The 118,473-nt window shown below is 46.7% G+C and overlaps 4 protein-coding genes across 4 annotated transcripts; 1 reads left to right on the forward strand and 3 right to left on the reverse strand.

Annotated features, from left to right (window-relative positions):
* Nucleotides 1-9,483: 9,483 nt before the first annotated feature.
* DPP7 (dipeptidyl peptidase 7) lies at nt 9,484-42,038 on the forward strand. Its single transcript, XM_065418829.1, has 13 exons — nt 9,484-9,610; nt 9,954-10,067; nt 14,050-14,189; nt 14,932-15,095; nt 16,488-16,623; nt 23,078-23,159; nt 24,709-24,875; nt 27,798-27,858; nt 38,715-38,833; nt 38,914-39,070; nt 39,794-39,858; nt 40,684-40,754; nt 41,581-42,038. Exons 1-13 carry the CDS (start codon nt 9,484-9,486, stop codon nt 41,711-41,713), a joined length of 1,536 nt encoding a protein of 511 aa, XP_065274901.1. The 3' UTR covers nt 41,714-42,038.
* On the reverse strand, nt 29,206-37,719 carry LOC135891133 (kelch-like protein 13). The gene is made up of 4 exons (XM_065418615.1): nt 36,667-37,719; nt 34,342-34,594; nt 31,455-31,615; nt 29,206-29,598 (listed from the first exon to the last, which is right to left on the reverse strand). Exons 1-4 carry the CDS (start codon nt 37,717-37,719, stop codon nt 29,206-29,208), a joined length of 1,860 nt encoding a protein of 619 aa, XP_065274687.1.
* A 5,929-nt stretch (nt 42,039-47,967) lies between the features above and the next one.
* Nucleotides 47,968-73,922, reverse strand: MAN1B1 (mannosidase alpha class 1B member 1). The gene is made up of 13 exons (XM_065418824.1): nt 73,797-73,922; nt 71,324-71,432; nt 70,426-70,553; nt 68,791-68,951; nt 66,329-66,438; nt 63,973-64,158; nt 60,186-60,334; nt 59,210-59,398; nt 56,916-57,106; nt 55,491-55,611; nt 51,953-52,150; nt 50,765-50,896; nt 47,968-48,175 (listed from the first exon to the last, which is right to left on the reverse strand). Exons 1-13 carry the CDS (start codon nt 73,920-73,922, stop codon nt 47,972-47,974), a joined length of 2,004 nt encoding a protein of 667 aa, XP_065274896.1. The 3' UTR covers nt 47,968-47,971.
* Nucleotides 73,923-84,021: 10,099 nt separating this feature from the next.
* UAP1L1 (UDP-N-acetylglucosamine pyrophosphorylase 1 like 1) lies at nt 84,022-108,198 on the reverse strand. The gene is made up of 9 exons (XM_065418797.1): nt 107,907-108,198; nt 97,026-97,230; nt 94,396-94,571; nt 92,933-93,105; nt 91,870-92,063; nt 90,272-90,412; nt 87,805-87,990; nt 86,131-86,197; nt 84,022-84,353 (listed from the first exon to the last, which is right to left on the reverse strand). Exons 1-9 carry the CDS (start codon nt 108,196-108,198, stop codon nt 84,267-84,269), a joined length of 1,521 nt encoding a protein of 506 aa, XP_065274869.1. The 3' UTR covers nt 84,022-84,266.
* Between the last annotated feature and the right edge of the window lie 10,275 nt (nt 108,199-118,473).

Genomic DNA, 118,473 nt, shown 5'->3' on the forward strand with positions numbered 1-118,473 from the left:
GTCATACAGCTAAACTTCTGTAAAATGTGCTGTGTCCGGGGTCTGATCAAGAAGTTACGCAGAACATGGCAGAGGCCAGTGAATTAACTAACCACTACTTTATTACAATACAGCCTCTTCTACTACAATCTCTCCAGCTAAGCATCATACAAGGCTCAATTTTCAAATATAGGAGCCTAAACATATATATAGGCAGCTAAATACCCATCTTAGGTGCCTAAAATGAAAATGTAGGTGTCCAAATATTGCTTAAGGTACCCAACTTTGAAAACTAGGCTCTGTAATGTAATGGCTTCTGCATTTGTACCGGGGCCATCTCCTGGGATATGGCAGACCTGTCCACGTTTGCTATACATGGTGTTTTCCCCTGCCGTGTGTGATAGTGGAGTTATTCCTCTGAGAGGTTGTGCTTTAGGAACCTGAATTTATGACTTCTATTGTTTGTGTCACAGACATGCAGTTAACTGACCACTGGCCTATACATATTGTAAATGGCCATAATCCTTACAATGCAGCAATGCAAAATGTTCCAGAATGTAATTCCCAGTGTTAAACTGATCTTGAATCCAACTCACCTTGTTGTATAATGTGCTTTATACTCCCACTCTCATCCATATATATATATATATATATAAACCTTCCTGTCCTCCTCCCCCTGGAACTTTCTTAGAGGTCCTAGTATCAAAACATAGTTCCTGGTGTCACACGCTGGAATGAGGCTGTATCAATAGTTTGCAAATCAGACTCTCTTGTCTGCTGCTTATAGTCAGATCTCCTGAATTAATGGAAGATGCCACAGCTCAAATTCTTCTTGGCACTAAGATGTCCCAAGCACCAGCACATCTCCCCTTATTTGGCGCCAATGGAATTTCATACCCTTGTCAAAGTCCTTTCCTGCACTTACAAGACTCTTAATAACAACTTCACCATCCTAGTGTTTCTCTCCGGTCCTCTTGCCCCTGGTTGCTCTCTCATTTCTGAATTGGATGATTATTAGGCACGTGCCAAATGCTGACCTGAAATGCTCTGAGTAGAGCCTTTGAGCAGCCACGCATCAGCGGCTCTGGAATCCACTCCAAGCTCAAAATCAGACAGCCGTATCTGGTCTGGGTTTTAAATTGAGGTTTTAGACGTGCTTTCTTACCACTGCTTTCAGTCAGTGTAAGGTTATAAAGTGACTTGGGATTGTTGTGAAGGATGCCATAATCCCAGTGTTTTGTTGTCATTAAAATAATTAGACACATGCTGAACTTCTAAGGTTAAAAAGTCTCACTGGAGAAGCCTGACTATCTACTCCGCCAGCTCCTCTTTTGAAACAAAGGCCTAATGAATCCCGGTCCTTTAGCTAAGGAGCCCTCTAGTGGTTCCTTCTATATTTTCAAGAAGGCAGGAGCAGCAGCACCCTACAACCCAAGCAATACATATGATTTAGTGTACAGTGAAGGTTGCAATCAGTCTTGAATTTTGTAGTTTTCATGGGTGGACATTTAAAGGCCCCTGGTTGAGCTTTGTGTCTGGCTGTGACAACTGTTGTGTCAACACATCATGTACAATGCCATTAAGCTACTCGGATGTAGACTATGTTGCTGTTGTAAGAATTTGGTCCCCATGTGAATGGGTTACCTAGCACCGGAATGGGTTACCTAGGGAGGTGCTGGAATCTCCTTCCTTAGAGGTTTTTAAGGTCAGGCTTGACAAAGCCCTGGCTGGGATGATTTAGTTGGGAAGTGGTTCTGCTTTGAGCAGGGGGTTGGACTAGACGACCTCCTGAGGTCCCTTCCAACCCTGATATTCTATGAAACCTGAAAATTTACAACTGTTATAGCCAGTGTCACCAAATGCTTCATAGAAAGGGTTCATCATGAACCAATCCATCAAGAACATGCTAAAACCAGACAGATCTAACAGAACAGAGATAAACTGTGGTTCCGTCTCCGCTGAAATGGCAGAGACTTGCATGCCTTTTCCTCCAGCACATCGATTCCAAGGAGAGACACTTTGCTTTCAACCTTCTGACGAGTGATATCCAGGTGTCCCTGCAGGGCCTAGAAGAGCAACCCAAAGGCGAACTGATATTCAAGGGGAGATTCCCAACTAGGATCTGAGTCCGGCAGGCTGACGCACGCGTGTCCCTGAACTATGGAAAGGCTGACCAGGGTGTTCGTGTCCCTGGAAAGGACTGAAGCCATTCCATAGCTCATTTGATACAATGCCTGAAGAACCTGGACTCTCAACTGGACTTCCCCAGGGACCCAGACATTTATGGCAATCGCTCACTTGAACTGTAAGTATTTAAGCTTCTGTACTGCGGGAATTTTTCACCTTTCGCTTTTCTGCCAGCCCTAGTAAAATACCCTTTCCCACATTTCTGAGTGCTATTGGGACCCACCACGGCTAGCCCCTGCAAGGCCTCGCTGCTGAAGAATCTCCAGTGAGAGCCATGGCACACCTGGCACACTACTGGCACCTTAGGGGGTTGGTGTACTCCATCACTGAGCAGCCCTCTGTACACCCCGCTTTGGTCGCAAGCTCTGAGATTTGTCCCCAAATCCTTGCAATTGTAAGGGGCCCTACCACATAAGGTTTGTCTGCCTTGTTCTCCCATGTTTTAAGTTAGTCCATGACCCTTTCAGGCCTTAATCTATTTTCAGTAGACCATTAAAAAAAAAAAAAAAATCACTGGCTGCGTTTCAACTTCCACTGCCACCCATGGTCTTTGCTGGTGACACTCAGGGCACGTGCCCAAAGCAGATCCACAGCTGGATTTTGAGGTGCCAGGTGCAGTGTGCAGGTAGAAAAATTAGCCCTTCTAAAATGCCTACAGTCCGGTTTCTTGCTCTAAACACAGTTTGACTCTGATGGGAATTGACAAATGTATGGAACTTGTTCTGAACTCCGACGCGGAAAGGCCTGCTTTGGTATGAGACATTGCTGGCTGCAGCATCTCAGGCAGCATGGTAAGGAGGGCGGGGCATATTTAGCTACATTCAGCACATTTCACCAGTGGATTAACTGTCCCTTTAAGGCTTGGGCCCCACTGGAGAATCCCACAGTGTGACAGTGAAAGCAGATGCCAGTAGAGAGCTGCCTAAGCCACAAAGGTCAGATCTAGATGGGAACGTTCCCGAAGTTCAGGGGAGTTTGGAGCAGTGATTGATTAAGGCCATCTCTGTCACTGTGGTGATGTATCACCGTGCTACAGGTGTGCGCGGTGCTGAGCAGGCAGAACAAAGGAGAAGTCAAGAGTCACCTACACCCTGGAAACCTGACCTTTAGACTCCGCACGTACAAGACAGAGTAGGTTGCTTTCCCAGGGCTGATGTTACAGCTTGAAAAAATGCCAAATGAAAACACATCCGCTCCTGCTAGTAGGCGGATGTTATCCATCGTCAAGGATGTTCAAGGTTAAGTTGCTGGAGGCCCAGAATCAGCTGCTGAAAATATGGGCATTTAAAGCTGCTCCTGCTCCCACTGGGGGATTTGTCAAGGGAGCAGGTGTGGGTGCTTAGCGAGAGATTAGCAAGGGGAGAGACAGAGCCTTTCACCTGCAGGTGACAGTTCTAAATCAGGCGAGGTCAGTAGCTAAAGTCCCCACCAAAGGACAGCTGTTTGGCCTAAATGAGAGGAGCGGTCAGGCTCAGTCCAAGTTCTGGTGGGCAAGTGTCTCCATCACCACCACTGTTTGGGCCCTGTGGATTGAACCCAAGGGTTAAAAGGGCTACGGAGATGGGAATGCCCAATGGTCTAGGTCAGGGGTTCTCAACCTGGGGGTTGGGAACAAGTGTCAGGCAGGCATGAGCACCCTACCCTTCCCACACTGGTAAGTGGGAGGATGGGCAGCTGGCTGGGAAGAGGATCCTGGGCTGGGCAGGTGATCCTGGCATGGAAAAGCATGAGCACCACAGGCCTGAGTGGTCTGGAGAGGCACACTGGCAGGAAGCAGCGTAAAGGAAGCTTTCACTTCGGATTCCCATGCTGTACGCTCTCTGTGGATAAACAGAGGCCTTCAGTCTACAGGGCTGCCAAGCTAGTGTCTTCTAGCTCCTCCAGAATCTCCTGCTGGGATTCTGGCTGGACTTTTCCCCAGGCCTGCTCCTTTCTGCACACCCTATCTGTGGCACCACAAAGTTAGGGTCATAGAACTGGAAGGCACCTCGAGAGGTCATCTAGGCCAGTCCCCTGCACTCATGGCAGGACAAAGTATTAGTTGTGAGATCTCCCCTTTAACCTCCTCCTGGTACTGGCCAAGATGGCCATCTCCAATCCAGGAGGAGGCCATATTGGTTGACCGGGAGGTTCTCTGTGGCTGTGGAGCCTACTTCAACACCCTGTTTCATGCATCTGGGGAGAGATCCTCTGGGGAGCATCCACGGACTCCTTGGATTACTTTCTGAAGCAGTGGTCACTGTCCGGGGTTCTCTGCTTGGTGTCCCCACTGGGTACCCTTGGTTTGACTCTTTGACCCCCACTCCTGTTCCCATTTTATCATGTGTCATCCCAAGGAATCATTTGTCTGAGGGGGCAGGCCTGTGGTCCTACGTAGGCTTAAACTTGCCCTCCCAGAATTCAGATAGACTAGCCTCTTCCAGGAGGAAGGGTAGCAATCACTTGAGTAAGCAATTTGCTCCCCTCAGTAATGCTATTTCATGTCAGCATTGATGCTGTTTCCTGCGGTCACCAATATACACAACACGTACAGGGAAAGGAACTAAGTCTGGAATTAGTGTGACCCTCCAGAAATCTTTCACTGCACTGCCCAGCAGCATAAGTGGCTTCTGCCACAGTCACAGTCATTAAGGCTCTGAGTAAGCCCAAAGAAAGTCTGTTTTCTCCCCAAACTTGTGTTAATTAGTAATGCTGAGAAATCAGGACTTCAGGGGCCATGGGGGAATTTACACCCTTTTTAAAAAAACAAGTTTACCCCCAGCCCAGAAAGTCATCGAGGCAAATAAACTAAGAAGGTTCACCAAAAAGGATCTGATATTTATAGGAGCAGGAATAGCCCTTGTCATAGGTTTCACCCCCCACTCTGGACTTTAGAGTACAGACGTGGGGACCTGCATGTGAACCCCTAAACTGAATTACCAGCTTAGATTCTGGTCTGGCTGCCACCCCCCAAATAGTTTGAGTCATTTGGGAAACTCTGTCTCCCCCCCAAAAACCTTTCCCTCCCTGGGTAGCCTTGAGAGACTCCTCCACCAATTCCCTGGTGAACACCGATCCAAACCCCTTGGATCTTAAAACAAGGAAGAATTACTCATTTCCCCCCCACCACCACCTTTCCTCCACCAATCCCTGGTGAGTCCAGATTCAATCCCTTTAGATCTAAAAACAAGGAAAAATCAATCAAGTTCTTTAAAAAGGCTTTTAATTAAAGAAAAGAAAGGTAAAAGAAAACCCTCTGGGAGATAGCATACAAGCTGATCTCACAGACAACAGATTCAAAACACAGAGGCTGTTCCCCTGGGCAAAAACTTAGTTACACAAAAAATACCCAATTTGATTATTTCCTAATGCCCAAGACAAGTTACAAAAAGAAAATAAACATAAACCTATTTATTCCTTTTTTAATACTCACTACTCTAAGAGGCTGATTCCTTGATCTTTTCCACTCCAGCTGAAACTGACTCTAAACAAAGGAAACTTCCCTCCTTCCTTTTGAAACATCTTATCCCCCCATTGGTTCCTCTGGTCAGGTGTCAGCTAGGCTAGGTGAACTTCTTAACCCTTTACAGGTAAAAGAGGCATTAACCCTTAACTATCTGTTTATGATAGCCCTTGTGATTACTTTGATGAGGTTAACCATTTAGAGGTGGTGGACATTCATTTGGTGGCCAGTCTGGAATTGTCAGGATTCTACATTTCAAATGTTATCAACCTCCATGCTTCAAGGCATAAGCTGGACATCTGTGGGGCTCAGGAGGAAATGTTCCCACCCATGATACATTGCAGAGTTAACCAAGCACTTTTGTCACTTTCCTGTGTGGCTTTAAATTCAATCCCACATCCTCCTTCCAACTGCTAATGAAGTTCTTGAGCATCTAATATAAAATATACCACTTGGATCTTAAAGGAACTGTGGCTGTTTCAGAAACGAGAATACATTGATCCTACTTCCCGGGTTTAAGGGAGACAGGAGCAAGCTATGTATGTGATTTGTAGGGCTCCTTTACAACTGATTACACACTTGATCCTTCTTGTCATCTTAAACGGGCTTCCAGCATTCTGTTTTCATATTTCTAATCTAGGGCCAAGGAAAGTGAATTACCACAGCCAATAAAAAAGCTCTTTACACTGAGCGGTATTGTTGCTGATCTGAACAATAGAAGCAGGTCCCAGGAAGGTCAGCCCATTGCTGCAAGCAGTTTCTCTTAGAAATATGATGATACATTCTGTTCTATTCAAATAGCTTCCTTATCATTGCCTAGGTGTTTGTGAGCAAAACAGCTGTGATGCACCAACTTTGAAAGGAGGATAATGGAGCAACCCCATGTAAGGAATCCCCTAGCCCCTGTGCAAGTGTCTCAGAATGGGAGCTTGGGAATGAGTTAATCTAGGGGGAGAGATTTATGCAACCTCAAAATAAATCTCGGTGTAAATGCAGGTCTTTAGAAATACAGGAATATCAATCATTTTGTTTGAGCAGAAAGGTTCTCTGGGTCCCTCCGCTTTTTCTCTTTTATTTCCCTCCTATTATTTAAGACAGATTGCTCCGTGCACTACACCTGTTCTCTTTCCACGGTGGATCAGCCAAAGATGATATTTAAATAGGTACACCTGGATTACAGTTTTACATGGTAAATTCTGGTTGAAGTTTACTCGTACAATTGCCGCTTTGAAATGGTATCTTGTACTGCTTTATGCAGAATTGTTTAAATTTGTATTTACCCAAATTTATTGGTCAATTTAATACAAATAAATTTCCAACATTTAATTTTACCGTTTCTAAGCTAGATCACCTTAAATTGCATTGCCTAAAAGATGCGTAACAAGAGGGCAGCAGGAAATAACTTAGCTTGTGAAACATCTACATACCCACAATAATTTTAAATGGTAAATTAAAATGATGTCTTAGAGAGGTTATATTTACACACTAATGTACTTAACCTGGTTATTTTGGAAAAGAATGAAAGCGAAAACACTCACCCAGATAGCAGTTTAAGGGGGGGAGGTAGAGTCCTGATGGAGCAGGGAAGGGTGAGCAAGGAGCAGGTGCAGGGGGGAGAGTCCTGATGGCGCAGGGAGGGGTGAGGGTGAGCAAGGGGCAGGAGCAGAAGGTAGAGGCCATGTGGGGCAGGGAGGGGAGGCTGCTAAGGAAACCAAACATTCTGTGAAATGTTTTGAAAAACTAGATGCTATTTGTAAAGCACCCTGTGTTACTAAAAATGGATATACTGATTCCTGAAGAGGCAGGAATGGAATAGCCACACCAATATCCATAGGTGACGTGTGTGGGGGGGCTGCGCGTAGGGTCACGTGCCCCCCAGCTTTCTGCCAGGGTGGGAATCAGGCTGAGTGTGCCTGAAGTGGTGCCTGGGAAAGGCACCAGCAGCGAGCGCTCCTGCTGAGTCCCACTAGATGGTGCCCAGAGCAGGGAAGCGAGACCGAGCTGGCAGCACAGATCTGCGGGAAGGGGCAGGGGGAAGCCTGCTGAGTCCCATCCCTTCCTTGCAGGCCACTCAAATATGTGTCTGGACTAGCCTGCCTGGAGCTCTGGGAGTCAGTTGGGGCAATGTGGGGGGAGAAGCAGTGGGATCCAGAGGAGCTGGGGGTGGGGAGCCCAGGGAGGTAGCAGGGGCTGGGGCAAGAGGGTGGTCATGGGGGAGGCAGTGGAGTCCAGGAGCAATGGGGGGAGATGGGGGCTAGGAGTGATTGTGGGGAGCCTGGGAGACAGTGGGAGGGGGAGGGGGATTGCGTGATGGGTGGGGGCATTGGGGAGCAGAGAGGGTTGGGGGACTGGGGGAGGCTACGAGGGCCAGGGCACCAAAATACAAGTTTGCGCAGAGTGCCATTTTCCCTAGGGCTCAGTGTGCCGTGGTCAGGGGGGTGTTGCTGGAGAGTGCCTTGGCAGTCACCAGGAAGTTGACTATGGCTGTGGGGGTGGTGTGGGGGTGGGGAGCCTGCTACTGTGCCTCCACTATCAGCAGCTACCCATCGCCTATGCCAGTACCAATTCCAGAACCCATGGAGGGGAGTGAGCTGGCAAGGTGCAGAGTGGGTGGTTCAGGGGAAGAGTTAGCATTAGAGAAGCAAAGTTGCGCCATTGTAAAACTCCTTTCCCACAATGCTTCAGCTTCCACTGTCCAGCTCTTTTGGCCCTCGATCCAATGGTTCACTCTCAAAAATATTGTCAGGCTCTGGTCTTTCTCTACCCTTCCAATGCCATTTTATGTCCATGGAGTTCTGAAGAAGTTGTTGGGGATGGATGTGACGACTGTGACTTGAAACGAGGAGCTTCCTATCTTTCGTTGGGTTTACATCACCACAGTATATATGTAAGCACCTTCTGTCGATATTTCTCTTCGCTTTGTTCGCTCTAATCTATGGTCCAACCGAGGCTTTTGTCGTGCTGCATGTGGGTGGCTGGGGCTGTACACACTGGGCATAGATTTCATTGTACAGGATCACCTTATCCCCTTCCTTGGAAGCTGCTTCATGCAGGGCCATGGCAAACCCCCATCTCATCATATTCCTATGCTCCAGCCCCCAGGAGCTGCACCTAGGGTTACCACCTGGCCAGTATTTGACCAGCCTGGGATTTGCCAGTTGCCATAAAAATAATTTAATCTGCCAGGTTTTTTTACATGGTTCTAAAGATTTGTATTATTATCACAATGCACTGGGATAGCTAATGTTAAAAGTGTCTGTGCCTAGCTAAAGATGCTGCAGTGTTCCCACTTCCGCAGTTTACGTAAGAAAATGATGTTATGAATCCGATCGACAGGTGTTCTCTCTCTAGATACTGTCAGTGGCTGGTGAAAGGGTGGGGCTGTGGAGCTGCCTTGTGGTTGGGGTTGCGGTGGGCCTGCCTTGTGTGGGGGTGCCGGGTTTTTGCACTACCCTAGCCCTAGCTGCACCATGCACTAATCCACATCAATTCCCCCTCGCTGGAACTGCTCCCCCTGCAGGGGGACCCAGCAGCCCCAGCTCCCTGGGGGCTGCTCCATGCGCTGGGGCCTGTTTTCCCCTTCAGGGGGCTGCAGCCACCTGGCCCAGTTCTCCCCACCCCCTCATCGGGCCCCTTGGGTTACCCTGGGGTAGCAGGGACTGGGGCTAACCAAAGTAACTATTCTCCTCCAGAGCAGGGCTAAGCGGGAGCGCCTCATTAAATAAGATGGCGGCGCCTCGGTAGAAATGGCGCCCTCCCCACGTGATCTCCCGGCTCCAGCCGAGGTCATGTGACCACCCTTCCTAGAGTCATGTGAAATCCCCATCGCCGCCGAGACCCCGCCGCGAGCGCCTTGCCGGCGGGAGTTCGATCCGATGGTTACCATGGGAACCCGGCCCCGAGCTCACTCGCGCCCACTCCTGCTACTCCTCCTCCTCGCGCTGCCGCTGGTGCGGGGCCTGGGGGCCCGGGGGCAGGGAGGGGACCCGCTGCCCGCACGGGGTAGGTGCCCCCTGCCCCCGCTAGCCATGGCCCTGAGCCCGGCCCCGGTACCGGCCCGCCGCCCGTGGGGAGAGCCCTGCCCGGCTCCGCTTCCCTCCGCCTGGCCAGTGGCGTGACTCCGGAGCAGAGCCAGCCCTGCGCTCCATGCGCACCGCAGTGCTCGGGGGCGGGAGCGGGGGGATCTCTCCCATTCAGAATAACCTACCTCCATTGAATACTTAGAAAGAGCCCTGGGAACGTTTCTGCTTCCGTTAAGCTTTGTAGACCCCCGTTTTACCCAGCCCGCCCGTGCCCCTTTAAACCCTGCCTGCAAACCCGTGTAACCCAGCGAGTGGTTCTTCAGTTTACAGAACGCCAGAGCCTGTTTACAAGGAGCAGTATTTTGAGCAGGTATTGGATCACTTCAACTTTGAATCGTATGGCAATAAGACCTTCCTACAGAGATACCTCACAACAGGTACGTCCTTCACAAACGGGGGCTCAGACAGAGCTGTGTTTCATCTCCAAAACCTGTTTACTGTTCCCCGGATCTGAAAACTCTTTTGGAATCTGTTATGTGTGGGCCCATCTGTGAGTGATTTTTGGAAATATGGTGAAACTTTCACAGAAACATTGTTGTCCTGTGGCTTTTCCGGAATGACACATTAAATATACTTCCAAATTTCCCTGTGGTAGGAATACAGCGGCTGGTATTCCACATTGGCTCTGCTGTACCGCAGCATAGTAAACCATTTCATGGAATTAAATTAATGATGGAAGAGACCTACTAGTTCATCCCCTGAGTCCCAGTTTAAAATACCTTTAGTGATCTGGCTTCTATTATTACTTCCCTTGGATGATTATTCCACAGTCAAATAAATCTCACTACTATGTGTTTTTTTTTTCTCTCTCTCTCTCTCTCTTTTTTTTTTTAAACTTGGGGGTTCTTCCTGGATCCCTGTAAATCATTTCCTTTTTTCCTCAAGGTTTACATCCATCAAATACTTGTAGGTTTCAGAGTAGCAGCCGTGTTAGTCTGTATCCGCAAAAAGAACAGGAGTACTTGTGGCACCTTAGAGACTAACAAATTTATTAGAGCATAAGCTTTCATGGGCTACAGCCCACTTCTTCGGATGCAAATACTTGTAGACAGTTAGGGCTATGATAGTAGTTAATTTAATCAAGCAATACAGATTTAGCTCTTCTAATCTTTCTTCACAAATCAATTCAGAGTTCTTTCATCATGTCTTGCATCTGAAGAAGTGAGGTTCTTACCCACGAAAGCTTATGCTCCCAATACTTCTGTTAGTCTTAAAGGTGCCACAGGACCCTCTGTTGCTTCATCATGTCTGTTGCTCCTCTCTGTATTCCTCCAGTTTGTCATTTGTTCTGTTAATGAGGTGTGCAGAGCTGAATGCAGTATCCAAAATGTGGCCACCCCAGAGCCATGGAGTGACCAACTATGTGAGGCATGAACTTTTGGGCCTTTGTTGCTTTGCTGCTGTATTACTATTTTTGGTAACTTCTATGGCACCTATTGCAGGTGCAGCTTGGTGCTTTGAATACAGCAGAGAAAACAAATGGTTAATCAAATGTTAAACATGTCCTGGAAAGTCAGGAGACTCAAAGTCTGCACTGCTGAGGGGTTTAAGTTCCAAAGGGGGTGTGTGTGTGTTCCCCCTATGTAAATCCCTAATCACACCACCGGAGTTCTGTTGTATTTTACACTAGGCATAACTGACAGCAGAATCTGGTCTTGTGTATTCAAACTTTACTTCCTCGCAGTCAATCTTAACCACCAAGATCAGGTAAAGAACGGAGATGATGCATCGAGAAACTGTTTTTCAAGCTGTTAAGAGCTTTAAAGTTTCAAACATTTTGAATTGTGGTGTGTAGCGAAAAACACCAGCAAACTTGTCTCTTGTCTCAGATTGATACTCAACAGTATATGTTGTGACTCCGCTAGAGGTCAGCCATCTTTTGTGCGTCCTTCAGAGAAAGAAGGTGCTCTTCAAATACTGAATTATTACATAAATTGAAAGATTTTAATAGTCATAGAAAACGCTGCTTTGAATTTTAATTCACAAGTTTTGTAGGGGGAAAAGATCTCTTTATAGGAGAAGGAATGAAGGCTTATTGGAAGGAATTTGAAAGTGTGTGAAGATCCAGTGGGGTGTTTTGGTTTTTTTGGGGTTTTTTTGGAGGCGGGGGGAGGGACTATGATCAAACAGTCAACAGCTCCCATTTATAATCTTACTGGGGGGGGGGGGGAGAGGGGGGCAGAGGCAAGACCACCCATAGTTTCTGCTTCCTCTTCTCCCCCATGAAATGTCTGCTGCAACAGTTTTGTATCCTGCACTCCCTTGTGCTCATCTAATTTGTTGCATGGTTGGTTATTTAAATCACTGAATGAAACACTTATTTTAAATTAATTGTTACACTTATTTGATCCTAGTGTCATGTCAGGCCAAACTCTGTAAACTTGAACTAAATAATATTTGTAAAAGAAATGGAACATCAGCATAGCAGTTCTGTTAGTTGCAAAATATCTGGGGGAGGGAGGAGTTCTGGGTGTCTCCCCCCACCCCCACACTTTCCTTTTGTGCATTGTAGGCCTTTTGTGATAGTCAGTAAGGATTTGAAACAACTAATGACAGCTGGCTGACCAAACTTATTTCACAAGTAAGTCAGCTGACTCATGAGATTAGCTGGGAGTTGTCCAAAGTTTCAGTCTAAAAATAAACAACATTTAAAAAAAAACAACCCACACTTAGGTTGGCTATGAGACCAAATCATTCTGGTTCTTCGGAGAATTGCCAGTCCCTTTTGGTGATCTTTCCAGTATGGCATATTTGATTATAGTTCCACTTAATGGTAATTTACCTCTTCTGTATTTCTCTGCTGATTACCCACATATGTCATGGAAACAGAAGATGCCCCTTTGCAAATTAACCAGTGACCCATACCTGAGTCTGTGATTTCACAACTGATTTATAAATACTTCATCATTATCTGGTTTATAAATACAAATATCATCACTATTATAAATACTGGTGTCTCCCAGGGATCTGTACCAGGACCAGTGCTGTTCAACATATTCATAAATGATATGGAAAAAGGGGGTGAACAGGGAGGTGGCAAAATTTGCAGATGATAACCATCTTGAGTAATTTTGTAAGTCCAAAGCACACTGTGAAGAGTTACAAAGGTAGAGGACAGATTAAAAAGATTTTGACTTTTCAGCTTGGAAAAGAGACAACTAAGGGGGGATATAATTGAGGCCTATAAAATCATGACTGGTGTGAAGAAAGTAAATAAGGAAGTGTTGTTTACTCCTTCCCATAACACAAGAACTATGGGTCACCAAATGAAATTAATAGGCAGCAGGTTTAAAACAAACAAAAGGAAGTATTTTTTCAGACAACGCACAGTCAGCTGTGGAACTTGTTGCCAGGAGATGTTGTGAAGGCCAAAACTATATCGGGGTTCAAAAAAGAATTAGATAAGTTCATGGAGGATAGGTCCCTTAATGGCTATATTAGTCAGGATGGTCAGGGATGCAACCCCATGCTCTGGATGGCCCTTGCCTCTGACTGCCAGAAGCTGGCAGTGTATGATGGGATGGATCATTTGATGATTGCCTGTTCTGTTGTTCTCTCTGAAGCATCTGGCATTGGCCACTGTCGGAAGACAGGATACTGAGCTAGATGGACCTTTGGTCTGACCCAGTATGGCCATTTTTATGTTCTTCTTATCTGCTTATTGCATCGATAACTTTACACTAAGTGTTTGTCAAAAATAAATTTTCAGTCATGTTTCTGTTAACCAGTAGGAGTGTAGACACTTGTTAGACGCTTCATAAGTGTTTGTTTCAGGACACACGTCTACATTAAAACTTAGCAATCCACAGGCACCTCATGGGATTTTGCTCTCACTCATATTCAGTTATAGACAAGTATATACATGTGATCGGCAATAGTTTTCAGAATGGTGGGCTAAATTACATATCACAGTAAGAATGGGAGATTAGACACAACACATACGGATGGATATCAACCAGATTTTTCCTAATGTATTGCCCATTCATACACCATGGGGAGAAGTGATCTCGGATAAATGTTTTCGGCTGACTTTATTACTACTATGGGGACAGTTGTTCCTAGTGTCCTGCAGTTTTCTGAGACTTGGGATTTCTAGGCACAGAAGAGATATTGCAGGCCATATACAGTCCTCAGTAGAACACTGATTTATCATAGTTAGATGCTCAGAAAAGGGATCTGGAATATCTGTATTTCTCAGTGTGTCATACCATCATGAGTGAATCTCCTTTCAAAGAACAATTCAGCCCTATCATACAGTCCTTAACTCCCCATTAACTTAGCTGAGGGACAGAGTCCTATCATGCTTCACCAGGCACTTTTTGTTTCCTCTAATGTGCTTCTAATGACTGTCTTTTATAGCTAAATTCTGGAAGCAGGGAGTTGGGCCCATCTTCTTTTATACTGGGAATGAAGGAGACATTTGGGAATTTGCTCAGAATTCCGGCTTCATCCTTGAGCTGGCAGAACAGCAGAATGCGCTAGTGATTTTTGCAGAGCATGTGAGTATTTTATTAACTTTTTTTTTTTTTCTTTTCATATTTTATCTCCATCAGGTATTGCCAGCAGCAACCCCCGACGGTCCCAGGATAATTAGATACAAATCCCTTACTCTGAAATTGCTGTGCATACTAGTGACTCTCCCCTACTGAACCACGTACTCTACATTATTTATTATGCCCATCAGCGGTGCAGTATAAATAATAGTTCATTCAGCAAAACCTAGGCTGTATTGTGCTTTAGAATGGTGCTTTTGTAATCAATGTTCTCTAGCTCTGAACATCAATAAATTCACAGCCGGAGAATGGTGTGTGGGTGTATGGTGGGGGTCTGCATTATTGTGCCTAACTTGATAACTGTTGGGTCAAATTCTGCCCTGATTTACCACCCACGTAAGCTCTCTGTAGTCTGGGGAGCTGCGTGGAGTCGAAGGTCTATGAATGAGGTGAGGGTTCAATCTTCATCACTCATTCAACCCTTGGTGTTGTGAGTAGTTGGCCTCTCCACTAAGATGGCCAACAAGGGGGCCAGTTAATGCCCACTGTTTTAGCTTGTTGTGTGACTACTTGTCAGTTACGAAGAGGACAGACCACCAGGGAATTTTAAATTGGCCACCAAACAGCTGTAGGATGGCAATGACTTTCAGTTTCTGCTGACCCAGGCAGGCTTGAACATGATGACCTAGGAGGAGAGGAGATACGATGCGGCGGGTCCAACATCTCTTTATGCCTCGTTTTCTTTCAGAGGTATTATGGGACATCTCTTCCATTTGGGAAACTGTCAATGCAGCGGGAAAATATTGGCTTGCTCACTGTGGAACAAGCCCTTGCTGACTATGCGGTGCTCGTTACAGAGCTTAAAAAGCAGTATGGTGCCAGGGACTGCCCAGTCATTGCCTTCGGAGGCAGGTAAATGCTCTCAGGTCTCTCCAGGTACTTCTCTCCCTTCTCTACATTGTTCCCTAACTGGTGTGATGCTGTCCTTATAGGCTTCCCCTTCCAGTAGAAATGCACACTTTCCCAGGATTCCCTGCTCTCTCGCTTCAGTTTTCTTTGCATGAATCATGATGGGTACTTGCACGTGGTAGGATATAACTCTGGAATGCTACCCCTTCCCCCTAGTTGCTTCAGTTTGTTTCCTAGCACTGATTACTGATCTTTGCTCTCAGTTTAAAATGTGTGCTGTCTGGATGAGGGCCATAAAGTCTCAACCCAGCAGCCTTCAGTCCCCTGCCAGGACATGAGGCCTAAAATAGGAGACCATGCTGAGTAGTCAGTTCCTGATCTCTTCCTGACAAGGCTGCTTAAGATAAGGAGCTCAATCGGACAATGTTGATGCCTGCCTTAATGGAATAGGTAATTCATCTCAGGTATTTAGGGCTGCAACTCCAAAAGGCAGCTTGTCACAGTCAGTCCTGGCTTCTAGTCACTTTAAATAGGCACCACGAACTGGAAATCTCTAAGCAGTGTCAGTGAATGAACTAGTTCCAGGTTCTGTGCCTGTCCCTGAGCTGACCAAGAACGTTGGACCACCGCACCCAAGAACTTCAGGAGACAGGGATGCTTAATGCAAAACTAACAAAACATTTTATACTGGGAAGGCAGGAAACTGGTAATGAGATAAAGAGCTTTTGACCAGTAAGTCTCCAGTTCACATTCAGCCCAGGCTGCTGGTGACTGGAAAGATTTTATTAATGGATTGCACTTCAGTAGCATGTGTGAAGGGAATCATTGGTGGCAGTTGTGTTTGCAGTACGGAAACTATCGCAGTGGTTGGTAGACTCAGTAGAGAGGCTAAGGCATTATGGAGACTGAATTCCCCACTTGATTTTTGGAGGGGATCTTCATGATGAACTTTGGCTGGGCCACATGGGAGAATCTTGTGCTGCTGGTGTTCTGTGGGTAAAGAGAGGACTTCAGTCTCCAGGGTACGCATGGAGCTGCCGGAGGATTTGGGAAAGGTCAGCAAGTACATGCTGGGGATACACCCCAAACATCATTGACCCGTTTTAAGTGTGTGAGATCTCGTTAGATGGCCTCCCACCCAAGCTGCCTCCTGCAGAGTGGAGACCAGCTGCTTGCGCGCCTCAACCCCAGCGATGGGTTTAGATGTGTGTTGATGCTTTTCGGAAAGGAGAGGACCAGAGAGCTGCTTTTTTAAAATGTAAGATGAGATTCCCATTTAGATTCCGGGCTCACTGGGTTGGGCGAGGCCACAACTGCTGGCTCCAGATTACCGAACAAGTTTGCTTTAAATCGCGTGTTGAGTGAAGTAATCCTCCTCTCTCTCTCTCCCCCCAGTTACGGAGGAATGTTGAGTGCTTACATGAGAATGAAATATCCTAACCTTGTGGCTGGAGCACTAGCTGCCAGTGCTCCTCTGTTGTCTGTGGCTGGGATTGGAGACCCCAGCCAGTTCTTTCAAGCTGTCACTGCAGTAAGTGGAAGCGCCATTGAAGGAACAGTAGCTGGCTTGTCTCTCAGTGGCAGTATCTTTCCAAACTGCCATCTCCTCGTGACAGAGTGTTGGGCTGGGGGAGTAGCTGGAATGGGGACCTCCAAGGAAAACCAGCTGCTGAATGCCACGCCCTTTCCTTTGTCAGTCCTGAACCAGCAGGCCAGCATGGGGGAGAGGATGCTGTGTTGATGGAGTTCTCCTGGGTGGGTAGCAAAACTGAGCTCTGACTCCCCATTGTCATTAAAGATACATTATCCCAATACTAGTGTCCTGGCCAAATTCCCCCCTGGGAGCTTCCAGGTAAATCCCCCCCTTGTAATCACAACTGGATATGCCTGGATAAATACCCCTTGTAATCACAACTGCTCTTCATTTCCTGTCCTAAACTGTTGTTTCACTGTGCATGCAACATTGCATGGCATCTGCTTAACCCCAGAGCTAGCTGCATTTCAGTATTGGGCGACGTCACTCCCAGTACACTGGCAAAGTTTGTAAAGCACTTTGGGATCAGTTTGAGTGAAAGGCCCTGTAAACACAAGATGACTATTGCTTACACACTTGCAGGGGGATCGAGACTTTTGAAGTATTATTTGGGACTATTTTAACGTCATTGGAATTATGTTATAAGGTCCCCCTGGGCTGCAGGTTAGGGCTGGGGGTGACTTGCCAGCTGATAATCTGAGAACATGGAACATTGTGCTAGTGAAAAGTCCCAGGCTGATGACTGTGAAGGCTGAAATCCTCAGTGAATCCTCAGAACAGCTATAGCACAAGCAGCGGCTGGCCTGGCCATCTGCCTCAGGCCCACCTTGCTGCTGTGAGGGGAGAGGAGGTGTTCAGTTTCCAGGTCTGTCCAGTCGATGGCTTCTCTGAGGAGACTGCACACAAAGAGCAGTGTTGATGCTCATACACCGAGAGCTCAGCAGTGGCCAGTAGCTTGGTTCACAGAAGCCATTGAGCAAGAGGTGGTCACATGCAGGGTAGGATATGAGCCAGTGCTGCAGGTGAAGGTTCCTGTGATCATAGAATATCAGGGTTGGAAGGGACCTCAGGAGGTCTCTAGTCCAACCCCCTGCTCAAAGCAGGACCAATTCCCAACTAAATCATCCCAGCCAGGGCTTTGTCAAGCCTGACCTTAAAAACCTCTAAGGAAGGAGATTCCACCACCTCTCTAGGTAACCCATTCCAGTGCTTCACCACCCTCCTAGTGAAAACGTTTTTCCTAATATCCAACCTAAACCTCCCCCACTGCAACTTGAGACCATTACTCCTCGTTCTGTCATCTGCTACCAATGAGAACAGTCTAGATCCACCCTCTTTGGAACCCCCTTTCAGGTAGTTGAAAGCAGCTATCAAATCCCCCCTCTTTCTTCTTCTGCAGACTAAATAATCCCAGTTCCCTCAGCCCCTCCTCATAAGTCATGTGCTCCAGAGCCTTCATTTTTGTTGCCCTCCGCTGGACTCTTTCCAATTTTTCCACATCCTTCTTGTAGTGTGGGGCCCAAAACTGGACACAGTACTCCAGATGAGGCCTCACCAATGTCGAATAGAGGGGAATGATCACGTCCCTCGATCTGCTGGCAATGCTCCTACTTATGCAGCCCAAAATGCCATTAGCCTTCTTGGCAACAAGGGCACGCTGTTGACTCATATCCAGCTTCTTGTCCACTGTAACCCCTAGACCCTTTTCTGCGGAACTGCTGCCTAGCCACTCGGTCCCTAGTCTGTAGCAGTGCATGGAATTCTTCTGTCCTAAGTGCAGGACTCTGCACTTGTCCTTGTTGAACCTTATGAGATTTCTTTTGGCCCAATCCTCTAATTTGTCTAGGTCCCTCTGTATCCTGTCCCTACATTCCAGCGTATCTACCACTCCTCCCAGTTTAGTGTCCTCTGCAAACTTGCTGAGGGTGCAGTCCACGCCATCTTCCAGATCATTAATAAAGATATTGAACAAAACTGGCCCCAGGACTGACCCTTGGGGCACTTCGCTTGATACTGGCTGCCAACTAGACATGGAGCCATTGATCCAGGTGAGTGATGGGGTGCACTCACCTCTCGGGAGCACCTCCTGTTGGCTGGCTGTGATCCTGCACTCTCCCTTTTCCTTTCATCTCCTGTAGGTTGTTATCCTTGTCAGGCAGGTCCTTCAGTGGCTCAGCACGCTGTCCAAGTCACACACAGTCAGTATACATGAACGAACCCCTTCTGGGGTAACAAAGGTCCAACAAGGACTATTGTTGTGCCCTTGTTGGTGGCTTTAGCCCTGTCTCTGGGCTCAGTTCTCAGCTCCTTCTGGGCTAGCTTTAAGTCCTTCCCTGCCGTGTTATAGAGCACTGCTCCCAGGGCTTTCTCCCTGGAGACTTTGTTCACAGCAATTCTCACTGCCTCAGCTCTCTAACCAAGTCACTCTTTCAGTTCAGTCCCCTTCCAGGGGGTGGTAACCAAGAGTTCATCAGTTGCCACCCCCCACATGTTCCTCCACACCCTGAGAGAGGTCCCACCCCACTTTTTTGGCAAAACTGTGCCTTTGTCCAGTTTGCTCTTGACAACTGATAATCAATTAGCAAGAGCAAATGGGATAAATGCCCAGTTTTGTCAAAAAAGTCGGGACAGCCAGCACAGGGCCTAAAAAAGGGACTGTCCCAGCCAAAACAGGACATATGGTCACCCTACAACCCAGAGACCCTATAAACACCAGATACCTACTGCTTCCCTTGATAGTTGCTGCTGCGTTCCCTGAACTGCTTCCCATTTGGTCACGTTCACCTGTTGCCTTAGAGTTATAGTCCTTGGGTTGCCTGCATCTGTTCCCTGCTTGAGCGGTGTCTCTCCAAGCCACTGTGCCTGGAGAGTCCCTCTTTCTTATCTGTTGTGGTCCCAGCCAAGAACTGACCTGTTCAAGGGCCCTGCAGCTCTTTTTATATGAGATTGCTGCGCTCTGATTGGCTGCTTCCCTGTAGCCTTTCTAGGCAGGCCTGGAGGACCCACCTTCGCTGCTCCTTTCCTGGGAGAAGGGGGGGTGGTAGGACTGCCTCCAGCAGGGGGCCTCAAAGGGCCTGGTACTAGAGCCCTGCAGCCAGACTGGGATCCTGTGTGTCCCACAGGACCCACTGCCATAATAATTTACTTATTCCCATAATACAAGAACTAGGGGTCATCAAATGAAATTAATGGGCAGCAGGTTTAAAACAAATAAAAGGAAGTTCTTCTTCACACAGCGCACAGTCAACTTGTGGAACTCCTTACCCGAGGAGGTTGTGAAGGCTAGGACTATAACAGAGTTTAAAAGAGAACTGGATAAATTCATGGAGGTTAAGTCCATTAATGGCTATTAGCCAGGATGGGTAAGGAATGGTGTCCCTAGCCTCTGTCTGTCAGAGGGTGGAGATGGACGGCAGGAGAGAGATCACTTGATCATTGCCTGTTAGGTTCACTCCCTCTGGGGCACCTGGCATTGGCCACTGTCGGTAGACAGGATACTGGGCTAGATGGACCTTGGTCTGACCCGGTACGGCCTTTCTTATGTTCTTATGTTCTTAATAGCAGGAGCAGGTAAAATGTATTTTGTTGTAGGTGGGATCGGGTGGGCAAAACAAAAAACAGACTGTGGTAATTTGCAGGAAAACACTAAATCTCTCATCAGCTTGTCATAAATAGACGTCATAAATAGACATCAAATCTTTCTATCCCTCGCTTAAAATTAAGTATTAAAACCTTTATTTTTTTAAAAAAAGAAAATCTTGCTTTACATTGCTGAAATTCTATTATAACAGGAGTTAAAGTATTTTTGACATCGTTTAAGCAAGATTTGTTTTATTCTTTTAGTGGTAAAAAGTGTCCAAATTCAGTTTTTATTTATTTATATATATATAAATACACACAAACACATATTAACTGACTTTTTTTTTTTTTTTGGTAGCATGAGGGAATCCGTCTCTTGTGGGATTTGCGGGATCTAAGGTTTTTATGGGTGGGAGTGGGATAAAAATGCAAGAAACCGTGCGAGAGTGGGTGGGAGTGGGTATTGCAGGATGGGAGTGGGATTTTAAAATAAGCGCAGGGCTCTACCTGGTATGCCCATCACAGTTCCGTATCCTGATTCCAGTCCCATGTGATTGTGATTAATAAATTCTCACGAGGGCAGCCTGCAGAACTCCTCCCTCTTCTTTCATGCAATTTAAAATGAATTTGCTTGTGAGGCAGAGGAGGGAAATTCATTCCTCTTGGCCAGTGAGCAGCAAAACTCTCACTGAAATCCTGACACATTTACCAGGTCATTGCTCCTTCCAGTCTGATATCCTGCCTCTGTCTTTGCCATCAAAGGAAGCTAAAAAGAGCCTTTAATATTCCTGCTCATTTCCTGAATACACTTGGAAAGGTAGGAGGGAACTTGCAGGCTGTTGTCTTGTGTCCCAAGGTAGGAGACTGGATTCTGTCAATCTTGGCTTGCAAAGCAACAGATAAACTCGTGGGGATAAACTGTCCAGCGCTGCTTGGAATATAGTCACTGTGTCTGACTCGGTGACCTCCTGCAGCATGGAGTTCCACACGCTGATGTGAATGAACGTTTCCTCAACTTGGCCCTAAATTAACTGCCTGTTAATCTAAACACTAGTGCCTTTGAGCTTGCACACTCTTGTTCTGAAAACCTTATTTAGATTTGGTGGCTTAGCGCCCAGAGAGATCTGTGAAAAATCTTAAGGAAAGGGAATGGCTTGTGTGAAGATGAACTGAAATGCTCTTTAGGTGACCAAATAAAAAGTCTCATTTAAGATCCTAAATTGTTAAGGGAATACAGGATGTTATGCCTTAAAGATACGCTTTTGAAAACTAAATACTTGAAACCATTTCTTCTTAATCCCCAGCCTGGCCCAGCTCTGAGAATTCTTCCGTGTGCGAAGTTAATTCCTTCCCTAACGCAGTGTGTGACACGTAACTCCCTGCTCTGCTTGAGGTATTAATGATACCATTAATTATTGCAGAAACCTGAAATTGGATTTTTGCTGGGTCTTTTACATTTAAAAAAAACCCCTTTCCATTGACTCCCAAAATGTGTTTATCTGCAGCGTTAAGACTATTAGTGTTAAGATCCCAAACAGTCCCTTTGTGTATTTTTTTTAAAAGTGCTTCCTTTCACCTTTAAGGAATCTTCCTAGCAGCATTGTGTGCATTTGAAGAGAAGGCAATTCAGAGTTCAGTTGCTGTCCTTGGTGAGAGAATGCACCTGTGGTGTTAATATTCCTAAAGGCAAACATTTCATGATTCATTCGCAGTAGTTTTCTTCCTCTCATTCATTTTGCATGAGCTAGACTGCATTTACTTGGAGTGAAATGCCTTCTATTGAAGGCTATCCAAACCACTCTATAAACACTAAGTCTCAGAACACACGGAGGAGATGGGGGGCGTAGGAGTGTAGCACCGAAGGTAGTGGCCGTGCTTATAAGTGCATGTGTACTTTTTTCACAAGGCTGAGTTAAATGTGGGCTTTTGTGTGTGCAACTCGGGTACACCCAAGTGCACACTTCCAATAGCCTTGCACAAGTCATTTAGTACCAAGCTTATCAGGAGAGGTGGTAATAGAAACTAGGGCCCTGATTCTTGCTTACCTTAAGGCCATGTCTTCACTAGAAAAACTGTTAACACTTTTTTCCTAGTGTAGACATCACCTGTGGCTACTTCACATCACTCTGGTAGGATAAAAGGATCTTAAAATGACTGTTATTAGTAACAATAATCCCTAGCTCTTATATCTTCTTCAGCAGTAGATCTCAAAGCACTTTACAAATAAATGTTAAAGGGAAATTGAGGCACAGAGAAGGGAAGTGGGTTGCCCAAAGTTATCCAGCAGACCAGTGGCAGAGCCAGGAGTAGAAGCCAGGTTTTCTGAGTCTCGATCCAGTAGGCAATGCTGCCTCCCAAAACATAATTCACTCTTGCTTTTAAGGCCCCTTTGCACTGGCAGAATGCTCCCAAGTGGCCGTAGTGTAAATAAGAAACAAGGCCTTGGAGCTCTGTGACCGTGACCCATTCCCTTGTCTAGCTGCTGAGCGTGTCCCCTCCTGTCACTTTGTACTGAGAGAGAAGTTAGTATATCCGACTCTTTCCAGCAGAGGGATGGCAGAAAACAAACTGGCTGCCATGCTGTTGGGATAAGATGGAAGTGCAGCTTACTGCACCAGGGGGGTGGGGGGGGGGGATCCTTTTGAAGAGGGGGCAGAGGTTGTATCAGCACCATCCATAAGAGTGTACATATGACTTGCCAAAGTGGCTTGTAGTCTGTTAGCCCCATTGGTGGCTCATAGTGCCCTGCCATGACTGGCTGCTAAAGCAGGCAGGGGCTGCTCTCCTTGGATACAGACCTCAGAACTGTTATCCATGTTTGTGTAACTTCCTGGCTTGGCTGCTCTAATCTCTCTCTCATATATCATTTTAGGATTTTCAGAGCTCGAGCCCAGCTTGTGTCAAGGCCGTGAGCAAAGCCTTCCAGGAAATCAATGACCTCTACTTGAGTGGAGGTAAGATGAGCTTGGCTGCCCACAGCAGAGTGCTTCCGAACAGCAGGCAGGAGCCGTCTCCGAGGCCCTCTCGGACTGAGATAGTTGCAGTTTTTAAGCCGATTTAGTTAAACCAGTGCAAACCCCTGGGCAGACGCTTATTTAGGGTTAAGAGTGGTTTATTTTGGTTTACAGTGAAACACTTCAGCTAGATTGAAATGAGACCCTCTTCAACTGAAATAAGTGTGTCCTCACAGAGGTTTGCACTGGTTTAACTAAACCAATTTAAAATCACACCTTTAGGGCACGTCTTTACTACCCGCCGGATCGGCGGGTAGCGATCGATCTATTGGGGATCGATTTTATCGCGTCTAGTGTAGACGCGATAAAATCGATCCCCGATCGCTCTGCCGTCGACTCCGGAACTCCACCGCAGCGAAAGGTGGAAGCGGAGTCGACGGGGGGAGTGGCTGCGGTCAACTCGCCGCCGTCCTCACAGCCAGGTAAGTCGACCTAAAATACGCTATTTGTGTAGCTGAAGTTGTGTATCTTAGGTCGACTCCCCCCCGTAGTGTAGACCTAGCCTTAGTTAGGCGGGTGTAACTTCCTCATGTTTGCTCGGTCCCTATTCCTCTGACGTAAAGAGGGCATGTGCTGGGACCGCTAATGCAACCGCTGCTGCTAACTGAGCCAGAGAGGGCACTGTGTGGTGCAGTCTCAGCTAACCTAGGGTGTCTGCAGCAGGGCTCCTTTTCCGAGCCGGGTCTCCTGACTTTAGCAGGCCTCTCCAGATGATCTTTGCATTTTAAGGTGCATCTGAGCTGTAGTGACGCTGTGGGCCCCAGGTTTATTCTCACTCAGTGACTCTCACAGCTCCCAAATGGAAAAAGATGCTTTCCCCCCCCCCCCCCCCCCCCCCAACTACCAGTTCTGCAAATTCAACCCCAGATCTGACTGCAGCTGGGATCTTTCTGCCTCTGCCTGTCTTGGAATCTGCAATGAGAACTCAGCTGAGGCAGCACAAAGCCGCATTCCCCCAGGGCTATGCTGGACCTGCAGAGCTAATGGGAGTGAAAACAACTCTGGGAGCAAACGAAAGAGGCCGACCCTCCTGCTGCAGGGAACCAGTAATCCTCATTAGCTGCCAGTGGGAGTTGTATCCTGCTGGGGAGAGACTAGGCTCCAGGAGTGGAAAGGAGTAACGGCTTGTCTACACTTAAAACGCTACAGTGGCACAGCTACATTGTTGTAGTGCTTCAGTGTTGACACTGCCTATGCTAACAGAAGGGATTCTCCCGGCGGCGTGGGTAAGCCACCCCCCCACCCCCCCCCCAAGAAGCAGCGAGGTCAGCGGAAGAATGCAGGGTTATTACACAGTGGCGGACATTTGCATCTGGACACCCAAACTTGTGTAAGTTAATATGTAGTATTACAAACCCTGTTCTTGTTTTCATAGCTTCATATTACTCCTGACTAGCCAGCCACGTGGAATGAAGGAAACATGGCGCGGCTCTGTGATATCAGTTTACACTCTTTGGAGCATATGTATCACTTTTCTTTCCCTCTGCAGCCTACGATAGAATCAGCAGTGAAATGGCCACGTGCAAGAGGGTTTCTTGCAAGGAAGATGTCTACCAGCTGTTTGAGTTCGCTCGAAATGCCTTCACCATGATGGCTATGATGGACTATCCTTACAAAACAGACTTCATGGGTCACTTCCCTGCTAACCCAGTCAAGGTGAGTGCCAGGGGGCTGGAGGGATCAAGAAGAGCTCTTACACCCTCTTGAGACAATGAATATCATCTTGTGTGTTCTTTTCTTTTTGTCCTGCCACTAAATATATCTGAAACTGATTGCTCTGGGAGGGATGGCTGCGGTCAGCCTCAGCCAAACTCTGCTTTCACTCAAGTTACACACAATACAAGCACGTTGACTTAAACTTTCAAAAGTATCTAATCACTTTAGGAACCTCTGTTTTTTGGTTGTCCAACTTGAGACGCCTTTAAAGGGTTCTGATTCTCCAAGGGCAAGTGACTCGGACTTCCTAATAATCAAGCTCCTTTTAAGATGTCTCAGGTCACCCCCCTGCCCCACCACCTTGAGGCACCCAGAATCACTCATTGCCAGGTCATAGACTATATAGGGTAGCACAGTGGAAGCAAGAACAGGATTTGTTCCCCAGAGTTTATATTTTTGATCATTTCTAGACAACTAATCCTTTTGACCTTTGTCCTGTGGTAATTCTTCCTCTCTCCATTTGCCCAGGGAAAACACACTCTGGAGAGCAAGGCTGAGACTTGTGGATATCCCTTCTAGAATAATACACTGTTTTGTGGACACTAGAGTAAGAATATAATAGAATACCTAGCTCTTATCATCATTAGATCTTCAAGCACTTTACAAAGGAGGTCAGTATCAGCATCCCCATTATACAGATGGGGAAACTGAGGCATAGAGGGGAAGTGACTTGTCCAAGGTCACCCAGTAGCAGAGCCAGGAATTGAACCCAGGTATCCTGAGGTCCAGTCCAGTGCCTGATCCACACCACCTCACTAAATAGCCCAAAGGATTGGGACCCCGGTACGGAGCTCTCCAGTCACCCCTCCCAATCCATCTAGGGCAGTAGTGTCCTGGTGGTGTTTAGGTGGCCTAGGTCAAATGGCATTGATGGTCTTCATTCAGTTTCTGGTGTGTGGCTTGTAGTGCTCTTGGGCCACAGTGCTACAGCACAGAACTTCCCCCAAGTTCCTAACTGCTCCACTTGGCTGTTTTGCTAAGGAGCTCGTGAATGAGCCACAAAGAATGACTTTCCCCATCCTCTCCAATAGGTGGCCCTCCTCGGGCAGTTGAGGCACCATGCCGGGTGGTGTGGAGAAGCATGCGTTGCTGGGGCCCATGTTGGACCGAGGGTGACGACTGATAAAACCCCAGGCCAAGATTTTCACAAGCAACTGGTGATTTTGGGGGGCCCAATTTGAGACCCCTTAGAGGAGTCTGGTTTTCAGAGGCCGAGTGGTTGGCCCTCTGACCATCGGCTCCTTTGAAGGTGTCTCAAGTTGGGCCCCTAGCAGCAATGTCATTCTTGAAAATCTTGGCCTCCTCCTCTAGGCTATTAGCCTAGCACCTTCTGTCACCCAAACTCTGCTAAACACTGACATACTAAAGGGCTGTAACTGACTTCGATTCCCCCCACCTTTGTCTGCTGTCAGAACCTACTGCAGCCCTTTAACATCGTGGCTCCAGGGTGAACTGCTCATTTCCTGGCCAGGTCCTCCAACACACTCTGTAATTAGAGGACAAAACTGTTCCATTATCCCCTTACAAAGCAGCTAAACTCGGCTAAAATGCCTGAGTGAAAGAAGATCTGGAGGACCTTGAAAACTGGAGAAATAGAAATAGGATGAAATTTAATCATACAAAGTCGTGCACTGAGGGAATAAAAGAATTGTTGCTATCAGCTGGGGACGTATCAGTTGGAAGCGACAGAGGCGGAGAAAGACCTGGGTGTATTGGTTGATCACAGGATGACTATTAGCTGCCAATGTGATGTAGCTGTGAAAAAGGCTAATGTAATCCTAGGATGCATCAGGCGAGGTATTTCCAGTAGAGATGGGGAAGTGTTATTGCCGTTATACAAGGAACTGGTGAGACCTCATCTGGAATACTGTGTGCTATTCTGGTCTCCCGTGTTTAAGAAAGATGAATTCAAACTGGAACAGGTGCAGAGAAGGGCTACTAGGATGATCAGAGGAATGGAAAAACTTCCTTACGAAAGGAGACTCAGGGAGCTTGGTTTCTTTAGCCTAACCAAATGAAGATTGAGAGGAGATATAATTGCTCTCTATAAATACATCTGAGAGATAAATCCAAGGGAGGGAGAGGAGTTATTTAACTTAAAGGGCCAACGTTGACACAGAACAAATGGATATAAACTGGTCATCAACAAGTTCAGGCTTGAAATTAGACAGAGGTTTCTAACCATCAGAGAAGTAAAGTTCTGGAACAGCCTCCCAAGGGGAGCAGTGGGGCAAAAAACCTAATTGGGTTCAAGACTGAGCTAAGTAAGTTGATGGAGGGGAAGGTGTGATGAGATTGCCTACATTGGCATGTGGCCCATCTGTGACTGCTAGTAGCAAATATGTCCAACTGCTGGAGATGGGGCACTAGATGGGAAGGGCTCTGAGTTATTCAGAGAATTCTTTCCCAGGTGTCTGGCTGGGGGTCTTGCCGACATGCTCAGGGTCTAACTGATCGCCATATTTGGGGTTGGGAAGGAACTTTCACCCAGGTGAGATTGGCAGAGACCCTGGCGTTTTTCACCATCCTCTGCACGGGGTCACTTGTTGGTTTAAACTAGAGAAAATGGTGGCATCTCTATAACTTGACGTCTTTAAGTCCCCTAACCTCTGGCTGAGTTACTGTTTATTGCTGACGGGGGTGGGTGAGGTTCTGTGGCCTGCAATATGCAGGAGGTCAGACTAGATCACGATGGTCCCTTCTGGCCTCAAAGTCCGAGTGGAGTGTCTTTCCTCATCCATTGTTTTGAAGCTTCCAGGATAATCTCTTTGTGAAACGGAGACCTCCAAACTAACTTCTAATTGCTTGTCATTTAAAGCATCTGTCTGGAAACTGACCAAAGTGTGTGTGTCCCTTATCCAGGTTGGCTGTGACCAGATCCTTGCACACCAGGACCATATTAAAGGACTGGCGGCTCTTATCGGTGAGTTAGTTTTATCAGCTTTGTCTTATTTGAAACTCTCCTTCAGAAGCACTTGTGAACGCTGAGTTCTCCCATATTGTTTCAGGGGCTATGGAACACTTTGCACTGCAGTGGCACAGGGACCTTAACACGTCACAGACAATGAATTAACCTTTCAGCTCCCACATGACGTAACTATTAGCTTGGGTCTTGCCCATTTTTTCAGGGTATGTCTACACTGCCAGGGAAGGTGTGAGCCTAGCACAGGGCTAGCTTTAACCTAGCTAGCAAGGGGAACAGTAATAGGGAAGATGTGTTGGCATGGGCTAGCAACCACAGTACAAGCCTGCTGGGGACCCCGAGTAGGTACTTGCTAGCCTGGGCTGCCACGTCTTCATTGCTATTGTTACCCATGTTAGCTAGATAATAGCTAGAATGGGCATGCCTATGTACGCTGCCATCAGCTCGTGTAGACATACCCCTATGCTCTTTGGAGTCTCAGCCCCATGGACTTTCAGTGAGACTTGGGCTCCTAGGTCATTTAGGCCCTTTGGAAAATTTTACCCATACTCCAGCTCAATCAAAAGTTACAGGCTCGATTCAGCAGTCCCTGCTGGAGGTTCTCTAGCCTGTGTCTGCAGGAGGTCAGACTACATCAGTGGTTCTCAACCTATTTACCATTGTGGGCCACACATGCAGCTCTCTGTGTTACATGAGCCACATCCACACAAGATATATACTACCTGTATGGCCTTAAGGACGTCACGTGGGCCACAGCTGTGTGCTGATTGGGCCTCAAGTGGCCCGCAGGCCATGGGTTGAGAACCACTGGTCTAGATGATCCTAAAGGTCCCTTCTGGCCTTAAAATCTACGCATCTCTGTGTTTATATTGGACTTCTCACTGGGGGGGGGAGGGAGGGTATCTAACGTCTGTGCCTAAGGGGACTTTGTAAGGAGATGTTTGACATTTTAAAAGAACTTTGAGTGCAATTTACAGAGTAAAACACTTCTTTAGAACTACTCTGTTTTTTTAAAAATAACTAAACTTCATCTTCGTTCATTTCAAAGAAGGTTTGCATATGTTAGAGATTTAGAAGGGAAAATATTCTTTATTTTTAAAATTAGAGAAGTATCCAGGCCAGCGTAGTGCGGCTAGGACATGCCTCCACTTCCTCGTTCATTCTGCTTGCACTGCCACCTCAGCAGTGCACGCCAGCACCGTGCTAATGTTAAGCCAAGCATGTGCTGCTCCTAAATCCCAAGCAGCAGTGTTTGGCTAGGAATTGAGGAGAGCTCTTAAAATGCTTAGGGCATTTGCCACGTGCTCCATCAGAGCAGCTCCTTCACGGATCCAGTTCCTGCTCCCTTTAAAAAGCCGAGTGGGGCTCTTGTTTGTTGGTGATGAACAAGCTGAGAGTGGATCTCTTTCTGCTGTTGCCACCGGGCGAGCACTTCACTCCTCTCTCCTGCTGGTCAGCTGTCATCTCACAGGACAGTTTAATCATGCAGGAGGCATGATCGACCAAAGCATGTGGCAGGGAGCCAGCTTTCTTCCATATCCTCCCGTCGGGATCATAGATGAACACGCCATCTTCTTTACTCATGCGTCGCAGCGATCCGCCTCCTGTGATATAGAGTCTAGAGTGGAGCACAGCGATGCTGAACTGGCAGCAGCCAAAGGGGGATAGTGTTAGCGTGGTCCACTGGTCAGTCATCGGGCAGTAATGTTCTGTCTCGTTCACTTGAATCCATTCCTCTGCCTGCAACGAACCAGATCACTGATTTGCTACATGACCGCTTGGGTGGATGGTACTGTAGCACTGGACTCTTTCAATCTAACGATCCCCCACCCAATGAGTGATGCCAGTGTCTTAAGACATGGTTAAAGGCAAATTGTGTTCTTAAACCATTTGCCCACCAGGGGGCTCAGGGGGCCTCATTCACAGTTGAAATGTAGCAGTTAATTTAAAAGCATCCTAAGAACCCCATGTGAAACACCAAAGTGGTATCAGAAAATGGCTCTGAAGAGGGGTCGTTCCTCTCTGGGAAATGGAGAAGGGCTCTTTCAGCTCCTAGGTACACTTGCTTTTTCCTGCATTCCTAGTTCTGGTCTGTCCCCATTAGATTTAAGGCACGAGGGGGAGCCCCTGAATGGTGGGTTGTGTTGTGTCATGTCATGGACAGCAGCCAAGATGAAGCTTGGGGGAGAGGAGGGGTCATCCGCAGCTCCATCTCTATCAACCCATCCTCTACATCAAAGGCTCCAAGGGCCAGTGTTTTTGCACCCACCGATTTAACCCACTTAGATACCTGGGTACCTGTCTGAATCTGCAGATCAGGGCACCATGCTGGAATATGCAGGTGGCCAAAACTGAAGGCACAAAACCAGAGGGATCCAGTTAAAGGCAGGCCTGAAAAACTGCCCCACCACTAATGAGTTGTCGGTGTCAGTAATAACACAAACCATGTGTATCCTTCTGCATTGAGCCCCTGCCTATGGAGCTGGAGGCAGAGTGCTTAGGAACACCACAGGAGCTGTCGGTGCAGAATGGTGCATGGCCTGGAGCAGGGTTGCTTGTTACACATTGAATTCTCTTCCCTCCTGGAGGAGTGTGGAGACACTCAGAGAATCCTTTTGACAGGCAGGCTGCCACAGGACAGCGTATTCTAAAAGAAAAGCCCTCACCTATGTTAACCCCCTGCAATGAGTAAAATGGAAAGAGCTTTAGAAACCTGATTTACTTGATAGTTCTCTCTCTTTTATGGCCCTCATTACCGTAGTATCTGAGTGCAGCACGATTGCTAATGTATTTATCCTCACGACATCCCTGGGGGGCAGGGCAGTGCTATTCTCCCCATTGTACAGATGGGGAACTGAGGCACAGAGAAACTTAGGCCTGGTCTACACCTAAAAATTAGCTTGAGCTAGCTCCATCGCTCAGGGCTGTAGAAACTTTGTGCTCTGTGTGATGTAGTTAGGTCGACCTGACCTCCACTGTTAACACAGCTAGGTGACAAAAGAATTCTTCTGTCAACATAGGTACCGTCTCTCAGAAATGGACAAACCCCTTCCTTCGATGTAGGAAGCATCTACGCCACAGCGGCACCCTAGCTGCAGCTCCCAGCTGTGCCGCTATAGCTGCTGTAGCGTAGACATGGGCTAAGTGACTTGTCCAAGGAAGTCTGACAGAGCAGGGACTTGAATCCAGGCTAGCTCCCTATCCACTGGACCATCCTTCCTCTCTCTCTTCTGCTTGCTTTCTGCATTTCTCTCGGCACGCATGAGGAGAATCGGCTCGTCCGTTTCACTCCTGCATTAGGATGTGACTGCAAAGGAATGATGATTTGGCTTTTAAAACATTTCCATTGATGCTGTAAATATTCTTGATATTGGTAGTAACTAGGATTTGATTAGAACAGGGCAGCAACTCATGAAAACAATTGTATGGACCTAGGCATTTGTACAGGCTTATTGGCCTGTTCACCACTGCATTAGTACCCTGCAAGACTGAAATCCATTGAAATTAATGAAGTTTACAGTGTCATCAAACTAGAATAATACAGTCCTGCATCTGGGGCACCATCTGGCCATTTCTAAGAACAAATCCCAACTTACAGCGTTTAAAGTCCTGCCTCCAATACAGAGGATCCTGTCTCTGACTGCAGCCATTCCATGGTCACACCGGGCGAAGGTCATGGCACGGTTAGCGATCCAGCGCCGGAGGCGAGGGAGGTAGCTGTATGTGTCCCTCAAGGTCTTGCCAGCAGAAAAGCCCCCTGGAGGAGAGAAGCGAGGAGAGAATCCCTCTGCCCTGCTAAAGCTGTTCTCATCAGAGGCTCACAGCACTCTGCAAACAGGCATTAAGGGAGCCTTGCCAGCCATCTCTGCCTATGTCATGGTGAGGGGAAAGTGTTCCAGCTACATATGCAGCCTTGCCAAGGTGCTGTACCCTGAAGACCCAGCTGTCCCTCCTGTGGGGAGGGGCTTCCTCACCAGAAAGGGCAGGACCTTGTTACAAGTGGCGTGTGCCAGATGAGCATCCAAAAGTCTGGAGGTATTAAAATCAAACCTCTTGGATGTGAAAAGTGTCTCCTGCAAACAGGTTTTCCCCCCCATGAGATTTTATGGTGGCACGTGGGGTATTTCCAACCCGACCAGGAACAGCCTCTCTTGGGGGATCTGCTTCCACCGGGCACCAGGACGTGCAGAGATGCACAAAAGTGGCTATTTAAAAAGAAATCTGTTGAAACATCTTTCAAGTTTCGCCTGATTCTTGAATCTGAGCCAGTTCCTGTTCTCTAACCGTTCCCTGGCTCTAAGACACCCCTCACGTGGGTATCTCAGGGCTGCAGTAGACCAGCTTCCTCTCTTTGAGGCAGGAGGCTAGTGTTTGACAGGGCACACCCCTTCATGCTCACTGAACTGAAGAATGCAGACAGAGTCTCTGAGTTAAAGATAAGGGAGGACAGGAGGTCAAATGTGGCTGACACAACACTTAACTCCAGGTTTTCCAGATTGTGTGTAAACACTCTCCACCCCCACGCTGTCTGCTTGGATACAGCACGTTTTGTTTGAAGCTCTCATACCAGCACTGCATGCGGAATTGTTCAGTATGATTGGACAGAGCTGTGCATAAGACCCCACGGGCTAGTACTGTGAATGGGATTGTGTGATGGGGCTGCCTATGATAGCGGGGGACTAGACTCAATGACCCAGTCCTATGTTCCTTTCTAACTTCACTGAGACATAACCATGGGATGTCAGCACTTCACCGGGTTTTTAATGCATTCGTTCTCACGACACCCTGGGAGGGAGGGGAGCATCTTTATCCTCATTGTACAGATGGGAAACCGACACAGAGGCTAAGTGACTTGCCTAAGCTCCTGCAGGAAGTCTGTGGTGGAGCAAAGAATTGAATCCCAGTCTCTCAAGCCCAAGGCTAGTGCCCGAACCACTGGGCCATCCTTCCGACCTATGTCAGCCAGTCACTCTGGCTAATCCAGGAGCCTTGCACTGGATCCAGGGTTTAAGAGGTGCCATTTCAGATGGGCTTTTATGCTTATTTGGACACTAAGGTAGAACTGATCTCAGAGTCTTACGCTTCAGTGTCCTTCTCCTAAGATACCACAGTGTAATTATATATTAAATGCACCATGCAAATTGCACAGTTAAAATCAAATCAAGGAGGTCCGGGAACTCGATCCCAATGAGCATTTCTAGCCTTAAAATCGATGAAAGTCAAAAACCAAAGGTTCCTACTGCAGTGTCAAATCATCTTATAGCACACAAGCAATACCTTGAATGTCATTATGTTAATGATGCGCTTTCTTTTGACATGAGACAGGACTAGCGATGACTGTACATTATACTACGTGTCCAAGTTAGCAATTGCTGAAGGAACCCTTAATTTTTGTATTTCCGGATGCGTTTAATACATTGCATTAGGTAGTTGTGTCATAGGCGGGGCTGGTAGAATTGCCTATTATTGTGGGTGCCCAACACTTCCCATTTATAAGACTTGTTTATAACTTTGCCAAACGTTAAGTGGTTGAACTGAAATTTTTCCATGACAGGTGTCTGCCTCAGGCTGAACCTTTTTTTGGAAAATTCCAACCAGAACAGTGTAGCCGTTTCCAAGATTGAGGCTAGGGGAAAATACATTGTTTGGCCATGTTAAAAAAAATTCTGGCCGCTTTTTCTTTGAAAAATTCTAGTGTCCCCAGGCTTTGGGGCAGGGGATGAATGAGGCAGGGGGTCCTGTGGAAAAAATAGTATGTGATCATGTAATTAAAGAATGTATGGAAGTGCTTACGCACAAAGGGACTGAATTAGGGTTGCCCAGGCAACCTTAATTTTGGCATTTTCTAACTTTTGAGTGTTTGACTTTGCAACCTTAGTAACGTTCTTTTACCAGGGCGTGGGCGTGCAATTAGTAAATCATATTGCAATAGTGCCCATGGTCCACATAAGGCCTGGGGCCTCATTGTGCCAGGCGCTGTACAGAAACATCAGATAGCCCTTGCCCTGCAGAACTTACACTTTAGTTACTTTGTGTGCTTTGTTGCCTAGGCTGAGCGTTCCAGAACAGTGCAGGGGTGTTAGCCCCACATCTTCCATTCAAATACACGTCACATGTATGGCTAAACATGCGGCAGTGCTTTGGAAATCTCACCCTAGTTTGCTTTCTTAAAGGAAAGCAGCTGGAATTTGGCCAAGACACCACGGTCAAAATTCCTGGTCTGACAAAACGTGCAATGGGATGTTTGACTGCAGCTGGCCAAGATCCTATTGTAAGTCTTCTCTGCAAGACGCTGCCCTCTGATGTAACGGCTGGCATTGGTTCAGGAGGAGGAGCACCACTTATTGATTCACCAGCCCCATACAGCACTATGGATTTCCCTGGTCAATCGCCCATCCAAGCACTGTCCTGATACAGTCTTACTTGACTGTAAGGTTACCGGTAAAAGCAAAGTAGCTACATGAGTTCCAAGAGCCGCGTCACCTGAAATGTAGAGGATTCCCTTGTGGATGGTGCCTGCATGATCAGCCACTGGCACTGGGAAGGGAGCAGCGCACTCCCACGTGTTCTGCGCAGGCTGGTATGCTTCCATGGTGTTGGTGAGCTTCCCCAGCAGCGTCCCGCCGCCCACAGCCAGGATGCAATCAGACAGCACATCCGCGTGGAAGCGCGTTCGCCTCTCCAGCATGCTGGAGACCTGGAGCCATGACATGTCACGGGGATCAAAGCGGAACACCTAGGATCACAATAGAGGGAACAGTGGTCACTGCGCCAGGCAGTGAGCTAGCCAGGCTGGTGGGAGACAGGCATGGCTTTAAGAACTGCTATGCACTGCACTCACGGGGTGTGACTGCAATTGTGTAGATGTGCCTGATCTAGCTTTAATCGGCCTAGCCTGGGTACCAGAGCAGTGAGGCTGCAGCTTCACGGGCTTTAATGTGGGTTGTACAAGACTGCCTAGAGCCCTGGATAATTACTCGGGCAGCTGGCCCATGCCTAAGCCTGTGTTGCTACAGCTTCACTACTCCAATTCATAAGCTAGCTAGATTAGAATGAGCACAGTACGTCTACATGTGCTGCAGGCACACCCCGGGATTCCAGGGTAGCCCCCCTTTCAGCTGAGAGGGCTAATACAGCCCAACCTGAATGGTTCCTTTAAATGGCACTTGGTGTGCCCCAAGTCTAAACAAACCTGTACAGCTTTGTCTGCATACAGGACCTAAATGCTATAGAGCTTTTCTAAATGTGTGTGGGTAAGATCTACGCAACGCCCCCTCCACAAAGTTACATCTCGGGCCACAGCGAAAGCTGCGTGTGTTTCTTGAGCTACTTATTTAAACAGGGCAAGTGATAAGAACCTGGTACAAGGCTCTATGCTGTAGCATGACAGAGATGGGCTGTCTCGGGAATCCCACCTGAGCCATGGGAAACTACCACCGAGGGGGCTGTCAGAACAAGGCTTCCAGCTGGAAACCCGTGTGATCCTCCTTACTGAGCAGAACTTGGCTTGATCTTGGGTAAAGTTATACAGTAGCCAGGCTGGCATGTTAATTCACTCCTGGTTGTTAACAACTCTCTGCTGAAGACACAGCACTGCTATCACCCTCTGTCCTCTTGCCACCACCTGACCAGCGCTTCGTCCCAGCCTGGTCTGAGGCTTCCCATCTCCTGGGTAGAGCTGACCCTTTTGGGTGGTGTTGAAGGGACTAGACCAGAAGAGCCTCTGGGATGCTGGTAGCACTGTGCTGCTTCCTGCAGCCTCCCTAACCCCCCCCCATTAAGTCTGATAGGGGGGCAGAGTTTGCCAGAGACCCTGGGAGGCAACCAGTTTGGGCTCTAAGCACAAAGTGACATTTAGCAAGTGGGGCGCTGAGCCCCACCTGGGCTAATACTCTCTAGCTAACCCCTGAAACAATGGTGTCTTACTTCCAAGGCAGGGGCAAGACATTGGAGCTGGGGCATGTATGGGGGTGGGGGAATATTCACCCTTCATGGGCAAGAGAAATGGAGGCGCTTCTTTTAAGGAGAGTCGAACTGTAACTCTTGCCATTGCTAGAGCGATTCTTGTGGCAGAGGGGATGGTCTGAATATGATCCTGTTTCAGTGGGACTGGGTCAGGCAGCAGAACTCAAAGGCCATGAGGATTGATGGATGTGGGCCGGTGTTCTTCTACTTCAGGTATTGGAGGTTGGCCTGGTTTGGGGCTGGCGTACAAGGGTTTCTGATGCGATCCACGGAAGCGGAATATACTAAACCGAGATGGAGAGTTTGACTGGCCTAATTTGTCTCCTAAAGGACGTGGTGGGAGCCCCGTCCCCAGAGGGATTTTAAAGCTGGACAGAGCACTAGGAAATACTGTGTAGGAGCAGACCTGCCCTGGGCAGCCTGGAGGAGATGACTCCGTTCCGATCTCAAAAACGACTTCTCCTCTTATACCTCTCCAGGAGAGTGACGAGTGAGTCAACCCGGTCATCACAGCACTGCTCAGGATGGCTGCAGAGTAAACTGGAGGGAGACCGTTGGCGTGCCAGGCAGCTCTTAAGTCTCTGCAGGGCCATTTGTCTCTGCCGTGTTCAAGGCCAGCGCTTTCCAATGAATGTTAGGCAGCTAAATAAGGGGTCTGGGTTTTTTTCAGTTACACTGGACACCTACGACCCCCACTGACTTCAGTGGGAGTTGTGAAAGCTCAGCGCCTCTGAACATTGACTTTCGGTACCTAGTGGGGAAATTGGCCTTAGCTCATCTGAGCCTGCGTGGGTACAGAACTCCCTTCGAGCACTTGATTCCCTCTAACCTAAAGCGCCTTACCTCGTTTGAAGGATGTTTCCCTGCGGGATCAAATCTGGACTGGCCGCCGATGACAAAGAGGAAGTTATTGATCACAGCTACACAGTGGTTGTAGACAGGTGTGGCGAGTTCACCTATCTTTCTCCATGCACTGCAGCTCTCATCTGCAGCCCACATGTCTCTGCAGACTCTGTTGTCCGTGGTTCTGCCACCAAGAATCAGCAGCATAGAGGAGCTGGAGCGGCTGCTTGTGTGTTGAGTCTGCAGGACTGGCTGAGCATACAGCTGGGAGTGGTAGATTAGAGCCTCCTGGAGGTACCTATGGCACTCCGAGTCTGTCCTCATAATGGGTGTTTCCTGCACGTATCTCTGCAGATCCCGCAGAGGAATGAGAGGAAATCGGATTCGCCTTAAAATATCTGCCGCTCCTTTCAGCCTCGCGCTGTCATGCAGCAGCCAGCTTACAGCAGCGTTGAATAGCTCCAGCTCGGTGCACCCTGCCATGTCTGTCTTGTCTAAGATTTCACACAGGGTCTCTTTGTCCAGCTCCTTCATGCACTGAGGATCAGTCAGTATCTGTCTGTAGTGCTGCCCTACGTGGTACATGGCTTTCTGTCTCAACTCTTCTGGACCAAGCCTCCTAGCGATGTTGAGTGTGTCCAGGCAGTTCTTGTGATTCAGGCCGTCCTCCAGAAACTGAAAGCACAGCTTGATCACTTCCCGGACGAGAAGGGTTTCTGCCGCCTTGAACGTCTCTTCGACGTTCTGTAGGGAGAGTTCCAGTTTGTTGGAGTAAATGAAGTTGAGAACATTCCTCAGCCCCCCAGCGCTGATGGCTTTCAGCTGCACGTTCGCATTGGGGCTCCCGGCATGTGTCGAGTTTCCAACAAACAGGATCTTGCAGTAATTGCTCGCTGAAGCCAAAATGATCTTGTGCGCTGGAAAGCGAACCCCATCTGCCTCCAGCGTTACATCACACAGCGCGTTCTGTGAGCGGAGGCTGCATGCTCTGTCCAGGAGTTTAGCCAGGTATGTGTCCGATGTGAGAGATTGGCTCGGAGTGCTGAGCGACATCCCTCTGAAAGCTGCCTTGTGACCAGGAGGGATGCAGGAATCTCTCTGCAGGTGTCTATAAGGAGTGACTCCTTCCCCCCATGTAGGGGTTTTCAGTGGAGCCTTCAGTCTCACTCCTTGGGGAGCTGGGTCTGTCGGACTCTTCCGAACCCTGTCTTATCGTCGGCAGGAGCACCAAGTGCTGTGTGCTCAGCAGAGGAGACCGATCCACAGCTAGTGGTACTATCACTCGCGTCCGTCTGTAGCGTTCCTTTTGGGCTACTATATGAGCAGGTCACTTGAGTGGCAGGCAGCAAACAGTCCTTCCTTCTCTTCTCTATCTGCCAATTATTCATTCACACAAAGGCGCCCAGTCTCCTCCAGCTCCCATGCTACGCCTGATTGACTTGTATTGGCCAGGTACTCGTTTTCATCTGGGCAAGTCTGGGCATGTCGCCCTCCCTTTTTCAATCCGTGATCAAACAAAATTCTTTCTTTGCAGGGCTGGCATTGGCCAGTTTGCTTAAGTTGCTGTCTTGAAGCTGCAGTAAATACACCCTGGGGGGTGGACAGCCACTAGCCTTGTGCAGTTTGAGAATTCAGTTCGGGATAGTTTGTGTGAGAGACTATACAACAGCTGAAGTGCGTTAGTCTGAGACTCACGTAGGGCCGAGACCAGATCTGGAACGAGATGGGAGAGCTAACGAGGCACAAAGACCCAGGGGGCCTGTTGCGGACGCTGGGTGTTGCAGAGAAGGGGACTCTCCCGCAGCCAGCGAAGAGATGGTGATGGTTTTGCTGATCTAATGACTAGGCAGGTGGAGAGCTGTGATCTTTACTACAGCCTGGCTCAGACTGGCATGCAGCCTTTTAGATCTATTACCCTGTCCACACCCCCTGATCTCCTTACGCCTTCTCTGGCTGGTCTCTCAGCTTGAGTTCTTTGGGGTCGCTCTGGGTAGTGCAGCCATTTTGCTATTGGCAGCCCAGCGTAACTCTGTCTTTCTGCCTGACAGGAGTGTTCTACAACTCGACTGGGATGGCGCCGTGTTACGACATATACAAGCAGTACAGAAAATGTTCTGACCCGACTGGCTGTGGCATCGGCCCAGATGCCGAGGCGTGGGACTATCAGGTACTCTGCGTGGAGGAATCAGTGGACTTTAATACAGATCCTCCCCCTTTCCATCTTGACCGTTCCCATTTCCATCACAGGCTTGTACCGAGATCAACTTAACCTTCAGCAGCAACAACGTGACCGACATGTTCCCTGAAATCCCGTTCACCGAGGCTATGAGACAGCAGTACTGCTTCAACAAATGGCTCGTGCACCCGCAAAGGGACTGGTTGCAAACAATGTTCTGGGGCAGCGGTAAGCTGCATGTTGCTGTTTATTCCTTTGCATCATCTGTGTATTTCCCCACCACGGTCCCTGCATTTTGGGCTGGAGACCGGGATAGCATTAAGGGGAAGGGCTGGCTCAGTTATAATGAATATACACACACATCATGGGTGGCAAGTGATTCGTACAGTTGCAGCTGTTCTCTTATTTAAGGACTGCAGCCAAATCAACCAGGCTCTAGTCTCTCCTCCCGTTTCCCTAATGCTCCCCCGCTGCAACTCCCCTCTACGACCATAACTCTGCCCTATCCTCTCTCCTGCCCCAACCCCCTCTCCTAACTCTGCCTCCTCCCTCCCTGTTGATTCTTGCACCAACACAGCAGACTGGCCCCAGTAAAGCGTGGAGGCAGGTCATGCTTGGGGTGGAGCTGGAGCTGGACAAGACTGGCTTCTTTCTGGAAGAATGAGCAGCAATGTCTTCTTGGCACAGCTTCCTTTCCACCTCCCCCTCTGAGCATCTGCTCTTCATGTACATGTTGTTAGAGGGGAGGTGGTGGCAGAGTCTAGGAGAAGCCTGGCTTTCTGTAATCAGCCCATACTGTACTTCACTTAAACAAGTGGAAAACCAAAGTGACTGCCAAGAACTTTTTTAATTTTCCACTGTCGTTTGCACACTCTGAAGCAGCTAAACAGGTTTTGGTAAATGGACAGGAGAGCAAAGGGGCCCCTCAGATATCATCTGTATGAATTTCAGACCTGAAAGCTGCAAGCAACATCATATTTTCGAATGGAGACTTGGATCCATGGGCAGGCGGTGGCGTAAGTATCTACCTCGCTGTGGGCTGAGCACAGGTGTGAGATACCCCAGTTCTTAACCTGGCTGACCTCACCCTTTCTGTCTAGTGTTAACAGACCCCCTTAGGCTGCTTCATGGAAATGCCGAATGGCTACAGAGCAGGCAGCAGTTGCTCATGTCCATCCTGTTCAATAGGTATCTTTGCTCTGCTGAACTCTTTGGCAGCCCCAGAACACTTGTGGCAAATGGTAAGTTAGTCTATCAGGAAGGCTGCTTCTTTCTGCCAAAGAGGGGATTTGATTATATTGGCTGTGCTGCAGCAAAGCCCACTTCGTTTTAGACATAACAGCTCTTTGCACTAGCGTCTGCTGGTTCAGAATTTGGTGAAATAGAACTAGACCCAGCTGTTGCTGTAGCACCCCCCACTCCAGCTCCAGTTGCTCCAACTTCTTCCCAGCAATAACACCCTAACTTCTAGTTGCTGAAGATCAGATTTGTGCAAACTAAAAATGAATTCATTCTTCCCAACAACCTGAGGTAGCCATGGTAACGCCTGAAAGGCTCGTGGTTCTGGTCAGATCTGTTTTATTGGGGAAATAAGCCTGGCCATAAACGTTGACGCTTTTCAGCTGTAATGGAGGAAATGTCAATTTCATTTAAGAAAACACATTTGACTGAGTGGGAGGAAAACAAGGGCTTATGATGATCTTGACACACCTGTACCTGTCCTGCTAGTGACTATGTCAGGGTCCTGTTGCCTTTCCTGGCTCTGTCTTTAATTTTTAAAGCCCTACTTCAACACACTTGTCTGGTATAAGGAGTTTGACTTGCACATTTTATTGTTCCAGATAAAGAGTAACCTCAGTTCCTCACTAATTGCGATAACCATTAAGGGAGGCGCTCATCATCTGGATCTCCGGTATGTAGCCTGTAACCATAAGCCTTTGCTTACGGCCTCCCTGTTGGCCTGGGTGATCCCAGCAATGAAAACCAACAGTAACCTCAGCAGGAGACAGCCCACCAAGCACCGTGGGCACTAAGCTGCTGAAACGCTGTTTTGGAAGAAGAGCCGTCCCCTTACCCAACTCAGTGCTCTGCCTCTCCTTGAGCATGGAAATGGTGTTTGGTTCATAGCTGCTGTTTTACCGTGTTCACTTGGTCTCATCACTGAGGAAGGGCCCTCTTGAGCAGGGCTTGTGCCAAGTTGTTCTCCGTGGAAGCTCCTTTCCAGAAAAGTGCTTTCTTTCTCCCCAGTAGGGCCAGCGCTCTGCCCCAGTAACCCGACAACCTATATGCAGTGCACACTGCAACATACCACCACTCAAGCTTTCCTTCCTTAGTTAGATGCTGGATGGCCTGGAGCACTGAGGACAGTGGTGTGCCTTCCATCCTGAGCTACCCAATCTCAGGGAGAGCCCATTACTCCCTTTCCTGCAGGCATACTGACCACCTCCCCACTATTACTTTGGTTTGTACTGTAACTTATTTCTCAGGGTTACACACTACTAGAATGGTTTAAAGCTGCATAGTAGAATGGTAAGCAGGCGGTATGTCTACAATCTTGTTCTCTGTGGCTGGAGCTATCCCCCGCACAAGAGGGGAAGCCCTCCTATGACAAATGTTTTATGTAAGGAAACTAGATCCTTTGCACCTCAGCTAGCTAGACTGTGACTCTTGAGCATGGCTGTATGCTCATGCTGGGATATGGACAACTAACGATTGTATATGCTTGGCATTCCCTACAGAGGCTATAATCCAGCTGATCCTCCATCTGTCACAGATGCACGCAAGCTCGAAGCAAGGATTATCCATAACTGGGTGACATCTGCTAGGATTGAGGGAGCCTGGGAGAAGATGTCTGCGGGTATATCACCGTGAAGATATCCATCCAGCCGTCAGCAGGAATGTTGTGCTGCTAGTGTGTGTACCAGAAAGCACGAGGGTGGCAGCCATAGGAGCTACTTGTGCACGGACCATTTGATGAAAATGTCAGTTCAAATGGCTCTACCACGGTGATAAAAATTCGCCTGTCTAAAGTGTCCTGTGGGTCAGTCAAGTCTGTCAAAAGAAAACGAGTAGGCCACATCCATTGACTGAAGGCAATAGCACTTTGCACTAGTCACGTGCTTACCTGCATTGTATCAAAGATGTAATTGTAAAGGGAGAAGGAGAGAATAAAAGCTTGCCTGCCAGTGTTAGACCATTCCTCAGGAACTGGGTCATACTTCATGTGCATGCTTTCCAGAACGGTAGAGGAAAGAATGTGCCCCTGCTGTGAGAGTGAAGTATGATTATTCACAGCCCACACCAAGCTCCAGTGTTACACAAAACCAGAGGACACAGGTAGCTTATGTGCAGCTAGAAACAGTCTGTCTTCAAAGAAATGCTTACAAGGAGAAAGTTCTCTTGGGTGATTTGTGAAGAAGTAGAGGGAGGGTACTAGGTATAATGATCAGTAAGTTGTAGGAAAATATATATATAGGTGGTTGGTCAGCTGTGGAGTAGAGACTAAAGTTTGGAGAGCACGTACCTTATCTAAGGTAATCCCCATGTGAACAGTACAGGAAACATTAGCAGTGAATAAGTAGTCACATTTCCAATGATGACCCCTACATTTATTTTAAAATAAATTACAAGTTTATTAAAGTATGTGATAGAATGCCATGGGCTGGCTTTTGAATATAACCAAAGAGGATACAAAAAGGATATTTTTCTCTCACCCTGAGAGGTGAAATAAATTCATCTTTGCACATTAACAAGTAGACTCTTACCTACTGCAAATACTGTGTACCAATAAATACTAGCAAGACTGAAAAAATATTACATCTTAGTAATTAATTATATGCCTTAAAGTAAAATGTATCACCTTACCATGATTGGGGGAGGGGGTGGGGGGGAGAATCATCCCAGGCTCGTGTTACTGAGGTGGGCAAAGTACAGCACTTGTTCAGCTTCTTACCATTGCTCAACTCAATGCTCAGTGTTGGTTAATATTTACACTGGTGAATCTCTGCTTCCATCATGCCTCAAGTGGTTCAGATAGATACTAGGGCCAGTCCTTGATGCTTTTTCACATGATTCAGAGCAGGCACTGGGAGTAAGTTTCCCACATAGAGCAAGGAGTAGTAAGCAGAGTCACACAGGTTAAAGCTGAAGCATTCCAGCAATTAGCAGGGTTCATAGTGGCCTATGAGAGGCACGCTGAATGTCTCTACAGAGGACCAGAGGAGAGACGGGAAAGGAGTAAAGTCAACTCTCCCCCTCCCCCAATGGAATCCCCACCTCTAGCTCCCAAGCTAAGCCAAGGCCAGGTGGCTGTCTCTCTTGGCAACCTTTTATCCTTGCTCTGCTACAGGAATTGCTTCTTGATTACACGGCCTTGCTAGCACTCCTAGCTCCTGGAAAGCAGGAACCACACAGAGACCATGCCCCTGATTAGAAATGGTCTTTGCCACATGATGCATTAACAAAGCAGCTAGGCAAGGTGTGAGCCACCTAGAAAGTACTCTAAGCTACAATCTTTGAACAAGTGGTGGCCAGTGGCCTGCTCTCTGCCCTTTGGGTGACTTCCAACTTTCCACTTTGAGAGGAGGCAAGAGTTCTTTTTAACCCTCTTGCACCTCATGAAAGATTCTAAAATATGAAACTTAACAAGGAAAGTAGTTCTGCAGATTAGATTTGTTCCTCTTTAGAGGATAACACCTGAAAGTGACTAAAAAAGGAACATCAGTGAAGTATAGAAGAAATCAAATAGTAAAGGCTTTTAGATGATATAGTGTGGGGATAAGTTAGATATATAGCAAGACTTAGAGGCATAATTCAGCTTTCATCTTGTCAGAAGTAGCTCCATCAAATGGTGGGGGGCAGGGGGAGTGTCATGCTTCATAATCTGTTGCAGATTTCTGTGGCAGACAAATCTGACCCAGTTCAGCACAGATTTCCTTAATGGTTTTTAAACCTTGGGTAAGAGGAAAGGGTATATAGTGAAAAAACCTAGTTATCAAGTACATCCTACAAAGAGGCAACTGGGATAGTCACAGCTATTGCAAGGCCATACACCATTTCCTGGGAAAAGTTTCAGAGTAACTGGCTAAGAGAAAGGAAAGAACTAGGAATGTTTTCACAAGACATGAACTGACCAGCTGGTAAGAGGAGTAGACAGCTCCTCCCACTAACTCAGCCCAGCATGCTGGATTAAGACCTACAGCAGTGGCTTTGTTACCAAAAGGCTCATCATTCCATTGTATCATCACATACAACCATATGGAGCATAGGGGCAAGTTCCAGAAACAGTAAGAAATGCTGCCTCTGGTTACAGAATATAATAGCTTAACCCAGGGCTTGAAAAATCCACAGACAAGTCAGAAACTTTCCCTGGGCAGCATTAAAGTTTGTGTCATCACTTCCAACAGTACTTAAGATTTCATTTAAAAAACTGACGTTTTTAGTCCTTTGCAATGTGCCAATAACCTTCCAACAGTGAATAAATGCAGTATTTTCTTTGAGGCTGCAGCGTTTCTACTGCAGCTATGAGACTGCCAAGCAGCAATGTGAAACTACCTAGACTTGTCGGTTTCATTGCTGCTGTTCAGAATCCTGAGAGCAGCAAGGAAACTTGTCTTCCTTTCACTTTCAGGCTGCTTCTTGAGAAAGCTCACAGCAGCAGGAGTAAGTACTGTAGTGTCACAGGTGAAGAACCAAAAAAAAAAGGCTAGGACAGTCTACAGTAGCAGAAACTTGCCTTCTCAACCCCTCATGACAGAGGCACTAGGAGAATGGAAGGCAAAGCTTCTTTCCCTCCCAGCAGTTGGAGAGGATGAGTGGAGCTTCAGATTTAATCTCTTAACAGGACCATATAAAATATGGAGGAGGCCCAAGAGATTCCAGGCACAGCACCTTGGTAGAAATCCCCATACTTAAGGGGTGGCAGTGGGGTTGGGCTTCTCAAATGGGGGTTTCACTTCTGCCCCATATCAATCTTTCATATCTACTTTGGGATAATAGAGAGATTTTTCCAAGCCTTCGTTTAAACTCTGGTACCTAAATGAGACCCCACTACTAGCCTCACCCTGTAAGTGTGCAGTACTTCATGGCTGTGACCATACACAACAAACCAAGCAGTATTTATTCCTCAGTGGAGGCAGGCCCAAGTCCGAATGAATAGTCTGAGTGTGTGCACTTTGTTTGTTTTGTTAGAATTAGGCAAGGCACTCAAGCTCTTGGAAAGTAACCAAGGCAGCTCGCGGCAAAAGGGTCTTTAACATCACTGGATTAAATTATGGCCTTTCCACAACAATCCATTATTTGAGTATGGGAAGTGATTCAATACATGGAGATGCCAAGTAGATGGATTATATTCACTGCACTTAAGGCTTTGGTTCAAAGGACCATACAGTACCTGAATGGAAACTTTCCAACCAAGAATGAGCACTAGTCCTATCATGCCTGGAAAGTAAGAGGATGTGCTGTGCCATCAAGGTGGAGTATTGTGCCTTTAAACTTCACAGACCAATCAGAGGCAAGAAAGTATCTTTGAGGGGGCACAGAAGCAGGTCATGACATAAGCAATTAAAGCTTCCTCTTCAGCAGTCAGAAAGGGAGCAATCAGATCGCCAATTGTCAGACTATTTAGATGTTTCAGGCATAATAAATGATAGTTTCAAACTGACATTAGGTTTCTGTTCTACCCTGAGCAGAATGTTGACCAATATTAAACAAAACATTAAAAAAAGGTAAGATTTGACAAAAACCGCCAGTTAGGATAAGTTAATTTCCCAAGACAGCATGAAGCCAGAGAAGAAATAAGTCAGACCAATAGCTTTGGAATAGAAAATTTAGGATTGGGGGGGAGGGGGAGGGAGATAATGTTTACTCCTCCCTCCACTTTATTCATTCAGAGTGAAATTCATCCCATATCCTTCTACTTGTATACTGAGCTCATGTGATATGGAAGGAATTGCAAACACAATACACATGGAACCCTACAGTGCCATTTTTGCAGAGTCAAATGCTTCTAAGAGTGCAACTGCACTTTATGATCTTAATACAGGGCTTAAGTGATACATAGAACCTTGCATATGCTCTCTGCATTAGGGTGTATATTCATCTCCTGAAAATTAACTCTTAAGCCCCCTTAAATACAACCAAGACACTCTGGAATTCTTATGAACCATGTAAAAATCAAGCAACAAAACAACTATTCAGCTTTAGGGTATGGCTTCTAAATTCCAATGTGCACTTAAGGGGGAGACCTTGTGAATTCCAAGATTACTAAAATTCTTGAATTTGTGGATCACCTCATTCTGCATTAACCTGTCATATCAGCAAATCCCCAACTCCCAGCATCAACAAACTTAAAAAAAGGGTACCTCTCTCTCTCTCTCTTACACATTATATATATATATATGTGTGTGTGTGTGTGTAGAAATATAATTTGCAGTAATTGTTTCTTCATTTCCATGTGCCATTATCAAGGAATGATAAGTTCTGCCTAAAGATTTAAAAAGTGGTCCAAATAGTAATGTCCTACTCCAGTAAGACCAGGTCTGGCAAGACAAGTTATAAAGACATTGGTTACTTTACAAAACAGAAAGTTACATTTACTGTTAAATCCATAACTGAATTGCAATGGGTCAGCTTTATATTACCACTATTTCTCAGCCCCAAAATTAGAGTGGATTGTGCCTACACACGTACCTGTAACCTGTCTTCTCATTAATGAGACCTATGGGAATGGAAACTATGACAAGAAGAGAGACCCTAAAATATACGTGAACTAGCACTTTTCTCCCACAACTTATTGGTGTTCACAGGACTGCATAAGTTAGCTACTTTCAAAATTCATGTTTCTTTCAAACATTTCTTTCATTTTACTTTTGAAACTCATTTCCAGAAATAAAAATGCAAGACTCCCTAGATTCACAGAAGATACTTTTATACATAAACACTAGGTCTATTTTCTCCTCAAAGCACCCAAACAGCTCTCAGCAAGTCTACTGGCAGTATTAGAGGGGAGACCCTTTCAGTAGGACCACATTCTGAATCCATGTCACAAGACCCTCAGACCATCTGTATTTAATTCTACAGGGGAACATAACACTTTCAAGCAAGGTACTTCAAAGAAGAAAAAAGAATTGAAAACCCCTCCTTGTTAATCCATAGTAAGACAAATAGTAGGAATTACTCTGCACAACAATAAGCCTCACTGATCCAACATAACATTTTTAAAATCCAAGATCTGAGACAGTTGAGTTTGAATTACACCTAATGTGCTCACCAGCTTTTCGGTAGCTCAACCCCGCAAAGCAGCTTTCAGTCAGAATACCTGAGACTAACTGATGCAAATATATATATATAAATGCATGTATGTATATTGTTTGCTTTTCACATTGTCTCCTGCATTCCTGCAGATAAGTTAAAAAAATTGCCATACATCTACAAAATTGTATACCACTTTGAGCTAAATCAGCAGCAAGTTCTGTACTCAATTTGCCACCATTCATTCATTTTAGCCACAGCTCAATAAAATTCAGATGCTGTACTATAGATGTTTTTGTAACATAACTTCTCTCTTCAAACATAATGCTGCACAGCTCATTGATTTGGAATGAGATCAAAGTGTCAGCAATATTACTGACATCCCCATTTTTACTGGGACAATAGTACAGGTCTCTGTCCACCCCACATACCATATGGAGATATTACAGGCTCATACCATGGAATGAGCTGGAGTCAAACTTTTCAGTACATCCTTCTCTCCAGAGACAATCCTGTGCTATAAGACAACTTGCTGCTGTCCTGAAATGTAACCAAAATCTACAAAGAATGGCATGAGTGAGTCACTGGTTGCTCAGAGACCTATTAACATCAGGGTTCACACTGCAATTGCTTCCCCAACCTTGATGTCTGCATCAAATCCAGGCAAAGCAGTATAATGTGCTCAGGTTGTCCATCCCCGAGCTAAAGCACAGAGTTAGATTTAAGACTGACAGATTTCTCTAAATCAGAGATGTTTTTCCAATTTTTTTAAAAACCAAGAAAGGGTAAATAGAGCAATTCTCTGCTATCCCAGTTCAAACCCTGCACAGTAAAGTGACTCAAAGTAACAGCCCGCTGCCGAAGGTTCACATAGTACTTCTATGCTGGTGCCCAGATAGGAAGGGGATGAGCTTCTGTGTTAAATACATATTTGTCAAGGTTGATTAGGTCTACGTCATCCGAAAACAGCAGAAACATATACTTGAGTGTTTCCCCAAGAAAGAAGCTTTCCATCTTATCTCTTGGCTCTGGGTTACTGGGGTTCTGGACGTTGTTAATGGAAGTGTAACCACCTGAAGGAACCTGTGCAAAAGACAATTAACAATTTTATATATTTCTATAAGCCAAAAAGAACTTCTGTGTTATCTACAAACTCCCAATTTTGATTAAAAAAAAGATGAAAATAAACATTAGAAAAGCAGGCAAAGCTTTCAAAATAATATTTTGCAACTTACATAAAGAATTTCAATTCTGAAGCATTACAAAACACTTTACAAGCTGATACACAAACTACATACAGTAAAATGAAGCCACATCACTGTGAAATGTTGCATGTTTAACAGCAGAAAGAAATGCTACAAGACACGTGAAGAGGACAATGTCCCATCAAAACTGCAGAAGAAATTTGAGGCAATTACTGTAATTACCAGGTTGAAATTGGTCAGGACAACAGGCTTAATACCTCTACTCTTGAGAAATGGTCATGAAAGATCCCATGGCCCGAAGCAGTCTGGACCATAATTGTATAGCTCATCCAAAAGCTACTTCTAGAAACACAGTGCTCCTCTACGGTTATGCTGGGGCACTGGCTCAACACAAACACAAAGGCCTGGTCTACACTGGGGCGGGGGAGAAATCGATCTAAGTTACACAACTTCAGCTATGTGAGTAACGTAGCTGAAGTCGACGTACTTAGATCGACTTTCCGTGGTGTCTTCACTGCGGTGAGTCGACTCTTGCCGCTCCTCCATCAACTCCGCCTGCCCTCGCCGAGCTGGAGTTCAGGAGTCCACGGGAGAGCGCTTGGGATCAATTTATAGCGTCTAGACTAGACACAATAAATTGATCCCCGCTGGATCGACCGCTGCCCGCCGATCCGGCTGGTAGTGAAGACATACCCAAAGGGAAGAATGCCCCTACTGAGGCATTAACACGACCTCCTGCAGCACTCTCTTTTTTCCTTTGAAACCTTCCACCCAACTATTGTACCATCCCAGCAGCCAGATCTTGCTTAGTTTGTGAGATCTGACACGATCACAGCAGAAACTGGATGGTTTCAAGGAAGGATCAGTGAAACTTTGCTGGACTAAAATTCATTTCTCAAATTATCTTTGTTAAAAGGTAAATTTTATGGGAGTGACATCCCATTTATGAAACACATTCTTTCATCAACATCACAACTCAGTTATACAATCTAATCATTTAACACAGCAGTTCTAAACTGGGGGGATCTGTATTCCCCATGGGGGCTGTGGGGCCCACAGCTGAAGCCCTGAATCCCAATACCCGCTGTGGGGCTGAAGCCCCGAGCACAGGGGCAGAGTTGGGGGAACAAAAGAGGCTCTTCCCCCCCCCCAGCCCAAACTGTAGTGCCTTATCCAGAGTGGGGCAGTCCTGGGGACAGCTCCACCCACTTCCTCTCCCCCAACTCCCGTGAAGCCCCGACCTGTGGCCAGGTCAGAGGCTGGAGCCAGGCACAGTGGGGCAGCTGCTGCTCTGGCTGGTGCCATAGAGAGGGCAGCCACAGCGTTCCTCCATCTCCTCCTGCTGGTGCCTGGGGTTGCAGCTGCTCCTCAGCTCCCAGCCCCCTTTGACGGCTCATGCAGACAGTAAGAGCCACCTCAGCAGGGGGACCCAGCTCTGGGGCCAGCAGAGCCCTCGGGGAGCAGCAACCGCGGAGGAAGGCCCTCCCCACACACAGCCCCTAGCTACCCCTCTCCCTGCACCCCTTGTCTGCACACAGTCCCTCGCTACCCTTCTCCCTGCACCCTGAGCAGTTTTCATACTTTTAGAGCTGAACCCCCTGCCCCCTTTGAGTTATAATTTGTGGTTGTGCCCCATGCCGCACCCCTCCTCCCCCCATAACCCAGACAGGCTGGGTGGCCTGCTGAGGTGAGTAAGGGGGTGGAGGGAGCACTCCCTTCTTGGGCCCTGCTGTGTGGCGCTGGCCCAAGCCCCACTGCCGCTTCCCCCCCCCCCCCCCCCCCCCCCAAAAAAAAAATAGAAGTCAAACTATGCGTGGAGGCCAGAGCCCCACCTTCCCCACACCCCACTGGGCCCTGGAGTTTTTATAGCATGTTGGGGGGGAGGTCTCAGAAAGAAAAAAGTTGAGAACCCCTGATTTAACAGACAATGGATACATATTCACAGGTATCTATTAAAGTATCTTGGCAGTTAAAGCAATTGATGCTTTGAAGTCAGTGAGTTACCATGAAGGTTTTTGTATTGGTATTTTGCACTAGAAAATCCTAGCCCCTTAGAAACTATATCTGAAATTGCTAAAAGTAATGCTGAGACTCACTTGAAAACAAACAAAACAAAACTTGTTTGGATATAGGTCAGCATTTTTGTCCTGCTGACAATCCATCCCGGCAATTGAGAAAGTCTGCCCTCATCATAATTCTCTTAATATATAGCTTTTATCAATATGATGAAAAGTCTTTTTCCTTAATGTGCTAAGTACTAAATGCATAAGCCTAAGTACATAGGCTTCAAGGCACAGTACATACTGTAATACTCTGTCAAGCTCTTAATGCTTTGTTTTACCTATTAGATATTTTTATGATTCTTGGAAGATGAGCAATTTCAGCTTTACTTTGAAAGTCCCTATACGCAGAAGACTTTGCCTAGATACACTCCTGAGATCATTACTGCTCAGCATGCTGGCCTTACCCGTGTATACTTATTGAAGTTCTGCAAGATCTCCCAGCCCCAGTCTTGGTATTTCTTATCCCCCGTGAATCTGTACAGGTAGAACAGGCTTTCCACAGTTTCAGGTCGCAGCAGGTTGTGCCTATCTGCAGGCTGCAAAAAAGTGAAGATCATAATTCAGTCAGGGAGCAGGATACATTAGCAGAGAGCAATTTGACTGTACCCTGTAGCTTCTTTGGTACCTACTACAAAATGGGAGAATAACCGGGTAGGTAGTAATATTGCTGAAAAGGATCCAGGAGTTATAGTGGATCACAAATTGACTATCAGTCAGCAGTGTAATGCAGTTGCAAAAAAGGAGTGTCTTATATAAGAGAGAGGAGGTAACTGTCCCACTCTACTCAGCATTGGTGAGGCTTCAGCTAGAGTACTGTGTCCAGTTCTCAGCGCCACACTTTAGGAAAGATGTGGGTAAACTGAAGAGAGAGTGAGTGTGTCCAGAGTAGAGCAACAAAAACAATAAAAGGTTTAAAAAAATGTGACCTATGAGGAAAGGTTAAAAAAAACTGGGCATGTTTAGTCTTGAGAAAAGATGACTGAGGCAGGACCTAATGGCTGTCTTCAAATATGTTAAGGGCTGTCATAAAGAGAACTGTGATCAATTGTTCTCCATGTTCACTCAAGGTAGGATAAGAAATAATGGGCTTAATCTGCAGCAAGGGATATTTAGGTTAGATATTAGGAGAAACTTTTTAACTATAAGGGTAGTTAAGCTCTGGAATAGGTTTCCAAGGGAGGTTGTGGAATCCCCATCATGGGAGGTTTTAAAGAACAGGTGGGACAAACACCTGTCAGGGATGGTCTAGTTTCACTTGGCCCAGCCTCAGCGCAGGGGGCTGGACTTGACTTCTCAAGGTCCCATCCAACCCTACATGTTCAATTCTCCTCCACCACTCACACATGCCTCAAATACTTATATGCAAGTCAGCTTGTGAAAGTTAAGAGATCATTCAAAAGTGTCAAGCCTAGGGAGTGTTTGCCCGAGGAGAGACAGAGAGGAAGTTTACCCATCAAAACAAAGAGCATCCATCCCCAGGTGTAGAGATTCTATTGAGATTTTCATAGAAACAATGTGATATGTGCACAGAGCTATCCAAAGCAAGAGATACACAGATGTCAATTTGTAGTGATACTTGTAGGGCTGTTTACCTTGATCTCCACATCCTTGCGGTCCTTTTGTGCATGGAGATTGAAGTGTACAATCTCTGGGCTCAGGCCTGTCTCTACCTGAACATACATCTGGTAACAAGTTTCTATGAGGGCTTTGGCCAGCTCCATGTGATCAGCAGTCAGCCCATTGTGAGCTCCAAGAGCCAGTGTCCCAGGTAAGAAGCAAACTAGATGATCCTGCAAGACAAAAGCACCATCCACTGTGAGAAGTATTAAAACAAATAAGACTTTGACTTACCCTGTAGCAGTACAATAAGGATATAGAGCGCTTAAAGACCACAATTATTTGTTAAGCAGAAATGTAACATGACATGAGGCTGGCGCCATTACTAAAGGAGACTCACTGTCAACTTGAAGTCACAAGATTTTGTAACTACTATTGATACTTATAACACCTTAAATTACTAAAACCAAAAGAAGCTAGTGGAAAAAAATTCTCATCTTGTTCAGTTTACCACCCTGGTGCATTTCGTAACACTTTGTGTAAAGTCAGTTTCTTTGTTACCTTGTACTGCGATTAGCAAGGGAGAAACTGAATGACCTTTAAAATCAATCAAGAGGGGAACCAAAAAAAACCTTACAAAATTAGTTTTAAAAGAATTCAGGAGATAGCATTTCAAGAGGGTTCTATCAGAAAGTGTCAATTTGAAAAAAACCCCTCAATTTGATAGTGTCTCTAATATTTATATAGCACCCTAACTTTTCATGGTGCATTTTAAACATTTTAAATGGTCCAGACAGGTTAAAAGCTAAACTGCTCAAACACAAAAAGTAGACAAAAGAAAATGATAGAGAAGAGAAGGATGAGGGTTAAGATAAAAACTATGAACAGAAAGCAAATTTCATGAGCTCTGATATTTTGAAGCAGAGACTGAAGTAAAACAAAAGGCAAAATAGAAATTAGCCATAGAAACCAAGGGTAACAGGTTTTGGGGAAGTATTTGAAGTTTAAATACAGATTATTCTGATAAATATAGATTAATATGAATATAACAGAGCAAGGGGTAAAGTTGAACATCCTTCCTACCACTAGAACTTTTAATTTTTTTGTTATTATCCATTTGAGTGTCAGAAACACCTGATACTTTAAGTCAGGCATCCTGACTATTCCTCTGTATATCAGGCTCATCTCCTTGGTACAGCCAACATTCCACAGAACAACACTGGATTTTATTCCTGCACAGAGGCAGCCGCAGGAGCAAAAGGGTTACAAGAATCTTCCCTTCATGAATTGTACACACTACAGCTTTATTATTCAGTTATTTATTCAAGGAACAGAAGTATAGGTATTACCGCAAGGATTGTGCAACACTCTCAAACAACTGAGTTACATGTGATTATCATTCTGAGAATACTGTGAAATGTTACATGAATAATTCAACAGTCAACAAAGTCCGTACACAAACAAGTTGGGAACCTATGTCATATACAATTCTCAGTACTCACCTCCACTGAAATTCAGTTTACAGTAAGATTAACAGTCCTTTCCAGTAAGACTAATGCCCTACTGATATTGTGAACAACAGGATTACATATTAAATTTGGAGTTTTGTTCATTTCTACCATTCCAAAATCCTAAAGGGGTTATCAGACACCCACTGCCACCACCTGCCAATCTCACAGTGCTCATAGAGAACCTCTGTACAAAGCTCTCAAGATCCCCGTCCAATTCAACAGGCAGTGGTCAATACTGATGGTAATATCAGTGTAGAGAGACTGAAGTAACAGCATTAACATCTTTTCAACTAGTCAGGTTTGGTGAGGTTCCAGCCGTACCCTTCAAGCAGAGATGATAAATGAAATGCTGTAAAAGTCTCTGCCCTGCAGGGACTGAATTAAATGTACTCATACATACAGTGTTAAGGGGGCAGATTTACACATACATTAGTAATGCACTGCTCACTTACAACTATTTGTCACTTTCATTTATATACTGTCTTACACAGAAAGCACTCCAAGTACTTTTCAAAAGGAGTGTTAATTCATAGATTTTAAAGCCAGAAGGGTTCATTATGATAATCTAATCTGACTTCTGGTACAATACAGGCACAGAATTTCACTCAGTAATTCCTGCATCAAGTATTTGCCACCTAAAAGGCAGGAAACGAGATGGAGTAATTTGCCCAAGGTCACACAGTAGGTTTGTGGCAGAGCCAATACCAGAACTTCCAAATCACCTGATTTCCACACTCATGCCTTAACTACTAATTAGATCATTTACTTCCTTGTATTTTTGCATTGTAGAAAAAGTGAATAATACACAAAATAGGCACTATCTCAGAGTTTCAAATGCTGAAATGATGTAACAAATGATTGCACTGAATGTGTTTTCTACTGCAGAAGCACAAGTGGAAACTCACAGGGAGATTCAGATCAGCAAATAAAGGGCCTCTGTCCACAGCAGGGACTGTTACCTGTAACCTAGCTACTCAATACTGTCACTAGTGACCTGAACCCAGCATTCTTTTAAACTAAGACAGCACCTGCCCAGAGAACAAACAGAAAGACAAACAAAACCACCACCCTTCACAGGCTATCATAGTGTTATCCAGTGGTTCCCAAACTTTAACAACCCATGAACCCCTTTCACTAAAATGTCAAGTCTCGCGAACCCCCTCCTAAAAATGAATATGTCTAGGGATTTTCTCCCTTACCTGAGCATAAATTATAAAAGCAGTGTTCTTGGAAATATAATTTTTTTAATTACATGCTTATTACACACTGTTTATTATTTATTATTTATCATTACAGTGTTAATTTTATTACATTATGAAAACGGCAAAACTCTTCCAACATCTCACTTTCGCAGCTTGTATCGCTTTGATTAAGCCTGTTGTAAGACAAGGCTCCTATGTTTAATCAAGGAGTATCAGATGTGATACAGCATGAAGGTATTTAAGAAGCCAGCTCAAATACAGAGTTCCTCCTACACAAGCATTCGGGTCTTGAGCCATCCAGGCAAACAAACAAAAAACTTAAACTTGTTCTTCATAATAATTTTAAAAACAACACTAGCAGCCTATTTAATTTTAAAAACAGCAGAAAATATCCACCTCCCTTTCCATTTCTTATAAGGAGTCTTGAAGTTTAAATCTCCTCAGTGTGATGGATATGCTTGCTTTGATCTGCATAGTTCTTGGAAGTCCCCGGGACTCCGGGCTGCTGGTCCTGTGCTGCCCGAAGTCCCGAGGGACAGCTCTGTCCGCCATTAGGGTATTTTTTCCCCCAAGAACCCCCTGTAACATTTTGCAAACCCCAGTTTGGGAACCACTGGTGTAATCCAAATGCACAAGGCAACTGCAGATTGCAAGGGTCCCTGCCAGTTTTCATTTTTTAGATCTTCCAGCAGCCACTATCAAAACCTTTGCTTCACACACACACATAGAATACACATTTGATCAAATAGCTATTATAACTACTGCACTCAAGATCTCTCCCCTACAAAACTGCAGACAGCTCAGGGGGAATGCAACAGTATTCATAAGAGCCACTGAAAAAAATCAGGTACAGTGCTTACCATCTTGGCACTGAAATGGCCGTGAGCAAGTTCACCTACAAAAGTAAGCTTCTTGGGTTGTGATGTCCGAAGTAAATGCTTTTTCACCCCTTCTATAGCTCTCATGTAATCTTCCAACAGTCTGTGAATTAAAACCATTCCCAGTTGGCCCAAATATACACATTTTAAAGTAGATTTATCCAACCATACTTTAGATACAGTACATGCATCTCAAAGGCCACACTTTTTGTAGAGTAGAAACTTGCAATTTGATTTCAATGGCACTACTTAAGATATTTAGTCAAATATAAAGCATTAAGAAAAATCCAAGTAATCATGCTTATACAAAATGCATCTAGCATGTATCTCCAATATATCTAATAATCTTTAGCTTCTTTCAAGGGTGTATAGGAGAAAAACACATTTCTGAGAATAGCATGATAATTAAAACAATTTTTAAAAGTAAAGATGTGCTCTGTGAATTTTAATGCTTGTGAAAGGTGCTGGATTCAGAACCAATCGAGACTGAAGTTCTGCATCTACACAACAGGTACAGCACTGGCAGAAGTCATGCAAGTTTTCCCTAAAGATATTCCTCAACCCTTATCTGCAGGACACCCTCTACAGGCAAGGTGTCCCTAGCCTTTGTTTGCCAGAAGCTGGGAATGGGCGACAGGGGATGGATCACTTGATAATTACCTGTTCTGTTCATTCTCTCTGGGGCACCAGGCATTGGCCACTGTCGGAAGGCAGGATACTGGGCTAGATGGACCTTTGGTCTGATCCAGTATAGCCGTTCTTATGTAAGGTTAATATTCAAGGGTGGGTGCGAGAGAGAGAGTGCCTTTCTTTCCCACAATAACACCTCCCTAGTCCCACAAACCCTTTCAAACCCCTCTCATCCCAAAACAAGGTGCTTCCCAGTTATTCAGGCCAGACAAGAGAAACACACTGGAATCCAAGGCACCGGATTCAAATTTAAGTCCTGTATCTGGACTAGAAAGGGGATAATCACGAATGTGGTACCTGCCCTCCAGCAGGTTCCTCACTAATCCCTCTCTAACAGAGCCTGCAAAATGCCTTGCCACTTTCAGAGAGAATAAAAGTGATGTGTCCTACAGAGCAACATCATTTTATTTACACAACAGAACCTGCTGCAAACAATTTAAATCCCTCCCACATCTGTAACAATCACAACCCTCAACACCCTGTGTAGGGGGGAAGCAGAGTTGCAAGTTGAAGTCTGATCCCCACATTGTTATGCAGTTACCAATACGTCTGCTGACCCAGCTTGTTTGTTGCTGGGTTTTTTTTTAAAAACTACTCACAAATACGCTCATATCAGAGTCTGCATAATATACTCTTCCTTCTAACCCGCCAACTAGGGTAGCAAGTCTTATAGCTTACATCATTCTTAAACTGACACAGGAAGTGGGGAGAACTTACTCATTTTCTTTCTTCCCACCCTGGATCCATTGCTTGAGCAAATATTCATAGTAGCTGTCAGCTCTGGCTCCCAGAGTGTAGACACCCAGGTGAGTGAACTGCCCACTGTTGGTGTTTATGAACATGGGCACCAGCCCATCATTCTTCCCTGAGAGAGAGTGTACATGCTTCATCACCGCATCTACTGCTTTCTACAGAAAAAAAACACATTGGAAAAAAAATACACCTTGAATGAGACAATGCAACTACACAGCTCAATGTTACTTAAATGGCCTGGAGCAGTCAACAGTTGTGGGATTTTTTCCCTTTTCCAATACAGTTGCTGCTTATGGCTTCAGAGAAACTACAGCAAATCTGAGGTGGGAATAGTTAGAGATTTTTTATCAGCTTTCCTTTTCAAGAATACAACTCTCTCAAGCTAGAATCAGCGATGGTGGTGAGTCCAGGTCCCTCAGTCGTTTAGAAGTCAGATTCAAACACCGACTGACAGAACATTAGGTTAACTCTAACGTCAGGTTAAGTGGCCTGCAACACCTTCAACAGTGTCTGTTCTGGAGGAGATCAGTGAAGCTCAGAAATATTTCTCAATAATACTATAGCTCAACTCAAGTTGGTAATGATGCCAACTTTTTTTTTTTACTGAGATTTTCATGACACGAGTATAGCTAAGGACCACTGCACATACATAATGTACAGCTATAGTTCCTGCAAATAACTGTATAAATAAGGCCCTACTTGAATTGTTGGATGATCTTCAAATAATTGCAGAGGAGTTGCGGACAAGACATGGAAAAAAAATTGCAGAAAAGTAATAATGGACCTTCATTAACAGCAGTGATTTGGAAAAGCCAGAATGTGTTTAAGAAAAATGTGCAGGAATGATATAAACACTCAAGTATTATGTTATGCCTGCTAATTTTTTTGATAACCAGACATTTTGCTGCAACTATCTTACATTCATTTAAAATAAAATAAAATGAAAATGTGACTGGTACAATATAAAATTCAAAAGACTAAGTCTTAACACAGTCTTAACACAGCTGCTGTAGAAATCAAGTCCAGTCACTTTACCCTTTTACAGGCATTGAATGTTAGTGCAGTACTAATTGCATACTCAAAATGTATGTGAAATTGTGGATTGTGCAAGTAAGCTAATTAAAAAAATCAAAATTGCAGTGAAAATAAAAAATAAATAAATATAAATTCTCCTAGAACTGGAAGGGACCTTGAAAGGTCATCGAGTCCAGCCCCCTGCCTTCACTAGCAGGACCAAGTACTGATTTTGCCCCAGGTCTCTAAGTGGCCCCCTCAAGGATTGAACTCACAACCCTGGGTTTAGCAGGCCAATGCTCAAACCACTGAGCTATCCCTCCCCCCTAAAAAAGCCTACTTTTGGGGGAATCCACAATATTGAGAATGAAGTAGGGCCTTATGTATAAATTGATTTGGGGCACTATACAAAAATCACCTCTAAAACAAAAAGAATACACCTCCCACTGCCTTTGACATTGTTAGTACTTTGGCTTATTTTCTCCCAGATACAACCTTCACACCATGCCCATAACTGGAATTTGAGTCAGCTGATAAGCACCCTGCAGCTTACGAAGGGAGTTTAGTTGCTTTCAACACTAGCATTAATGTAGGGATATCTAAGCACCTCCTACAGAATTTAAATACTAAGAGAACAGCTCTATATAGTTTATCTATAGCCTGGTGTTTCAAAAAGCCAGTTATAGGTAATCTAGTCTCAGACAACACAAAAGATACCACAAGCATATCAAAAACAAAGATTTTTCTTGTAAGTTCCTTCTGATGAAAGGAGCAAATTATTCACCTCTACTATGAGCTTTGTGGTATTTACTTTAAAAAAAATAACTGGAAAAGTAATGGACTCTTCCCCCCCGCCCCGCCAGCTGCTTCCCTTTGGATATGTCATTTAACTCTCTTTAGCTGTGAGATTATAAGAACCAGGAATTCACCAGTAAACTGAAAGGTGGAGTGACTACTCAGAAATAGTGATGTGTATGGCGTGATTAGGCATAAAATTGCTCCAGATAAGATGTTTTAGAGATGGTGTTTGTTAGGAGGTGGATCAGCAACGCAATGGCATTTACTTTCATCAACCAATGAAATCTGCTCCAGCTGCCACAGTGAGAAATATTTTTGATCTCTGTTAGAAGAATGGAAGGAGAAAAGAGTACAGGCAATCTAAGTGAGCCTCACCAATAATGGGGTGGAGGCTGAGAGGTAGTGGTGGAGAGAGGAAGAGAAGATGACAACTGGTTCTCCCATACCTGGAATTTCTCATCTCCAGTGAGACGAGAGAGCTCCCTAAACTCCAGTTGAATACTGGTCACCTCTGCCACGGTGCTGTCAGACGTCCAACGAGGTGGGTGGGCAGTGCCTCGGCCAATGTTTACATCTGAGTATGGTATCCTGGATGGTGTGTTGAATGCTGGCATAAGCCTGCTCCCAATGTCTTTCTAAAGAGAACCCAAAAGCATGGAACAAAAATTCTTTATTATTTCTCTCAGCAATCAAACAAAAAACAGGAAAAAGAACTGCAGCTTAGTTTTAGCCCATCTACGAGGAACAAAGGCAAATATTAAGAAGAATCACTACTTCACAGTAATTGGCATATAGCTTCTACCTAGTTCCCGTTGTTGTACACTACAGTTCATTCTGCACATCACATGTAACACGTTTTCAATCTGAGATTATGGATAATCCTTAATGCAAGCACAGGGCCTTTGTCCCGGCACTGGGGAGGGGAAGGAGAATACCACTGTATTTCCCAAGACAGGGAACCTGCGTGTAACCACTCCATTCATTGACTAGGACTTTCTTCCCATAAAAAAAAATTAACTGGGTAAAAATATAATAAAGATCCTTAAATGTATCATCTTAGTCTTTACATTAGGAATTAAGGGAAATTCTAATTAAAATGGAACCCTAAGGTAATTAGAGCTCTGATGACACCAGGAAGGCAAAGATGAGGAATCAGAGTAGCAGCCGTGTTAGTCTGTATCCGCAAAAATAACAGGAGTACTTGTGGCACCTTAGAGACTAACAAATTTGTTAGTCTCTAAGGTGCCACAAGTACTCCTGTTATTTTTAAAGATGAGGAAAACATTCAAGAAGCCTCTAGGGCAGTAATGGTGGAATACAGAGGAAAAGCGTGGCAGAGTTTACTTTCTGATGAACCTTTCTGCCACTTTACCCAACACGAGACACACATTCTACCTGGGACTATGAGACTCAATCACTTACAGCTTTTTCCAGGAAGAGGCTATCTCCAGATAAGTGGTAGGCGCTCAGCAAACCCCCCAGAATACGAATGGTGCTCTCAAAGAGGTTCACATCCACATTCTTATCAAGCAGTAAGTCAGTTGCCACCCATTTCTTTGCTTCTTCAAACTCTGCAAGGCACAAAAGGGAACAACTTTTGGAGGAAACACACTGTAGTTATAACAGCACACTCAAATGACCAGATTAAGAGTTAGTATGCCATACTGCCTTGATTCTTATTCAGTCTATCAAAAGGAACCTGTATTTTTAAGGGGCAAGCTGAAGAGATTACAAATACACTGAAGAACACAAACCTGGCATCAGTTTAATTCCTATGCAATACAACAATGTGGGGATATGCAAGGAGACAAGTACTTGGCAGAGAAATTACATGTTTAGCAGGTCTTGTAAAAGCACGTTCCTTCTTTATTAAAATAATGCAAACAGGAATTATCCTGGTATCCCAATAACCCACCTCTCTCAATATAAGCCTGCAGTCTATTACCACCTATTTTACTGGCCATGACAATCAGTCACACTTTCACCATAAGACTTTTTTTTAAGGCTACTTAAATCAAAGCTACTGCCTGTCAGCTTCCCAACATACTATCTATGTATATATATGGCCTTGCATTACTTCACCATAATTAATGACTATCCTCACAACAGCCTTATGAAGTAGGAAATATTATTCCCCATTTTTCAGATTAGGTGCTGAGATAAGGAGGGATTAAGTAACGTGCCCAAGGTCAAACAGGAAGTTTGTGGCAGAGCTGGGAATTGAACAGACGTCTGTTGAGTCCCATGCTAATGTTTTAACCACAAGATCTCTAAGTATTCAGGACACCAGGCATCTAGGACTACCAGGAACTTGTACTGGGGAAAACAAAGTTGCTTCTTTAAAATGTTGCCAATTATCTATTTGGACACAGAATGCAAAGGTTAGAAACTAATGCCCTTCCACTGAGACTTCTGGATGTTAAACTATCACTAGGATAGCTCACCAAGATCTACCTACCACAGATCCGTCTCCCTTGTGAGAAAATCACTGTTTACAAATACATTCTTTTACACAGGCCTTAAGTAAGGATGACAAAATAGGTTTCTACATTCCACTTCAGTAAATTGTGCTGTCAGACTTATCACTGTCTAGCAATAGAGAAATCCAGAATTTTCTTACAGAAGCAGTTTTTATATTCACAGACTCATGAGAGAAAGATTTTCACACTCTAACACAACTTTCATTTATAGAGCTTTTTTTATCCTGAAGAATCCCAAAGAGCTTTACAGACTATGAAGCAATCACTTAAAGGAGAACTGCGATAGAATATAAAAGTTTCCAATCAGATGTCCATTTTAAACATGTCTAAATCACTAATAATTTATTTTAAAAGCACTCTGCAGTTCATATTTAAATATTTTATAAGAACGCAGTCACACTGTCAACCTGATGAAACATCAAGAGAGCTCAGACATGCAGTGAGAGAGACAAGAGATTTTCCACAGTGGGTTTTGTGTTTGATTTTAAATTGTACGCATTAAATCAAACAAGTAAAGAAAATATAGAACTGTGGAAGACTCCTGCAGTCTCTTATTCCGTTAGCGGCAGATCTGATCTTCCAGTCTTGATACATGTCAAACTGTGTTTGTTGTGGAATTATTATAAAGGTGGCTGTCTCCACAGATGCCACAGCTGTTCAAAGCACATCAATGGAGACATTTTCAGGTATTTGTAAATACTGCTTTGTAGTTTCCTTGTTTAACTTACATGTCCCGATTAAGTGATTTTTTTTTTTTCTGTAGTCATGTAAGGCAGTAGCTTAAAAACAAAAAAAATGAAACTGAGGTTTTAAAACCCAGTACCAAAACACAGCCACTTCTGCAGTGAATTAGGATACCTGCCATACAGTGAACAGAGAGTATACAACAGTTTGGGACAGGAAGTGATGAGTACTGTATCCTATTAAATTTAGGAGGGAATTTTGCTAGACAATACATAATTAAGCAAGTAAAAATGTGGCTTGCTTACCAGTGTTAAAGTGTGGTTAAAGTCAGAAAAGTGAATAAAAATAGCACTGCCTTAATCCAGTGGTTTTCAAACTTTTTTTCCGGTGACCCAGTTGAAGAAAATTGTTGATGCCCATGACCTAATGGAGCTGGGGATGAGGGGTTTGGGGTGTGAGAGGGGCTCAGGGCTGGGAATGAGGGGTTCAGGGTGTGGGAGGGGGCTCTGGGCTGTGGCAGGAGTGTGGGAAGGGGTCAGGGCTGGGCTGGGGGTGTAGGCTCTGGGGTGGGGCCAGGGATGAGGGGTTTGGGGTACAGGAAGGGGCTCCAAGTTTGGGGGGCTCAGGGCTTGGGCAGGAGATTGGGGCACAGGGTTACCTCAGGCGGTTCCCGGTCAGCGGGGCAGCACAGGTGCTAAGGCAGGCTTCCTGCCTATCCTGGCACCGCGGACTGCGCTGCGCCCTGGAAGCGGACAGCAACAGGTCCGGCTCCTAGGCGGAGATGCGCAAGCGGCTCGTGCGGCTCTTGCCCACAGGCACCGACCCCTCCCTCCCCAGCTCCCATTGGGAGTGCGGAACCGGTGCTTGGGGCGGGGGCAGCGCGCAGAGCCCCGTGGCCCCACCGCCTAGGAGCTGGACCTGCTGCTGGCTGCTTCCGGGGCACAGTGCGGTGTCAGAACAGGTAGGGACTAGCCTGCCTTAGCTGGGCAGCACAGCTGATGGGACTTTTAATTGCCTGGTTGGTGGTGCTGACCAGAGACGCCAGGACCCAGTACTGGGTTGCGACCCACGGTTTGAAAACCACTGCCTTAATCAACAGATCTGTGTGGATTCTGTGTCTTATATACTTATAATAAAAGCAAAAGTTATTAGCTTTATTTCTTTAAGCATTGCAGATCCAACAGAACACTGAATTATTTTCTGGTTTATATACAGAATTGTTGACTAAGTTCCATATGTAGAATATCTTTATTAACAGTGATTATACACAAGCTAAAAGATCCCAGACTGACTTTGCAAGACTGGGACTTAGAAAGGCCCCTCCAGTATCTTACAAAAACAACAAGGAGTCTGTGGCACCTTAAAGACTAACAGATTTATTTGGGCATAAGCTTTCGTGGGTAAAAACCTCACTTCTTCAGATGCATAGAGTGAAAGTTACAGATCAGACCTATGCATCTGAAGAAGTGAGGTTTTTACCCACGAAAGCTTATGCCCAAATAAATCTGTTGGTCTTTAAGGTGCCACCAGACTCCTTGTTGTTTTTGTAGATACAGACTAACACGGCTACCCCCTGATACTTGACCTCCAGTATCTTAGCAACCATAGCACCATCATGGGGCACTGGTTGTTTTAGTACGGAAACAACCACAGGCAGACCTAATAATCCAGTCCCAATTTATAGCAGGAATGCCAATTCATCAATAGATATAGCCAGCAAAGTTATTCCACAAATGCTTTTACATATCGGATGCAGTTGGAAGGAACACCTTAAAAACAAAGAAGTGTCCCCCTTAACAGCAAATTTTTGGATTTTCCCCATGGACAAAATGAAATTTGCTCAGCCAAAGTGTAATCAATTGCCCATGTTAAGGAGCTCTGAACATATTAGTTCAATAGATACTGAGAATCCCCAAAAGCTACTGGAATAAAATATTTTGCCTCTCAGCCACCAAGCATAAAATGATCAGTTGGCCTTAATGGCAACTGTTGGAACCAGAAAAGTATCGAGGTGGGAGAAACATAGGAAAAGGAAAGAAAATTACCTTCTTTTAAGCCCAAAATCCACATGGTATCCAATGCATCAATTAACGTAAGACCGAGTCCAAACCACTCGCTGTAGGATTTGGACAAAGGCTTCAGTTCATCATGTCCCCAGGCAAACTCTTTATAACCTTTCCATGCATGGCGGAATGCTTCTATCACAGCCATCTGACGTTCATTTATGGGCACTGTGAATGGAAAGCAACTTTGTTGAAGAATGCTGAAGCTCAGAGTTATGCAGCCACATGAGACTCTTCTCCACAAACTCTACCCAAAATCAAGAGCCCTCATCTCTGCAACTAAAGATTACATTACACTGGCTTCAGTTACCTGAAGTTATTCCTTTGTAATAGGGTCTTTCCAACCCGCAGTAAGCGGTCAATATTTTTAACCAATGATTTAGTGAGTCAGCAATGGAAATCTCATTAACACAGAACTCCAAAAATAATATTTAGAGAAATACACACAAAAAACTATGTTAATGTTAAAAGAACATTATTAAGGTTGCCAAGTCAAGCATTTTTAACTTAAGATATCCCAGAATTAAGGTTGCCTGTACAAACTTAATTCAGTCCCCTTGTGAGTATGCATTATGATACAGTTTTAATTACATGATCATATATTTTTACCACAGGATCCCTATCTCATTCCTCTACTGCCCAATTTCAAGTCCCTGCTCCAGACCATGGGGGTGCTAGAGCTTTTCAAAGAAAAGACCATCAGAATTTATCAGCAAAACAACTTATTTTCCCTAGCCTTGATCTCGAAAACAGCTGAACAGTTTTGGTTGAAATTTTCCAAAAACAATTCAGCCTGAGGCAGACACCCAGCATGAAAAATTTCAGCCCAAGTGGTTAAAGTCTGACAAAAAGTTATGAGCAACTGAAGAACGGGTCTTATTATGGGAGTGTCTGGCAACCTTCATAATAGGTGTTGCTATCAGTCCCACCTATATTAAGGGCACTTAGACATCAGGATGCCAATGCACTGCATGCTATTACAGGTAAAGTCCAGGTTTTGCAATAAACAAGAACTCCCTCCGACTAGCTCATCAGAGAGCAGATTCCCAGATTCTTTGCTGCACTGGGAGAGCAATTGAAGAGACAGCTGCTGCAGCTGTCTATTCCTGGTAATCCTCAAAAGCAGTGGGTGATGAATTAAATGGAGGAAGTCACTTCCTTCCCCCCCCCGACCAGTCTCCAAGAGACCAGCAAACCACTGTTGAGAAAGAAAGTTGTCCTTTTCAAGCCATCTCTCTAAACAGCTATTTTTCCCAACAGGAGGGCACGTCTCCTTTTGGGAGGTGGAGCAGACAGAAAAATCAGGCCATGCTGCCTATTTTCAGTGACACCCTTATTTCTCAATTTCAGGGAGGGAGAAAAAGGCAAGAGGCCAATTTAAATAAGGGGAGGAAGGTTGTGCAGGAAGGCATGCACATACTGAGAAACGAGGAAAAAACGGTAGCAAGATATATTTAAATGGGAGGGACCATGTGCTTCACCAAGCAAGGGGAATGTACATTTTGCAGAGCAGGGAAGGTGGTTGAGGGCAGGTGCCTATAGTGCTCCCCAACACAACGATGTCATCTCCTGGCAAGGCAAAGGAGAAGCCAATAACCAGGAGCCTCTCAAAAACATTCCCTAGTGTAGGGCCATCCTGTTTCCACTGCTGTCCACTTACACAGGAGGCACTGCTGCTGCAGAAATAAAGACAGCACTTTCATTAAGGATAAGTAAGTATAGTTTAAATATACTCAATTTAATAAATCACTCTGGGGCTTATGGTTTATTGTGGTTTGTTTTTGAATCTTCCATTTCGTTACCAATGTTTGCACGCAGTATCCAGGACAAGGTTAGGGTACAGATGCATGCAGCCAATATATATCAGAAGCAAAAACACACACTTCGTTTGGGCGTGGCAAGCAGGCAGGGGTGAGCTGCACTGTGGCAGCAACTATAGCATGCAGTCTATCGATACATGATCTGGCAATTACAGCAATGTATGCTGTGCCATGGTAACAACTAGTACATCTGATGCAATATTCGTGCATCAGTATTTTCATATTCTCAGTTCTCAGTATTATTTGTGAATCACCAGAAACCTTGAAAAAACATGCACCTGCAGGTTGTCACAGCAGATCAAGTATGCTGCAGGACTTAGATGTTCTAGATGAACAATGCATAATCTCTTTTCATTCAGTTCTTCCCCTTTCCCACAGGAAGCAACTCTATCTTAGCTAAAAATAGCAGATTTAATTAAAGGGATGGCATAACTTTGACTGTGAATGTGAACAGGGAGATATAAACATCTAAATCTCATGGTCAATAATGAGAAAGGTGCTGGTCTCTAGCCTATTACCTGGCTCTTTCTGATCTTCCACTTCCACAGATGATGTTTTTTCTGGTTCCTTTATTTTACTGGAAGGAGGTTCAGTGCTTTGGTCAGGTTCTATCACTGCTCCTCTCCAACTGCAAGTACAAGGTATTTCAATAATGTTTAACTCGATTAAAATAGAGACAAGAGTTAAAATGAATTATCCTTATCTCTACTGTCAAACATTGTTCATTTCATATTTTCACAACAGCCTGATAAAGAGGGAACTAAATATCAAAGGGGTAGCCATGTTAGTCTGTAGCCACAAGAACAACGAGGAGTCCGGTGACACCTTAAAGACTAACAGATTTATTTGGGCATAAGCTTTCGTGGGTAAAAAAAACCCAACCCACTTCTTCAGATGCATGGAGTGAAAATTACAGATGCAGGCATAAATATACTGGCACATGAAGAGAAGGGAGATAACATTGGTTCTCCACTTGTAAGGTAACAAGGCCAATTCAGTCAGGGTGGATGTGGTCTACTTGACAGCTCCTCATCAATTATTGGGAGTGGACCACATCCCACCCTGACTGAATTGGCCTTGTTAACATTGGTTCTCCTCTTGTAAGGTATCTCCCTTCTCTTCATGTGTCAGTATATTTATGCCTGCATCTGTAATTTTCACTCCATGCATCTGAAGAAGTGGGTTGGTTTTTTTTAACCCACGAAAGCTTATGCCCAAATAAATCTGTTAGTATTTAAGGTGCCACCAGACTCCTCGTTGTTTTTTAAGAGAACTAAATGACATTTTGATCATGGCACAAGATAGGAAAAGATCACTTATTGGCTCATTAATCTTTATTTGAAGTCAGTGATTTCTTCCAGGCAAATGGTAATGAATCTTTTATTGAATTGAATTAAGAAACATGAGGGCTTTTAGGATTCCATGAAACCATTGCTGCTGTAATGGAATTTCTTAAAGGAATCAGAAATATACAAACTCAAAATGTGTGAAAGAGCACTGCATTTGAAATATTACAGGTGTTGTCTTCCAGGTTTGAAATTATTGCATGAATCACTCGCACTTGATTAAAATAGTATCATGCAAATGAGAATTAAGAATTCAACTGTGAACACAGGATAGCAGCAATGTAAAATGCTTGTTTTGTTACATGCTTTTCTCACCAAAGTGGCATCATAAGTCAGTTTGGAAAAGAATTATATAGACAGACTTCTGAAGGTAAAACCTTATAAATAGTACCAAAGTCAAGAAAAGGTTCAGGTTGAGGGTTAACAGTTTTGACAACGTCCTTTTATATATCTGTACATTAACTCAATTTCAATATGAACTTTAGCTACCCACAGAGAAGCATGGTTTATAGAACTCACAAAGCTTGTATGTTAAAAAAAGATAGACCTTATAGATCCAGTTACTACTACTGCATTAATATTGACATTGTTACTAGCATACTACAGACCTACACTGAAGTCGTTTTCCTAGATTTACCATCATTGCTGCCAATAGTACCGCTCCAGTCAGTGGTAGCAATGCTGGGAGCGCTTGGGTAGATAAGATTCTACAATCGCTGTGAGAGGGTTTCGATGATATGATGGCTAGAACACTACTGCAGACAAGGTGCCACTGCTACTACCAACTGAGCTGCACCAGTGGCAGCAAGGGTGAGAAAAATTTTAGGAAATTATATCTAGTGTAAACATACCATAGGTATCTGTGGTCAACTTTTACTATTCTTTCTATATTGAACAATGAAGTCAAATGCTATTGCGTATTCCCAAATTAAGTGAACACCATGACTAATACACCAGAAAGTTGTAACGCTTTCACAATATTGGTTAATATGGTTAAAGCAGTACAAGCTCCTTAGCATGGATGCAGTTATATCAGTATAAAGGTGCTTTATACCAGTATAGCTATTCCCATATGGGTAGGGGAATAAGCTATTCCAAATATAAGGCACCTTTATATTTGTATAAGTTAATCCATACTACAGGTTAGTATGCATAATTACACTGATTAAAAAAACCCAAAAACCTACACACACACCCCGACAGACAGTTATGCCGATACAATTTGCAAATGTACATCAGGACTAAGAGAATGATGATTGTGCTATTGTATTAACATCTAACACAGAACAAATTGATAGAGTGAAATAATCCTACAGACAAATTCTTCAGGGAAAGGGCTGTGTCTACCTGTGCATTGGTACAGTGCTTAGTCTAATGGGGCCTCAAACCCTGAGTGGCGCCTTTGGGCACCAAAAACTCAGCTAACCAAGCAAATCAACCTAGCAAAAATCAACACTCTGCTGTTATGCAAGGCCAAAGAAGCATAGAAGTAAAATAACATTCTAGGCAGACAATGAAAAGCCCTCACAAATTTGTACATTCATCTTTTTCCCCCAATAGATTCTGAGAGAATAAAAACAAAACTAGAAGACTGCTCCAGCAAATTGTAAATTCTTGGAAATATTTCTACCTACCTAATAATGGACTTTTCTGTTTTCTCTTCTTTATCAGCCTGGCCAGGTTCTTCCTCAGTCTTGCCAGCAACATCTTGGGCCTTTACCCTTGCATCTCTCCGTGGCGGTCTGATCTGCAGATTAGGAGGACCACGTCGGACATGAGGAGGCTTTGAATGTTTCTAAGAAAGAAAGGCAAAAGTAAACCAAGATGCATATGATCTACTGCATGGGTGGCCAATACCCAGTCCAAAAGCATCCCAGAGTTGTACAATGCAACCTGAAAATACCCTCATTTTTAATACAGAGATGTAGTGCAGGGGACTACAGGTCACAGCATGCAACCTTTCATCTCAACCAGACAGGCCGAGGAGGAGGGAAATCATGTTTGAATTTTTTATCTCTGGTAAAATTGTACGTAGCTCCTTGGGTAACAGTTACCAGTGAGGATATTAGGCTACCTGTATCATTACCAGGTATATCTATAACACACAGCACTGTCAAAAATGTGAAACTGTCATAAATATATATATAACAAGGTGCAACAGTTGACACTAGTTATAACAAAGAGATGCGTTACTAAGGGCTTACGCAATGCAGAAGTGATCCAATACCAGGAATTATTTTTCATAGTAGATGTACATTATACAAATTAGAAGAAAGCACCACATGAGAGATCATTTTCATTTAAAACAAAGAATCCTAAATTCCCTGAACTAATTGTGTGAACAGGAGAGTGTGTGTAGAGAGACACACACACACACACACACACACACACACACACACACTTTAAACAGAGTTCCTTTTTCCTATTACTCTCCCAATGAATTTCTTGGAAACCAGACAGTTTGTATGATCCGTTAGAAGTGTATCCATAAAATAAGTAACTTTCACACACCTTCAGAGTATCTCAGAGTTAGAGAGCTACTAGATTTATTATTATTTCCACCTATTCTGGGAAGCTGTTGCAGTTTACCAGAGATGCCGACTATCCCCTGCCTCATATTCAACTGTACACACTCTAGTCAGCCACAGAGCCTGGGCTGCTCACGTTTCCAGGACTGAGGTTTGGAGTACTCCATAGCAGGTTAGAGCACATATTGCTGAATGGGAGGCAGGCAATGGTGGTATGCCTGGGCCTAGACCAAGCACAAGCAGATTCATCAAGATAGTAAGATGGAGCCTAGAATACCAGGTCACAAAAGCCTGAAGTATCAGCAGTGACAAGCACACCAGTGGTTTAGGAAACATACTGAACACAAGTTCACTATTAAACAAAGCCCATATGATATCTACTGAGAATTCCAGAAATAACTTACCCCCACCTCCCAAATGCTTTCATTATATATTAGTGCTCCTATTAGACAGCTGACTAGCTCCTTCAGACTGAGCTAAGAAGAGAGTTCTCAGAAATCAGAGCTATTCTCTCCTCTTTAAGTCTATGGATACAAACAAAAGCCAGAAAGTAGACAATGTTTTCACCCCTCACTGGAACCAAAGCCTTTCTTGAGAGTTGAGTTCTCTACCCATAGGAAATTAATTCTTATAACAGGCCTTCATTTCTTTTTCCATTACGACTATTGGAATTAAATGCTATTTGCAGCTTTCACAAACCCTATTAGGTAGGGTTAAGACGAACATTTTTCCTTGCAATACCTGAGGTGAAAGCTCCGGGTAGTTGGCATCTGCTTTCTGCGGTGCTGGTAAAACAGCTGGATTTGCTGGTTTCAATCCAGGGATCTCTAGTTCTGTCTTCTGATCTTCTGATGATTTGTTCGTTAGACCTATATGTATAAAATACATTCAGTACACATCAAACTACCTTGCATAAGGAATTAACAGTTTCGATGCTAGCTGGAAAAATAACTCTCCCCACACCAAATGTAGACAAGCCCTATGGTAGTCACCTCTATTTTATATGCAAGTGATACCTTTGCCAAAAAAAAAAAAAAAAATGCTACAGAAGCCAACAGATCTTACATGTCTAACTGAAAGAGTTAAATTACAAGCCTCCATAATAATAGATTGGGGTTTTTTTTGTTGATTTAAAAAAAAAATAAAACAAACAAACAAAAACTTTTCAATGCTGTAAGAAGACAGTGTTGAAGGTAAACTTGGTCCTGTTTCCCAAAAGTGCTTAAAGAGTTCAAGCCTTCTGCATAATCACAATGGAGAGAGAATTGTTTATCTTACCGTCTAAGTCTTTAGGTTTGGGCTGTTATTTTATTTATTTTTTAAACTAAGTACTAAGGATGTTTGCAGCCTCTAAACTCATTATTAGCCAAAACAAAATGTCACTTCAGATATTCAGGATAAAGAACCAAAATGAACCAACTGTTATTCAAATTTTTTTAAAAGGGATGGATAGGGTAATTTCTACCTGAACATTTGCAATAAAACGTATGTCACATTAACTAAACTTCTGAATAAAATATTTTTTTCTGGCAGATGTTGAGCACACCTTGTAAAAATGTAATTACAAAAACTAAGAACAAGCAATCTTAACCATTTATGACATTTATTAGGGCAACCTTGAACTGTATGAAAGACGTACTTTTCCACTGTTCCCCCATGTTTGTGTATGAAATGACTCCACAGACTGCCAAGAAGGCAAACAGGAAGAGAATTACACTCCGCTGTAGTCGAGAAAGCTGCTTCCATTTCTTTAAGAAAATAAATAAGAGGAAGACTCTTTAGCATGACAAGTAGAAAGCCAGCCCATTGCTGTCAAACAAACGAACACATGGAAGTTCTTTCAGAGTAAAAAATATGAAATTGATTATGTGTAGGTTTTACACTGTTTCCTATTTTGAAAATAGATCAGTTACTTTGTCATGATATGGAAAATAGCAACACAGCATGCTAGCATATGGTAGGCTAGGTTTGAGAACAAGATCAGGGCCACTCACTGCCGGAGTCTGTGGAGACTCGAGAAATTGCACTGTGATAAATCTCCCAGACAGATCATCAGCTACAGTACACGGATTTTTACAGCAACCTTTCACTGGCTGATCTATGCATCTGCCCAGATTTGGTTCTGGAAAAGAGCCAAGAGGCTCCTCCCTTCTGGCCAACATGGTATACACAAGGGACATACAAAGCAGAAGCAAAATAGGTGTGGGGAGGAGGGAGAATGAAAAAATGACATTAGTGCATCAAAAGAGGAAGCTTAAAAATAAAATAAGCATCTCAAGCTGGATAGGAAAAGCAAGACACCCCACCTCGGACAATCACTCTTTGTGAAACTGTTATGTAAACGAGAGACTGCCACCAAAAAAAGACAACCACCCACATTCAGCTTTGGGAAAGTGCAGTAAACCAACAGCATAATTAACAAGAAAATAAAACACAAGAGACTGTTCACAATTAAGTACAATCCTACGAAATCAGAAGCCAGAATACAGTAAAAACCAGCCTTCTATTACAGATGTTCAGTAAACTGCATTTAGTGATAACATTTTGGGTCTTGGTATGTATGGTGCGGGGCACTAAAATATACATTTCACTGGGGGGGGGGGGTTAAACCAGAGTAACAGCTTGCTGCTAACTTTTCGCACTGGGAAACCCTTCCCTCACTGGGCAAAGCAGCATTTGGGCACATCCCTCAGTTTTCCAGAAGCTCTTCTGCCCCACGGTACTTCCACAAACCTTGCACTCCACTCCTACCAGGATTGAGATACCAACTGCATCCACACTGTTGCAAGCAACCACAGGCCACAAACATTTCAGTGAAGACTGACATGTCAACACATTTCACTCTGCCAACCAGCATAGACATACGTTTCCTGTTATTCCCTAAACTGATCATTGTACAGCAGAGGTCCCAAACTGTGGGGCACGCTGCCCTAGGGGGGCACAGAAGAACATTCGGGGGGTGCAGCTAGGGCCCAGGCCTGCCCCCACAGGGGGGCAGAGAGGGAGAGCTATCCAGCTCTGCTCCTGGCTCTACACCCGGGGCCCCGGCTGCCGGCTCCAGCCCCCTTTACTCCTGCTTGCGTTCCCTGCTCCCGGCTACAGGGGGGAGGGGCGAGCGCGGACAGGGTAAGGGGGGTTGAGGTAAAAAGTTTGGGGACCACTGCTGTACACTGATCTTGTACATCCCTCCCCAACACAAAGGGTGAGACGTTTATATTGCTCAATCTCCTATGTCACCTTTTATCACAACCACCTCCTGGGCTACTCGTATCCTTATCCCCAACTTGGTTCCCCAGGGCAAGTACAAGTGCAGCAGCTCACCAGGGTGGGAAGGGAATGAAAGTTCCTAATGCTTTCACCTCACTTCTCTCCTGTCTCAAGAGGAAGACGAAAAGGTGTAGCCCCAGACCCTCCCCACGAGCATGTTCACCAGCATCCTACCTCTTTTCCTTGAGATGGGTAGGATAAAAGGAGGGGGGGGGCGTCCAGTGCCCCTCTAGGCATATCCTACCTCTTTTCTTTAGACTGGGAGAAGAGAGCTGCTGCCCTGTCACCCACCTTCCCTAGGCAGGGGTGCCTTATGCCCTCTTCCTCACCATCTAGGGTGCCCTTTGAGTGGGGGGAATGGGCACTCCCTCACCGATACTGCCACTGCCTGTCCTCCGCACCCCTGCTTAAGTGTCGGAGATACCCCGACCCTCCTCCACATCAAGTGGGGGAGCACCGCTCCCGCTCCAATGGGGGTTCTGCCACCCCCCACACATACCTTTCAAACAGTGGGGGGATTTTCCCTCTTCCCTTGACTGCAGGGGAAACCCCCCTAACCTGGGATTCCACCCCTCCTCCCCCCAACCTGGGATTCCACCCCTCCTCCAACAGGGCCCCCCCTCTCCAGCGCGGGCCGGGGCTACTAGGTTCCCCTCAACCTCCAGCAGGGAGCAGGGTCTCCCCGCACCCAGCGGAGGGGCAGGACCCCTCACCCTCCATGAGACCCCCTCCAGCAGGGAGGGGGCGGGGCGGCCACGTCACCCGGGCCCCTCCCCTTCCAGCAGGAAGCTGGCCCCCCACCCGGGCCCCTCCCCCTGCAGCGGGGGCGGGGCCCCTTCCCTCACCCTCCAGCAGGAGCGCCTCCTCCAGGCCTTGCTGTTGTTGTAGCCGCCTGCCCCCGCCGCCTCCGCGGGGCTCAGCGTCACCGAGATGAAGTCCCGTCGCGGCGGCGGCGGCGACGCCGAGTACATAACGGCGGTTTCAGGACGCAGAGCCCGGCGCGCGCACCGCTCCCAACCGCCAGCCTCCGTCCGCCCCAACCGCCATTATCCTGCTCCGCAGCCTCCGAGCCGCGCCAGACGAGCCCGCTTCCGGGTGCCTCTCTAGCCTCACGCCCTAGCGGGACTCTATGGCGCCCATAGCAACAGCCTCCCCGTTGCATGCCTTAGCAACGCCGGGCCTTGGCTACTGGGTGGCCATGGGGGCACCAGAGCTGCCCTTCCCCCCATCATCCCTCATTGCGCCCCTGCAAGGGGGAGCAAACCTCATTGTGAAACATCCCCCCCCCCAAGACCTCCACCTAGGGTTATCACCTTTGAAATGCAAAAAAACAAACAAACCTGGCATCCTCCCCCACAAAGCAAGCCTACCATAAGCCCAACCACAAGGCGACTCCGCAACCCCCCTTCAACAGCCACTGATAGTATCCAGAGAGATAACGCATATAGATAAGAGATCGGTAATGTTGCACACCTCCTCACTCTCGCACGACTCAAGCCCTCTCTCACCCGCGCACCGTGCGCTTGCGTGTTGGTGGCACACGGCTGCTGGATTGCCCACAGTTTTGATCTCTTATCGCTTAAACTGCGGAGGTGGGAACACTGCAGCTGGCCACAGAAACTTTGAACACTAGATATCCCAGTGTATTGTGATAATAATGCAAATCTTTAGACAAACTTAAAAAAAAACCCAGCAGATTAAATTATTTTTCTCGCAAAGCCATAAAAAAAAAAAAAAAGGCCAGGCCAGTCAAATACCGGCCAGGTGGTACCCTACATCCACCATCCAGGCAGGGCACTTAGTGCAGAATTTGATCACCCTTTGGCTACAGATAGGGATCGTTTCACCTGTCATCACAATGCAGCCACAGTGGGGGTGAGGCACAGCAACCATTTTACCAAGGCCAGTTCAGCTAATGCAGCTAGGGTTACCAACTTTGGACGAATTCCTGGAGGTTTCATCACATGACATAATCTTTAATTAAAGATTAATCTTTAATTCCTGGAGACTCCAGGACAATCCTGGAGGGTTGGCAACCCTCAATGCAGCTCAACATGTAGCCCCAGGGAGCCCCAGGGCACAACTCGAGCTGTCCTGTCTTCAAGCTCTGGCATGAGAATACCTAGTTCTTGAAAAGCACATTGATTCTTGAGGCCATTGGGGAAGTACGGTGCTCCCCTTATGACCTCCCTGGCTTGCGCACATTGCAAATTTCCCCCACTCCCACCAGTGCTTAGCAGGGAACTTCCACCCACTCTCTCTAATGTCCTTCACAAACACACTAGTCCTGAACACATTAGTGAGTCCCCCAGGGCCACCCCGAGGATTCAGGGGGCCTGGGGTCTTCGGCAGTGGGGGGCCCCCACCACCGAATTGCCGCCGAACACCCGACACTTCGGCGGCAGGTCCCAGAGCAGAAGGACCCCCCGCCGCGGGTCATCGGGGCACTTCGGCGTCAGGTCCCGGAGCGGAAGGACCCCCCGCCGCGGATCTTCAGGGCACTTCGGCGGCGGGTCCCGGGGCGGAAGGACCCCCCGCTACCGAATTGCCCCCGAAGACCCAGAGCGGAAGAAGCTCCGGGGGCCCGGGCCCCGCAAGAGTTTTCCGGGGCCCCCGGGGCGAGTGAAGGACCCCGTTCCAGGAGCCCCGAAAAACTCTCATGGGGGGCCCCTGCGGGGCTCGGGGCAAATTGCCCCACTTGCCCCCCCCTCTGGGCGGCCCTGGAGTCCCCTCCCACAAGGCTGATATTGCGCAGGAATTTGGAGCAGCAAAGATCACTCACTAAATCGTGGCTCATGCAGCTAGGGAGAACAATCTCATAGGTTTGTAGGAGACTTTAAATTTGCTTATGCTGGCCCTGTGTTTACCAGTTGCACACAAGGCTATGTAAGCGTTTAGCACAGGACATGGTGAAGAAGAATCATAGTTAATTGAAACTGCAGGGAAAATGGAGGGGGATAAGATGTAATTACATGAATTGGGATATGCTAGCTAAACTGTCCCAATATCTGTAAGAGAGACAAGGTGGATGAGGTCATATCTTTTATTGGACAAACTTCTGTTGGTGAGAGCGACACATTTTCAAGCTACAACACCGAGATCTTCTTCAAGTCTGGGAAACAGTCAGAATGTCACCATTAAATACAAGGTGGAAGAGATCATTAATGCTAAACTAACATATTTCAATTTATGTTAACATATTACTTATGCTAAACAATCTGTTCCACCTCGCATTTAGCTCTGACACTCTAATTAAGTTTCCCAGATCTGAAGAAGAGCTCTGTGTAAGCTCAAAAGCTTAGCTCTCTCACCAACAGAAATTGGTCCAGTAAAAGATATTTTTTGAGTGATTGCTCATATCGATTCCAATTAGGTGTGTGCGTGCTGCATGCACAGACGTCAGAAAGTTTTCCCTTAGCAGCTCCCATCGGGTCGGCTGTGGAGCCCCCTGGATATATGCCCCTGGCGACCTGGCCCCTCCTCAGTTCCTTTGTTGGAACAGCAGTCGCTTGCCTAGCAAGTGCTTCCCTTAGCGTACTTTCTGATAGTTGTAGTTTAGCTCTTAGTTAGTTGTATAGTTAGTGTATATCGGGGTTCTCAAACTTTTGTACTGGTGACCCCTTTCACATAGCGAGCCTCTGAATGCAACCCCCCTTATAAATTAAAAATACTTTTTTATATATTTAACACCATTATAAATGCTGGAGGCAAAGTGGGGTTTGAGGTGGAGGCTGACAGCTCATGACCCCCCATGCAATAACCTCGCGACCCCCTGATGGTCCCGACCCCCAGTTTGAGAAGCCCTGGTGTATATAGTAGTAGATAAGGTTTGAGAGTGAGGTTTTTCCAATGACAGGCCTACGCCTCAGGGATCCGAGACGACGTTGGCAGAAGCCCCACCACCTGTCCGGGTCGCCGCTGAGTCAACTCTGGTGCAAGTCACACTGCAGGGCCAGGCTACTATCACCCAACAGCAGTTGCCTCAGAGGCTCCCGGCACTGACCAGGAGGAGATCAGAGAGCTGGAGGGTCAGGAGGACCCCGTGCCACCTCTGGCCTCCTCATCTTCGTCCCCGGACAAGGCAGTGGCAGGGGCTTCTACCTTGGGTCCTCCACTGATTGACCATTGGGCCCACCAGGCCCTTCTGCGGAGGATCGCCTGTAACATGGGGTTGCAGGCAGAGGAGGTTGTCAAACCTGAGGACCCCATGGTTGACATCCTCGCACCAGAAGACCCATCCAGGGTTGCTCTGCCCCTGACAAAAACGATCCAGAGCAACATTAAGTCTCTATGGCAGACCCCTGCATCCATCCGGCCTACCGCTAGAGGCATGGAGCGCAAGTATTTCGTCCCTTCTAAGGGTTACGAGTACCTGTTCTCACACCTGCAGCCATGCTCTCTGGTAGTGGCTGCGGTTAATGAGAAGGAGAGGCAGGGGCAGCAGGGGCCAACCCCTAAATCCAAGGAGTCGAAAAGGATGGACCTTTTTGGTAGAAAGGTCTACTCTCCGGGGGGCCTGCAGCTGAGGATAATGAACCAGCAAACTATCCTCAGCAGATATAACTTCAACTCATGGGCCTCCATGGGGAAGTTTAAGGAGCTGATCCCAACAGACTCTAGAGCCGAGTTCTCGGCCATTATTGACGAAGGGAAGGCCGTGGCGCAGATCTCCTTGCAGGCCTTGCTAGACTCTGCAGACTCGGCTGCCCGCACCCTTTCCTCTGCGATAGCCATAAGGAGGAGCTCGTGGCTACAAGCATCCGGGCTGCCCTGAGGTGCAGCAAACCCTGCAGGACCTACCGTTCGAAGGCGCAGGGTTATTCTCAGAGCAAACAGGCTCCAGACTGCACAGCCTAAAGGACTCCTGGGCGACTATGAAGTCATTGGGTATGCACACCGTGGCAACCCAACGAAAACATTTCAAGCCCCGACCGCAAAAACAGAGATCATATCCTCCTTGGCCGAGGCAGGATTTTTATAGACGTAGGGGCAGGAATGGCAAGAGCATGCCCTCCCATCCTTCTGGACAGGGACAGGGCCCGACCAAACCTTTGTCAGGCTCAAAGCAGGCCTTTTGAAGGTCCGCCTGAGGACGGAGCACCTGTCTCAGCACCGGATCCTTCCACAAGTTTTTTGAACCGTCTATCCCACTTCTACCGTGCTTGGTCCCAAATAACTTCAGACCGCTAGGTTCTTCGCACGGTAGAAGTGGGATATTCTCTCCAATTCTGCTCCTACCCTCCCTCCCACCTCCCTTCCCTATCCCTCTTCAGGGACCCCTCTCACAAGCAACTCCTTATCCAGGAGGCATGGACACTCCTCGCCATAGGAGAAGTGGAGGAGGTGCCTCAGGAGCTCTGGGGCAAGGGATTCTATTCCCGATACTTCCTAATCCCCAAAACCAAGAGGGGTCTCAGACCCGTTCTAGAGCTGTGAGGACTCAACAAGTTCATGGTGAAGTTGAAGTTCCCCATGGTCTCCCTCAGTACAATTACCCCTTCTCTGGATCCGGGAGTCTGGTACGCCGCCCTCGACATGAAAGACGCATACTTTCACATAGCTATTCAGCCTGCACACAAAAGATTCCTACGGTTTGTGGTCAACCACAAACACATCAGTTCACTGTCCTTCCCTTCGGCCTGTCCACAGCCCCCTGAGTGTTTACCAAGTGCATATTGGTCATAGCAGCCTTCCTCTGAAGGAGGCAGGTGCAGGTATACCCCTACCTCAACAACTGGCTGCTCAGGGGGCGCTCCAGGGAGCAGGTGGAGTCTCAAGTCCGTTTAGTCAGATCCACTTTCGAGAGACTGGGTCTCCTCCTCAACGAGAATAAGTCAAACCTTCTCACTGACCCAAAGAACAGAGTTCATCAGGGCGGTGTTGGACTCGGTTCAGGCAAGAGCGCTTTTGCCGGAGTCCCGATTCCAAGCCATGACAGACATCATTCAACGCCTCAGGCAGTACTCCACCACCACAGCAAGGGGATGCCTGAGTCTCCTCGGCCACATGGCAGCCAGCACTTAGTGATCCGGCACACCAGGCTGAGGCTCAGGCCACTCCAGGTGTGTCTTGCTTCGGCCTATCGCCCGGGGCATGACAGCCTAAACTCAGTGGTCACGGTGTCGGAGCAAGTGCTCGAGTCCCTCCAATGGTGGCTCGACCCTCAGACAGTGTGAAAAGGAGTCCCCTTCAGCAGCCCCCAGCCCTCCTTGTCCCTGGTAACGGACGTGTCAGCTCTGGAATGGGGCACGCATTTGGGAGACCGCCAGACGCAGGGCCTGTGGTCGCAGGACGAGCTCTCACTCCATATCAATATCAAGGAGCTGAGGGCGGTGTGACTAGCATGCCAAACCTTCCAGGCCTGACTACAAGGCCCGTGCATGGCAGTTCTGACGGACAACACTACTGCTGTGTTTCACATCAACAAGCAGGGTGGAGCCTGCTCCTCTCCCCTATGTCAGGAAGCCCTCCAGCTATGGGAGTTCTGCATAGCCCACTCCAGTCACCTGGAAGCATCCTATCTACCAGGAGTTCAGAACGCACTGGCGGACCACCTCAGCAGGTCCTTCCGCAATCACGAATGGTCCATCTGACCGGATGTCATACATTCCATCTTCCAAAGGTGGGGGTTTCCCCAGGTTGATTTGTTTGCCACCCGGGGCAACAGAAAGTGCCCGATGTTCTGCTCTTTCCAGAAGCACAGCCCAGGCTCAATCATAGACGCATTCCTGCTACCCTGGGGAGGCCGCCTGCTCTATGCCTTTCCCCTGATCCCTCTCATGCACAAGGTCCTACTCAAGGTCTGCAGGGACAGGGTGGAGATAATTCTGGTGGCACCAGCGTGGCCATGACAACATGGGTACATCACGCACCTGGAGCTGTCGGTGGACGCCCCGATCACGTTGCCACTCCTCCCCGACCTGATCATTCAGGACCATGGTCGTCTTCATCACCCTGACCTCCAGTCCCTCCACCTCACAGCCTGGAAGCTTCATGGCTGAACCCCATGGAGCTTCTGTGCTCAGAACAGGTAAGGGAGGTCTTACTCGGCAGTAGAAAGTCCTCCACTAGGGCCACTTATCTGGCAAAGTGGAAAAGGTTTACCTGCTGGTGTGACCAGCGTCATACACCCCCACTTCAGGCACCTATATCTCTCATCCTAGAGTACCTTCTGCACCAGAAACAGCAAAGCCTGGCAGTGTCATCCATAAAAGTACCCGCTGCTGCTATCTCGACCTTCCAGCCGGGAGTGTCTGGATGCTCAGTTTCACAGCTGTTGTTTATATAGACTAACAAATTTGAGCATAAGCTTTCGTGCATAGAATGGAACACACAGAAAGAAGATATTTATACATACAGAGAACATGAAAAGGTGGAAGTAGTCATGCCAACTGTAAGAGGCCAATCAATTGAGATGAGCTATCATCAGCAGGAGAAAAAAATTTTTTGAAGTGATAATCGAGATGACCCATAGAAGGTGTGAGGAGAACTTAACATGGGGAAATAGATTCAATTAGTGTAATGACCCAACCATTCCCAGTCTCTGTTTAAACCTAAGTTAATTGTATCTAATTTGCATATTAATTCAAGTTCAGCAGGCTCTCTTTGGAGTCTGTTTTTGAAGTTTTTTTGTTGCAAGTTCAAGTCTGTCACTGAGTGGTTAGAGAGGTTGAAGTGTTCTCCCACTGGTTTTTGAATGTTATGATTCCTGATGTCAGATCTAGCTCACTGCTTTGAAGGTCAGTGACCAAAAAACAACATTGACTATCAGCTGTTTGGCAGATGATGTGAATGGGGTTGGTTCTTTCACTACTATTTTATCCTGAGTGGTCCAGTCCAACAGGACAAAGCCTACCATCACCATTGACCATAATCAGTAGACCATGTTGTAACCTCAGAAAATCATCCTGTCTTCTACACCCTAGAGGTAGGTCCCCCCTCCAGGTCAGGTCTGAAGCACAATGGGGAAAGAGGGAGTTTGCAGCTGCCCATGTCCTATCAATTCTACAAGTGGACTTCATTTCTCCCCACTATCAGACTAGCACTAAATTAACAGAAAATGCTTGTCTGATCTCAGAAGTTAAATCATCTCAGGCCTGGTTAGTACTTAGGTGGGAGACCATCTGTCACTAGATTTACAAATAAAACTGAAAGCCTTAACTTTGTCTAGTGTTTGAGGATTAAAAAAAGAAAAATATAAAAAAACTAGTCTGGTAGTTATAAAATTTTACAGAAACAAAGACCAATGAATTCCCAGAGTCCTGAAGCATTTGGTATAGTTTCCAGGTGTTTATTTTCCTTTGGTAATAAATCATCAAGTCATGCAGTTTAAAAACTCAGCTTGTTTTGGAAACTCATCCTGACCGGTGGAGGAGGGAATGGGAGGATGTACAACGATCCTCCTTGGATTATTAAAGTACTACAGCCCAGCAAACCAGCAGAGACATCACCAATCTGCCACTTGTGAAGAATCACTAGGATTTTCCTGTAGATTGTTCCATAAATAAGGCCCCCTTTAAAAGTGATTGCTAATGTGTGATGTTAGAGTAAGTGTTATTCCACTTATCACCTTGTGTAAATTTCTATATAAACAACAGCTGTGAAACTGAATTTAGAGCTCAGCTGTATGTTATCAAGAGGCACACCACCTATTTTAGACCCAAATTTAACTCCATCCCATGTAGCCTGTTATCCTACTTTAAATTAAAGCTGATAAGTCTGAAAAATTGAGACTACGAAAAAATGTTCTGCTGAAAAATACATCCCCCATAATGTCAAACTTCATCTATTGTGCTCCATTTCTGGGTTTCTATCATAATCTTGGAAGAAAGTGTGCTATGCCGATATCTTTAAAACAGATCGTCAATAATACTATCCACAGCAGCAGTGGCAACATCAATGATATCCAGGACAAAATACCAGAGTATTACCCACATGCAAGAAATACAGATGAAAACCTACTAGAAATCATAGTAATATCTTCATTATAGAACTGTAGTCAAGAAAACTTTGGGAGACATAAAAGAGTGATCTCCTTTTGTTTTATAAAAAGTGTCATTCATCATAAATTCTAGAATTATTTTAACCCAATACGTGACAGATGCACACAATTAGTATTTAAGAAGTTCCCTTCAAATCCGTTTTAATGTTCCAGTTTAAGACACAAGGAGCCAGGAAAAGAACATTCAGCATTCTCATTCAGCTCCTATTTGAAAACACAGTATAAAAACCCGTATCAGGCACTACATGTTCATGGGATGAAAGTGTGTTGGACTGACTGTAATTCAGGCTCTGAAGAAAATGTATTCATTGGGCAGAGGAACTCTGCAGGAAAAAAGTATCCTTTGAGCACAGTGAAGTTTAAGATAAACCTGTGCCTGATTTAACAAGCATCAGTCACAGAGATACTGTGTGATTTGTCTTCAGCTATCATTCAGTAACTTGACTGAAATAGAATTACCTCAGGAAAATCCTGCAATTTAGTTTATAGACTGAACTGTCAAAGGCAAGTGCCAAATTTACAATCAATCTTTAAGGTACCAGTTACACATGCTAATGAAGTAATTAGGGATGCAATCAGTGATCTGCATGTGCAAATGGCCATTTGCAACTCATATGTGCAGATACAACTCATACATGCAAATCTGGCAGACTAAATTTAGATTCTTTCTTAAGAAATTATGTGCCCAGTGCATAAATTACAATCACTCTACAGGCAATTTTTATATTTCACCAAAATTCTGGGTACAGTTCAGAGGGAGGAGTTTTAAAAATTCACTCTAACTTTTAGTTTATAAAAAGATTTATGTTTAATAACAGGTCAGCAATTTCCTGGTCGAGGAAGCTGAAATATCAGAATCCAAATTAAATATATTCCCCAATTGCTTTCTTTAGCTTTATAAAATGGCTGTTATTGGGGGTGGGGAGAAAGGACTTTGGGTGACAAGTTTCTGACCGTGAAGATACCTGTAGAACTGCAACTGCAGTATTTGGTCAATAGACTCTCAGTATATTTTTATAACTATGAAATGACTTTGGTGATCTCAGTGCAGATTTCAGTGGATTAGTATTCCACATCACAAAGCACAACAGTGTCAAAGAGTGCAGCGTCCAAGGAGAAGGCACTTCCACCTCATCCTTACAGGTGGTTCTTCTAGGTCAAGATTGAGGTGCAGTTTGCTACCCATGCTCTGTTAACCCAGGTTCTCAATCTTGCACTTTTCACTAAACATTATTTAAAGATAACTTTAAGAAGGAAGTTATGACAATCAGAGTAATACAACACTTCAAGGGAGGCAGGAGTACTGGACACGTACCCTTCCACTCGGTTGTGAAGGCATATTATTGCTGTTTTATTGCTTACATAGTTTATGCTGGGAGTAAATAGTTCTTGCTCTTTGTATTTAACAGTTTTCTCTACCACCTGGATTTGTTCCAATTATTGTTTTAAGGCACTTAGATAAAGTCCAAACATTAGAGATATGCTATAAAGCAAAATGGAAAAAAGTTCACCTCAGGACAAAAGAAGTGGAAGGATGTTGTAAAAACATTTTTATACTGATTTTTAAAGACTAGATCACACCTTAAAATGTAGCACTGTGCCAGGTAGAATCCCTCTAACCTGCATATCTCCTTCATATTTTGTTGGTGAGGTGACTCCTGGACATGCAAGCCTTTTATTCCCAATTCTGCAACCCTTTTGTTAAGGAACACTTCTTCACACCAAGAGCCCCAATGAAGTAAGCCCCAATTCTGTGCATTTGGGCTCCTTGAGTGAGCACCGTTCGTCAGTAACGATTGCAGAATTGGGATCTTTGCAGGATTAGGTAAAAAACAACAACAACCAGATATTCAGGAGAAAGGGCCCAATCCTGCAAGGTGGAATGGGACTTGAGCGTGATCAGCCCTTTACAGAATTGGGCGTCAGATTAATCTTCATATTCACACACAACTCCCAATAATGTCAGTGGGAATAAGAAGTAGTGAGAGGAGAATTAGACCCGTTAAACTGCAAAGCAGATGGATTTGGTCCCAATGGCTCTTCTAAAATAAAAGGAAAAGGCTCAAATGCACAAATAAAATCTGTTTGTAACTGAGAGCACAAATATAACTTCATTCATACCTGAACCTACACGTATGCTGAGGTAAAGATGATGCCATCAAAGTTAGCAAACAGAATTAGAGTATGTCTCTATATATTTGTCAGCTTAATTGCTACCCAATCAATTATCTCTATCATTAATAACAAAGCCAATGGTTTAGCAGTGTCTGTTCCCAGCATAGAGCTGATGGCCAGATTTTTATTTTTTCTTCATTCAAGCATCTTCTAGCATTTCTATTTTGCTTTCATCAAGTATAAAGGGCGAATAGAAGTCTTTGCTCTTCATGTGTGCCTCCAGACCCTGAAAATATAGGAAAACAACATGCAATTAGGTTGTAAACACATCAGACTTGGTTAACGTTGTTATTTTTAGTGCATTTAGTACTGGGGAAGGGTGACTCACAGCCCAGGAGGCTAAAGATTTTCTGTCTAAAGAAACAAAGTACAGACAAGCAGCCCCAACTTCCCCTGCAATATGTTACAAAGCTGAACCCCAGGTTTCCACAGTGATGCAAAGGGGCTTAGCCACCAAGTGTCCAGTAAAGTCAGTGGGAATGGCACAGCTCAACCCCCTTGCAACAGACCTCCAAGGGTGCATCTCCAAGAGGAAGGAAGGTGTGTTCTTAACGCAGGTTAGTTAACACATGGTAACTAACTCCAGGCAAAATTCTAGTGAAGACAAGGCAGTTTGTAGTTAACATGCGTTAGAAGGAAGAGTTTAACCCTAGGCTCCCTCATAGTCTTTAGCTATGTCTACACAGTAGCCGAGACAAGTAATTCCCAGCTGGGGTAGACGACGCACATGTGCTAGCTCTGCGTGAACTAGTGCGCTAAAAACATTACGGTGTTGCCACAGCAGCATAGACACATCTGCCTTTACCGCAACCTATGAACATGGGGTAAAACTACAAACTGCTCTGTCTTCACTAGGATTTTGCCTCAAATTAGTTGTCCTGCGTGACTTAACATGAATTAAGAACACACTTTTTTTCTCCCCTTGTTAAGACAAGACCTAAGTGTTTACAAATACCCTCTAGGAGCTTGTCTACCCCTAAATGCCACAGGGTAGACACTACCTATGCTGACAGGAGGGCTTCTCCCAGAGGTGTAGGTAATCCACCTCTCTGAGAGGTGGTAGCTAGGTCGATGGAGGAATTCTGTCAACCTTGCACTGTCTACACTGGGAGCTAGGTTGGCATAGCTACGTCACGGGGGGGTGGATTTTTCGCATCCCTCAGCAATGCAGCTGGCTCAGCCCATCTTCTTAGTATAGACCAGGCCTGAGAAAAGTCTGTTTCACCATGCTGCTCTCTGGGTCCCATCAGTAGCTCTTGTGGGGCTATTTCCTATCCTACTTATCCCAGATAAAGCTGTATGCTGCATGGCCTGCCTCCTTCACGCTGCTATATCATTCTAGGCCGCTTCCCCTTTCTTCCACACCAGGCCCTGGCTAGAAACACAGAAAGAAAGCCTCTCCCACATGATTTTGTAAGTAGTGAGGGGAAGAGAGAATCTCCCCCCCACCAAAAAAAAAAAGGTTGTCCTACAAAGACTATCAGTTTCAGGAGCAAGACTCCACAGATTTCTTCTGAAATCCAGTCTCTCCGAAAGGCAGAGCGTATACCAAGCAGTGTTGTTGCTAAGTATTATTTGCTCACTATGGGCGAGATACTTATCTGATGTAAACTCGTGTGCAGAATTACCCCATCTGAGGATTTGGCCTGATGAATTTATTAATCATCATATTTTGCACATCCAGAAAGCTTTTAGTCAGAGGATCTCAAAGCATTTATAAGTCAAAGTCTCACAGCTCCAAGGGAGGGAGGTATTAGAAATCTCACTTTACAGATGGGTAAAACTGAGACACACGGAGATTAAGGGATGCAACCAATGCCATACAGTTAGTCAGTGGCACAGCCAAAAACATAAGGCAAAAGGTCCTGAATCTCAGACTCCTTCGGCTAACCATTACCATATTTCCAAGCAACTGCAAGGTGAAGAAACCTGTTTTTTCAACAGGAAATACACACACACACACACACACCATTAAAAATATCTGCAGAGACAATTATACTCACCTCTCCAAAATAAGACACTAATGGAGAAATCTCACACAAAGCAGGAGGATCTTCAGTTCCCGATAAACTAAAGAATAAAACACAGGATTAATCTTTCTCTTTATATGTCTGTACAATGCTAGCATCCTTGAGAGAGCTCACAGAACAGAACAGGCTACACCAAAGGGGCAAGAGTAAACTCATCAGAGTTTAAGCCCAGGTCCTGTGACAGTTCGAACCTGGATTATGGGTAAATAGGAGGAGTTAACGTTTCCTGGCTACTTCAAATCAAAATAAACAAATGCACGCAGATTTTGACGATGTGCTTTTCAACTAATATTAACCGCTTCTGGGTTTACTGGACTATGAGATGATGAAACAACAGACCCCCCCGCCCCCCATGGTAAAGTTTGTGTGAATTAAGTGTGAGAAAGGAAGCACCTGAAATGGGGATTGTTATATAGTAGCTGACAACCAGATGTTAGTACCCAACAGAACAAAAACACTGCTATACAATGAGAAGTATTGGGGCCCTGTTCAGAACAGCTGGTGCAGATCGGGTAACTTACACCTCTGCGCTGCTGGCTAAGCCCTTAATGCCAAGAGAAAGAATGACTGCAACAAAGGCAGTATTACTGCTAACGTTCCCTGTGTCAGGATTTCTATCCTGGGGGTCAGCTTTAAATCCTGCCAGAGCTCCATGGGGGTGTGGAGGTGAACTACTGACTCAGGACTCTCCTTGACAGCCTTGGCCATGCCCCCTTTCCGTACAGCATCCCTGACATTTGCGGATGCATGGGCCCCTACACAACCTTGGCATAACTCCGGTTGTGGGCACTCTACACTGCTGCAAACTCAGCCCTCGGTGGATGTTCCGTCAGCAGAAGCTTCTGCCAGAGTTTATGCCTATGGGGGTCTCGACCCCATTAAGGGTATCCGTACACTGGCTGCCCTGTGACCTGCACCCAGCACTCATTCCACCTCCCATGATTAAGGCTGCGTGTTTGTTACAGAGGTCGTGGAAGTCACGGATTCCGTGACTTTCCACAACCTCTGTGAAATTCCACAGCTGCAGTGGCCAGCATGGCTGACCCCGGGGCCAGCCACCCCGGCCGCTGCTGGAGCCACCCCGCAGCCAGCCGCTCGGGCGGCCCTGCAGTCAGCCGCACCAGCCGCTGCTTGGCAGCCCCGGGCAGCTAGCCCCGGGCAGCTGGCCCCATGTTCCCCCAGAGCAGTGGCCGCTGGGACGGGACCCGGACCTCCCCCCCTCCCCGAGTGCAGTGGTGCCCCAGGGTCCCTCCCCCAGTGCAGTGGCGCCCCCCCCAGTGCAGCAGGGCTGGTGCAGTTAAGATTTAGTCAGGGGTGTTTATAGTAAAAGTCAGACAGGTCACGGGCAGTGAATTTTTGTTTATTGCCCGTGACCTGTCCATGACTTTTACTAAAAATACCGGTGACTAAATCTTAGCCTTACACGTGAGCTCTGATCACTAATGCAGCAGGAGCAGTAATCAGCATTGATCTCCAGCGGCATGTTAATGAAAGGCCTGGTGAAGGACAAGAACCACACCCACCACTGCAGGAAATTCTACCCCAAGAAGTGACAAATTCCGTGCAACAGCGTAAAATGCCACAAACCAGCCCAGATTCGGTAGCGACTGGGAGGGAAACAACAGAACATGTCACAGAGGGGCTCACTTGAGTTTCTCTGGTATCCTGCTGCCATTTTCATCCAGGAATCTGGCTCCAGCCTTCAGAGCCCAGCGGTAATGCTGAGAAAGGAGGGACCGCCGAGCTGCGGTCGGAGTGTCTGTGTTGGCTGTGTCTGCATTTTTTAACGGCGAGAACTCCTCTTCCCTCAAAACTTCAAATGCAACAAAATTCCTATCAGAGAAGAGGAGGGGTCAGGAAAGAGAGAAAAAGCTTAATATGGGTCCTCTCTTGATGGTACAGACACTTACAGATTTCACAGGGTGGGGGCTTACCCTGGGTAGGACTGATGTAGCATAGCCCCAGCAGAATGAAGCCAGGCTTAGCCCCCTTCCCCTGGTGGACAGTGAATGAACACAAGGGTCATGGGATGGGAGCACAGGAGTAAAGGGGAATGTAAGGGCAGTTTGGACAGGAAGTTTGTTGTGAAGAGAGCAGGTGACAATTCTACAGAGCTCCCAGGCAGAAGGCCTAGGGGAGAGAGACACCTTCAGGGTGCAGCAGCCTGCTGGCTGGGAAGCCCCTGCTAGAAGGGTGATAAATAAGGGACCGTGAGCCCACAGGGTGGGTTACAAGCAGGGGGAACAGAGGCAGAAGTAAGGCCGGAAGCTAGGCTGGGTAAGCCCTGCTACACTGCACATGAAAATCTGTTATGAACAAACAGGTCCAACTGAACTCCGAGCCCGTTTTTTCTAAACCAAGAAACTGTCATAGTAAATTAGGTTTCTTTCCTTAGGAGGGGGCTGGGGTCAGCAACGCTAGTCCTGGTTACGAACAAGCCACCTGCACAATACAGTCAAGCAGAATATTAAGTGTGTGTCTACACAGCTGTGGAAGGAACCGCCCAACCTGGGTCGGGGATCATGCTAGTGCTCTAAGAGCAGCTGTGTAGACAGCGCTTTGACCTGGTGTCTCAGGCTGGAGGTTGGGCACTAAAGCCCACCTCTGCTCTAGGATTCAGAGTCCGAGCTCCAGCGTGAGCGGCAACATCAAATCGCTGTCTGCCCAGCTGTCTAGCCCCCGCCCTGCTAGCCTGAGTCTATTGAGCCAGGCTGGGAGGCTCGCTGCCGTGGGCTGTGTAGACATATCCTACAAAGAGCTGTTTTTCAGTAATGGGAAATGCGAACAGAATCTCCCCAAAGCAACACCTGCATAGTTTTGCATTTCAATCTGTCAATGCATTCTGCCACAGTTAAAAATCATCGCTTATAATTAGCCCTTTCACAGCTTGAAACTCAGATCTGTTTTTGGAGCAGAATTATTTTGCCATCGTGGTATACTGGGTTATTTTTGTCGAGTTGCTCAGTAGGGCTAGGCAGTGCACACGGACTTGTTTGTGTCAGCAGCCCTCCAGGAATACTTGTTTATTAAAAAATAACGCCCCCAAAAAACAGGATTTCCATGGACTGTGCAAGCAGCTGTATGGCGCAAACAGCTGGATCAAACTTCGGAGAGCTCAGTCCTAAATTAAATCCCTTTAATAGAAATTGATTTAAAAATCTAAAAACAAGAAGCCACCACACTCAGGCCGAGGTTCCTTTATATTTATATTTCAACCTGGAGTGAATCTCCAGCAATTGGGGGGGGAGGGATAGCTCAGTGGTTTGAGCATTGGCTTGCTAAACCCAGGGTTGTGAGTTCAATCCTTGAGGGTGCTATTTAGGGAACTGGGTAAAAAAAAACTGTCTGGGGATTGGTCCTGCTTTGAGCAGGGGGTTGGACTAGATGACCTCCTGAGGTCCCTTCCAACCCTGAGATTCTATGATTTAGTGCTGAATTCTAGACCCAGGAAAAAAGAGTTTAGAATAAGAATGATGGTAGATCCTTGAGCTATTAAGTGCAACTCCCTTTCCCTCCAGATTAATGCTACATTAAGACTGATTTTTTACATGCATTAAAAAGTCAGGCAACATTTATTGTTCCAACAGCAATTGTAACTTGGTCATACAATCCTTAAATAATGTGTGTTACGGCTGTATATGGTGCTAATTGAATACCTGGGCTTAGTGTGTGTGTATAATCTAACAGAGTCACAGTTGCCACAGGGACCGCAATTCTAGATGGCCTGACTTTTGTGGGCTTACAACCTCATGGCTGAGAATTTAGCAAATGTAGGCTTTGCATGGAATTTCCTTGTTTCACGTATGAGACGAAGACCCACGCCACCAGATAACACCCAGTGGAGCGTGCAGTCATTCATTTGCAGACATTCAAAGCCAGGTTCACAGGTGCTGGGGCTATGTGCTCCAGAACACAGCACGCCCAACAGGGCATGTGAAATATGAAGCTGGCAGTGCCTGGGCCATCGCAGTATTGGGGGACCCCAGCAGATGTAGCAGTCTTTTCGCCAGCCTCCCCAATGTCACTTTCAAAGTCCACGCTACCCGTAAAGGCGTGCTGCAACCTACAGTCAAAGAGAATACTGAGAAGGAAAAGATTGACGTCTGCCACTAACTTAGAGAACTGGAACACATCAAACACAAACTTCTCCAGCTTTATCCCGTTTGGCTTTAGCGGCTTTACCAGATTTCCCTCCTCGTCGACGTAGGGCACCTTCTTTATGGCTATATGCTGCTTCAGCTGGGGCTCAAATTTCCTGCCAGGGTGAAAAAGGAGGAAAACCAGGTTCATTTACTTCATACCCAAAACACGGGCAGGGGAAATCTCAGGTCTCAGAAGCAGACCGCTTATTACTACTATTAGCCGTACCTCGGGATTACTGAGTGCCATTCATTCCAAAGCTCTTTACAAACAGATAAATAAATTGTGCCTAAGGATCACTTCACTGACCACAGAAATGCAGCCACCTCTGTGGGGAAACGTGGCAGCCATTCTGGGCCACCAACACTACACAACCGGCAGGAAGAGAAGAAGAATTCTGTGTCCAATTGAAACTCCAGGAAGTTTTTTAAAAAAGTAACTGCCAGAGCTGGAATCTGACCAGGAACCTTAATTCCACCGGCTCTTTAGTGAGCCCAGGCCAAAGCCAAAGATCCTTCCTCAGACAAACCTACCGCTGACCTCCATAAAAGCTCTGCCCGACTCCAGGCTGAACAGAAATGAAATAAAGCTCACTGGATTTGTCTCCACCTATTAAACAACCTCAGTGTTGCATCTCACCCAAGGAGAGGGGCCCTCTGGCAGCGTAGTGTCCCCAGCACTGTGCTGGGCCAAGGGAAGAGTGACCCTTAGTGAATCGCCAGCATCGCTCTTTGGGGCACCCAGGGGTTCCTTGGACACCTCCCTCCCCAACTCGAGGGGCAACACTCACTCTTGCCAGAGCCCGGTAATTCTGCCCCATCCCTTAACTTTATGATGCAACCATTGGAACCCATGGGTGCGACTCCTTAATCTGCCAGAGGTCACTGCTGGGCTGTGCGGATCTCTCCCTCCGTCTAGCCCCAAACATGCCTAATCCCTCTCGGCCCAGGTAGGTTCACTTTCTTAAGAAGATGAAGTAACCCCAGTGATTCCATCAACAAGCAAAGGCTCCCTGCTCAGGGCCTGATATGAAACTAATCAGGCAGTTATTCTGCTTAGGTTCAGGAACTCCAGGCTACAGGAATGCCCAGATCTGACATGCAATCAGAGAGCACAAATTCGCAATAACAACCGGGAGAGAGAGGACGAAAGGGGGAGGGGGAAATAAAACCAACCAGCCGCCAAGTTTAACTAAGAGCTGGACTGAACTTGCACCGGCGTCACTGACTTGATCTGGAATTGATTCAGTGACACCAGAGCAAATCCCTAAGGTAAGTGCCCTTGAACAGGTTTAAGCTGCCGTTACCCCCGTTTAGCATAATTCGGTCATTACCAGATTGAGCTAAACTGAGCTTTTGCACGGATGTAACTAAGGTGATTTGGTTACACCAGTGCGGGCAACCGGTGAGTAGAAGAAGGTGCTGGGGACTTCAGCGGATGCATCTGTTTTTCACAGAAGGGGGCGGGGAGATTATCCCATAACAGAAGCCTAGAAACCACAGCCGGCAGGATAGGTTCTGCCATGGATATTTTCAGTCCAAATAGCAAGCTGGCAGGTGCAGCGGAACTTACTGTGCCACTGTCTCGAGGAAGCCGAGCGTGAAGAAGTGATTGCAGATATTGCCGGCACTGTACACCAGCCGCCCATCGGGACTCCGCATCTGGGCGGTCTCTAGGCTGATCTCGCTGTATTCCACCACCTGATAGACCCCGTCCACACGGCACACTATCCCGACAGGCTCTGTGGGATAGGCCTTCTCCACCACCTGCAGCCACAAGACAGAGGATATGGGGAGCAGCCAGGAGGCAGGGATTCCATTGGCATTGCTGGGGGCTAGTGCAAACCCTGTGGGAAAACTCGCACGCAGTGAGGTTCTGCTAAGCGCTGATCTTCAAATGCCATAGCAGCACAACAAAGGGGACATCGCAGCATTGGTGGTGCATTTTGCCCTCATGAATCTGGCTTCTTAGACAGTATTCAACCAGTTTACGAGCCAAAGCATGTGGAAGAAAATGCAATGCTCAGCGAGAACAGAGTATTCTTCGGCACATTTTTCCTACCAAGGGCCTTTCATTTGACCCAACATGAAATGCAAAATATTTCTAGTCACTTCCTTTAAGATCTTTATCTATGTTAACACTTTTCATTGCATGCTGCCCAAATCTCTTTCAATAAAGTGTCAAGGGCCTGCTGCTGTACTGTCACAAAAACATGCTAGCTTTGCTCCATCTAACTCCCCACTAAGGGAGCATCTAGTCTGGTGTATTTGTAAAAGACACCCCAGTGTACACAAGCCCCTGGTCTCTGAAGGATCTCTGAAGGAAGAGCAGGGAGTTAGAAAAGAAACAATTTCAGGTTGTAATTTCCCGTGCAATTTGATGAAGCCCATAAAATAATCTGAACGTGATTGACATGGCAACTTGTGGAAAGGGCACAGGGCTTTATATCTGCACCCACAATGGTACAAACTGGATGCAAGATTCACCACTGGTGCAGCTCTCCCGGTGGGATCAAGATGGAAGCTGCATGGACAGGTGTCACCTGAACTCCGCTGAGCCGCGGTACACACCCCAGAGCCTTGGTATGCATGAACAGGCACGCTGGGGGAGTGGTCCAACATCAGCATCACCTCACCTTAGCACCGCAGTCTGCCCCTTTAGACACGCAGAAGCCGATGAAGACGGGATCGGCCATTTTGACGAGGATATTGTCCACACAGTACACATGGATATACTGGATACCGCGCCGCTCCATGTCATCCAAGATCTTGTTGTCCACTAGAGCACGATATAAGCCGCCGTTGCCATCTGGAATGCAAAAGAAAGAGGGGGCCCCATTTCCTTAATGTCCAGCCACTCAAACCACGCGTTGACTGACTGCAGACGCCACATGCCCTGAACAATCTATAACAAGGAGGGTTTTTCTAGTGGTTAAAGCACAGGACTGGGAGTCAGCTCGGATGCATTTTACTTCTGGCTTTGCCCCGGACAAACTGCATGACCTTGGGCAAGTCAGTTTGCTATAGTGCCTCAGTTTCCCCATCTGTAAAATGGGGATAGTGACGCTGACCTATGCTACAAGAGGGGTTTCGGAGCTTTGTTCACTGACATTTGTGAAGTGCTTTGAGATCTTTGGAGGCAAGTGCCTCAAAAGAATTAAACAGAGGCGGAGAAATGACAGACACACCCCTTGTCTTCCAAAGCTTCAGACTCTGCCACAGTTAAAATACAGCTTTAAAAAAAATTGGTGTGGTTTTGGCCTGCTGCCTTTTTACAGTAGTGTTAAAGAACAGTCGGATTTTCCCTTTAACTGTGTTGTTTTTTGTACGAGGCACCTTGAACACTTATGCAACATACACATCAAGTGGATCATCCTCACTTGGCTACAGCCTTTACAGCGCTCCAAAGAGCTCCCGGGGAAGCCAGCGCTACACTCGGCATTGGAGGAGATACCCCTGCAGCAACACAGGCTTGGCACATCACTTCCCCGGATTTGCTGCTTCTTTTAATCACGCACAAGCTGGGCACAGGAGGCCACTGTGTGTGTTTTAAGGTGATAGTTAGACTTTGCTGGAATTTTCCTTTGCTAGAAAACAAACATGTTTCCCAGACACGTGATCACTCCCCAGCCTGACAGCATTTCTCTCTGGGGTTTGCAGCTGAATCGATAGCACTGACTGGAGCCCGGCACAGCATAGGCGGGGGATGGCCCAGCAGCCCATACACAGCTCTGCTGATGGCCTTCAGTCCTGACATGCAGCACTTCTGTTATAATCCTGCCTCTCCTCCATTCGCATCCCGCACACATACAGCTCTGCCAGTGTGCCTCATCCCTGCCTTGCACCAGCCCCTGCTCTTCCAGTCCGGTCAATATTTCCAGACTGTGCTAAAGGGTCTGCGATGTGGGTGAACTCCCAGCGCAGTGAGATCATCACGCTCGGAACGTTTACCGCATGCATTTATCTGAACCCCCAGGGCGAAGCTAATCAGGAGCATTAATATACGTAGCAGCAGGGAGTCCCCTGTGTGCCCAAGAGAGGGGCTGAATTTCAACACACACTCCCCTCCTGTGACTATAATGCGCAAACTGCAGGGTACCTGGTGCCATGGCAACTTTCCCCTTCTGTTCCAAGATGGCTTTCCCATCAAACGTTACAGCTGGCAGCATCCTCTGCTCAAACATGATCACATTGGTCTTATCCAGGTTAAAGTAATCGTGTTCTATGAAGAACGTCTCTGTTGGCCCCAGTGTAAACTCGCTTGTCATGATGTACCTACGGGAGAACAGAAGCTGAACAGTCAGGATGAAATGCAGTTAATACACACACACACAGAGCAAGATATACCCTTACAGAAAAACCCTATAGACCAGGGATGGCCAACCTGAGCCTGAGAAGGAGCCAGAATTTACCAATGTACATTGCCAAAGAGCCACAGTAATACATCAGCAGCCCCTCATCAGCTCTCCCCTTCCCCAGCACCTCCGCCGATCAGTGCCTCCCCCTCCTTCCCTGCACCTCCTGATCAGCTGTTTCGCGGTGTGCAGGAGGCGCGGGGAGAGGAGGGGGAAGGAGTGAGGGCACGGCAGGCTCAGGGGAGGGGGCGGGAAGGGGTGGAGTGCGGGCAGGGCCAGTGGCAGAGCCAGGGGTTGAGCAGTGAGCACCCCCAAGCATATTGGAAAGTTGGCGCTGGTAGCTCCAGCCCCGGAGTTGGTGCCTATACAAGGAGCCGCCTATTAACTTCTGAAGAGTCGCATGTGGCTCCGGAGCCACAGGTTGGCCACCCCTGCTATAGACCAAACTTAATAAAGATGTAATCTATAGGGACTTTAAATAACCTACAGCATTTCATACAGAATCATCTCTCTGCTACTGATCTTAAACTTCTACAGAGAGGTTCCATTACTGGTCAATTCTATAGGATCTCTACAAGGAATAGTATAGGCCTGAATTTATACTTTGACCATAGTTAAACACGCCCCTGTCCAAAAATGAGTTGGACTCCCGTGCCTTAGAGGGTCAGTTAGCAACTGAGGTAAGGGACCAAAAAAGCCTCTTTGCCTTATCAAACGGATATCATGAAAGGGAGGAAGAAGGGTTCAAAGTGGGTTTTGCGCTGTGCCAGGTCTTAAGGGCCAGTGATGAATTTTCAGTAGCTTGAATCAAAGCTTTCCTGTGCCTCTTTACTGCCAGAGAAATACAGCAATATTTTCCAACCTCACAGCTGTGTGTGTGGGTCCCCCCCCCCAGTTTCTTTATTCCTCTCTCGCCTTCTTTCTCCTCCCTCTCCATTATCTTCCCCTCCCTTTAATTTTCTTTTCTTCCTTAATACAAGGATGCTGAGTGCTCATTTTCCTGAGTTCCCCCCTTAGCAGCTCTGCAACTCCCACTACTATCCTCCAGGGGGTCTCCTTCCTGCATAGCAGACCAGCCACCCCAGCACTGGTCAGCCCAACGTCCATACATACATGGGGCTTACTTCTCCCGGACCGCAGCATAAACTGGCCTCCAGGTTTGGTCTACTGCATTTTCCAACGATCTCCTTCATCATGAACAGAGCACCAGGCAAACGCCAGATGGGATCAACTTCGATTTTACATTCTAAGAATAACGGGCCTGATTTCCAGAGGTGCTGGAGCCGCAAGCGCTCACAGATCCGGTCCAATACACACAGTGTGAGATATACTTCCACTAATAGGGCATTAGCTCTACGGCAGAGCAACCTACAGCACCATGCTGTTTAGGCAGCACCTGGATTACGGCCCAGGGACATTTCTGTGCCTCTGCTTTGCCTGTGACCAGGCAGTGAGGTGACAGTGACAAGAACCCTGCTTTTATTTTAAGGACGAACTGCTAGCAACAACTTGTTCCAAGAATTGCACAGTCAGTGCTCTCCCTCTCTCTCTCCCCCCCACCCGCCCACCCACCAACACAATTATCTTTTTGCATGTTGCACATTTAGACTGTTTTGAAACCTTGAGGTTTTGGAAAAGGAAATAAGCCAGTGGCAGTCATGGGATCACGAGTCCAGTTATAAATAAACCACCTTTAAAGTCGGCGGCATTTCAAGGCTCCCATCTTTGGCAGTGTACTATTTAGGGCTGCTCCTTTCACGTTTGTGCAACGACTTGCTCGGGTCACCCCAAACTGGGAGCTACCGTATTGCCACTCAGCTTCTGCAAGAGTGAGCTTTGTTGTGTCTGTCTTGCCAGCAAACCCTTCAGGACTCTGCCAGTTCAAACTGGCCTTGCGGTAACAATCAGTGAACCCCAATTCCCGAGCTCCCCAGATATGTCCTTCTGCAGCGGTCAGTCCCTCTCACCGGACACTCACAGAAGTTTGCTACCTCCGAAAGGAGAGGGCACACATGAGCTGGTTAGCTGGAGACCCGCACTTCACTAAAACAGGACTGAGATGGTTTTGTGATAAAACAAGAATAAAGTTTACTAACAACAGCCATAGGTGCAAGTGATTTCAAGTAGGAGTGAAAGAGATATGAAAGGTGACAAGCCAAACACACTTTCTACAGACTAAAACTTCAGCAAGTTACAAGCTTTGTTAAGCAGGATTCTCACCTATAGTTAGTTCCCAGAGACCTCAATCTCATTGGCTGAAGGATCCACCTTTCTCAGATTTCAAGCGCTCTGGCCTCGTGTTTCTCAGGTGATGGATGCCCAAATGGCTTTCTGTTTCTGCTGTACCACGTATACTCAATATCATGCTACCTACCATGGGATGGTACATGTCGTGCCGTATTTCTTGCCGGCAAGCTGCTCCAGTTTGCGGATTCTTTCTGCCTGGATCTGATACAGGGTCTTACCACTGGGCAGCCCCACGCTGTACATCCCCTTGGGATAGGCCACGCCCAGGCGGGTCCCTTGCCCTCCAGCCAGGAGCAGCACCGCCACTTTGCTCTGTGAGATCTGACGGAAACCTGCTTGGGACAGAAATGGACGGATCAGCAAACAAAAAGAACAAGTGCTCTGTACACCTCTGTAGGGGCACAGTGCTGTACAGACAAGAATTAAGCTTCACCATCTCCACGTGATAGGGATGTACCATTCTCCCCGTTTTTAGGTCAGGATATTGAGGCACGGAGAAGTTAAGCAAGTTCTCAAAGGTTCCGTGTAACGCCACACCCCTTGGTGGGCCGCCAACGGCATGGATTGAACCTCTGACCTCCTGATCTTAAAGCATGAACCTCTAGTTGGTGCTGACATTTGTACAAGTATGGTAAAGTGCTTTTCTTCTTGGGGTGCTGTCTGCAAGTTACCACAAATGGGCAACACCCAATACAAATCAAATGCAAGGTGCCCCCTTGTGGCAAACGCTGAAATCTGCAGGAGAAAGGGGGAAAGCCCAGTGTATTGCTGTGCTCTATCAACTCTGCAAAGTTACAAAGAGTAACATCTTGCTTTTGACGCCAACACACAGCGAACAGACACACTGAATAAGGAGCCATTTTTTTCCTGACCACTTTAAACCTGAAGAAAAGCAACCCGCTCTCCAAATTTGTGATTAGAAGGAAAAGCCCTGTGGCTGTCTTGACATTATCTCACCTTGGCCAGCATCACAACACAAAGCAAAGATTCAGCTTCCAACAGTAAAAGCAACGGACAAAACCCCTCACTGGTGTCAGTGGTGTTACTGTACATGAAAGATGCACTGGGCCCATTGGCTATGACTTTGCTGCCAGTTCTTTGTCCATGGTTAGAAGGCTCAGATCCACCATGGTGATATATTCAGGCAGAGGGGGATATTACCACTTCCAAAATAGCTAGTAATGCCAAAACAATAGCACTTAAGAAAGCTAATTACACAACACTGTAATTGCATACCATGGTGTCACTGTTCAGCACACTGCACTTAAAGGGACACCACCCCAAGGGTGAGAAGACACATCTCGGCACACAGATCACTTTTCCAGACCGCAATTAAGCAAAAACTGTACAACAACCCATAATAAGGTCCAATCACTTTGAGCGTTTACGCGAAGTTAAACTCCAAATGGGACAGTACGGAAGTTAAGAAAACCCATTTCCTCACTGGAGCAGAAAATGGGAATGATGGGGCCTTTTTACAATGCTCAGCAGGCCCCCAAATGCATTTGCTCCCCCTCTTATGGATCCCTCCTTGCTGCTACCCACTTTCATCTTCTCTCAGCTTCTTCCTTCGAGGCCACTCTCTGAGCAGTTCTCTCCCCCACTTCCTCTCTGAGCCACAGTGAACCACTGTCCCAGATTTCAAGGCTGGAAGGGACTTGGTGCTCATACACTCTGGGGAACACAGGCCGGAGGATTTTGCTGAATTAATTCCTGTTTGAACTACAGCTTCTCTTTTAGGAAAAGAGCCCAACTAGGCTTAAAAATCGTCAGTGATGGAGAATCCACCACAACCCTTGGTAAGTTATTCCAATGGTTATTTATCCTCACTTGACTTTCACCGGGCAAGTGCCTCCCTTTGCCAATGTGTAAAAAGGAGTTTCCAACCTGAGCGGAGGTGGGTGTATAAGAATTCATTGAGGCTGACAGAGCCTGACATAAATGCAAAGAAACGCTAGGTCTGAAAATGAAAGGTCCTTATTCCGCTCTCAGCTGGCCTGCCCTCCCCTCTGTTTTTCACCCGCCCGTTGCGTGCTGAGGTATTGCTAGCTGTGCTCTTTCAGACTGCGTGCTCTGTACAACAGCAAGCAAGGCTAAGCTCAGCAAAACGAAGGCTAGACCCAAGTGAAAGAACAGATGAGCTATGTAAATAAGGTTCCTGCTTTGGGGATTTTTAGCTCTGAGGGCAGGAGAAGCGTGCATGTGTTCATTCTCCACTAACCTCCTCTAGAACGGGACGCTCTTTTATTTAAACTTCTTATGTCCCTCTCAGAAAAGAAGGGATGTGATACTGACTAGTGCAAAACTCTAGACACAAGCCGACCAGCTTTAATTGCGGGCAAAACTCATGAAATACTGTGTGGCCACTGTGATGCTGGCAGACCAGGTGCCAGCTCATGCCAAAGCCCCAGGCCAATTCACTTGTGTATTAGTATAGATTAAAGTGGTTATGAATTGCATAGAATGTACTTGGTGTTTAAACTTCATGAAAATTAATGGGATGTTACATGCATTGATCTCACTTATCTGTATCCTGTTCTAATGTAATGGCAAACATTTCCATTTTGTATACCTCTGTAACTAAATAACTGATCAAATGAGAAAGACGACTTGTGTAATGCAGATGAAGAACTTTAGCAGGATCCACCTTTCTCAGAATTTGAAGGCAAATGATCACTGTGTGTGATGGCCAGAAATCTAAGACTCCTCTCTGGCCACCAATCAAAGAAAGAGCCCACCTGGATGGTGACCCTGTCAGCTTGTTTTCTCTGAGAAGAAAATATAAAAGCAGGATTCAGGGGAAGATCCTGTTTGGACTCTTACAGAGGTGGGTACCGGATGCAAAGCAGAGACAATTTGGGTACCCTGAAAAGACTTTGGGAAACAGGCAATTTATTACATCTTTGCCAGCATTTGGAATTATAGACTGTGACTCACCTGTATATATATTTTACCTCTCAATAACTCTCATTTCTTTTTCTTAGCTAATAAACCTATAGTTAGTTTTCTATAAAATTGGCTGCCAGCATCGTCTTTGGTGGGAGATCTAGAATATGGCTCTACCTGGGTGAGTGACTGGTCTCTTGGGACTGGGAGTAACCTGGAAATATTTGTGATGTTTGGTATAAGTGACCATGTATCACGGAGTCCAATTTGTCGGGGTGGCCAGATAGACTGGAGACTGCCAGTGACTACATGGTAACACTGTTTTAGTGATCTAGGAGTTCACATTTGGTACTGGCGTGGTGAAATCTAATTATAAAACACACCAGCAGTTTGGGGTGTCCGCCCTGCTTCTGACAGTCTGTCCTGAGGCAGGCACTCATGGTCATGAGCATGACAATCAACACTGGACTCTGCTACGCACAGTTCTAGACACAAGCTGACCAGGTTCAACTGCAGGCAAAAATCATGAAATACTGTGTGGCCACGTGGGGTTGGGTGATGGCTTTAAAATGGACAAAGAGGTCAGCGTTGAAAACAGAGTCTGTGGGGGAAGGGAGATCATTCCCAGAAATTGGAGGTAGACCCTTAGGCCTGGTCTACACTCAGTTTTTGTACCAATTTAACTATTTCAGTAGTTAACCAAAATAATTAATTGCTACAAGCCCTTGTGTGGATGCAGTTATATTATACCCATATAAAGATGCCTTACCGCAGTATAATTTTTCTCCCTTCCCTTACAGGAATAAACTATACTGGTATAAGTACCTTTATACCAGAATAGCTACATCCACACTGGGGGATGGGGATGTGTGTACCACTTAACTATACCAGTACAGTTAAAGCACCACAATTTGTGTGTGTGGACAAGGCCTTGCAATGCTGGTGCAGCGATGATCAGAAAGGCAAAGGCCTTAGACTAGCCAGTTCATTGAGTTTTCCCTATCACTCTTCTGGAGAGAACAAGATAAAGCATAAGGCTTGATTACAGCAAGACAAACAAATGGTGCATGGGAACGTACCAAATGCTAAGCAAGCAGAGAGCGCCCTTCCCTCTGTTAGCACTCTTGTGTTTAAGAACTTGGCTGGATTTGTCAGCCTAATTATCTGCAAACAAATTAAAAAACAATAGCAGATGGACTCAGGCTTGGAGCCTCAATGCAAGGCCAAGATGGGCTGCAAATGTCAGTGCCATAACGCTGAAGGGACGTCCGTGCAATGACTGAACAAATGCCATAAAACAACAGTGTAAGAAACTCTCGCAGGTGTCGCCTAATAGGGACGTTAAAGAAAATGGACGTATATTTACCAAATATAGGTAGAAAACTCCCTGTGCACATCTAATTGGCTCTCAACATTGTTTTCCTCTGGCAGCGATTATTCTCTTTATGATGTGAGCGAGCGTCTGGCACATATGGTGGCACAGCTTGCTGCATGGGTCTAGCTTACTGATACCTGAGTGAGAAGAGTAACTAAGGGAACAGCAGCGCATAAAGAAGCATATCTCCTTTCACACGGGAGCTGGCATCAAACTAGGCCAGTTCAATGAGCATTTGAGGCGGCAAAGGGCTGCATCTGCAGCGTTCTGCCCCTGCTCCCATAGTGCCTTGCACTGAACATCGGCTAATCTAAACCTTTAGCAAAACTGAGCTGTACATATGCACACCTAGGCAGGATTATTCTATGCAAGAAGGTTCCTAAGATAGCACCTCCAAGTAGAGAAGCAGCACATTTAGCGTTCAATTCCAGCTCAAGTATTTACATTTTGCCTTCACAAATTCCTTCCAGCATTGATCAATATTGTCTCCTTGTGAGCCCCCATCTTATCCATCTCTTGTCTTATACTCAGACTGTCAGCTCCTTGGGGCAGGGACCGTCTTGTTCTGGGTCTGTAGAGCGCCTAGTACAATGGGGTCCTGCTTCATGACTAGGGCTCCCGGGCACTACCGTAATACCCATAAATAACAACCAAGGTATTCTTCACTCCCCTCCTAGAAACGCAGCAAAATGGTGCTGCTGACGCAGAATGGACAGTGGACGAGAAGCTGGATAGGAGTCAGCAGTGTGCCCTTGTTGCCAAGAAGGCTAACAGCATATTGGGCTGCATTAGTAGCAGCGTTGCCAGCAGATCGAGGGAAATGATTATTCCCCTCTATTCGGCACTGGTGAGGCCTCATCTGGAGTATTGCATCCAGTTTTGGGGCCCCCACTACAGAAGGGATGTGGACAAATTGGAGAGAGTCCAGCGGAGGGCAATGGAAATGATTAGGGGCCTGGGGCACATGACTTACAAGGAGAGGCTGAGGGAACTGGAGTTATTTAGCGTGCAGAAGAGAAGAGTAAGGGGGGATTTGATAGCAGCCTTCAACTACCTGAAATGGGGTTCCAAAGGGGATGGATCTAGACCAGGGGTCGGCAACCTACGGCACGCGTGCCAAACACGGCATGCGAGCCGATTTTGAGTGGCACGCAGCTCCCTGCCGCAGTCCCGGCCCCCAGCCCCACTCAGCCCCCCCGCCCACCGCTCTCCCCTGTGGGGGCAGGAGGCAGAAGCTTGGTCCTGCAGCAGCCAAGCTTCCCCCTCCCTGACTTCTTCCCCAGCGTGGCGCTTTCCTGCCCCTCCTCCTCTCCTTCCCTGCGCCGATCAGCTGATGGCCCTTGCGAGGGGGAGGGGGAGGAGTGGCAGCGTGCTTGCTGCTCCGTAGAGGAAGCAGAGAAGAGGTAGGGACGGGCCTTGGGGAAGGGGGTGGAACAGGGAATATCCCTTCCAGCCCCCTGCCATGAGCCGCTCAGGGCAGGGGGCTGGGAGCACCCCCACGAGCCAAGCACCCCAACCCTCTGCCCTGACCCCTGAACCCCCACACACACACCCAGCCTTCTGCCTTGCAAATCCACACACCCCCAGCCCTCTGCCCTGACCCCTGAACCCCCCCACACCCCCAGCCTTCTGCCCTGCACCTCCACACACCCCCAGCCCTCTGCCCTGACACCTGAACTCCCACCCACACCCAGCCTTCAGCCCTGCACCCCCACACACTCAGCCCTCTGCCCTGACCCCTGAACCCCCACACACACCCAGCCTTCTGCCCTGCACCCCCACACACCCCAGCCCTCTGCCCTGACCCCCCCACACCCCCACTTCCCTCTGCCCTGAACCCCCACACCCCCCCAGCCTTCTGCCCTGCACCCCCCACACACCCCCAGCCCTCTGCCCTGACCCCTGATCCCGGCCCCAGGTCTGGGGTCCTGACTGCCGGCCCCTTGCCAACCGGCGTCCCGGCCACAGGCCCCACTCAGCCCGCTGCCGGCCTAGGTGAACAGAACCCCAGGCTGGCAGTGGGCTGAGCAGGCTGGCGGCGTAAGATCAGCATTTTAATTTCATTTTAAATGAAGCTTCTTAAACATTTTGAAAACCTTGTTTACTTTACATACAACAATAGTTTAGTTATATAATATAGACTTATAGAGAGAGACCTTCTAAAAAACGTTAAAATGTATTACCAGCATGCGAAACCTTAAATTAAAGTGAATAAATGAAGACTCGGCACACCACTTCTGAACGGTTGCCGACCCCTGATCTAGACTGTTCTCAGTGGTGGCAGATGACAGAACAAGGAGTAATGGTCTCAAGTTGCAGTGGGGGAGGTCTAGGCTGGATACTAGGAAACACTATTTCACTAGGAGAGTGGTGAAGCACTGGAATGGGTTACCTAGGGAGGAGGTGGCATCTCCTTCCTTAGAGGTTTTTAAGGTCAGGCTTGACAAAGCCCTGGCTGGGATGATTTAGTTGGGGATTGGTCCTGCTTTGAGCAGGGGGTTGGACTAGATGACCTCCTGAGGTCTCTTCCAACCCTAATCTATGAATCGGATAGCTGCATTCTAAGGGGTACTGAAGCAGCACAGGGCTTTATCCTGCTCCCCTTGAATTCATTGGAAGTTTTGCCATTGACCTCAGTAGGTGAAGGTCCTGTTCTTTGCATCGGCTCCCCACTGAAAGCAGAATCCAGAGCTATATGGGCCCGTGGTGCCCGTGCGCCACCAATATTTAAGAATGTGGGCCCAGCTCCACCAATGTTTGGGCTTACCGTGCATTGGGGGGCCCAGTGCTTCAGGGGGACATGGGATCCAGGGCAGCCTGGGGGGCAAGCGGGGGGCCTGGCACCAGCAGCAGGGAGCAACCCGGCCCCAGCCCGCCCCTGCTCCGCCCCCTCCCCACCCCATTCCATCTCTTCCCCCAAGCGCCTGCCCCTCCTCTTTCCAGCTTCCGCCCCCTCCGAGTGACGCTGGGAGCCGGCGGGGCCGGGCGGGCTGGGGGTGACAGTCCCAAGCGGGTCTCTGTGACTGAATCTGTCACCGGACGTGCTGAATTTACCCTTGAGCCCATTTTCCCTGCCAGCTTGGGACTCCAGAACCCAGTCCTGGACCCCACGGTCCCCCTGAAGCGCGGGGCCCCCCAAAGCGCAGGGCCCGGGGCAGTTGCCCCGGTCTGTCCTATGGACAGGACGGCTCTGCTTGGACCCGTTCTGGGCACCACCAAAAATTATATAAAGCTGACGCCCATGTTGGTGACCCCTAGTTCTTGTGTTATGAGGAGCAAATAACACTTCCTTATTTACTTTCTCCACACCAGTCATGATTTTATGGATCTTAATCATATCCCCCCTTAGTCGTCTCTTTTCCAAGCTGAAAAGTCCCAGTCTTATTAATCTCGCCTCATACGACAGCTGTTCCATACCCCTAATCATTTTTGTTGCCCTTTTCTGTACCCTTTTTATTTATTTTTTTCGAGATGGGGTGACCACATCTGCACGCAGTATTCAAGATCCAGGCGTACCATGCATTTATATAGAAGCAATATATTTTCTGTCTTATTTTCTATCCCTTTCCTAATGATGCCCAACCTTCTGTTAGGGAGAGATTTCACCTTCCCCTCTGCAAAAGGGGTGTGCGGGGTGTCAGTGACTGGGCTCCTGTGCATAAAACCCAGCGGAATTCAGAGGAGTAACCAGGCCCAGAGGGAGGGGAAGGAAGGACCCAAGTCCACCAGCATCGGCCCCAGCAAGGTAAGAAGTAGCAGAGCTCTGGGTACGCAGCTGAGCCTAGGGGAATGGGTAAGACCAGTACCGGGTTTGCCATGGCGCCAGGCCCACGCTGCAAAGGGGCCCCGGCCCGCTCTTCTCCGCCCCCCGCCCCAGCTCCTGGGGCTCCTGCGGCAGCCAAGCTCCCCCCTCCCCCGCCTCTTCCCCTTAGCGTGCTGTGTTCCTGCCCCTCCCCCTCCCAGCGCTTCCCCCGCCGCCGAACAGCTGTTTGCTGGCGCGAGGGAGGGGGAGGAGCGGGGCCACAGCGCGCTCACTGCTCGGTGGAGAAGGCAGAAACGAGGTGGGGGCAGGGCCTTGGGGAAGGGGGTGGAATCGAGGCATACCCCCCAAGCGCTCCACACCCCAACCTCCTGCCCCAACCCTGAGCCCCCTCCTGCATCCTAACTCCTGGCCAGATCCCACACCCCAACCCCCAGCCCGCTCCTGCACCCTAACTCCCTCCCAGACCCCGCACCCCCAGCCCTGAGCCCGCTTCCACACCCTAAGCCCTGGCCAGACCCCGCACCCCAACTTTTTTTCCTTTTTTTTTATAAAGCGCTCTTATCCAAAGCGCTTTACAATAGTTAGCTAATGGTACAAACAATATTTGGAAAGATCATTAAGTGGTCCGCCGAGACCCTCAGTGATTTTCAAGTGGTCTGTGGAAAAATAAGTTAGACTACAAAAACAATCAAGGTACCTCACTTTATTTTCATTTACTTGCTTTTACTTAGAGGAGGAGGAGGAAGAAAAAAAGAATGAAAAACGGGGATGGGGAGATAAGAGAGAATGTTCTTTTTCTTGGCTGGGTCCCAAGGAGGGGCCCCCAAAATGAAGCTGAGGAGAGGGCTAGGGGGCCCCCACTAACTCTAAATCCACCACTGGCTGTCACGTCACCTGGGCTGGGGATACTGTCTCGACTGATCCCCACAGTCTCCAACCTACCTGGGCAGTACAGCAGACATGGCCCTGCACACTAACTCCTCTCCGCTCCCCAGCCCACCCACCACTTGCTTCCCCCCCCCCCCCCCCCGCCCACTGCTTAAGGCTTAGCCCTCTCACTTTTAAAAATGATCTTTGTTCTCCAACACCTTCAGTTGGCACCTTGCAGGGGAGGGGCCCAGGCCATCAGTTGCCAGGCGACAGGGTGTCAGCCATTCTCTGTGCAGACAGCGTCACACCTGCCTAGGGCTCTGCAATAATCACACCCCCTTATCCCACCACCGAGATACTTAAGAAATGCATAGGGGAAACTGAGGCACCCACACAGTATTCAGCGAAAACATTAAGAACATCCCCACTTCGTCACACTGGAGGAGGGGCAGCTCAGTGCAGAGAGAGACTAAGAGAATGGGCTAGAACCAGGGAGAAGGTAGGTACCCACTCTATGTGGGCAGAGGGGATCCTGTTTACCCCCCTCCCCAGCCCTAATGTACTTGCAGTTTACCCCCGACCCCTCCCTTGCTCCAGCGACCAACCTTGCTGTCTGGGTTGACAAAAATCAATTATTTAAAAAAAAAAATTAAAAATTGGATTTTTTGTTTAAATCAGATTTTTTTTGATAAAATGCTTTTTGAGGAAAAAAACTATCTAAAGATAGATTTAATTAAGATACATTATAGCTCAAAGATCTCTCATCGTGGAATAAAGTGACAAAGAGTCCGGTGGCACCTTATAGACTAACAGACGAATTGGAGCATAAGCTTTCGTGGGTGAATACCCACTTCATCGGATGGGTATTCACCCACGAAAGCTTATGCTCCAATTCGTCTGTTAGTCTATAAGGTGCCACAGGACTCTTTGTCGCTTTTTACAGATCCAGACTAACACGGCTACCCCTCTGATACTTGGCATCATGGAATAGGGATTATAAATTCTAATTCTATAGTATGAGATAATATATTCATGTAATGTTTAGGAAAAGTTTTGTAAATGGGTTCCAATAATTCATGGATTAGGGACCCAATTTTATGGGGTTCCAGGGGCTTCTGTATAGATTATTTAGGTTAATCTTTCTATCTACCCAATGAGACTCAGTGCTCAGTCTAGAAGATACCATCAGAGATGCTTAGTTTTGCTGTTCTCAAACTGTGGACTTGTGTCTCCAGAGCTAATATGCTTGTTAACAGCAAAAATGTTTTAAAATAAAATAAATAATATCTAGAGGTGAGAAATAACAGACCTCAACCCTATTGTCCCTCTGCACATTTGTGTTCACAGAATCAATCCCTTACACCTCTCTCTAAAAGTGAAAAGTTTCAAAAAGTTCAATGAATAGAAGATTGTTGGGGGCGGATAGATCTGGACCAGGAGACGAAGTCCGGAGATGAATGTGAGAAGGGAGGGACGTATGCTTTTTTGTTAAAATATTCTGTGTTTGCTGTTGAAGAAAAAAAATCCAGAATACATAATGTTGTTGTTTTAGTTAAATAAAACAATTGAAATGTCTGTCTGGTGATGTTCTCCTCCGAATACAGCCTGGCAAGAAAATCCTCCAAATATTAATGATTAACCTGTTGAACTGGAGATAGTTCATCTCCCAATGACTTCATAAATATCTGCTTCAATTACCTTTGGTAAATGAAATAACCAAACAATCGTTCATTTTCTGATACAGCTCTAAAACTAACCTGAAAAGTTTTCAAAAGAAATCACTTTAAAAATGTATCGTGGGTACCTACTAAAAATGAAACCTACATCTATCCCTGAGTTGTGAAGAATATGTATTAAGATTATAACCACCACCAAGAATGCGCTTTTATGTAGAAAACCATGATTCAATCGAGTCTTCCTGACTGTGCTCTTGCCCCTGGCCCCTTCATTCCCCAGGGGGCCCACAAATATGCTTAGCCAGGCCCACAAAAAGTGAATCCGGCCCCATGGGGGTGCCCCTGAGGACACAGGGCCCGGGGGAGGAGGTCTGAGGGTCCGAGGCGAAGCCCGCCCCGCTCCCGGCAGCAGGACTCTCGCCCCGCTCGCTCACCCACCTTCCGCTTCCCATCGTGCCAGCGTGGCCGGCTCGCTCCGGCTGACGCTGCCCAGGAACTCGGCCGGGACCGGCTCCATCCTGCGGCCCGAGCGCTCCGGGGGCCCCAGCTCCGCAGCGCGAGCCTCCGCCGCCGCCCGCCGGCAGTGCACGCCCAGCTCCTCCGCCGGCAGCAGCGCCAGGGCCGCCCGCAGCGAGTCGCGCTCGGCCGGCGCCAGCTCGGCCCAGAAGCGCAGCAGGTGGGACTGGCCGGCCCGCGCCAGCCGCGCTCGGAGCTCCTCCAGCGGCGCCATGCCCGGCTCGGGACGCGCCCCGGGAGCCGGCTCCCGCCCCTGCGCCTTTGCTGCGCCTCGCTCGCCGCTGGGAGCCTGCCCTGCCTCGCCCCCGGCCGCTGCTTCCTGATCCGGGCGGGGCGGGGATAAGCAACGCTGGGGCCGGCTGCAGGAGATGGGGGTAGGCGGGGAAGACGGACTGCCAGGGGAGTGGGGGACCCCGGGGGAAGTAGGGGCAGAGGGGGTGAAAGCTACCAAGAGAGAGAGGTGTCTTTCTCTGGCTGCCTGGTCCAGCTCAGCGCTCCCTCCCCCAGCTGTGCTGTTAAAGGCAGGGTGTAGCCCAGTGGGTCTCAACCTTACCAGACAACTGTCCCCCTGCCAGGAGTCTGATTTGTCTTGTGACCATCCCCCCGAGTTTCACCTCACTTAAAAACTCCTTGCTTACAAAATCAGGCATAAAAATACACAAGTGTCACAGCTCAGTGTTACTGAACAATTGCTTCCTTCCTCATTTTTATCAGAGAATTCTAAAATAAATCGATTGGAATATAAATATTGTACTTACCTTTCAGTGTATAGCCTATAGTGCAGTATAAACAAGTCAGTGTCTGTATGAAATTTTAGTTAGCACTGACTTGGCTAGTGCTTTTTATGTTGCCTGTTGTAAAACTAGGCAAATCTCTAGATGAATTGATGTACTCCCTGGAAGACCTCTACGTACCCCCAGGGCTACACGTACCCCTGGTTGAGAACCACTGTAGCCTGTGTGAAATGTATTGTTTGTCTGAAAGGATGAACTGAGCTGCCTTCAGGACGATGTGCCACCCTAAAAACTTTCCTCATGATCATACGTTTTTGGTGTTTAAAGGGCTGGCCCATTCAAGTCAATGCGGGTTTTGCCACTGACTGACATGGGAGCAAGATTAAGCCCTATAAGAAATCCTTGTCAGTTTACATCTGTGCGACCTGTCTGCATATAGTCTCTTAGCAGTTCACAAGGTTGTCTTAACTGTTGTCCTCGTAGACTGAATGGTATTCCATTTCCTGGATTCCCCTCTAAATACAGTTTCACTCAGAACATTTATTTCTTTGAAAAATGGTATTTTTTGACTCTTTTTGTTCTTAACGCACCATCAGTTACCTTGTGCGGATGGATGTCATTGTGCTATTTAATATATGGTGTTAATTACAATTAATTGATTCTAGGAGCTGTGCAATCACATCTCACAGTGTTTTCTGTTCTAACGCTTCCTCTGGTTTTATTGTGATTTTGCAATCTATCATTTTTCTTTCTACATTTGTTTATTTTCTCTCACCTATAACAGAAGTTTATCCTTAGTCTTTAAGTCATATGCTGACAATGCGATTTCCAGGGTTTTCATCACCACTTTTTCCATTCCTTTAGCTCCACCAATGAGAATTGCCTCTCTCAACCCTTTCCACTCTCTCCAGCAGCATCCTGCTTCTTCACATGCCACCACATCACTGGAGAACTTACACCCCAAATATTCACTAAGGCCATGTCTGCGCCACTGTAAGGTCTCCTGTTTAGCCACTCTATGCCAGCAGGAGAGAGCTCTCCTGACGGCATAATTAAACCACCTCCAGTGAGCGGCGGTAGCTATGTCTGTGGGAGACGCTTTCCTGTCAACATAATGCTGCCCACACCGACGCTTTTGTTGGTGAAACTTATGTCAGTCCGGGGGGTGTTTTTTCACACCCCTGACTGAGAAAATTTTGCCAACAAAAGCCATAGAGAGTACACTTACAGTTTGCGGATGATACCAGGCTGGGAGAGGTTGCAAGTGCTTTGGAGGATCGGATTAAAATTCAAAATAATCTGGACAAACTGGAGAAATGGTCTGAAGTAAATAGGATGAAATTCAATAAGGACAAATGCAAAGGATTCCACTTAGGAAGGAACAATCAGTTGCACACAGAAAATGGGAAATGACTGCCTAGGAAGGAGATCTGGGGGTCATAGTGGACCACAAACTAAATATGAGTCAACAGTTGCAAAAAAAGCAAACATTCTGGGATGTATTAGCAGGAGTGTTGTAAGCAAGACACGAGAAATGATTCTTCCGCTCTACTCTGCGCTGATTAGGCCTCAACTGGAGTATTGTGTTCAGTTCTGGGTGCCGCATTTCAGGAAAGATGTGGATAAATTGGAGAAAGTCCACGGAAGAGCAACAAAAATGATTAAAGGTCTAGAAAACATGACCTATGAGGGAAGATTGAAAAAATTGGGTTTATGTAGTCTGGAGAAGAGAAGACTGAGAGGGGACATAACAGTTTTCAAGTACATAAAAAGTTGTTACAAGGAGGAGGGAGAAAAATTTTTTCCCTTAATCTCTGAGGCTAGGCCAAGAAGCAATGGGCTTAAATTGCAGCAAGGGTGGTTTAGGTTGGACATTAGGAAAAAGTCAGGGTAGCCAAGCACTGGACTAAATTCCTGAGAGAGGTTGTGGAACCTCCAACATTGGAGATTTTTAAGAGCAGGTTAGACAAACACCTGTCAGGGATGGTCTAGATAATACTTAGTCCTGCCATGAGTGCAGGGGACTGGACTGGGTGACCTCTCAAGGTCCCTTCCAGTCCTACGATTCTATGTCAAACTCTACAAAGTAAATATCCTTAAATCAAACTCTAATAAGTTCTCAAGCAGCACTTTTCTCACTTTGCCTATCTGTAAATTCCAATTATTGATGGAAATGTTTTTTCATAGGTTTGTGGGTATATGGTGCAATTGACATTTGCCAACATTTACCGATAAAAATCTAATCCTTCCAAGCCTAGTTATATGTATTTGGCTACCTCGACACACATGACATTGTTCTCAGTGGGAATACCTGCACTGCATAAAGTTAAGCCCTTGTTTAATTTAGCAAATTCTTATAAATTGCAGTTATTGACACTACACACCAAGTGTTACAAGACACTAGGTGTTGCAACCTGAAGCAATGCAATTTGCACCTTGCCCAGTCCTGTTTGCAATGCTGGCCTTGGAGTTATGCCCCCTCCCTCCCCCAATGCTGTGATTCAATCACACTCAGGCAGTGGTCGTAGCAATGGAGCAACTAGAAACTAAATGTAAAGAAACAAACAACAGATCCTAGGGGGGTGGGTGGCTGGGACTCTTTCCAATCCTGCTACTGGGAAGCTCCAGACACACGTTCCTATCCTGAAAGAGGGGATGTGGGCAGGTGCCCTCAGTCTCACCCTCTCTGCAGCATCCTGTTTTCAGGAGGAATGAGGGTGGACAGTTTCCATCATGTGCTCTCTGTGGCTAGGGTTGTATTCCTTCGTTTGTAGGATAGAGTCAGAAAGGGCTCTGTTGCAAAAAAGATAATGAGATCTTGCTATGTCAAAATGCTCCATAAACTGTAAACAGAGATCTGCAGCCACCTCTGGCATGGAACATGGCTACACAGAGCAATGTTAGACAGTGGTGAAGAAGAGAATAAATAACTACTGTACCCACCTGAAGCGGAAGGGTTTTGAATTATGCTGGAGAACTGCAAGGGCACCTACCTGGACATCAGTTACAAATCAATTTCCCACTTTGTGCTGCATGAAAGACCTTTGTTTGTTTGCCTGTCCTTTCCAAATCAGGCACAGGGACTGCCCTCTCTATTGAATAGGATAACCTGCCATTGTATCCAGATGCACAACCCTCTGCAGCTCACTGCTCTGAATCCAGCCCATGGCTCAGATTAAGAGAAAAATCACCCCTCCGAGGTGCAAAGGTCAGCATCATCCCACAAAAAATAGACCAAACCAAAAATCCTACCACCACCCCCCTGCCGCTTGGAACCAAAGCCAGATCTCAGCCTCACAGTTCAACAGGCAGGGCCAGTGCAAGGATGTTTTGCGCCCTAGGCGAAACTTCCACCTTGCGCCCCCCCTTCCCCCTGCCCTCCCCCCGGAGCATCGCTTATTATAAACTTTCAAAAATGAATGCTGCATAATGTGGCATTGTTCATTAGAATTAATACAAGGGGGTCAGAGGAGATGATCACAATGGTCCCTTCTGGCCCAGGGGAACCTATGAGCAAGGAGGAGGCTAAGAATGCCCCCAGCTCACAGGTCTCTAAACGTTCCCAGGCTCTGAGTACTTCGCCCTCCGGGGGGGGACCCAGGGGCAAGGAGGGCAGAGCCGGGCTCTCCCAGGGAGCAAGTGAGGATCTCCCTGGGGATCAGGGCCGGCTCCCTGCGTTGGCACAGTGCCACGGGGGGAGGTCGGTGTTTGGAAGTGGCACCTGCGCCAGCCCTTTCCCCTCCGTCACGCTGCGGGGTTTAGTTTCACTTTCCCTCGCCCCAGGAGGTGGCTGCACCCGGCCCCAGGCGCGGCGCGTTGGAGGGCGAAGCTCACCTGAGCTCAGGACCGCGTCCTGCCTCCCCCAACAGCTCCGGCCCTCGGCCGCGCTGGTCGCCACGCCCGGCCGGCTGTCTCCCCCTTGCTCTGCCGCAGGCTCCCACTGACCGTCCTGCGTGGCGCCCCTCGCTGCGGGGGTGGGTTTGTTCTGGAGGCCTCGCTCCCCGCCCTTCCCTGCTCAGCTGACTCCTGTGACACTGGACACCACTTTTTGGTGCCCCCAAATCTTGGCGCCCTAGGCGGACGCCTAGTTCACCTAGTGGTTACACCGGCCCTGTCAACAGTTATGACCCATATATATATATATATATATATATCTATATATATATATATATCTATATATATATATATATATATATCACACACACACACACACACACACACACACTCACTCACTCACTCTCAGGGAACTTCTGGAATGAATGGTGTAACTTCATCAGTATCAATAGAATGACATGGGATTAATAATGCCTAGCTCTTATGTAGCACTTTATCCATAGATCTCAAAGTGCGTTACAAAGGAGGTCAGTATCATCATCACCATTTCACAGATGTGGAAACAGAGTCACAGGGAGTTGAAATGACTTGCCCAATGTCAACCAGACAGGGGTGCCGGAACAGGGGGAGCCAGGGCCCCACACTTTTACCGGTTGTAAGGGAGCAAGCAATGGGAGGAGTGGTGGTACAAGGGCAGGGCCTCAGGAGGAATGGGTGGCGAGAGGGCAGAGGCTTGGGGAGAAGGGGCAGGGCATGGGGGTGTGGTATAGGGGCGGGGCCATGGTTTGGGCCCCTGTGGCCCCTCACATTTTTTTTGAATATGGAGATATACCTATCTCATAGAACTGGAAGGGACCTTGAAAGGTCATCGAGTCCAGTCCCCTGCCTTCACAGCAGGACCAAGTACTGTCCCTGACAGATTGTTGCCCCAGATCCCTAAATGGCCCCCTCAAGGATTGAACTCACAACCCTGGGATCAACAGGCCAATGCTTTTTAGGGCACTTCTGCACCCAGCAGACCTGGGTAGAACCAGGTCTCCTGAGTGCCAATCCAGTGCTCTCTTCACTAGGCAACACTGCCTCCCTTTGGCTCCATCTATTAACCCGGGTGTCCTGGCCAAATTCAGACATAGGTGATTATACTGTACCTACCTATCATGCTCTGGGTCTGCATAGCCGTGTTCACTAACTGGGTGGTCATTTTGCTGGCAAACTGTTTTTCAGTGGGGGCGGGAGGGAGTTGTGTCACTATGGCAAAGTCAGGGCTCAAGGAGAGGTGGACAACATAGAAATGACGGTACTGCTCCAGCACAGGATTGACATGTCTGGCCCGGAGGCACACAGCAGAGCCCACGTGAGGCCTGCAGAGCCAGCATGCATGGACCCTCTCCAGCAGGGGTGAGGTTGTGCCCTGGCCACATGCAGGTGACGGCACAAGGAGCTCTCCTCATCCTCCTTTCTGCCCTTCTTGCAGGGCCAAATGTGAGCAGAGGGACTGCCCTCTCTTCCTGCAGCTGGGGAGCAAACCCTCCCCAAGGGAAGGAGTTGGCGAGATGTATTGGCAGAAGGGATGTGCAATGTCCTCAGGAACAGATGGGCAGTCTGCATGCTGGGCAGCTCCAGGAGAGATTGGGCTAGTTTCTGTGCTGGGCCTCTAGTGTTGGAGCTTAGGTAGAGAGGGTGCAAAGATGGCTTGAAAGCAGCTCTGCTCCTCCCTATATCGGGGTTGCTCAGGGCCAGCAGGACGCCAATCGCAGAGAGCAGCTACTCTAATTTCCCAGAGCTTTGCCTGGCTGCCTGTGGGCCGTTCTGCAGCACAGAATGGAGAGCAGCATCGGCTGCCTTCATTGGCCCTGCACTAATCCTGTCCTGGGGGCGGAATTTCCCACAGAGCCATTCCACCTAGGGTGACCAGACAGCAAGTGTGAAAAATCGGGACAAGGGTGGGGGGGTAATAGGAGCCTAGATAAGAAAAAGACCCAAAAACCAGGACTGTCCCTATAAAATCGGGACATCTGGTCACCCTAATTCCACCTCGCTCACCCCACGAGAGGCAAAAGGGGCCAGAGCTGGGAGTAGAACCTGTCCCGTTGCACCCATGCAGGTACACGCCCTTCCAGCGCCACACCACTGGCACCACAAAGTGCCTGCTGCGCACATCATCCAGCCCCGCCATTCATGAATGACGTCACTCATTCTTCCTACTTCGTTCTCTCTCCTGGAAATCCTCACCCATGCCTTTCCCTTCTAGTTCATATTTTTCTCTTGTTCCCCTGAAGCCGTAAACAACAAAGTTGTTGTTTATACTAAGACCTTGACTTTAAAAACCCACTGCTATCCGTCCCTGAGCTTTTGTTTGTCTAAGGTCTAGCGCTGCCTTGGATGTTTATATTCACTGCTGCCTGATTTATGAATTGGGACGGTTTATCGAGATTCCCTGATGTGTGGCATGCCAAGGGTGATGGAGTCACAGGTCCGATGCTCTGGAACTGCTCTGTATGAAGCCAGACAGGACTCTGGGTATCATGACTCCCCTCAGGGCACTTTCTCCAGGGCAAGGAGCCTCTTTGGCTATGGCCTTCCTGGGACTGGCCTCAGAGCATTCAGCATCTCTGTTCGCACCGTACTCTTCCCCTTGGTGAGTCCACCTGGACGGGACCCTTGGGGAAGCCAGAGGGCCCTGCACCCCAACTCCGCAGTCAGCCGTGACTCTCAGCCAGCCGGTAAAACAGAAGGGTTTATTAGTCAACAGGAACACAGCATAGAACAGATCTTATTAGCAGAGAAATCAGTGACTTTCAGCAAAGTCCATCTTGGGGGGACCCCAGGCCGGACGCCCTGGACTCCCCCCTATTCGAGTCCCCAGCAGAAGACTGCCCATCTTCCAGCGACCAGACCTCCAACGCACCCATTGCCCCTCCTTTGTCTTTGTCTTTGTCTCACTTCTGGGCAAAGTGTCACCTGGTGGCATGCCCCTCCTGGGTCTCAGGTTACGAAGGGCATCAACCATCACTTAGGTGCAAGCAGCTGGACCAGCCTCACCTGCCCCCGAAGGTCTCAGGAAAAGTCACACACCCTTATTTCCACCACCTAGGCATTGGTGCAATACACAGGGAAACTGAGGCACACACGGTTTTCATGCAACACAGTAAGACTCACAGAGGCTCACGTACAACATAATAAGGAGGAAAAACCCACTTTGTCACACCAAGCTAAGCACGGCCTCCGGGAAACCGTTCTCCAGCTGGTTTCACAGGAACTTATTTATTATTTGTATTTCCATAGCACGAAGGAACCTCAGTCATGGATCAGGACACCCCCCCCCCACATTGCGTGTTCTGTACAGACACAGAACTAAAAGACAGTCCCTACCCCCAAAGAGCTGACTGTCTTATCCAACCTTTTCATTCTACCTCCAGCAGTAGCCAATATTTGATGCGTCAGAGAAAGGTGAATAACAACTGTGCTACACCGAGCCAGCTGTGCAGTTCTGCACATGGGAGAGAAAAATTCCTTCCTGCCACTCACAGTGATCCACTTATGCCTTAAAGCATGATAATTACCCTAGTTTGCCTGGCAACAAATGCTGTTAGTGGCCATGATCCAGCTCTTCTCAAAATCCAGCCACTTTGTGGGACGCGATGAGCTCCTGCAGCAGTGAGTTCCACATGGCTGCCAACGTGTGATTAACTGATCTAACATGTTGGTTAAAGCTTTCCATTTTAATGCAGTTCAAAAGGGGATAATTACAAGCTCGATGAGGCAAATAGTGAACTAGACAACCTGAGAAATCAGGAATGTGGATGTTACAATCCAAGCTAGGAGGCAAGCAAATTGTGTGTACAGAGCAGAAAATTAAAGTCAAACATGACTCCGACATCTGCAGAGTAGAGTTTGTAAATTGCCATCTCTTCCTCCCCATCTCAGCACAGGAATGTCAGTGGCTAGGTTGGCTCAGTTGATTGGTAATGGGAACGGACGGAGCCTTTCATTTCCGAAATTCCAGGGCCCTTCTTCCTTCCAGCCTAGGTGAGTAGGGTATTTCCCAAAACAAACACTAGTTTACTGCTCCTCATTGGTTGAGGTCAAAGGAGTGGGTGGTTTTAGTCCACCTTCTGCTAAGGCCCTGATTTTCACAGCCTGATACCGGTTGCTGCAGCTATACCATCTGTTTTACCACAGGAAGCAGTATCATGGATTATAACAGGACACAGCATCTGTTCTATAGTATGCTGAATTTAGAATTTGAAACATCCAAACAGAATTGCTCTTAACTGCAAAATAGCTTTATCATTCCAATTTGCTCTTTTATCAGAGCTCAAACAAATTCGTAGAGAAAGACAACAAGCAATGTCAATTATTGGTCCCTTGTGGCTTTTAGTTTAGATCAGTGGTTTTCAACCTGTGGTCCATGGACCTCTGGGGGTCCGCAGACTACGTCCCCTCTATTCAGCACTGGTGAGGCCACATCTGGAGTATTGCGTCCAGTTTTGGGCCCTCCACTACAGAAAGGATGTGGACAAATTGGAGAGAGTCCAGCGGAGGGCAACGAAAATGATTAGGGGGCTGGGGCACATGACTGGAGAGGCTGAGGGAACTGGGATTGTTTAGTCTGCAGAAGAGAAGAGTGAGGGGGGATTTGATAGCAGCCTTCAACTACCTGAAGGGGGGGTTCCAAAGAGGATGGAGCTCGGCTGTTCTCAGTGGTGGCAGATGACAGAACAAGGAGCAATGGTCTCAAGTTGCAGTGGGGGAGGTCTAGGTTGGATATTAGGAAACACTATTTCACTAGGAGGGTGGTGAAGCACTGGAAGGGGTTACCTAGGGAGGTGGTGGTGGAATCTCCTTCCTTAGAGGTTTTTAAGGGCAGGCTTGATAAAGCCCTGGCTGGGATGATTTAGTTGGGGTTGGTCCTGCTTTGAGCAGGGGGTTGGACTAGATGACCTCCTGAGGTCTCTTCCAACCCTAATCTTCTATGATTCTATGATTCCAAAGGGGTCTGCACTTCCATTTGAAAATTTTTACAGGTCCGCAAATGAAAAAGGGTGGAAAAGCACTGGTTTAGATTGAGGGAAACAACAATACAAGAAAGAGAAGTGAAGAGTGCAGCATGTGCCTCTTCAGTCCCAGCTCCTCTCACAAAATGGCTGCTGCAGACTCCTAGAAATGAAAAGGGGTCGTGCACACCAAACCCCTAACAGTTATGCCAGATAATTCAAGGGCATCTCAGATCCAAGCACTAGTGACAAAGCGCACAAGGCTCAACTCTATTAGCTCTTGATACTACTAGATGCATACGGGGAGAGTAGGGGGGACGGGACTGGTTGATTGATGGACCACCCCAAAAGCTTCCAGAAAGGAGATGGATGCAGATCAGGTTATGACTTGTTTTCCCATCCCCTGTCACCCTATTAGTGGAGAGAGAAACACATAGCACTATGGGTTGCAGGGGCTCTAAACACAATCATTTGCTTTGCTCATGCTTACAACCAGCCATGCCCTAACATATATTTTGAGGCCTTTTCTACAGCCAGAAGTTGCACCCATGTGTAAACACTATTTGTTTAAACCTGGGTGTCACAGGGCAGAGGTATAAAACCTTTGGGTGCCCTGCTAAAGGACCGGCTTCCCCCTGTTTCCCTGTAGGGTGCCTGGGTGTATGGGCCAAGACCCTTAGCAGGGAGCCCAGCTGCAGGCCCTAATGAGGGCATGCTCAGGGTGAAGTGCTGAGCCTAGTGGAACCAGCTGGGTTGATGACTGGGAAGGCTATAAACCCAGGGAAACGCTCTGGGGGAGCCAAACAGGAAGCTAAGAGTGGTTTATAACACTGGGTTATAGCCATTTAGCTTGTATTGGTAATTTTACAGGTGCAAGTTAACCTGATCTGACTAGTTTTAAACCATTGTAAGAACACACATGTG

The sequence above is a fragment of the Emys orbicularis genome, chromosome 18 (genome assembly GCF_028017835.1).
Source record: "Emys orbicularis isolate rEmyOrb1 chromosome 18, rEmyOrb1.hap1, whole genome shotgun sequence".
NCBI classification, from domain to species: domain Eukaryota; kingdom Metazoa; phylum Chordata; order Testudines; family Emydidae; genus Emys; species Emys orbicularis.

Excerpts from the sequence above, each read along its gene's own strand:
- MAN1B1 (XM_065418824.1), bottom strand. The coding sequence starts at position 73,922 with ATGTACTCGGCGTCGCCGCCGCCGCCGCGACGGGACTTCATCTCGGTG. Across the intron at positions 70,554-71,323 it reads CATGGGGGAACAGTGGAAAA|GTCTAACGAACAAATCATCA; the intron begins GTACGTCTTTCA and ends TTATACATATAG. Across the intron at positions 48,176-50,764 it reads ACTTCAATAAGTATACACGG|GTTCCTTCAGGTGGTTACAC; the intron begins GTAAGGCCAGCA and ends TCTTTTGCACAG.
- UAP1L1 (XM_065418797.1), bottom strand. The coding sequence starts at position 108,198 with ATGGCGCCGCTGGAGGAGCTCCGAGCGCGGCTGGCGCGGGCCGGCCAG. Across the intron at positions 93,106-94,395 it reads GAAAGTTGCCATGGCACCAG|ATGGCAACGGCGGCTTATAT; the intron begins GTACCCTGCAGT and ends TTTGCATTCCAG. Across the intron at positions 90,413-91,869 it reads TTCCTCGAGACAGTGGCACA|GAAATTTGAGCCCCAGCTGA; the intron begins GTAAGTTCCGCT and ends TCACCCTGGCAG.
- DPP7 (XM_065418829.1), top strand. The coding sequence starts at position 9,484 with ATGGTTACCATGGGAACCCGGCCCCGAGCTCACTCGCGCCCACTCCTG. Across the intron at positions 15,096-16,487 it reads GTCATTGCCTTCGGAGGCAG|TTACGGAGGAATGTTGAGTG; the intron begins GTAAATGCTCTC and ends CTCTCCCCCCAG. Across the intron at positions 24,876-27,797 it reads TCCCTGCTAACCCAGTCAAG|GTTGGCTGTGACCAGATCCT; the intron begins GTGAGTGCCAGG and ends TCCCTTATCCAG.
- LOC135891133 (XM_065418615.1), bottom strand. The coding sequence starts at position 37,719 with ATGTCGCTCAGCACTCCGAGCCAATCTCTCACATCGGACACATACCTG. Across the intron at positions 34,595-36,666 it reads GGAAACATCCTTCAAACGAG|GTGTTCCGCTTTGATCCCCG; the intron begins GTAAGGCGCTTT and ends TTGTGATCCTAG. Across the intron at positions 29,599-31,454 it reads GAGGCAGGACTTTAAACGCT|GCAGAGGAATGGATTCAAGT; the intron begins GTAAGTTGGGAT and ends GGTTCGTTGCAG.